This window comes from Aptenodytes patagonicus, chromosome 1 (assembly GCF_965638725.1).
Source record: "Aptenodytes patagonicus chromosome 1, bAptPat1.pri.cur, whole genome shotgun sequence".
Classification (NCBI taxonomy): Eukaryota; Metazoa; Chordata; class Aves; order Sphenisciformes; family Spheniscidae; genus Aptenodytes; species Aptenodytes patagonicus.
This window is the reverse complement of record NC_134949.1, coordinates 122,348,101-122,469,996: the sequence shown is the minus strand read 5'-3', so window position 1 is coordinate 122,469,996 and position 121,896 is coordinate 122,348,101. Positions and strand designations below refer to the sequence as shown.

The window sequence follows — 121,896 nt, the reverse complement described above, 5'->3', positions numbered from 1 at the left end:
CACTCAAGAGCAGGTTTGGCTGGCCTAACTTAGCCTGTGTTAGGGGCTTCAGACAGAAAAGCTGTTCCAGGCAGGGATCACAACTCCGATGCGGGCCAAGGGGAACCCACACCACAGACCTGCCCACCCTCAGGAAACGGACCCTTTTCAACTGCAGTTAATTCATTCAAAGTAGCTTAGCTACACTGATATCCCTACCACTGTAGGCCTCCATCTACACAAGGAAAACCATGAAGAAAGGTACAAAAAAAAAAAAAACAGGGAAGGATTTTAGTGCGTGCTGCCTATTTCGCTCTGGTTCCTAAAAATTAACGTGGACCAAGTAATAACTACAAAAATCACCATTCATAGAAATGAGGATCCACAGCCCCACAGGAAAATAACTATTCCTGCTCTCCCTTCCCATCTCTGTTTGCTGTAAAAAAAACACAACCCTTTAGTTAAACACCTCCATTCAGTTAGGTGTTAGGTAGTTTTCAGATTAAATTAAATATTTTGCTTTCATCTTGCCAAGACCAGTGATTGTTGCTGATACATTTAGTGTTCAATTTGTAAACATAGTATTACGGGACTTGACTAACAGCAGTTCTGCTGCACTTGTCAGTACTACCTAGCGCATTTATTCATGTGACTGTTCCCTTTTAAAGCAAGGGTCAAAGGTGTGCTTAAATATGCAAACTATTTATTAAACCTGTATTTCATAAGCTAATTTACAAAGAATAGTGAGGTTTTCTCATTATAGCTCTTGGGGGGGGGGGGGGGAAGAGAAGCAAAACTATGGATCAAATCTGTTTTCATTAACAGTATTGTTGCACAATTTTAATGCTAAATTGGACTAAATGTTGCCCAATACTCTTTGGTTTCATAAAGTAGAAAGTTCAGTGTGGTACAGACTAAGGAGTTGCTCCTACCCAGTACTTAGAGACACATAGGAACGTTCCCCCTGAGAGGACATAGAAACAAAATCGATCTTTGCACAATCCTATCCAGCCAACTTAATAAACAATCACCTTTACCCTCTGGAGCGGTACTCTACATCCTAGATAAAGTAAAACCAATAACCTCCATAGAGGCAAGGTTTTTCGGCCGGCCCTAGCACCTTCCCGGCCCGGCTCAGCACGCTCCGCAGGCAGTAGCCGCCCCGAGCGGAAGATATTTCTAGACTTAAAAGAATTTACGCGCAAAAGCCAATTAATGGATCTCCAAGCTGAGACATTGACTACCCACCCTTCCCTCCTTCCCGCCCGCCCCGCTTCCCGGCCCCCGCCCCCGGGCCGACCCGCCGCCATGTCGCGGTGCCCCCTGGGTACTGTAGTTTTCGGCGGCGCGGCAGAGGATGCCTTCCCGCTCCTTAAAATCCCCCTGACGGAAAGTAAGTTTTTCTTTCGCTCTGGAGAAGGGTACGCTCCGCGGGCAGCTCCGTCTCGGTGTCGCTGCCCGTAGCCAGCCTCCCGCGGCCGGGCTCTTCGGCGGCGGCGCGGGAGAGGCGAGGCGGCGGCGGGGGGGGCCATGTGCTCCCCGCTGCCCGCGCGGTAAAATGGCGGGGCGGCACGGCACGGCACGGCACGGCGCGGCGCCTTTCTGCCAGCCCCTGCTGCACCCAGGCCGCCGCGGAGAGCGGGCTTCGCCTAAAAACCCGGGGCGGCTTTGGTTTAGCCCGAGTTGTGCTCTGCCCCGCACCTATGGCCGTGGAGAGGCGTGTGGAGAGCTGGTTGCTAACGGCTTATTCGTCTATATATTTATTTTAACTGCATGTTTCCTGCCCAGATTCACTTCTGGGGAGCTTGGTGTCTAGCATTTTTAAATGTACTGCAATTTAAAGTATTTTAAAACGCACATGGCTTTTATTTCTACGGGTTTTTTCTCTGCTCTGTTTGGCTTTGAAAAAGTGGTGAAATATTTGCTTTAAAGTAAATATTAAACTTCTAACCTTTCTTGTTTTGGACTTTGACTCACTCTGATTCTTTCCCTGCTGTTTGCCAAGTTGCGGGCTTACCAACTTTAACATTGGCCATCTTTTTTTTTTTTTAATCTAGTCAGTGGATACTTGAAATTAATGAGCAGAGTTAATACTTACTTCACTATGTTGTGTGTATAACTGGAATAGTAACACAGAAAGAGCATTTCTCCCCCTGCTTGTTCGTTCCGATTCTCACCTCGTAGCTTCTGCTGAGGCTTTGATGGTGAAAGACACTGAGCACTTCCAGCTTCCGACATAAAGTTTGACGTGTCAAAATTTAGTACTTTGGGGAGGGTGATAAAACTTTTAAGGTCCATTTATTTTTAGCAGTGAAATTTGCAGTAACATTTTGCCTAGGAAACGCAAAATCCAGCTGTTTGGAGGATCACACTGGGAGGCAAGGTGCCTGCCTTGCAGATCCTCAGTTCAGACTGTAAAAGACATGTTTTATTCTCAGCTCTGATTCAGGCCTTCAGTGTGAGGCTCTGGTTTCTGCAGGGGTGCAACACAGATAATAATGACTTTTCTTGGGTTTTTTTGTTTTATAAAGCTGTCTGATACACCACACGATACGGCCAGGTGAGAGCCAGGAAGTAGTCCTAAGTAAAACACATGAGCAAAAGAAGCTTATTTAAACCCAAAGCTGTAACTAAAAACCATAACTGCCACCTGATTCTGGAGGCCTCTGAACTCCTTAAGCAACTCTTTACGGTATTGAAAGCTTAGGAAATTAAAAGTTCTCAAAGGACGTGCTGTTTTCCTTCAGGATGAGCCTAATGCTGCCCTAGCCTAAACTTGCAGTTCCGTCATCATATTTTGGCCGTGTTGCCAGTTTAGGCGCCATGGCTGTTTGTTTCTGCACCATGCATTGCACCAGCAGAGCTGCCTGTGCAATTGGTACTGTGAATTCCCTCAGGAGACTGATCCATAGAGGAAAAAAACATGGAGACATGGATCTCTTCCCCCTCCTCAGCCCTCGTTTGATTCTCTGACCTGACTCGTCCTGTGACCATAAACAGGCTGGGGCAAGAGGTGGGAACGAGCAGTTGGGCGAGAAGGTAAATTGTGAAGCAGCGTTTGCCACCGATTGCGTTATGGTCTCTCAGTCAATCCAGATGATCTGAGGGTGCAGCGTACAGGACGGCTGGGCCAATGAGCAGTTTGCTGCAGCAAAAACCGAGCTCTTTTCACCCTCTCTGGCTGCCGCCTTCTGCTGCTTCCCTTGTACGGGCTGTGGTGATCACTTCATCCCTCAGTGAGTTAGTTTAGCTCACTAAACTGGCAGAAAAGTATTTCCTGCATATATATATATATTTACCTTACGGCGTTGGTTACTGTTGTAGTGTTAGTTTTCCAGCATTATTGGCTGCCTGATCCAAGTGACTGCACACCCTTGGCACACATGGGTGGGAGAGGGGAGGAGAAACTGGAGGTGGAGAAGTTGGTGGGACCAATGGGAAGCCACACCAGCAAAGGGCAGCGCGAGCCAATTGTGAAACACCACTCGGTGAACCTGCAGCTTGTGCATTTCAGCCTCCGGTTGGTCTCCCAGGTTGGACAGGGTCCAGCAGTTGGCAGAGGTTCACCAAGAAGGCCAGCTCGGAGCTCACCTTGTGTGTACCGAGATCTGTGTGCGCTCATAACATGAAATGGACTCTTAAGAAATGACTCAGCCTGCTGATTAGAGCATTAATTCACAAAGCAGAAGAGCAGGGCTCAGCCTGAGGGCGTTTGGGACCATGCGATCTGGCTGCTGGCGAGTTCAGAAGCCCGAGTAAAGGGTGGCAGGTTCCCAGGAGGGAGTACAGCAGCAGCCTAGCTGTTGAAGTTGGGAGGTGGAAGTCCTAGTTTTTGCCTTCTTCTCCAAGCGGTTCTTGCAATATTTTATCCCATTACAGGTCTATGAAAAAAAACTGCATAAATGGTCCTGACTGCTAGGGCTAGAAACTAATACTACACTCGGTGGGGAGGCAGCTGAATTGCACAGCCTTCCCAGTTTTGTGTTCTTGCTGTGTCCTGTGAGACTTCATTTCTTTTCCTTCTCCTGCCTAGCTTCAAGAGGAAGAATTAACCTTCTCCTTTAGTCCAAAGCCAAGTGATAAGAGCTCTTCTCCAGGGACTGGGGGGTGTGAGTTTGAACCTTCTCGGTGACGCTGGGCTTGGGTTCTTTGTTTGGGGGTACTTACTTTGAGGTAAGTGCTGTCACTGCTGGGCCATTTTGTAGCCTAAACTCTAGGAAAGGTAGGAGTTAAGACACTCTGGGCAAGGACCATATCTTTTGTATAAAGAAACTTGAATGCCTGCATCAGGTTTCCTGAATCCCAGTGTTGGGAAGTTAAGGTATTGCAGCTTTTAAATAGGCTGCAGCTAAGGTTAAATGTTACGCATGCAGTGATAAGAGTAGATTGCTGCTGCCTAAAGGCAGGTCTTGCCCTCGAGTTCTTCTGCTCAGCTCTGTTGTCCCATCCATTCACTGTTAGTGTCTTTAGACCTTGGCTGATTGCACTGTAAGCCAGTTCAGCTTAACAGAAATCTGTTTTGGATTGAGTTGGTTTTTTTTTTTCTCATGTTAGTTTTGTGAAATCTCAGTGAATTGACTATGCTCAGGTGAGCGCTGGAGCCAGTACAAGGAAGGGGGAAGTGTGTCTGGGTTCATGACATCCCCTTTCAATGACAACGAGGTATAGGAATGGGTCCAGCATTAATGCACATGTAAATTTTCGCAGCAGAGTGTAAACCTGCTTGAGCAGCAAATACCTTTTAGTGAAGGGCTGAAGCACTTTGGATGCTGCACAGTGCAACACTTTAAATATACCTAAGTGTTATTGTTGTCACTCCACCCTCAGCTCAGATTTTGTTGAAACTAAGACACTGAAAAGTATCTTTTTAAACTACTTTGTTTTGTGGCCCCTTTTCCACACAAGTTTTCAAGATTTGGTGTTATTTGGCTCACCAGAGCAAAACACGCTCCACTTGGGTCTCTCAATCGAGGAGCACAGAGAAAGCCAACAGCATTGGAGCTTAACTTTGGGGAAAAAAAAAAAAAAAGACACTGTCGGAAGCAGTGAGCTGCCACCAGTCATGTCCTTTACTGTTTGTGCTATATTGCATAGATCTTATTTTAATTGTACCTTTTTACTGCTTTAGTTATGGGTGAGGTAATAAGGCAATGGCTTATTACGAGACTCCACCTAGTTGAGATAAAATATTTAGGTAACTTCACCGCACACTTATGATATGAAATTGAAACTTGGGAAGAAATTGCTTAAGGAGTTTACATTTTCTTACACAGTTATCTTCATAAATACAACAAAGGAGCTCAATTTAACCCCCAAGTCTGTGCACAGGCTCAGTTCAAGGAAGTGTCAACGGCTCCTGTCCCTTCCCTGTTAATAGGGAAGGGGCAGCAACTGAGTTAGCAGCCTCATCTCACTTCTACCTGTATTTGAAATCTCACCGTGTCTTGTGGAGGAGTCAGGATGGAGAAAGCTATCAGACACTGTTGGTTTTGCCTTCCTCACTTTATTTTCTCTGCTCCCCAGGCCATGACCTAGTAGAAGAGTTGCCCAGCTTCTTGGTGAGCCCTACCTTTTGTGGAGGATAAAGGTCTCTAGGCTGATGCTCGTTCCTGCTGACTTACTGCTGGCAACCTCAGGGATAGGCTCTGGAAATCGACTTGTCGTCACTCGATCCTCGTGTCCTCTCCTCTTGGATACATGGAGTGATTAGCTTGTTTCTGCTTTCCTGTTCTTACTTCCTATAAGGACCTAGTAATAGACCCTTGCCTGAAATGCCACCTGTCTTTATTTTAAAACATCTTTTAAACAAACATATCTTCCTTCTTTACAATAGCAGACAGTGGTTGCTTAAGGTAATTACGTACCGTGTTTTGGAATCTTTTTGGAATTTAAGGATTTTACATATTGCTTCCAAAAAACCTGAGTGTGTGATAATCCTCACAGAAGAAATATCTACCTTGTGAATGGCTTTTGGCCTTCTGAGAACAAATTTTTGACTCCTGGATTACTGACAAAATAAAAAGAAATGTCACCTCTTGGAATTTTCTTTTTTTAATGCAAGATATTGCTGGGCAGCAGAGGGCCTACACGGCACCTTTTTATGTTAGTGTGAAAAAGAAAGGCTGCAACTGCTAGATTTGAGCCTTCTAAACTGGGATTGCCAGCAGAAGTTCTTCTCAAGCTACATCCCTAAATAAAAGTTGCCAGGATACCACTTGTGGGATGCACAAATAATACTGAGTTTCAAAACAAATGGCTGAAACTTTTTTTTTACTCACATTTTGTTATAAAATTGTTAGATTTTATTTGAACATATGATATATGGTTTGTTCTATTTACCTGCTCCCATATAAAACTTTATGCTGTGTATTACTCATTTTTTTCAGCTGACAGTAGTATTAGAAGTGGTTATTTGACTGAGTTGCCAGCATGGTGAGTTACTTCAGCTGGCAACAGTGTCACTGGATCTTCAAACCTGTCCTTCTACTATTTTTAAGCAGTAGGCTTAATGGAGCATGAAAGTGCATCGTGCACCTTATTCTTTCATACTGTTGGTATGCATAGGACTATGCATAGCCTCATTTTTATGCATAGCAAAAACATGTAGCCTAATTTTTAGGTAAAAAAGAGAATGTTTACAATCTGATTAGTAAACAGTTTTTAACTGCAAAAAATACCTGGGATGGGACAGAATTTATTTTGCATGTTTAGAAACAACAGGATGGGCTTCTGCTCTGCAAAGTTTCTGCTCCTCACTCCTAGACCATTTGTATGCAAGTTTTTGTCCCCTTTTCCCAGCTGGAATGGCTGAACTTTCCCATTCATTGGCTAGCTGCACAGTGTCGTCAATGGGGCGGTAATACTGGGACAGGGGTACTACATTTTAACCAGAGGCTGCTTATCTCCTTTCTTTTTGCGCATCTGAACTCTTGAGTACTACTTTCCTCAGACTGGCAGCACGTAGGATAGAGTAAGTGTGTTCTCTGGGTTTGAATCTCTGCACTCAGTTCTGAGGTACTTGTAAGAAAATGCTGTAATATGTATAGTTCAACTTATTATTGGTAAAATTGGCCTTAAAAATTATTATTTGATGACGACTGTCTGTGGACAGCACTGGAAACACGCTTGTTTGGTTTAACTTTAGTGTAGGAGATAGCTGCCTGCTACATGATAAATGTTTATTCTTTTATATTGCATTCTTTTGTCCTAGGTAACTGTCTTTATCTAATTCATCCCTTCGTTGTAGCCAGCCCCTTTTATCTTTTCTTTTTGCTTGAATTGTAGTATAAAAGAGCCTTAGCGTAACTTGACATCCCAAATATGTATAGCATAACTGATAATTTTTACCCCAACGTGGTTTTTTTTATTGTAAGTAATCCTGGAGTTTTGTAATTAAAACATCTCTGCAACTTTGCAACATGTCTATTTTGTCAAACACTGGTGATTGGAAAGCTATTGGTCTCCCCCCACCTGAAAGTGTAATTAAGTTTTAACTCTAGTGTGTTTAGTTCATAGTGAACAACTCCATGTTAATTTTCTGTATTTTATCCTTCTATTCATGTTTGTTTTGACTTTATTGTGACTGGATGTTTTGCCTAAAAGTATCACTCTCTGAACAAATCATTCCTTCGTTAATGGATTAAAATACATTAGCAAATGGCATAGGAATACCTTCTAAGACACATGTGGGCTCTTCCTGTCTAAAGTTTATTACAGAGGGCTTGGATTTAAAAATCGGGCTCGCCATACGCATCGCATAGTGCCCTCAGAGCAGAAGCCGTTTCCTGCGTACTTCAGGTCCTCGGGAAGGATGGGGTTCTCCAGGGTCAGAGCTGTGGGAGCAGCTTTATTCAAGTCAAGCTGTAGCAGCTGACGGGGGGGAGAGGCACACGCCCCTGCCTTACCAGTTGGCTGAAAATCTGCTTTCTGTCACGTCTTTTTGCTTTTCCCTTAGAAATCTGTTGGGTTTTTTTCTTTTCTTTTTTCGTTTGTTTAAGATGTGCTTTGTGCTAGTCATCCTCTCTTGTCCTCCTGCAAAGGAGGGGACCGCAGAGGAGTTCTGATTTTTCCCTGCTCTTGGAAATGGAGCTGTCACCTGCGTGTATTCAAGCTGCATGGTGTGTGTGTCGGGGGTTTTTCTCTGAGCTCATCTTGGGAGGCACTGTACACATTGGCAAGCACAGGTCAACGACCAGCCGCTTAATGGAAGAGGCACAGGGAGCGACCAAGGGTTGCGTGTTACGTTTGCTGGGATTTCAGCAGGGAGACTGGTTGTTCCTTTTGACTAAAACTCTTATCTGGGCTGCGTTCCCCCCTCCCCCCGCCCGATGAATGGGAGGTCATTTGTACAGCAGAGGGACACATCAGGCCTCTTCACTGGCCGTGCAAAGTCCTTTAAATAAATCGTACCGTTTTCCACATGAAATTCTTTTTGTTTATTCTCATTACTTAAAAGGCTTTAAGCCATTTTTTATAGGTTTAGATTGCTATTTTGCATATGTTATGATTTAAAGCTTTTAGGTTATTTTCTGCAAGTAGTGCATGCTGCACGTGGGCTTAGGACCAGCTACCAATTTGTAGCTGCTCACTTTCTGCTTCACTGAATAGATTCTTCAGGGACCGTTTGACTTCTGTGAATAAAACTCACTTTAACCAGTGCAGTGACATCATTTGTGTATGTAATTTATATATAGTTGGACTAATGTGACTCTAACAGCTTATTATTTGAAGCTTAGGATTTCTTAGGAATTCTTAGCCTTTGCTTTTCAAGGAATTCCAAATAAAGACATATGTACTTATTTTATAAATTATGTACTTACTTTATTTCTTTATTTACTATTTTCTGAATTCCAGTGAGCTTTTGCAGGGTAAGCGAACTCTTCTATTCCCTTGCTAGTTGTGTGGTATCATTGTTGGGATAGCAATTCTGAGGTGACGTACATCAGTAAATACGTAGAGAATACGCATAGAAGTGAACATGTCTTAAAAAGCAAAGGCTAACTCTCAAAGCTGCTTAAAGGAAAAATTGTAATATTGACATTAATCCAATATGTGTAAGTTATGTGTACACACACACATAAGGACATAGGGAGGGTGAAACAGAGAGTTTGCTTCATTTTTGTGACCGTTTTGTTTCCAAACTGCTGAAAAGGTTTTGGACAGTTTATAATGAAATTGCAACCTTCATTCATACACCTACTTTCTGCAGGCCAGGAGAGTGCTAATGTGTTTTTCTAAAACTCAGCAGAATGGGAGAGAGGAGTGGATGCCCTGCAGTACCTTCTCAGAGTGAGCTCCTTTATTAATGACACCTGGTCTTCCCTGTTGTTTGCCTCGTGGTTGTTCTCTCCTAAGGAAAGCCAGAGCTGGAAGTTGATTTCCCTGTCTCATTGCTCTTAGCCTTTCCTTTTCCTGAAGTATTTAGAGCTCTTTCAGATATTACCTCTCAGAAGTCTTGAGTGGTCCCATTCAGCTCCCTAACACTGTAATACCGTGTTCATACAGTTAGTTCATCAGAAGGGCTTTGCCCTTTGCAGGCTTGGATTCTCCAGGAATTTCTATAGGTTACAAATCACAGCCCGGTCACTCGTAAGGGTTTTTCCTATATCAAAGACTTCTGAATAACTTGGAGCAGTTGCCAATCTGACTAAAGGAAAACCAGGATGGATTGCCCTGTGGGTTACTTCTGTGTTCTGGAGCGCTTCAGTCTTTGACATTTAGTTTATATCACATCTGATTAAGTCAGTTACCCATTTTCATGTACTTCTCTTTTTTTTTTTTTTTTTAAACCAACAAAACCCTTATAGCAATGTCGTTGCCTGAAACAAAGTGACATCATTCACCTCTGTTAGAAGTTGCGTTGCACCCAGCACTTGAAACCATGGTCTCTGAAGCTCTTGCTTTCCTAACCTCATGCGCCTAATTTCAGCTGTTTTGCTTGTGTTCTGGTTTTATGCAGACTAATGGCCGATCGAGTGCTTGTGATTGGCAGTGGAGGGAGAGAGCATGCGCTGGCCTGGAAGTTGGCCCAGTCCCCACATGTAAAACATGTGTTTGTTGCTCCAGGAAATGCAGGAACAGCTGACAATGGAAAAATTTCCAATTCAGGTAAAAAGAAAAAGTACCGGTTTTAAATTTGATAACTCGACAAATAAGTTGTTCCATTCATGGATCTGCTACTGTGAAAGGATTATTATTATTGCTGTTTTTTAAGGTTCCGGGCATGTGAAATAGATGGTAACAGTTAAGAAATAAAAATGCCTGAGCAAAACCTTGTGCAGCTACCACTCATTTTATATGATCTCTGTTGTGATAGCTAGTTCTTTGGGTTCGGGGGTGGAGGATGCTGCTAGAAGTCCATCTGTCCAATGCACGTTCCTCCGGGAATACAGCTTGGGATAGCTGCAGTGGTTCCTGCCTCCCAGCAGCCTAGCAGGGAAGGGGTGATGGTTTCTCTTGGTACGCACTGCAGTTCAACAACTGGTTGGTGAACAGCTGAAAAGTGCCTGAAGCAAATGCCAGCACCTAAAGTACTAAATTCATTACTATATTCTCAGAAGTGCGTTGAAGCCCTGTGGTCCCTACAAACTTTGATGAGAATACTTTCCCACCTGAAACGTTCAACTCCAGAAAAACATTCATTCCTTTGCCTTAGTGACCTTAAGAAGCTAAGGTTATTTTCAAATGTTTCTCTCTTCGTACTGACTGCCTGTTTTGAGCTTCTAGCTTAACATGTTAAACTCTGACTGGCTGTAATTGAAACTATTTGTAGTTATTAGTTTTGAGAAATCAAAGGTATTTCAAATTGAGCATCCAAAATTACGTGCTGCATTTTAAAAAAGTACTGGTCTAAGGTGCTTGCCTGGAGGCACACAGTGAATCAGTACAAAACCAGGGGTAATTACTCAGAGATTCCCGTCTTGTGTGCTTTATATAACAGATCCTGAATTAGGTACTTTAAACAACCGACTTAAGTTTCCACTTTAAAACATGTGATAACATACGGAATTAAAGTTAACATAGTATGCATGTGAACGTGAATTATATACCTCAATTTTCTGCATTCGTTTTTGTATGTGAGTAAAATCCCTTTTTGTTACCATCTCGTGTGGAAACATGAATCCTGTCAGATTCTTGTACAGCAGGTAATTATCATACTTAATTCCATTAGAATGTTTAATTACAGGCTGTTTAAATAACTTTGTCCTTAATTTCTTTGACTAGTCACAGTATCATAAGTAGTTTTTTGTTCTATTTGGTCTCTGAGGAGAGGGCCCAAGGAAGAGCCTGACAGGAAAGTCATACGTTTCCTTCTCATCCCAGAAAGTCAAACAAAAATCTTTATCCTTGTGCTAAATGGAATCAATGCCAGTCTGTATGGCCTGCAGAATGTTAATTTCAGTATTTTTTCGCAAGCGGTGTCTTTTAAAAACTGCTGCGCTTTTCTCTCACCTTGTTAATCCATAAAAAATACTGCACCCTCGACAGTGGAAAATATTTGAGCATGTGCGTAATAATGCTCGAGCCAGGTCCATTAAATCTACCATGTGTACTACAGTCTTTTTTTCTAGACTGTGGCCTCACATGTACTTTGGGAGACAAATCCTCAGCCAACCAGGAGATGGGAAGGATCTAGAATTTGTGAAGAGTTTGACTTCTTTGGTTTTTAAGGAAAAAAATCTTATCTGCTCCAGCATTTTAGTCCTACCACTGGGGTCTAGATTTTAACTCAGGGGAGAAAATGGAAAACAGCTTTACAGAAGCATGTGAGCCCTATTGTATTGTGTGAGCCTGGGCAACAATGTCTGTGAAACTGCTACCATTGTTTCTGTTTTTTTGGTATAATCAAGATTTGGCTCTGAAAGTTCATCCTCCCTTCATGGTTCATGAGATTGCCTTTAATTAGCATTGCAACTCTGGTTCTCAGATGATTTCTGAAACATACAAAGGTGAGCTTAAAATTATAAATAACCTTAAATCCTTCAAACCTTGCCTGTATCTAAGTCAAAAAAAAGTTTTCATGGTTAGAGTCAGTAATTGTTTCTGACAATAAAGACAGATTTAGGTTGAGTGGCTAAATATAGGTTTATATTCAATTTATATTTAATTAGCAGGGCAATTTTGGTGCCAGAAGCTTACAGAATGGCTTGCTGAATCCAGAGATAGCCATATGCGTGTCTGTGAATGGACTTTAGCATCCTGATACCTCCTTCCATCACATTTTAGCTCTCAGTGTAACATATGCTCTTAACTTTAAGCTCTAGCTTTGAAAACCTTGGTCCAAGGTCCTTCTGTCTGGTTAGAAAGGAATGTTTAGCTGTTGTTTTGAGAAATGAAACACAGCTACAAAAATGTCCCCTTTCAGTCTACATCCTGAGGAAAATTATGTTTGGGGGGAAAGTTAAAATTGTGTATTAACAATGTGATTTATTTCATTCCATTTGTTACTACGACATTTCCACATCATGTAATTCTTGTGCCATATTCAGTGTTCACTATATAAATATCTCACTAACAGATCAGGCCTGTGGCAAGAAAATTCGGGATGAAAAGTGCAATCACCTTACGGGCTCATTCCTTTCCTTGCTCCCCTTCGCATGGATTGATCTTGCGGGGAACAGGGATCGTCCCTCTTCAGTGGCCCACCAGAGCTCCCACTCTCTTCAGTCAGGATTTGCTGTTCTCCGGCTGCTTTCACAACGGCCCCATGGGACTGAAAGACAATATTGACCTTTATGTTAATCAGTACTTTAAAGCCAACCGTGTTATGCTTTTGGTTTTGCTCTCTTGTGAGCCAGAAGTCAATTGGAATAAATTGCACATGGAAGTCAAAGGCCTTTGCTTCTCCGTACTTACAAATGTTGGTGGAACAAAATAATTGAGCTGTTGAATAGGTATCGAGGTAATTTTTATTAGTGTTCCGTCAGGTTTTTTTCCCCCACTCCACCCAAATAGGGCAAATCTATAACCAAAATGTAGGTTTCAGGTAGTTGCTTTTATGCCATCTCTTAGGCAGAAATGACCGCTTCTCTTGTGGAAGCAGGCAGTTTATTCGCACAGGATGGCAGGAGCACAGCAGGCACCAACACAAAACGCGCAGTGTCTGTTTGTCCAGCAGAAGCTGCTGTATCACTGCCTCTCCTTTCTCTCTCGTCACTTCCCCAGAAACTAGCTGGAAGAGACCATCAGCTCCTGGCGTGCTTGCCAGTACGGTCACTAACAGGAGATCACAGACAAAACTTGGAGCAAAGTAGTCCAGCTGCGAGGCGGGGCTGTGCTGTGCTGTACCGTGCTCCCTTCACCAGCTTCGTGCCCTGATGTGTTAGTCTCCTCCCCGCAGGGGCAGCCAACCCACACCGGGCTGCGCTCACCGCTTTTTTGGCTCTCTCCGGGTTCACGTTCCCGTCCTCTGTAGACCTTGGCTTTATTTATTCTTGATAAAAGCAGTGGAATTGCATTGCCTTTGCGTAATTTTTTTATCATGAGACTTGACATTATTGTCTTTAGTGCAAGTTTTTTCTTTTGTTTACACAGTTTTTGGCATTCCAAGTATCGTCATATGAAGTGTTTGTTTATGGAAAGATAACGGTCCTAAAAACCTAAGACCAAATATTCTTACCCATAATTACAGCACCTGCTCTTACTAAGTTCAGCCTAACGTAAGAAAAAATGTTCAGATTCCCCTTTGTTTCAGTGGGGTCACAGTTCAGTGCGGCAATTTTTAGGTGGCACTACAGAAAGAAAGAAAAAGAGAAAACAGTTGCAATCCCACCACCAGCCACTTGTTCCTGTCCCCTACACCGTGCTGGCACAAACACGTGTAAAGCTTCATGGTGACCCTACTCAAGGAGGGGACTGGCTGAACATTTTTTTTTTTTTTCCCTTGTGAGTTATTTTTCACTTGGATCCTTTGCAATGTTGCTTGTGCCGGCAAACAGGATGTTCCTAGAGATGAGAACCATTTCTGTATGACAGTGTAGGGGAACCCAAACTTCTTTTCTCACCTTCAAGAGCAAGGTCGATTTACAATGCATGTCAAACTGCTGCCTTTGCGTGGGGGTTTGGTGGTGTATTTTGGTCCAAGCCTCGTGTGTAAGTCTTTATATTAGTGTATGCCTCACTCTTCCAGATTCACAGTGACCTGCCATTCAAGAATGTGAGTGGTGACAATGCTCCTTCAGTGTTATGTGGTAAATAAGTGCTAAGCAACAGTAATGAATGCAGTCTTACCACCCTTTTGTATCTTCCACAGCTGTTTCAGTCAGCAATCATGCCGCACTTGCCCAGTTCTGCAGAGATCAGGAGATCAGGCTGGTTGTGGTCGGTCCAGAGGTACCTCTTGCTGCTGGTAAGAGAAAGCAAGCTAAAAATCATAGCCTTCATAACTGAGGAAGAAAAGTAAATTTTAGTCCCCATCTTCTGTGCACCACTCAGCAGCATCAGAGTGTCTTCAATAGGAATGGAAACAGATCCTCTGTGGCAGTTTCCCTGAAATTCAGGGTTGTGCTGTGATGAAAATGAATTTCTGAAGGGTATTGTGTGAGCAATGTAACAGTTAAAATATCCTTAAATGTTCAGTTTCTTCTTAAGTGCTTGCAATTAGTAAAAGAGGTATCAAAGTGTTTCCATATAGGAACCCTAACTAGAGTTTTGATTTTCCTATGGAGTTTTCATTTTTTGAAATAATAATAATTTGGGACTTGGTAAAAAAACCCCACATTTATAAACATTGATCATTTTTCTGGTTTAACCTTTTACACGATCAACAGTTGTCATCTTCACAAAAGACTAATGTCGACTTTTTAGCTAAAAGCTATAATAAAGCAAGGGGGGATTGTCATCTCTTACCAAATGCAGCAGATCTTCTTAGCCCCAGATATTGCCGGGTTACCTGTTCCTGATTACAGTGAAGAATGCATCTTTTTTACCATCCATCTGGTAAAACAGGCACTGGATAGATATACATATGGCTTATCATTCCTGACATACTTGTTCCGACAAATCAGTGCATCTGTGGACTTGGACTACATGACTCCATAAATCATCTGATGATTTATAAAATTTTTTTGTGTTGTCATTTTTAGGAATTGTTGATGACTTGACAGCAGCTGGAGTAAGGTGTTTTGGTCCAACAGCAAAGGCAGCTCAGCTGGAGTCCAGTAAGAGCTTTACCAAAGCCTTTTTGGATCGTCATGAGATCCCAACAGCGAGATGGAAATCTTTTACTGATCCTAAAGCAGCATGTAGCTTTATCAACAGGTAAAATACTTGTCATTTTAGAAATATTTTTTTTACAGCAATGTACAGTGTGCTAGGTATCCAAAACAATCAATCAAATGATTACTAATGTATCAGTACTTTTGGCTGTGATAGAACGTCTGTAAAGGTTTTAAAGGACAATCTAATGTGACACTATCACACTGCAATAAGTCTGATAACTAAATGGTTCTTATTTACTGCTCTTCAATGAAAATAAAGTTCAGTGTTCAGTTTACAGGAGAATATAGGACAAGTTTTTTTTTTTTTCAAATTGCCTATTGTGGAAACCCAGCTTGCAGTCTGATAGTCGTATGTTCTGCCTTCTTTGTACTTTTTCTCCACAAATATAAATTTTGCATTGGAGGCTTACTCAGCAAATGATGATCTACTCATCAGAATACAATCCAGGTGACCCAGAAATGATACAACAGTAAATTATTAAAAGGAAAGCAACCTTTCAGAACAGTAATGAAATTTAGTGGTGGGGAAAAAACAGGAAGCAGAAATCTTTTACAGGCCCAGCATAACAAGAGAAGCCCGGTTTTTATTTGTGTGTTATTCAATTAGGTAAAGCGGTTGCTATGAAAACTGGTAAGTATTTTGATCTTTCAACTATTGAAATGTTCAAAATGCCTGCAAAATATATTTGCAATACAGAGTGTTTACTGTTGAATCTTCTCTATCTTTGAAGTGCAAACTTCCCTGCTTTAGTTGTTAAAGCTAGTGGCCTGGCAGCTGGCAAAGGAGTAATTGTGGCTTCAAACAAGGAAGAAGCCTGCAAAGCTGTTACTGAAATCATGCAGGTGAGTAGAAATGTCATGCACTATCTGGAGGAGTTCTCGCACAAAATAAGTTGTTAACCATCTCAGAGTCTCAAATATATTCTTTACGTAATGCGAATTTGGCTAAAAGACATCAAATCTTTTACCCATTATTTGGACAGCTATGAAGCTCTGTCGTATTTATTGCTTGAGGCAGGGTACTTTTTCTTGGCATAGTTCCTGTAGGCTAAAATAAAATCATTCTCTGCTGCAATCAAACCGGTACTACAGTGCTGTAATATTAACACCATGATTGAGCTGGATTTTGACAAGCAACATCAAGCTTTAGGACTCCAGTCACACAGCACTTAAATGTGTAGTAAATTCCAGTGGAATTATTTCAAGTTAAGTCTATATTTAGGTAGGATATTCAACAAATATATTAGGACCATTAAAATCTGAAGAGAAGCAAAATGAAGCAATTTCATCTGAACAGTTAGGAACATAGAGCTGGAAAATAAGACACATACAGGTCAGGTCCTCAGCTGGTGTCAGCAGCACAGCATCTTACAATTCAGTGGTGCTATGCTGATTCATAGGAGACGTTATCTGACACACTTGTATTTCAAGAGTCAGAATATAGGGTCTGCACTCACATTTGGTTGTGTGCGTATGTGTGTGTATGGTTATTGGACAAATATATGTCTTAACATGTGGCCCAATGTCTTGAACAAAAAAAATGTGTGTTAAAGAGTCTTATAGACCCAGAAAATTATCTTGTCAGCGTGGGCTGGTGGTTCTTAATTGCCTAAATATGCAGTCAGTGTTCAAACATTGCATTGGAATATGAAAATATTGCCCCCTTCCAATGTATTCTATAGAATTGCACTTTCTTATAAAGTAAAAGTTCAGATGATAGACTTGACAGTCATTGCTATTACTCTCAGTATCATGGGTCCAAACTTCAGAAGGTAAAGCATGAGGAATTGCTCAGTAAGTCATAAATATCATCTGCAATTTAGAAATATTCGAGCATAAAATCTGCATTTATTTAAGAATAAACAGAAAAGAGGAGCAAAGATTTTACCATTGCTGACATATCCAAGATGGAGAATGGATTAATAGTCTCAAAACCGTGCTGCATTTTTTTGCTGTTTTAAAAATAGTTTTTCTTGCTGCATTTTGAATATTTTGAAATAACTGAAACAGAACTTAAGAGGTTTTGTTTTTACTGTAGGATAAGACTTTTGGCACAGCTGGGGAAACTGTTGTTGTTGAAGAACTTCTTGAAGGAGAAGAAGTTTCTGTAAGTGTGCATCTCACTGTAACGCTTTGATTATACCTGTTCTAAACTATTTAGGAAACACTATGTAAGTACCTACAGCAGGAATGTGTAAGATTTTATTACTTAAATTAAAAATAGTTATCTGTTTATAAATAAAATTGTATTAATTAAAGACAGCTGTGTTAAGAACCAAACTTCCTGCAGTCTGTTAAAATAATTCAGATTAAATGAAAATAACTCAAACAGTAATCAGCTGTTGCCAAATGCAAAAAAAAATCAAACCTTAAAAATTTTGAGTTTCATTGAGCGTGCAGTTCTGTGTTATGATTTCTCTGACAGCAAAGGCAGTATAAGATGTCCCTTCCCTTCCATATTGCTACTTCTTCCCTGCTGTGCTGTTGATTCAGTTATACTAGTTAGCTGTTTGTGAAGCTACAACCTAAAGACCTTTTTTCAAAGAAATCAACACCACCACCTTGCATGTTTTCTGTGTTCTGGTTTAGAGCCTGGTGCCATTTGAATCAGTACAAGTAACAGGATGGTGAAGTGCAGAGCAAGGCAAGGAGTGGTTGGGAGTAAGGGAGGATGGAGACTTTCTTTAATCAGCTTTGCTGATGAAGGGAATGTTGAACTGCATCATGAGGGAGCAGTAAACTCCTTTGGAGCAAGGGAACAATCAGCTCAAGACGGGTGCAGGCAGGATCCTCTTTAACCAGTTTCATTGCCAGAGAGATTGCAATGTGGAAGTGCACCCGGGGACGAAGGATTGGGAACCAAAGGTTGTTGAATGATTTGACATGTTGCTTTACTCTGCAGATGTAGAGAGAACATTTCCTTCATTTTAAGCTGATTCAGCTCCTTTGTTTAAAAAAGTGTATCTGATTTAATTAGCAGAGTGTGAAGGAGAAAAGGAGAATTAGAGCCTAGGTTTTGAGGTGGCAGGGGAACTTGACACTTGCATCACACAAAATAGTACAGCCAAGTACCAGCTCAGGTTCCCGAGTCCTGGAGCTGAAATTGACTTATGCTGGATGTTGTGAACATTCATTTTGGAGGTGGTGGTATTTATAAAGTAAGCAAGAAAGTCTGGTTTCTTGCCCGATATGAAGAAATTAGACGTGCAGATATTGGCCATCCTTATTCTTTCCTGGTTGGCTTGACCTTTTTACGAGCTAAGGGGTCATCCAGATCTTCATTCTCTGGTGGAATATATGTAATGCTCTTAATTAGTCCTTAGAATACTATCAGACTTACTGTAATATAACACAATAATATAAACACGCAGTTGAAAGGGTTTTTTTCTATGATGACTGACAACAATGAAGAAAAAATACTGCTTGCCTTGCCTGTCAAAATAATTCATCTTGCAAATGACTGTAGTTTTTAATATATTATGGCATTTTGGGGTTTTGTTGGGGAATCCTTGCTTGTTTTTTAATTAGCATTATAAAATGTTTTTATGAGTACTGCTAGCAGTAGTCCAGATAGTGAACATCATCATCCAGTTACAGAAGATGCCAGCAGGCTTGTTATTATGAAGATAGTGAGGATAAAAGTTTCTGCTATATAAGTAATTTATAAATAATTCAAAAGTAAATAGTTTTATCAACAAGGAAAAGGAAATCTTGAAAGGAATGTAATGCCTTCCTTCCGGGGCAGGGGGGAGGAAAGGGGAGGGAAGAAGTAGCTTCCATCATAGAGTATTTTAATTTTTTTTTAACCTTTTGAGTATTTCTTTTCAGTACAACTACTGATGTTATGTTACAATTTGTTATATGTTACATGAAAGTTAATTTCTGTAGGAAGGTCATATCAACTGAGGCACTGCTTCCTGAAGGAAAAGGGAAATGTTTAGAATACAGTAGTTTGTTTTATCAGGGAGACAGAATTTATACTCTAAAATATCCGCTTGCAGCACTGAAAATCAAATATATTTGCACTTTTTGCGCTTTAATTTTAATCGTACACTGGGGTTTTAATTATTCTCCTTGTTTTCTAGTGCTTATGTTTCACTGATGGCATCACAATTGCTCCCATGCCTCCAGCCCAGGACCACAAGCGATTAATGGATGGAGATGAAGGCCCTAACACCGGAGGGATGGGAGCTTATTCCCCAGCACCTCAGGTAAAAATGTATTGACAAGGAGATGTTTCACTAAAGCTGTACTACAGCTCTAGTATTGAAAGCATGTGTGGATTTTTAGTTCCACCATGATGAACAGGAGAATGAAGAGAGTGGGCTCTTGTGGATGGAAAGAGTTGCCTAAAACAGACATAGTCAAGTAAAGCCCATAACTTAAATTTGTTTCTCTGAAGAGGAGGATATTTCTACTGAATTACTTTTAATGATAAAGGTGGAAGTGTTATTTCTGCAACCTTGTATTTTGATTGGGTTTTTAAGTGTTATGAAATACTGGTTGTTAGAACTAAGTGCTTAAAACCACATTTTTATCTTGTGCCAAACTAAGCTAATGATGAGCTTATTCACTTGCTGTACCTCAAGGTAGTTTGGTTTCTGTTTGGCAAGGAACTATTTGCAAAAGAACTTACTTTGCTTTCTATTCACCTGTGTCATCAGAGATTTTTCTTTTTTAAGTTCAAAAAAACTATAGGTTTTGTTCGTATAGAAAGCTATTAATCTTGTTTATTGAATAACATTTGATCACTGATCACTATACTTTCCAACCGTGATTTGTCTTTGGGAGGCCTTACCTAAATGCCAGTACGTCTGTGCAAATGGTTTGTTCCAGTGAAGCCAGTGGGATTGCTTGCACATGTAGATCTAAGCACGGAAAAGTGTCTGAAGAAATGCAGACAGTTGTTTTAATGCTGTGGTATGTTGTCTGAGGAGAGAGGAAAAAATACTAGATATCTGTTGTATGAAACATTTTGGAGTAAGCAAGAGACCATCCAAGTGTTCTGCTTGGCTCTTAAAAACGCTAGCCATCACAGTAGGAAAAATCATGCGCTCCCTTTTTACAAACACTGTTTTCTGATCCTGTTTTATTAGATTTCTAAAGATTTACTGCAGAAAATAAGAGATACTATTCTTCAGAAAACTGTTGACGGCATGAGGAAAGAAGGTGTCCCCTATTTTGGTATGTACAGAAGTTTGGGGGTTTTAAGCATAAGGAGAAAGACAGGTTTTTTACTTTGTCCTCTTTATAGGCCTAACTCACACTGTAAGTTAAGGAAGATAACTTTGATCTATTTGGAAACTGGGTTTAGTATCAGTGGCTTGATTTAGAGTCCATTGAAATCAATGGATATTGTTTCATTAACAGTGGATAAGTAAGGAAGTACTTGTCAAGTAAGGAAGAACAGAAAGGACAACATTTGAAAATAAGATGCAAAATTGTAACCACAACTATTTCTGCCCGATATATTTTTAACATTTCTAAAGTGTTAACATCCTACCTTTAAATTAACACAGGTGGCATCCTTTTTAACACTGTTACGAATAGATTCAAAACAAATGACCTATGCAGTTGCTTAGATAGCTTTTTGTATAATTTTTTATTCCAGGTGTGCTTTATGCTGGATTAATGCTTACCAAAGATGGACCTAAAGTTCTAGAGTTTAACTGCAGATTTGGTGACCCGGAATGTCAGGTGAGTTATTTTATAAGTGGATACAGTTTGCCATTATGGGAGGAGAAAGTCTGTTACCATCTACCATTATTCTTCGCTATCTTTTGGATGAATAATTAGCTAATTGCACTGAGATTTAAAATATTTGGTTTGTTTATTCAAGACAGAAGGTCTGTTATGAAATTGTTCCATTCCAGAGAAGATTTCAGCAGGTTATACTCAAATATGGGCTTTACAAGGTTAAGCTTGAGTGAAACTCAGCACTTTCCTATCTTTTCTGGAATGGAGTTGGATTTTTTTTTTACTTTATTAAAGAAGTAAACACTTCTTTTCCCTACTCGCTGTTGACAAGTGGAACAAAACCCTTCATTTGCGTTCTTCAGAATAAATAGGGTTCTTTGGCCTCTACCTTTGCCCCTCCATATGTAGCAGTTCTTTCACCCATAGAAATTGTCTTCAAGGAAGAGTGTTTTTAAAGGTACATAGATTATGCACAGTATGTATATATGTGTGAAAATATAGTATATGAGCATACTTATTTAATGTTATTTTTAGTTGCATTAGTATTTTTAAAAGCTCAGCAAAGAAAATGTAACAATGTACATTGTTTTCTTTAATTTGCTAATCTATATTTTTGTAGGTAATTCTTCCACTGTTGAAAAGTGATTTGTATGAAGTTATGCAAGCGGTTATCAATAAAAAGTTGTCCAGTTCCATGCCAGTTTGGTTTGAAGACAGTGCAGCTGTGACGGTGGTCATGGCTAGCGAAGGGTATCCAGGAACATATCCCAAGGGTCTGGAAATAACAGGTAAATATAGCAGGAGAAACTGCAAAAATCTGATTCCTCTTCTGTCCTCTCTCCATTCTCTCTTTTGCTGGATGAAGGTGAATCAGTGTAACTCAGATTTATAGAAACTTTAGATCTTGTGGTTATGGGTCAGCAAGAGGCGACTGAATTTTCACACATCAAAGTTTACTGGTAATGCACCCGTAGCATTTTCAAATCTCCGCACTGTATTGTTAAGTTCTGCAGCATTTCTTTAATATGTGTTACAGTAAAGTAGTTCTGGGCTGATCACTGATTGTGATGTTGATGCTGATGTGTTTTGTAGTCTCTATGTCAGTGAAGTATAAAATCCAGCTTGAATTAAATGTTGTATGCAGATGTTTCAGCAAAATACCTCTTTCTGTGTCTCTGAGCATAAAAGTAGCAGACTTGTCTCTCCTCAAAATGTAGTTTATACAAATTTATTCCTATTCCCCAGCATGATCACCCTGAATTCGATTGTGGTTTCTAGACAGAGTCAGTAAGCGCTGAATATCTATTCATGTGTAATTTAATAGAGAATGTTCTAATCACCTGATTTTTCTGCATTTATTTTATTGAACAACAATCACAGGACTTTCTAAGGCTAAGCAACTAGGACTGGAGGTGTTCCATGCAGGCACGTCCCTAACGGATGGCAAAGTGGTGACTAGTGGTGGAAGAGTCCTCACAGTAACTGCTATTAAAGAGGATCTAATGACAGCACTGCAAGAAGCCAACAAGGGAGTAGCAGCCATACACTTCAAGGGTGCCATTTATAGAAAGGACATTGGTTATCGGGCTATAGCTTTCCTGAGACAATCCAGGTAGATATTTGAAATACTTGAAATGGAAATAACTGGTGTAAAAGGGACTTAAAGACATCACTAGTTTACATTAATAAACTGATGTTGATACTATGCATAACTCTGGACAAGTTTTAAATAGCATCCTTGTGAGCAATCTAAGCAAGACCAGCCAAGGAAGGAACAGGCTTTTTGATGGCTCTCTCATCCATGTTCTTATTCTCCCAAGTCTGAGTTAAACTACAGTGACCAGCACACAGGAGTAACTTGTGGTGTTGCTCTCTTCGTCATGTCTGCTTTAGGGAAGGTGAACTTCTGGGTCTTAGGCTCTAAACCATAGCTTTTGCTCTAGATTTATGTTGTCCGTAAGTCTAATATTAATATCATTAAATGTATGTACAAACAAAGTTTGAGCTATTTTATTGGTTCATTGTAGTCTTCAGAAATGGTTAAAATGGTCTTGAAACACCTACCTTGCTGGGATATGCATTTTAATGAAATAGCTGGCTAACAACATGGGTAGAATTTATTCCTCCTTTTATTATTATTCCTTTTATTTTCACAGTATTCAGTTTAACAATCTTGAGATGGTGTGGGTGCGGGGGTTTTTTAAAGCAGTGTGTCCTACTGTCTCTCTAATGTTATTGAGAGATTCTTGCAGGTTTTTACTCATTTTTACCTAATATGAAGCATATCTGCCTGCCTAGTCTCCAATTAGCTCAAAACGTAACTTTAAATAATAGGTTATTTTGTAGTCTATGAAGCATATTAGTAAGAGTTTCATTTTTGCTGACAGTGTATACCAATTAGTATATTGTAAAATTATGGTCAATAAACTTACTAAATGAACAAGGGCGTTCGTATCTAGTCTTCTTTCTCTCTCAACTACTGTGCATCTTTTGAGAAATTTATGTGAAAACATGTAATTGGTATTTGTATTGCAGTAAAAAAAAATCAAGTCATTGTGTGAGGCAAGAGAAGAAGGTACTTTAATGAACAGTTCTCTAAATCACTGAGTTCATGGGCCACGGCCAGCAAGTTTCTTGGCTGGAGTGCCTGTATGCTGGGAGGATCCCTAGCTTGGGAAGGAGACTCCTGGGAACTGTTTACAATCAGCACCTGTTTCAGTGTCCTTGAGTCTGCACCACCTTCTGCTCAGACTTCCTAAAATTGGAAGAACAGACAGTCAGGCACGCTTCACTTTGGACTCTGTGTTGCACACAGTTAAGGAAGGGTGGTGGTTGGCTCGGTAAAGTTGGGGACGCACCTCCTCTTGGCAGCTTTGCAGGATTAAGTCCTATGCGTTTCACTTTGTGAAAATATCCAGAATATTTATTTAATAAAAAATATTTTAGAACGATACTGTCCTTTTAAAGAGTCGAAGTAGATACCGTGCTTTTAAAAATAAGGTGAAAATATGTTGAATATTCATCATGTTCAGACTGAAGGGGCCTGACTGATCTCATGTTATTGCAGGCTAACACTTCCTTGACTCGTATTCACAGACTGTACAACTGCTTCTTATAATTATTTTCCTCTTGCAAATTTTTGAGCAGTGATATAATGTGAGTGCAGATATCTCTGTATTTTCCTGGTACCACAGCTCTTTGGCCAGTTTTGTTGTACATGTCCTTGTTAATCAATAGTGTGCTTCACCCTTAGAATTTAAACCTAATACTGAATCACATCAATAAGAGAGCTAAAATAGGTATGAACCTAAAATAGGGATGCACCAGGTAGCCTGGTTCATGCTACTGACAGTGTAGAAATAACAATTGCTTGACTGGAGTGAGAGGTGTTTGGTACAACTAGTAATTAGAAGTCACTAAACTCACTATCTCCAAAATGAAAAGGTCCCTCTGTAAATATGATATGATACTTAATGTCTCCAGTCGGTCATATGGACGGACAAGTTACATACACCAGTTTGCAGTAAGGGTATTTTCTGTATTGTATGGCTGTATATAAAAGAAAAACCCGGAGCTTATGGACATTTCTTTCTAGATTGCTAAAATGGACCTTAGGAACTCAGTTCTTTTTAAATAAACTTAAAAATACATACTTTAAGAGAAAGTCCATTTAAGTAAAAAAGAAGTGTGGTTGGTTTGGTGGTGGTATCATTCCAGGTGATAAGGAGAGGCAACCTTTAAGCTACAGTTGTAAAGCTCTCAAAGCATCACAGAGGACTGTTGATTTGTGCGATACTTCTGTTTTGAAACGCTAACTTGAGCTTGATCCTACAAGGTGCTGAGGTGGTCTGATTTAGCAGTGCATTTTTGTCCACGTTTTGTTTTGAGCGTAGGAACTATACTACTGATGCCTCAATATCCAGACCAGGTATTCAAACCTTGCAAAATCAGATCCGTTATTCCACCTATTTTACCTTGTTGTTGGATTTTCTTTTTTGGTTGGTTTTTTATCTTGGTATTTGACTGGATAGCGTATGATGCTGATGCTCTGATGCTGTCTTCAAGATACCTGGAACTATTTGAATACTGCTTATGGCAAACTCTCTGTGGTGCAAATCCATGACGTTTTGTTTCTTTGGTGTAATACTCCCTATCTTCAGGTATATGCGTGAGGTCAGGTTCCAAACAGCAAAAAGATTAACCTTTGAGCCATTGAGCCTGCCTGAAATGAATACTGCAATACTTAGAAATCATTTTATATGAGCAAAGTTACTGTACAAGCGGGAAAATAGTTGTACTTGACAGCAGAATAGGATTCTGAATGGTTAATCCTCTTAGTGATGCAATGATGTAAAGAAGTAAATATTATTTTAAAATATATGTTTGTGCATTTAGTAATCAATTGCCGTAACATTTTTTTAACAATCTTTCAGAGGCCTGACTTACAAAAACAGTGGGGTCGACATCGTAGCAGGGAATGCTTTGGTTCAGAAAATTAAACCCCTAGCTGCAGCCACATCAAGGTCAGGTAAGACTTGTACTTTCTATTCCTGTTTCGGTCAGTTCATGGCAATGAGGCTTATCATTTGATCTTGATCTTGATACAAAAGCTCATATTTATGTGTTCTGCGTGTTTCTAGATTACACAAGAAATATCTGTGGTAAGCAAATGCCTGTGATTTCTTAAAAATGTACTTTGTTAAATTTACAGATTTTCTTCTCAAAATGACTCTACACTGTATCTCCTGAATGTCATGTGTATTAAGGACCCTAGAGAATGCAGTTCAGCACTCTAACAGGTTAAATGCAAGCAAAAATCCTACCATTTAGTGCTATTTTTGATTACATGGATTTCTTGCACAGTGAACTGTACAATTTTTGTAGATAAATGTTCAGAAAGGTGTACGAGATGTAGAATTCCTCAGAGATACAATCTATTACTTGAGATAGATATGGAAGACACATCTTTTGCTTGGTTAAAACAGAATCAATTTGCCCTTTTTTTGTTGTGATCTCAGGCACATCTTGCTCTAGCAAGTCCTTGTAATCCATTTGATAGATTTAAAATATCAGTCATGTATACAATAACCCTTTAATTTCAAATTAACTGAGAACCTTCAGATAACGTCAGATGTACATAGAGAGAAAACTATATATAGACACAGACACACACTAGTACAACTAGTCACTTCTTAGCATTCATAGCATTTTCTACTCATGTTTGTTTCACTCTTAGGATTTAACCAATTTTAGTTTTAAGGTTACCATACTTACCTATCATAACCAGTCTTAGGAACAAGGAGTCTTAATGTATGTCGTGGTTTAACCTCAGCCGGCAACTGAGCACCACACAGCCGCTCGCTCACTCTCCCCGCCCCTGGTGGGATGGGGGAGAGAGTCGGAAGAGTAAAAGTGAGAAAACTCGTGGGTTGAGATAAAAACAGTGTAATAATTGAAATATAATAATAACAATCATAATAAAAGAATATACAAAGCAAGTGATGCACAATGCAATTGGTCACCACCCGCCGACCGATGGCCAGCCAGTCCCCGAGCAGCGGCCCCCCCGGCCAGCTTCCCCCAGTTTATGTACTGAGCATGACGTCACATGGTATGGAATGTCCCTTGGCCAGTTTGGGTCAGCTGTCCTGGCTGTGCCCCCTCCCGGCTTCTTGTGCACCTCCAGCCTTCTCAGTCGGTAGAGCATGGGAAGCTGAAAAGGCCTTGACTAGTGTAAGCACTACCTAGCAACAACTAAAACATCGGTGTGTTATCATCAACATTATTCTCATCCTAAATCCAAAACACAGCACTGTACCAGCTACTAGGAAGAAAATTAACTCTATCCCAGCTGAAACCAGGACAATATACTCCAAGTAGCAGTATTAATAAAGCAATGAGGAATTTCAGTTGGAAAATGCCTAGTTATCATCTTTTCCCAGAAAGCAGTGGGCTTCAATCTGTTACCACAATTCCTTTTCTGTTTTTCAGAAAAATACTAAGTGCAAGGGGGAAATATATCAGTCACAGTAATTATTGAATGTTCAATCACAAAGTTTTGGATTTTTAGCCTTAGGTAATAAGGAAGAAATAAGACAAAGCAAACTTAAGAGGATTAGGAGCTCCCGTGCCTCTGTGAAGAGGCTCTAGAAGCCAGAGAAAAGTTTCCTGGTGACAAAGCAAACTCATGTTGACAGATACCGGAGAGAATTTTTGTTGGAGATCCTGGAGAAACCTATGAAAGTAAAAGTTTACTATTTTTTCCTGTTTTCTGGCTGGCAGGCTGCAATGCGGAACTTGGAGGCTTTGCTGGCCTCTTTGATTTGAAAGCAGCTGGTTATGAAGATCCTATCTTGGTCTCTGGAACTGATGGTGTTGGCACAAAACTCAAGGTAATGTGAAAATACATGTAAAGGAAGGAAAATAGCACAGAAGGGAAAATGCTTAATCACATCATTAATATTTTAACAGAAAATATCAGTTGTCTTTTAAAAATACCTATTTGTATTTCTAAAAAGGGAATGAAAAATGAAATTGCCCTCCTTCAGGCAAAAGAATTACATATTCGTTTAACTTCTGGCATGTAAATAGCCATACTTGAAATGATGCTTAAAATATCTCATTTTTAATATTAAGTACTCAGGGACTCCATTTCATTAAGGTAGAAAGGTAGAATCTCCACCCTCAAAAAGATTACTCATGGGGAAAAACATTTAATTACACGGTTGCTATTGTGTTTACGCAAGCTGTGATGAAACCCTTTCCAGTTCAGTCTTCTTCCGTAAAGTGCCTTTTGTACTTGCCAATTAAGAAAATAACAATTCCCAAAATAAAACGGTAGGAGAGGCTCACAGAGATGATAATAACTGAAGCTGCTCCTCAAAAAGCAGCTAAGAGGAACAGCGTGATTTTGATCCCCTTCTTCCATTGCAGACTCTCTGCTTGCGTTTCAGTTTCTCAAAGCTAACCAAGGGGTTCTCTCGCTGTGTTTTGCAGATCGCACAAGTGTGTAAGAGACATGACACCATAGGTCAGGACCTGGTTGCCATGTGTGTCAATGACATCTTGGCTCAAGGAGCGGAGCCCCTCTTCTTCCTTGACTATTTTGCCTGTGGCAAACTTGACGTTGAAGTGGCTCAGGGTGTCATTGCAGGAATAGCTGAAGCTTGCAAAAAGGCAGGATGTGCTCTTTTGGGTATGAACGCTCTTCTTTGAAGGATATGAAAAATCTTATGCAATCTCTTTATAATTGGTTTTAATGTGTTTGTTTTCCTGATCTATTGAAGAATCTGAAAGGAGTGAAAAAAAACCCAAAGCTTTACATGTCTTTGCCTTCAGAGAACGTAATCTTCTCTACCCACTGGAAGGAGACGGTACTCTACAAATGTTGCCATTAGCTCAGGAAGTTGCATATTAATTTTCATATTTGTATCTTTTCATTTAACTTTGTAACTATAACAGCTACCTAGAAAACTAACAGTTCATGTATTTTAATTCTTTGTATTTTTCAGGTAAATTTTAAAACATGCCAAATAGGTTTTTATCTTATTTTATTTTTTGTTTGTTTATTTTTATCCTTCATCCTAAAGGAAATCCTCAAGTTTTCCTCTAGAAATAAGATTTATATGTGTTACTGTGCGTGCACACGTCCCCGTGTGCGTGCATATTATCCTTTGAACCTGTTGGCTGATTTTAACTAAATTTGACAGGAAAGGTAGAGATCTCACAGCTATTGTGTTCCCACAAGCTTCATAAAACTAGAAAGCCAGAGAATGTCCTTACGAATGCAACAAAAACTTCAGCTGGAACTCACTACTTAAGACAGAAGTTAACCACAAGACAGAAACATAAAAGAAACCAGGTTTCGTTAGTTACAAAACTAATAGCAAAACCATTTGTCTACTGAAGACTTGCTGAAGATTCATTTCACCAAGATCTGCATGTTCTAAGATGTTAAAACTCAAATTTAAACATTTTCCTTTTCAGCCCTGTCATACAAGTACATAATACATTTTACTAACAAATTATGTCTGTATTCTGGTATACAGTAATCTAGTTAGCCACAAAAATGATACAATATTTCACTTCTTGAATCTTAAAAAATACAGCTTTAAAGCTGTTCAACTCAATAAAAATATTTCTAGGTCAGTGAAAAATGCTTTCTTTTGTATGTCTTTAGTTTATAACAGGACAACACAGGGTTAAATTTTAAAGTGATGAAAGCCAGAAAGTTCAGTTTTCTCACATAGTTTTCATTTTTCCTTCTTTTTTTATAAAAGCGGACATAGAGAATTACCATGATTTTTCAAAAAAGATCTTTAATTTGAGACTAAAAATGATAGTTCACACGTGTCACTTCAGGTACCACTTTATAATTGGTAATAATGTAGCTCTTTCCTTTTTTCCAATTGTTTAAGAAAGTTAGTGACAAAAGTCTTTTCTAAGTGGGAGCGTGTCATTTTGAGGTAGTTTACAAGCTTTGAACAAGAGGCTATTGATGTTACGGTTTATTTTTTTCTGAATGACTGTTAGTCAGCTTTATATTTGTCTTAAGGTGTTCTCTTAGTTTACCAAATATAATCAAACCATTCATACTTCAGCATAAGTACATGTTATGTGAAATCTTGCTATGAAATTACTTACTGAAATGTCAAGATTTTATTCCCAGTTGGAAGACTTAAAACTACAAAGGGCTTTGGATGTTGTAAATTAATTACCAGAGAATAATTTCTCAAAACTGTAAATGGGTTAGTAAATATCTTTTTGTGCTAATATAAAAATAAGTCCGAACTCATAAATAAAACAACCATGATTTCTTCCCCAAATTTCTGGCACTCTCAGAAAAGAAGGGACAGAGATGGTGTAGTTACTCTGAACCTAAGGAGGAAATGCTTTTCTGTAGCCTGGATCATCAAAGTAAATTTCAGTTTGGGCTCCAACTTCACACAATCATTTCACTGTGCATTCACACAGCATGTATACCTGTCTTTGTATAGTATCACCTCATAAAAGTCTCGTTCGAAGCGTGTTCCTAAATTCCTACCTTGCATTTCTGCAACTCCTGAATATTCAGCTCAACCACCTTAAGCTCATCACACCACTTGATAGCGAGGTACTGAAGGGCTTATCTACATGCTTGCTTCTGCACAAACATTATTAAATACAGATTTAAACTAATGTATCTAAGCAAATGAACTTTGATTTTAAAGTTGATTGTAGCAAAGTAATGTAGAAACCTGGAAAAGCTTCCAGAGAATCTGGTACTGAGCAGTGTCAAGCACTGAGCGCAAGAGCAGCTTCCACCATCACCCAGGTAAATTTGGAGCCCCTTCAGGGACACTTCCTGGAAATAGAAGAATTTTGTATTGGATGAAACCTGGTGAGTGCAAAAGAGAAACAAGACAGTACTGGTCAGCATGTTGGGCAGAGGTCATAATATAATGGCAACTTAATCGTTGTCCAGTTGTTTTCTTGTAGCCGTCGTGACCAGCAGAGGGGTTTGAAGGAGAATAAGGAGATGGCTGTGAGGATAGCTGGGGAGAGTTTCTCCCCGGTATGAGGGGATATTGTGAAGATGCCTGTTTGGAAAACTTTGGAGCGAGCAGTAAATGCTCATTTCATGTACCAAACACAGCAAGTTCCCCTCTCTAGACTGAATGAGAGCGTGGCAGGCAGAACACAGGTCTTTAACAGCGAAGACCATCAGCTTATACCTGAAGGGCAGTAGGGGAGCCAGTATGGTATGTAGAGAGAGAGAGAATGCTGTCTGAGCAGTGCTGTGCATTTCCGTCCAAGCTGGGAAAATCACCTTTTCAGACTGCACTCTGAATGAGGTCAGCCAGATAAAACATGGTTTTCAGGACAAAACAAGAGGATGTTCTAATAATCAGGATGTAAGATAATAGCCTAGACAACAGTTCATGTGCACGGATGGGTAGGAAAGGCTCTCTTTTAGAGGTGTTCTCTGAAAAGAGTCTGTAAACCTTAGATGTTCAGAGTTGGCGTGATGATGATGGCCAGGATGTGGGCAGGAGTGGCAGGCGGGATAGTGCTATATACAAAATCTTTATGAAGGCAAGTGAGACTAATAGCGATGTCGTTCCTTCGATGTGCCTGTATGAATTTCTTGTCTCTCTTGTATCTTGTATACGGTTTTTCATGGAGAATATTAAACTTGGCAGAAATTTGGAAATATGAAGCACTAAATATATGCTTTGATTTTAAAATGTGAATGCACAGCAATTTGATACTGGTTGTCGGAGGGAGGGAGGGAATGTTCTTTCCCAGTTTTTTATTGCTTGTTCAATTGAAGGGCCTGTGACAAACGTGTTTTTAATTCTTTTTAATGTTCGTTTATCTAACTAAAAACCCTAGTCTGTTAATGCCTTATGAGTTTAGAACTTTGAAAAACTGCATGCCTACTGGTCCCAACGGTTTTCCAGCACCCCCTTTCTCTTTTTTTGGTTCCCACAGGAGGAGAAACTGCTGAAATGCCAGGCATGTATCCACCCGGAGAGTACGACCTGGCTGGCTTTGCTGTCGGAGCAGTGGAGCGAGGGCAGATGCTGCCCCAGCTGGAGAGAATTGCTGATGGAGACATGGTTATCGGAGTAGCTTCTTCTGGGGTTCACAGCAATGGGTACAGCCTTGTAAGGAAGATTGTGGAAAAGTCATCGTTCGATTTCTCTTCTCCAGTTGGCGTCTCTGGTGATCAGACATTAGGTACCACTTGTAATGCAGTCTCTTGCATTGTGACTTGAACTTCTAACAGGCGAATGTCACACAATTGTTTTGTCTGTGGGACAAAAGCCTTTGCTTTTGTAACTTTTCTAAGGCACTAAAAAAATACTCCGTTCTTGAACTTGTTCTTGTCTTCTTTTTTCCTCTGAATCACATATGCAGGAAAGAAATTAAGGGAGGGGGATAAATAAGTAATTGTATGCTAAAAAGGGTAGAACATTGTGTTTTTCTCTGTAGTACAATGCTCATTAGTATCCGGCCAATTAATATTTTCAGATTTCCTCAATTTTATATTGATTAATACTTCTTTCTGTGCTGTAACTGGTTTTCTTTCATCCTCTTTCATCTACAGGAGATCTCTTATTAACCCCAACTAAGATCTACAGTAAGACTCTGTTGCCTGTCCTTCGCTCAGGCCATGTGAAAGCCTATGCCCACATCACTGGAGGGGGCTTGCTGGAAAACATCCCCAGAGTTCTCCCAGAGTCCTTTGGTGTCGTTTTAGGTGAGATAAAAAGAAAAGCTGTAGAAATATCCGCATGTTAATATGGATTGGGGGAAGCTGTGTACATGGGGCCATGTCAACTGACTTGCACGGTAAGATCTAGACTTGCCGGTCTAGAAATAAGTTCACCTTTTTCTTCATTGTTGCTGAATTTCTCCTTGTGCCTAAAACAGAGCCAGTCAAAACACTTTGTAGTCTTAAGACTGCTGCTCGCTGAGTTCACTTCCCCTGATGGTGTTTGGGCTTGGATTTTTTAGGAAAATCTATCCATACTTGCAAAAATAAAACAACTTTAAAAGCAACCCGAAGTGAGCTGTCACCATTTGCAATAACCTCCAAAATTATTGCTAATTAAATGACACTCATGAAGTCTTTGATTAGCATTCAGATATGGTTACTAGGTCAAGTACATCTCATGCTGTTCGACATACCTTAATTAATCCTCACCACAATCTCATCAGGTATGCTAGAAGTAGTATTTCACTTACGGAGAAAGTGTAGTATGGAAAGGTAAGTGACTTACTATAGGTTGTGCAGTGTTCACTGGGTTGTAGAATAAAATAAGGCAACTAATACTGAGTTTTGCACTCCAGAACTGCATGTAAATAATTCTTCCACTTGTCACTTAAGCAGTAGTCCACAGTGGACACTAGCATATATAAATGGGGGTAATGCCATTGGGTTAATACCATTTTAAATATAACATGACGAGAAAGAAACCTGCTGTCTTTGGCGTTCCTTTACAGTGGCTTGTCCAGAAGCATTTCTTGTGCTGCTGTAAATCATCCTTACCTTGTTGGAATTGGGGGCAGTGTGAGACTTCTGTGACAGTTTTTAAGGCTATCGTTCTGGTGCGATAGTTTCTCTAGAAGCAGAGTTGTCACCTTCAGGAAGAGGATTTTCCAAAGACTGCCTCAGAGCCCGTTTTGAATTACTGATTAACAGATTGCAGTGGAGCAATATGATTAATTTCCTCCCAGAGTGACACTTCTTCCTACTCCCAATCTTGTTCAGTAAGGAAGGAAAAAACATCTTGTTTCCGTGCATGGAAGCTGATTTCATTCATGCTAATGCTGCTGTGGGACTTCGTGCTTTCCGTCCAGATCTTGCCTCTTAATGCTGTAATAATTTTAGTATTTGTCCATTGGTAGTGATTGCCAGTCTTCATTTGTATTTTCAATTCTCTTCAGATGCTCTTACCTGGAAGATTCCTGAAATCTTTTGCTGGCTCCATAAAGAAGGGAACCTCTCTGAGGAGGAGATGACTCGGACATTTAATTGCGGTATCGGTGCTGTCTTGGTAGTTCAGAAGGAGCTGGCTCAGCAGGTCCTCAAGGACATACAGAGACACGAGGCAGCCTGGCTGATCGGGAAAGTTGTCTCCCTACAAAAAGGTTATTAGATTTTTCTTTTCCTTTCCAAAAAAATGCAGATCTAGATTCCTTAGCTGGTGAGTCTCCACGGAGGTTAGCTGAAAATCTCTTAATTGGCACCTCCATGGCTTTTTTGCACAGGGCATTAAAATGACGGTCCTCACGACTTCAGTCTTAGTTCGTAGAACATGTGCTTAGCAATGTCAGATGTCACCAGAACTATAAATAAATAATGAGAAGTAAAGCAGTGCCACTAATCTCTCTTCATGCGTACTATTCTCCTCTCTCTGTTTCTCCCTATATTTATGTGGTGGTGTTTTTGGTTTTTTTTCTTGTACGTGTTCAGGCTCTGCCCATGTTAAAGTCCATAATATGCTTCGAGCCTTGCAAGCAAATAGGTCACTGTCTGTGCACAGCCATATCCAAGGCAAAATCCAGTTAAACAAAGTGAAGGTTGCTGTCCTTATCTCTGGAACAGGTGAGAGTTTATATTCTTTACTACAGTGTAAAACAGGCTGTTGAAAAAGGAACTTCAGCTCAGATTCAAAATCTCTTCAAGTCCTTGCAATTCTCCATGGAAGCTCTGATAGGCTTCTAGCAGGCTTTCAGTAACAGGCAGAATAGATTTTGCCCTTGGATTAGTTTCAATCGCAAACAGAATGATCTTTAACCTCTGCTGCAAACTGACTATGAATTGCATCTGTGTTCATTTTATCTACAAATTTCTGCATGTCTCTAGGTTCAAGCAACCCCTGCATTGCACTATAGGGTCAGCAGCATTATTTCACAAATAGATCAGAATTTCTTCTTGCCATATAGGCGCTCCCAGGGTTTCCAGTATTCTCATTTGCTAAGAAGTAGACCGTCATTCCAATTCCAAAAATTACAGTTTACAAATTTAATTGCTAGTAAAAGCCCTGTAGCCTCCAGCTGTCAAATTCAGTTCCCAGTAAAATCAGTGAAAAAAGGATTACTGTTGACATCAATGTGTTTTGGATTGGGTCTCACCCGTATTGCTGCTTATTTAAAACCTCTTCTAGCTGTTAACTATATTTATTCTCCAGGAACGACTTGATATTCATTAATTATTTTTTCACTTATAGGCACAAACCTGGAAGCCCTCATAAACAGCACAAAGAAGCCCACCAGTTTCGCACAAATAGTTATTGTTGTTTCTAACAAAGCTGGTGTGGAGGGGTTAAGGAAAGCTGAAAGAGCTGGTATTCCTACAAGGGTAAGTGTTTCTCATCTTTTTAAAATTAGCCATCATTAGCTCTGACTACAGCAGGAACGTACTGTGAGACAATGAGTTTTACTAGGGTAGGAGATGGTTTGGCAGGAAGCCTTTAGCTTTTATTTCTTGGTCTGTCATGAACTTGTGCCCTTGGGCAAACTACCTAACTTGGGAAGGAAAATACTTTCTTTCCTCCTTTTCAGAGATGTTGCTAGCAATCCTGAGGGTTTTGGGAACAGTCATTGTATTAAACCAGCACAAAACTTTGACAGTTACAGTTGAAACTTTGCCATTTATTCAACTGCAGTGCATTTGCACTAAAGCTATTTTATCTGAATTTAATTTTAAAATTACGTGCTAAACAGACACGGTAGTTCGTTTGAATGAAATAGAGAGGTCAAACTCAGTGGGACCTTCCACTGACTCCCTGGACATCGTTTCAGGCTCTCCAGGATTCATTCAAAGTAAACTGTGTTTCCCTTAGCGTCACTGGATGCAGTGCTGCATTGCTTTGCCCTTTGTGCAGCCATTTGCATTACAGATGTGAAATGCTACTGTTCTGACTCAGGAGCATTTTACAGTCACTTTTCACTGATAACTACAGACGTATGGAAGATTTGGGCCCAGTGCAAGCTTTGCTATTAACTTGAGTAGTAGCAGGATCTGATTGTTAGCGCTGCTGTCTCTTACTTGGGAGTATACAAAGATCACAAGTAAAATATGTCCATGATATGTGGGTGAAAAACAAACACATAATGAGGAAAAAAAATACGGCCTTGGAGAGATGATGGTCTTAGTGGTTGAGATGGAGAGTGAGGGGTGAAACAGAGATGCTTAGGAGTACATGCCTTGCCAGTTATTACCTGGTAGTTCATAGCAGAGTTCAGCCCGGTGTTGAGCAGGGCTCCATTTCTAGTGCCCTCTGCCACCTTCTCAGCTAACCAGTTCTGGTTTTTCAAAACTACTTTGTGATATTTAAATGTACCACCGTGGTAAATCTGGTAGGGATTAGCAGGTATTTTTATTTAAAAGGCTGTGGATGTTTTAAGTTATGTGGCACTGCCTTCTTCCTGTTTAAATCAGGGGATGTATCCTGGATGGAAAATACTTAACTCAGTTATACTGACCTTTTGCAGTAGGGGCTGCTTTATCAGCTTGTGATTAGCCTTTCCTGCAAGGTTTTGCGATATAATTTTCGGCAAGGCTCAACTGCGTCAAACTATCCGAGGCCTTAAACTGAGTGAAATCATTCTAAGACTTTAGGTTATCCAAATGACCTACATTTGTAGGTTGTTAAATTGTGTCCAAATGCTGGTACCTGCAGCTGTGAGCCTAATAAAATAAAACGCTTATTTATTCTGATGATTGCTCTGTGTGAATAGGAATAAAGACTGCATGTTTGTCTGTTAGCTGCACACGTTTATGAACGGCTCTTCTTGCTGTGTATGTGTACCCAACTTGAACCACACATGGAGATTTACTTGGTTTTTGTTTATTACTCCAGGGTACCGTTTCATTGTGCTCTTAAGGCATTTAGATTACATTAACACCATGTCCATATTTCTTCGTCTTTTGGATTATCACAGGTTATTGACCATAAATTGTATGAAAGTCGCACTGAATTTGACAGTGCAGTTGACAAAGTCCTTGAAGAATTCTCAGTTGAACTGATCTGTCTGGCTGGATTTATGCGAATACTGTCGGGTCCTTTTGTCAAAAAATGGGAAGGTAAGCACAGCATAGTAGCGTATGCATTTAAAAAAAAAGTAATTTTATAGCTTAGCCTCAGGAAAAAGAAAATGGGAAAAATATTAATTCTGGGTTTGCAGGAAACTAGACTCTTCACATCTTGTAAGGAAAAGGATGAGAAAGAGAAAGGCAGTATTTTTCCCCTTCCCTCTCTCATTTCCACAGAGCTTTAAGGAAGCTAAGGGCAAATGCAGATCTTGTGGTCATTGCTTTATTAGAAAATATTTTAAAATAAGGCTGTGAAAACTTTAGACCCCTGCAAACATGAGGTGCAGGGCAAATTGTTACCTGAGCAGTAAGTGTTGGCTGGGGAGAGGTGAGCATCCAGCCACGGAGAATTCCTTCCCCTAACAGATGAGCTGCTTTGGCTGCGTGTAAAACTGCAAAACTAGGCAGCGATACGCAGCTCCTATTAACAAGATCTTGCCAGTCTTCTGGTCAGACATCCCAGGAGCTGTCTGAATCCAAGGCTGGCATGTTTCACAGAGAGATTCAGCTCTTGTTTGTCCAAAGTGTTCACAGTGTCTCAATTCTGGTCATCTTTTACAATTTTTCCAGGTCTTTGTTTGAGGCTGGTAACACTTCTGCCTACTTCGGTGGTTGTTCTCCCTCCCCCAGCTGTTACATTCCTCTTCTTATCTCTTTCTGTTTCTTTTAGGGGGTCCTGAATCACACAGAGGCAGCTGCTCTTCTCGCTGTTTGCTCTGCTTTGGGTTCAGTCACGGTTACTTAAACTAGTTCTTGCTCATACCAGTTACAGGCTGGTCAGCCTATACATTGCAGCTCTCCGGGCAGCCTTTATTGTTCACATGGTGACTTTTGTGTTACCCTGGGTGTGTCTATGACACAGACCTTTTACACCTGAACGACTTTTCAAACCTCTCTTCAAAATCAGTGGAGCAAAACAGGCATTCCTAGGAGGCAATTCATTTTATGCTAAAGCTGCCAACTGAAGTAAGTCAGATGAATTGTTTTTGTTTCTCTCCGTTCGTTACGGAGTCCAGAAGATGAAGATGTAAATGTCTGTGCTGTAGACAGCTGTTGTTAGGAGGGAGGAATCCCTCACTACGAGAGACGTGTTTTGAGTAGAGTGTCTGTGTAGAAGATGGAAAAGAACTTTCTTTAGTGCAGAGATCTTGTGCAAATAAAGGATGAGCTTAGTTTGCTCTGAACAGAGCACTTCCAGCGCTGATGATCGCCCTGCACACTGCAGGACTCGTGTTACACATATGACTAACCTGAAAGCAAAAGAAGAGACTCTCCTCAGTACAGGATGGCTGCACTGGTTAATTCATGTTTTTAAATGTCTGGAGCTGAATTGAGCTTGAAAACATACCTACCTGAGCTCTGCCCAAGAGTATCCATCACTTAGGTCTTAGATGTGAGCTCAAACATTCAGTTCAGCTCAGGGATCTGTGCCACCTAACAGGAGCCTACTGTAAAACTCTGACCCAGTCATGCACTGACTAGCCTAGGAGCAATCAATTCTTGTTGCTGCTCTCTTAAAAAGCTGTTACTTTTCCTTTCTCCTGTAGTCACAAGGACGTACAGTGTGAAGTTAGTTGTGAAACTATCTTGTTTAGTGACCCTGAAATGTTAATTTTGAATGTTAACATAAAGGACAGATTAAAAAAAAAACAAAACAAACCCAAGCAAACAGAAAACCACTTTCCTTTAGAGCAGTTTCTGATGGTACTGTAATGAGAAACTGGGGAAACTCAGACAGAAGCGCAGAGTGTTGTTTTCAGCTCACTGTCCCCAATACTTTTTTGCTCAAGCAGCAAGCAGGGAGATGCTGATGCTTAAAAAGGGGTATTTTTGAGATACAAAACACATTTGAGATCTTGTTAAAGATCAGTCGATACATTTGCCTCTAGGGCAATATCTGCATGAGTTACTGCGGTGAGAGTGCAGGTTTCGTATCGTGCTGCCAGAAATGGCCTTCACTTCACATTACAAAATCATAAGCCTCTATTTCGGTACACTGCTGCCTCTGCCAGCATATGTCAGCTCAGTCTCGCTGCTTGGCATTTAGGTGGTGTTCAATGAATCCTGATGACATACTGTCTTCCTAAACAGGAGGCATGCAGAGACGGCGTGGGCGTAGCATACTGCGATATAAATAGTATCGATGGCCACTTTTTTTTGTCCTGTAAGGGTTTGTACTGAATGCAGGAGAAAATCTAGGGCTGTCAAGCACCTTTTGACTTTACTCTGGTCCACAATGGGCAGGAGGAGTTGTCACAGACATATTAGGAGCAGACAGGGGAAGTCTGCCAGAAGAAAGAAGGTTTTCTCATGGTTTAACCATCGCATTGCTGTAGCGGTGAGACCCTGAGGTCGCAGGCAGCCACTCTCCCTTACTTTGCAGCTAGGTAGGAACTCAGGCGTATGCTTTCTCTTTTAAGGGGAACGTAAGGTACGGGCTTCCCAGGGTTATAACCACGGTCGCACCTGGTTGAGCATTAGAGGTTACACTATGAATTTCAGGATCCCCCGGCCAACTTTCCGCATGGAAAGTAGTAGTGGTAGACAGGTGCTTTTCGGAAGGGCAGAGAGAAGGGCTCCTATATGAGCAGCTGTTGCCTTTTATTAAGCCAAAACAGGTGTGGAGGAAAAGTCCAGGCTGAAGAATTTTTGCCTTGTCACGGGGGGTCTGTTACATCATTTGAAACTGCACCGAGTTTCTTCCGGGTGCTGAGTTTGTAAGAAAGAAGATTGTGCTTGTGATCAAAGAAGAGAAGAACAAGATGCTGAGGGGAAGGACAGCTACACCAAAAAATTAATCATTATTAGTCACTGGAGAAATATGCTTTAGCCATGCAATTAATCGTAACTGATTGCTGTCTTTCATTTTTCTGAAACAGCGAGACATTCTGAAATGCTTTGGGCTGGTCATCTGTCAGTATCATTGAAAAACAAGCGTATGCAAAAGTCGTGAAAAATCTTTTTCACTAATGTATTTTGTTCCTCTGTTGGTTATGGTATTGGTAAGGCTGAATGCTAAAAGACAATGACCTCACTTATAATTTTCCAGGAAAAATACTGAACATCCACCCATCTCTACTGCCTTCTTTTAAGGGAGCAAATGCCCACAAATTGGTGTTACAAGCTGGAGTCCGAGTCACAGGCTGTACTGTACACTTTGTGGCTGTAAGTACTTCCTTCTCCCTCCCTTTAGCTCTGTAATTACTAGTCTTAAGATTTTCACCTCAGAACTTGCTTGGAACACCCTTATACCGTCGTGTTTGATTACCTTTTCTCCTTTGTTCATTCATAACATTATTAGACAATACAGTGCTTTAGTTTGCTGTCCCTGGAGAAGGAACTGGAAACGAATAGTCTGTACAGGAGTTTGAGCTTTACCTAAGATAATTTCTTCCCTAAGCATCCCACTGCTGCCTTCCACTAGTTGCGGCGGGGGTACTAGTTCATATAAGGCCTTGGCTAGCCCAAAATCTTTATTACTACCCAGCACCAACTTCTTAGATTTTATCATACAACCTTCTTTATTTGTTGCTTTCAAGCAAAAAAAGCAACACTGGAAATGGCACAAGAAGCTTAAATTTGTTAAGAAGTAATCCAGTGTTTGTGGGAACAGAGGAGAAAGTTGGCATTTATGTAAGTCAAAAAATAAGAAAACAAAAGCCAGAGATCTCTCAACTTGGAAGAGGCACATTTTTATCAGTTCAGGGAGCATTTTTTCCATCTTGTTCAGTTCTCAGGGTTATCGGTAAGTAGTCTCCCCTCCTCTACTGCATTCTTCAGATGATCCTCCCCCTTTCCACTGCTCCTGAAATCTGTTCTCATGATTTTTGCTTTCTCTTGGAAAAAGAGACAAAAACGATTTTTCCAGATAGAAGGAAAAACTGCATTCCTTTCCCCATTATATGAGTTAGGGTTTCTTCTCTGTGTGGCAATGTACTGAGAAACAATAACTGAACAGCAGGGATCTGCCCATTAACATGCAAAAGAAAGATCTGCTGGGTCCTCTAGTCCCGCTCTGTGCCAAGGCTTGGCTAATTCACTCTTCTGAATTGAAATGTCATCATTTTGTCCAATTTAGCCTATCACATTCCTAGTTAACATGGCTTTTGTTGTTTTCTGTAGCAGAAATGTTACTCACTGGTGTTCTGCCTGCCTCCTCTTTTACTTTGAACCCTACACTTCTGTTAGTTCCTCACAGGCCAGCGTTTGTGCCAGCATCTTTTCTGCACTCCTCACATTAGCCCAAATTCATGTTTCCTGTAATAACGTAATGATAAACAGATCCCCGAGGCAACTGGATTGCGTTCAGTCGTACAGCTGGGCCTCCCTCCCTCTCCTCTTTCAGCCGTACAGACTTTCTGGCTATTGCTTTTACAGGAGGAAGTTGACGCTGGAGCAATCATTTTCCAAGAGGCAGTTCCAGTTAAGGTTGGTGACACAGTGGAGACCCTGTCCGAAAGGGTGAAGGAGGCCGAGCACCGAGCCTTCCCAGCTGCCCTGCAGCTTGTCGCCAGCGGGGCTGTACAGGTGGGGGAAGCCGGCAAGATCTACTGGAAGTAGGAGCAGCATGTCCGTGAAGGTCCTCAGATGGGACAGCTGGGGTGCCTTAACTGGTCAACACAGAGGTCACAGCCTAATAACACGCACACTGTATTCTCTTTACAAAGTGTTTTCAACATAGAGTTTACCATGTCATGTTCTCACTCAGATGGTTGAAGATTCGAAGTAGAATCCAGAGAAAGCCAGAAATGGGAGTATCAAGGCAGGGGGCTGTTCTCAGTAGTTTCAGCAATGGCTCTGTTACACACTTCCTAATTATAACCACTTCCTTGGCCAACATTTTGGTTCTCAATCACTTTCTTAACAAACAAAAAACATTCAGTTGGTTACAGAGAGATCTGAGCATCTCTGAGGTTTACTTAAGAACATCAGTATTACTCTCCAACAGACCATACAGCCTGTAACAGGGGATTCTCTTGTCATGTGCTGTGAAGTGTTTGCGAGGAAAGTACTGGAACTAGTTCAGTGGAAGAGACAGCTAAAGGCAAAAAACTTTACTCATAAAAATCTCTAGCCAAAACAAGAAAAACTGGCCTCCCGGAACACTAACTATTCCTGCAGATAATGAAATGGATTTTTTCCATATAATTTCTGTTTTAATGTTGGTAGATCTTGTCTGGCCCAGATTCTCTGGACATATCCCATAATTTCAAATATTGGACCTGCTAGCCGTCAGATGCTAAACAGAATTAAATATCTGCTGACCATTTGCCTTCAAGCATCCCATGTGAATCCACAAATGCGTTCCCCTCAGAGATTTGTTCAGAGCCAAAAGAGTTGGGTGGGGTTTGGTTTGTTGGGTTTTGGTTTTTTTTTTTTGAACAAGTAGAAAGGGAGTTAGGACTAGATACAAAATGTGGTCTTGGCTTGTGAGACATTCTTCAGAAATTCTGCTGAAGTTAAGTGCCTTTATTCTTGGAACAGTATTTTCACCTGGAATAATACTGATGGAAACCCCGTAAATGTTAGCATTCTGAAAACGGTAAGGTTTTTTGCACAGCTGAACTCGTGCGAAAAAGCACTTGGTTTTCTTTTAATGTTTTAGCATAGCTGTGAGAACATTTTGATGTATTTAGTAAAATAATCAATTTTCCCCCATACAAACCAGAAGCACCTGACTGACGCTGACTATGTATGTTTTAGAGCTCCCCTTTAATACAGAGAAAGCTGATTTGTATTCTGTGCACCGATGTCCTTATGGTACTTCCATGTTGACGTAATCGCAATTTGGATTTGAAGTAAAGTCTAATAAAGTTGAAAAATTAAATATCAAAATCTTTCCTTGGAATTCCTTTAGTAGGGGTATAAGCTGGAGGAGGAGTTTGTGAAACGGAATCTAACTTCGTCTACAGTACAGCAACTGTAAATCAGTTTGTGAGGTTACAGACGTGTGCGATCCTGCCTCAGTTAGTAATGATTCGTGGAGTGTGGTGACCTGACTGTTTCAGTGGCCAGATGGTCCGTGATGAAGAAACTTGTAGAGAAATTATTCCTGTCATCATCTGTCACCGAGGATGAAGCTCAAGCAAATACAGAGGAAAATGACATGGTCAAATTTAATTTGCTTGTAAAGGGCAAAGAATAAAAGTCAAGTCTTCAGCCCAGCACTTTTCTGTACAAACCTGTCCTCCCCCGCAGGCAAAGTGCTCGCCAAGGCTTGAAATCCAGCCTGTCTCAGTGGGAATGTAAAAGATGCGGGGAGCATCCAGCTCTGGCAGGGGTTCAGTCTGCACAAGTTCAGTGCCTTAGCCGTGACACAGCGAACCTTTTACAAGTCAAAAGGAACTGTACTTAAATTAACTCGCACATTAGAAGAAGTAAGATTACTAGGGGTGAAATGGCTACCTGTACAGTTAATAAATACAACATTACCGACAAAAGCAGTTTGATAGCTGCCAGGAAGGCCAATAGCAGAAGACCTGGGAGCCCCAAATCCAACACCCCGTTCCATCACAGACGTCTTGAGCAAGACTCGGGTATTTTGCCGTCTAAGGCTGACGACAAATGGCATTTAAGCACCTATCTGCATTTCTACAAATGCATAAAAAGAAATTTCATTGTGAACTGGATCTTAGACGGCTTTGCTTCAATTACCAGCCTGTAAAAAAGAATAAATAGGTTAATAGCCTATCACCGCACCCAGTCTCAGAGGGATGCCAGGAACACAATTAGAGAGTTGTTCGATACCATGGTGATAGTCTGGAGACCTATCGGAGCACAATAACTAGCACCTTAGTCTCTTATAACATTTTATTTGTTAGGGCTGGAACGTTCAGTCATGCATGCTACGCAATTCAAACAATACAAAATGTGAAGTTACTACACAGTTACGACAGACCGAAAGCAAACTAAGCAATGTGTTTATCATAAACATTATCTACATATACCAAACATTTGTTAATCTTGCCTTGTTACAGTTCTTCCTATTTCTCCCAGATCACAAAAAATGCACGTTCCTTGCTCCAGTCGTTGGAGTGCAAGAGACAAATACAGATTTCTGTACATAACTGGCAGCGCTTACAGGAGGGAGCTGATTTTTTCTCCCCTCCCTAACTACTGAAACACCACTAGCTACACATTAAAAAAAAACCAAAAAATTTAGACTACTTAACCGGAGCTGACACATGCTCTCAAACAGCCTGATACAGCCAAGAGTGAGATATACAGTATGTCCCTTACTAGTACAGTACAGGTAATACCAAAACAAGAATACATTTTTTTCACAGCATCTAACGGCCATTAGTGATCCCTCTTCTGGAAAATCCAGCTCTGGCTACTTCTTTTCTAGTTTGTTCAAGTAGCTTCTTAGCTAGCTTTCTTCCTCTGATCTGTTACTTGCATGCAAGTCATTATTCTGGGAGATATAAAATAAACTCCCACAGAAAAAGGTTTTATTTAACAGCAGCGACCCTCTGGACCAAGCCAATCATTCAGTCAACAAAGAAAACTGATATTTTCCTGCTACTGCAAGTTAAGCTGAGGATGTCTTGTTCTGCTGATTTCAAGGATGAAGGAAGAAAAACGCCTGAAATCTGGTGTTTCTAGTCCCTCTAATCAAATTTTCATCCCTCAAGATCCAAATATTTTAATATGAAATTCAGGCAATGCCTATGCGCCGCTCCCTTTCAAGGAGCAGGGGAAAGTGTCTAGATGTATGTTCGGTAGGCACTATTACATGATATTGACAAATAATCCGTGAAGGGGAGTTTGTTTCATTTTGTTTTGCCTTCTAAAGGTTCCTTGCCTTTTTGGCCTTTGGATCTCCTGCTTGGCAGCTCACTAGACTCTGGCTCCCACACTGGTGCACATTTACATGCCCTCCTCTCCTTCTGATCTGCCGCGACATGTCTGGCCCCTTCCACCCAACAGTAGCTGGTCACCCTCTTGCAGCAGCATGGTTCGTGTTTGTGGTTGCTTTGTGAAGCTCCTGGGGCTCTGCAACATGATGCAGCCAACAAAAATTGATCCCTCAGAAGAATTAATTTCCCTCTGAAGCATTAGACCATTTTCACAGCTTAAGCCCCTCTTTGATTTGTAACACAGTATATCTCCTTTACAGATGAAAAAACAGACCAAAGAAATTTAAAATCTGAAATGATAGCTTGGCTGCCACCGCCGATTTTGCAAAAGGAGTGTAACTAAAGCTGCGAGTTAAGGGAAAAGGATCACAGCTCCAAATGGAAACCTGTGACGCTGATATGCCTGCAGTCAGAGAGAAGCACATCAAGGGCAAGGAGGAGGAGGGAGGAGGGAAAGATGAGCAGAGAGCAAGCCGCTCATTAACCTGGCTACACCACATCGTTTTCTTGAGGCTCCAGAGCCACGAGAGAGGACGTGCATGTCTCCTCTTGAAGACAGAGACTTGAGCTCTCTTGTTTCCAGTAGGTTTTACCATCGGCTCCTAACTGCACTGCTCCACTGGCCACCAGCTGCAGGGCGATGGGAAAAGCCCGGCACTCGGCTTCTTTAACCCTTTCTGACAGTGTCTCCTCAGTGTCGTCTGCCTTCACAGATACCGGCTCCTGGTGGATCACTGCTTTCGGACTAGATTCCTCCTAAAATGGGGATATTGACAGTCTTTCAGAAGAGGCTGGTTAACAGTCTCAGGAAGGTTATGGACAATGTGGACGGGGCAGAGAAAGTCTCATGAGAGATCTCGGCAAGCACATCTGTAGTTGTGTGCCGGAGGCTGAAAGTACATCTGGGGAGGCTTACGACCTCCATTAGGGATACCTACATTACATTAGGGGGTACAGCGGGGAGAGAGACATGGGCTAGAAGATTCAGAGGGGAGGGTAGGAGAAACTGAAGAAAAATACATAATATGAAGGAAGAAGACAGGACCTCAAGAAACCACAAATGCAATGTAACCCCCACATCTTCCTGTTTTTACTGGTAACAATCCCAAGATTTCCACACATTCCTGTTACCTCTTCCTGTTTCTGCCTTCAGAAAGAAAAGAAAAAAGCAAATTCCTTTTCATAACTTACTCAATGTTAGGCAAGAGGGCACTTACCAGGACAAAATGCACAGTGCAGCCTGTGACTTTGAATCCACTTTGCAGGGCTCGCTGATGGGCATTTCCATCCTTGATTGGTGGGAAAAGTGACGGGGAAGCATTCAAAATTTTCCCTGGGCATCAGTGTGAGAGGAGGAAAAAAAATCATCAATTCGAACTGAACTTCCTTTAAAATAAAAGTGAGATGTGATCATCAGTTCAAAAGAACAGCATTGAGCACCACTCAGGAGTTTAAATGGTCTCAACTGCAGTCAGAACGTAACGGGGCATGTTCAGATTTAGGTTAAAAAGCAAAACATATACATGGTTTTACAATCTCTAAGGAAACGTGAGGAAGCACTGCTCTGATCTGAGGAAATACTGTTCCTGGTTACTTCCAGGAACACAGGAGACGGTGCGCAGGCTTTGGCAGTAGCCAGGCAAGCATGTTTCGGTTAAGGCCAAGGGCCTCATTTGCTTTTGCGTCTGTGGCTGGACTGTCGGAGTCGTAAGTCTCTCCCCTCCCAGGTGACCAGCCCTCATGCTGCAGATGAGGGGCTTGGAAGTGGACTTCACACTGCAGCTTGATGCAGAGCCACTGCACAGATGGAAGTGATTTTCATAGGAAACATCATTCCCAAAGGAGCCTGTCCCAGTGCAATCCACATAGTGAGTAACTTCTGAGCCAGGCCTCAGGAGCTGGCACTTGGCACCCAGAGCCAAGAGGAAAGAGTGGGCGTTCCCCCCTCTGCTGGCCTGGAGCGCGTCTAAAGAAAGCTCTGCCCCACAGCAGAGCCACAATCACTCGGGGGTCTGCAACGGCTATATTTCCAGCACACAGTACAGAGTACTGCTATGCTGTGCAGCCCTCAGGGCAGCACAGGAGGGAGAGGCATTGAGAAATCAGTCTCCCTCCCATTTTTTTTCCGAGTAACGGCTGCAAGGAGTAAGTTCAGCACGACTCCCCAGCACAGCTCCTTGAGAAATGACACAGTTATGCTACCTGTCCCCTACTGCAGACAGAACCAAACTCCTGCCTGCTCCGCAGGTGTTTCTCCTTCCCAGCAGGAAGGCAGACAGACCAACTCCGTGACCCTGATTTTGCCCCTTTGTTACTCATTATGCCAGCACAAGGCATTTCTCTGCCAATGCACAGTCAGAATCTCAGCGCAGCCCCACTGGCCGGAACGAACGGAAGCATAGGGCAGCCCCACCAATTTACATGCAATCCTCAGTGTCAGCAAGGCTGTGGGAGATTTAACCAAAAGACGAAGAACTATAACTGTGTAATTCTGGTGAGATCAAGCATCCATATTTTAATTTCTCTTTTACGGTTACAATTTCTTACCTTTCCATTTTCTGAGAAAAGGACTGGACAAAATTCTCATAAATCCTGAAAGGCATATTAGTTCAACAGCGAATTCTTCAAGAACTCGGTCAATCGTGCTGTCAAATTCAGAGCGACTCCCATATAACTTATGATCAATCACCTAAAACATTAAAACAGATCAAAAGCCATATCCAGGAAATAACTTTGTGTGAATGGGAGCAGCTACTTGGGAACAAAGAGAAAGCAAAATGGATTCATTCCAGGACATCTGAGGATTTAAAAGTTATAAGTTTGTATATTATTCAGGATATTTGCGAGTTTCACATTCATACAAACATTCCTGGGAACACCCCAATCACTTGCTAGTTAACACTGGTTGTTTCACACAGGATACTTTCTAGGATGTGTAGAAAATCTGCACAAAGAGAAGCCAACTGAGAAAAGAGAAACACGTGGGTAATGTGGTGTAGAGGGAAATAAGGGGGAACATATCAGAAAGTACTAACCTCTTACTCCAGAATGTCTAGCCAAAGACTAAAGTAAAAACAGTAACGACTCATCAACAACATCACCACCAGTTAGTCTATAGTTGCTTACTGAAAATCATGAACTTACCTAAAAAGAGAACAAACTGGCCAGACATTCTGTGTAAGGGGAGGAGGCAAGTCTTGTTCTATTTCTACTCCACCTCTCAGCTCCAGCTCCCAAGGTAAGTGTTGATTCCTGACTCTGTTCATGAAGACATTCAAATAAGGGGCTAACAAAGCTGTCATGCTCTTGCCTATCAAAATGTGAATTAATTTTGACATAACTTTTTTTCCCAGAGATGAGTCTTTATACTGCCAGGAAAAAAGTAACATGAATCCAACTCAGCTGTTGAGGAAGCTTGCTGAAGACTTTTTAATGCATGGAGACCCTCTAACAGTATTTATTCCCATCTGTGTGTAACTGTACAAATATAACTGCTCAAAATCATTAAATGTTAGAAGGAAGAGTTCCTGGCGGGCTGCATTTGAAATCCCAAGTTGTTGAATGTTTTCAAAAGCCATGTTCTATACTTGGACAAATACGATGACGTGGTGTTACTCTCTTTCTCTATTATTTTTGTTTTATGAAACAAACCAATGAAAGTTTCCATAACACAGTGCTACTCTGCTGACCACAGGTAGGAGAATAGACTTGTATGGTGCTGCTGAAAGTGACTGAGCATAACATGAGACAAAGGTCTTTCTAAGAAGAAATAAGCCAAGGAGAAAACATTCTTATGCTGGAGCGTGTCCAGAGAAGGGCAACGAGGCTGGTGAAGGGTCTGGAGAGCAAGTCTTATGAGGAGCGGCTGAGGGAACTGGGCTTGTTTAGCCTGGAGGAGGCTGAGGGGAGACCTCATCGCTCTCTACAACTACCTGAAAGGAGGTTGTAGCGAGGTGGGTCCTGGTCTCTTCTCCCAAGTAACAAGCGATAGGACGAGAGGAAATGGCCTCAAGTTGTGCCAGGGGAGGTTTAGATCGGATAGGAGAAAAAATTTCTTCACCGAAAGCGTTGTCAAGCATTGGAAGAGGCTGCCCAGGGGAGTGGTTGAGTCACCCTCCCTGGAGGTATTTAAAAGACGCGTAGATGAGGCACTTAGGGACATGGTTTAGTGGTGGACTTGGAATGTTAGATTTACATTTGGACTCGATGATCTTAAGGGTCTTTTCCAACCTAAATGATTCTGTGTTTCACAGAGCCTGAAATCTTACTGATTTCAGTTAAAGCTTGAAGCTGCATGGGCTACAGTCTCAGGCTCAAATCAAAGCACTTGCAATTTTAAGTCCCCTCCTAACTCTGGACTGTAGCATTCACTGAAGAGATGGGAAAGACACTCACAGCCTCCAATGAGCACTGTCCATACAGCTTGCAGCTCTGCCTCTACTGATAACTTTGACAGCTTTGTGCTACATCCCCTTATCCATGTAAAAATTTTAAGGAAAAGTGAAACATGAATGCTTACCAAGCATTTCATAAAGACCTACAGATTCAGTATCTGTGAGCTGGTGATAAAAAGGAAAGGAAACGGGTGTCTTTACCCTGGTGGGAATTCCAGCCCGGGCTGCATTTCGTAGTTCTTCCACACCAGACTTGTTGGAGATGACAAGGACAACTTGAGCATAACTGCCTGGCTCTTTTGCATAACTGATGAGCGCAGCAAGGTTTGTGCCTCAAATGAAGAGAGAGCAAACATTCATGAAATAGGTGAGCATCTATGTGACTGAGAATTGGCTCTCAGTCCCGTTTATCTAACAAAAATCTTGTTTTCAACAACTGCACAAATAGAAGAGGACTAAGGAATTTGTGCACTAATAAAGCTCATTTGTTAAGCAGTACAACACACCTCTTGACTTCCAGTCAAAATGCAACCTTGGTTTTAGAAGGCTCCACAGACTCCACTGAAAAAAAGGCAAGGTGGATGCATTTGTATCAGGGCTGAATTCAGCCTCTCCTTTGTAAGGACATTTCTCTGTGTGATGATAAATGAAAGCTCACCTGTTCCAGAGATGAGGACAGCCACTTTAACTTTGTTCTTTCTGGGTTGGTGTCGGCTTTCAGCAACAGCGTTATTCAGCAGATGCTGGGGACTGCTCAGCTGCAGAGCTTCAAGAAGATTCTTGACTTTGATGTGAGAACCTCCTCCAAGTATGTGAGGAAAAAGTTAAAAGTAAAATACCTTAGATTTTACTTTCCCATTTAAATTTACTTTGTACAGTTTATTAATCATAAGTTTTAATTAAGAAAAAAACCTATCAGCAATTAATTTATGCTAGCACTAACTGAATTACTTGAACAAACCAACTCATGCTAGTTGTGCCGATCTCTTTTATGTTACTCACTTGCAGAATTGTCTCCAAAGGCCTAGGTATGGCATAGTCTTTTCAAGGATTATCCCCATCTTTTATACCTGTCTTCCTCTTTCTCACACATTGCAAAATTAAACTAAAGATGATGTTGACAGAGCTGAGGTTGCATTTTGGCTGCCCAAACTGCTCCCCAAGCTGTTTGGCTTCCAGAGGGATTTTGGCTCGTGTCTTGCTGTATGTCAAGCAATGGACATACCAGAATGAAGACTTACCATCACCTATGACTGTACACAGCTGTGGCCTATCCTCAATCTTTACACAGGATCCATGTGAGTTGGGAAGGGGTTGGAAAGGAGGTGGGTTGATTACCACGATTGTGATAAAATATAATCAACTAAATAATGTTTGAGTCCTTGCAGACAGTCATCAGAGGGATTTACTTGAGTCTCAAGCAGGTACCTAGGTAAGACACTATTCAAGTACTGTCACTCTGAAAACAAGTCATTCACTTCTCACTGTATTTAATAATGAAATCTAGATGTGAAGGTGTCAAGTAGCCTCCAGCCTAGTGAAATGACAGAAAACAGATATGAACTACACAAACTTTGCAGTAAGGAGTCTCTTCAGTGCCTACAGAACTGAGGCTAACTGGTACCTCCCAGGAGATGCTCAGTGCTTCACAGAATCACACTCTAAAACAACTTACCCTGTATCAACTTAAAAATTAAATAGTGCATCCTAAAGCGAAAACCCCTCTGAAGTGAGACAGATGAATCTGTACACTTTGAATCAAACCACACTCTGTTTAATTTTTGTGAGTGTCTTCATTTCCCATTAGGACACCTGCTAACCTGTGTGACAAGGGGCAACAACCTTCCCAATCAGCCAAGCTTCCTCATGTCTCTGTATGTCCTTGAGAACATGCTGAGCCAGGTCCTTCTGCACAACCAAGACTGCACCGATCCCACAATTAAATGTCTGAGCCATCTCCTCCTCAGAGAGGTTCCCCTCTTTGTAAAGCCAGCAAAAGATTTCAGGAATCTTCCAACTGAGAGCATCTGAAAATGATTGAAATTTGTATATGGTCAGCACAACGAGAGCTGATAGAGACTAATTCTTGCTATTTTAAGAACACTGTCCAAGGACACTGACCCAACTTCCAGTCAAGTTTATAGGTGCTGCTTAGCTACAGGTTTCTAGTCATAATTTGTGCCAGCCAAGTCTTCTCGAGGGTTTCTAATGAGAACGCGTAGGAAATGATGGCGAATTAAAATGTATTCATCCCCCATCAGCCAGAAGGACAAAGCTACAGATGACTTACATCTCTTCCATAAGAGATAAAGGAGCCATGGGACAAATCACTTTCTGGCTTTTTTGGACTACTTAAGCAGGTCCTGGTTTTCTGTTTCAAAGAATCAATAATTAGTATAAGAGTGTGTTGATAGGCAGACTGGAACAGGGCTGAGCAGCCTACACATGGATGGGAAGTGTGGATGTGCTTCCACAGTGACCCTACTCACACAGGCATGGCCTTAGGCTGTCTCTGGAAAGCTTGATGGTGCAGACTTGCCATCTCAACTTCACTTCAGAAAACTAACAATCCCTTGGGCTTGTTATCTTGTCTGTGGTTCCAGGCACTGGCAAGCAAGCTGGGCACCACATTAGTAAGCTGGGTTTGTTTCTTTCCTTTCTAATTTCATTCTAGAGAAATACAGACAGACATAGAGACACCTTCCTCCCCGCCTCCCCATCCCCACAATATTTTTGGACTCACATGAATATGGTTTTCTTTAATATTTTGAACTTATGAATACTTTGCCCAATTTTGGCTTACACAGAAAAAGTTCTACCTTACTTACAGATGTCAAATGCTAATCTGTTATAAGGAAGCTACGACCTACCATAAAATTGTATTAAGTGTGTGTGTGTGTGTGTGTGTGTACACACATACTGTGGAGCACATCATGCAAATTAGTTCTCTCAACAAGGTTCACTGTTTGGTCAAAATGTTTAGCACGGAGAGGTGTTTTGCAGAACACAATCTTCTCAAATCCCTTTTCTCCTACAGATGAGCCGCCTTCAAACTCTCCTTAAATTTCCCTTCTCCAATGAGAGAGTGGTGCTCATCAGCTGATGCTTACTTGAAATAGGAATGGTTTTGGTAGGCTCTTTGGAAAAGCATTGACTTTGGGTCATAACTGAAGCTGAAAAGTCAAGTCCATGATGTATATAAATTTTGTCAAACAGAAACAGTCATCTTTGTTATTTACCTAGGACAGCGCTGACATGTTCTGGCAGGATTCTGGAGATGCCTTCTAGCAACCCCTCCTCAGCAGTGAAGGCAAAAGCCTTCACATGCCCTGAGCGAAGGACAGGCAGCAAAGATGGACTGTACATTTTTGCTGGGGTCAGCAATATATCTCCTGCAAACAAAAGTGTCAGTTCAATCAATTTGTTTAAAAGGTCATTAGGTGTTTAGTGGGAATGCTTCTCCGAACAGGTTCGCTTCTGCTCTTCATGGCAGACAACTTTGGGAAGTAGCAAAAAGTGCTGGCCCACTCTTCCAAAACTGTGGACGCAAGCCCACATACCTATCCCAAAGACTGATTAACCCTCACCCATCCTGAAGTAAATAACCCTTGGCAGCACCTAGTTATGACAATGTCTGAACACAATTCATTTGCAGGTTTGTTTTTGAGAAGAAAGATATTGTACCTAGAGTCTTGTCACCACAACTGCCAGGCGCTGGTGAGGAGTAGTGTAAGGAAGACATTAAAAGAATCTTCCTTATGATGCTAAAGCCACGGCCATGAATCCCGGAAGAGGCCAGTCCAATAAGCACATCCTCCTCATCAGCTCTCTGCAGCCCCAGAAGCATCTGCCCTCGCTCCACTGCACCAACCACAAAGCCAGCCAGGTCATACTCTCCAGAAGAATACATGCCAGTCACCTCGGCCATCTCCCTGCCTAAGAGGGGAGAGAAAGCAGTCAGCACTAGCTGTAAACATTTTTTTATTGTTAATTTTAAATCTATAGCATCTCCTAAAATAAGCAACGTATCCAGGATAGCTGCAGAGACATGAAGCCTAAGCAGCGCATTCAGATATATTTTTAAAATCCTTCTTTGTTTCTTACCTCACCTCAAGACTTCAACAAAACAAAGCTTCATGAAGTTAATGAAAGGAGAAATTTTTTTTTTTCCATTTCATGCTACTTATCTGGCACCTCCCTGCTATGACTGAATATCAGAGAGGGAATGAAAACATATTAAAACTTCAAGAATGTGTGGCATCCAGTTTTGCTCTCCTTTGTTACAAGGATAAATAAGCAAGAATCAGGATCCAAATGCATGAATAGTAAAAATCATCCCTCTGTGCTGACCCATTTTAGAGATAAGGAAGAGTTTAAGCCCAAATGCTCGACTGTTTTTTCCACTGAACAGAAACCAACTGTTCTAATGCCACATACTGCCTCTGCCTACAAAGTCTATTTCACTAGCAATCGTTTCAACATCAGAACCTTCAAATCTCAAAGGAGAGGAGTGTTCATACCCAGAAAAGCGCATCCTGCATTTCTGCAAGCTTCAGCTATTCCTTCTTTGATTGTTTCAGTCACTTCAACATCAAGTTTGCCACAGGCAAAATAATTGAGGAAGAAGAGAGGCTCTGCTCCTTGAGCCAGGATGGCATTGACACACATGGCAACCAGGTCCTGACCTATGGTGTCATGTCTCTTACACACTTGTGCGATCTGCAAAACATGGTGGGAACCAGCAGTGGTGACAAGAAATATGCAAAACTCAGATATTAATCAGTCAAGTAAGCAGAAATCTTCTTTTCCCTGAAAAGAATCACAATAGAACATACATGCAGAAGATAACCTGGTACATCATCTAGTTTAAAATCAAGAGAAAACAGCTCATTTTTTTTCAGAGAAAAGAAAAATCTATTTTGTTTTTTGAAACATTAATTCAAATTCTAGCTCCACTACCCAGAAATTGTCATTTTGGGTTGGTTGTTTGCTTGCTTTTTGGAATATTATGTCAAATCCAGAATAAGAGCTGTCTAAAAGCAATTACAAATTCCCAGGATATTCAACCTACAGAACATCCTAGCAATTTCCAAAAATAAGATCGGGTTGCTCAAACATCACTGTGTGTTCTGCTTTACTTTTGCCTACTAATTTCACTGGGCTACGCAGCAAAACTGAAACAATTTATTAAGTAGTTTTCTTCCTTCTTTGCCAAGTCCCCAGGGAATGATATTCTTCACTCCCACCCTCCCCAAGGAGTCTTGATCTCAGCTATCTCATGTCACAGACAACAACGTGGGCCTGGTCTGTAGGCTCCCTTGAAAGGCAGGTCTTTCACAAAGCAATAATATTTCCCTCAGGAAGGCTGCTATTGGGTTTTAAAAAAGTTATAAAGGCGTTTGCATCCTGCAAGTAATGATTCAGACATCATGGCTTCTATAAAGTGGCAACATTTACATTACTTTATTACAAGCAGAGGTTTCTACATTGTCAGGGATACACCAGAGCGGTTCCGCTTGTGCCAACTGCTGATGTAGATGCACAGCACCAGCTCACACAGTGCAATTCACCTCTGCAGTTACAACTTCAGGGTCTGAAATAGGACAAAGATTGCATATGTATGGATACATTTTCAAGGTGACTACCTTTTACTGACACAGCTCTATCAGTGTAGTTAAACCAGTGCAGAAAAGCTCAGTACAGAAAGATGGGCAAGGGAAAAATGCAGATAAATACTATCATCGGCTTAAAAATGGTAACAGATCAGCACCTAAACAAAATCTGAGTTTGATTACAAGCCTGATTTCTTTCACCAGCTGGTGGATTTAGAACTGCTATGGAAACCAGTCATTCCATGTCCTTTGTTGCATTACAACATCTCCCTCCCACTGATCTAGTAACAATTCGTATCGGCATTCGCCAACTTTTTTTGGCCAAGGAAGAGTCTTGGGAACAGTCTGTGTAAACACAGTTGGGAATGTCTCTCTGCCAAGCAGTTGGAACAAAGACTCACAAGAGCCAGCACCAATCACTTTCTCACGCTCAGGGGTGTCCAAGGATGTAAGACTGCAAAAGACCTTCTGGATTATTATGTTCGGTCTCCTGCTGTTGCAGGAAGCCACATCATATCATCCCATTACTAAAGGTATAAACACCAACTTGAAACAAGTTAAGTTGCTGTGCTTGATCAGTGAAAGGCAGCTTCAGACCTCCACTCCTCCGATGGCTGAAAACCTTCTTCTGATTCAATATATAAATATATTCCTGGCTCAACTTATCCTATGTGTTCTTGTGTAATTAGCATTCTTTATCTATTGGCTTCTCTTCCTCTTTAATGTTTATCTCCTCCATCCTTCTTTTCCCCAGTGCCCTAACAGCGGTAATCATGCTACCTCTCTGCAAACAATTTGTTAAGCTAAATCTGACAGCTATCATTTCAGCACTTCACTGCACCAATTCCTCTCTGAACCGATCTTTCTCAAAGCCAATGGATCCTCTATTTATATTAGAAATTCTGGTTCTTAGTTGCTCAAATGCCCAGCTAAATGTTTCAGTTTATTATAATTTCATCACAAAATATCCAGAACTTCCACATTCTCAATGACATATGCTCAGGCCCTGCTCAAAAGATCATTTACAAAGTTCAGATGACCACTGCAGTGGCCTTGCGATGTATTTATAATGCTCAGAAGGGTGCAGATGGTGCAATTGGCTGTGGCATTTAAAACAGTCTTGGGAGATAACGCAAGCTTTGCTACAGTCAAGTTGCAAGTTACCTGCAGTTTAGGTCCAAGGCCTTTAGTTTGAGATACCAAGATAGGATCATCATAACCAGATGCTTTCAAGCCAAAGAAACCAGCAACGCCTCCTACTTCTGAATGACTGCCTGCCAAGTACAAATATGTCAAGGATCATTTTTAAGGGAAATAAAAAGACCCAAAACACTCGTCAAGGCAAGTACTGCAAATTATGATTTCCTGGAGAAGACAGCACTGTGTCCACTGACATGCACAGCTTTATGAAGCACGGACCCCAAAGTCACATATTTCATGGTGTTGTAAATAGATCTTTATTGTTCTGTATTTATGACCTATGGATTGTGTATAGCAAAGGTTAAACATTTTACCAAACTGTTAACAGCTTGTCTTTTTTCTTTATGCAGCTATTTTTTTCTACGAGGAAAAAAGTCAACAAGAAATTTTCCTCAGTAGATCACTGCTAAGAGTAAAGAACATAGTCTGAAGAGCAAATAACAAGTTCAGTGACTGTTAGCCACACCCTAATAACTGTTTGGATGTTGTACTCACATATACAGCTGGTAGGATCACTTCTGTCCAGTGACGTACAAAACCATTCCATTAGTCCAGGAATTATTCTGTTCACTAGACTAACCTCGAAAAAGTGCAATCATCCCCATGTTAAGCCAACTATTTTTAATTAAGCAAAAGAGGAGTGATGAGAAAGAAATTAGAATTTTCTTTCTTCGTGGTGACCTCAGCCCAGTTTCTCAAGCTCAATTTCAATGCCAAGAATGCATTGCTCACCTCCTGTGGAAAAAACCGTTCTGTTGCATTCAATATACTGAGGAAATTCAAAGATTGTTCCCAATCTTACCTGATCTGGTACCACTTACAATTGATGTTTCCAGCTGATGAAACAAAACATCACTGGTTACAGCTTCCACGTGTCTCTCTTTGTATATTAGACCCCTGCGGAGAGTCAAGGACATGCTAGCAGCAGTAGTGACATTTTCTGCATAGACCATCATTCATCACACAAATGGGAACAATAGACATAAAACTTTGGACTAGCATCTATTTCTGCTAGTGCCTTTGCTTACATACAGAGACTGTTTGAGAAGCCGTATACCCCGATGGCCAATGTCCTTCCTGTAAGTGGCACCCTTGAAACGTATGGCTGCTACACCCCTGTTGGCTTCTCCCAGTGCTTTCATCAGGTCCTCCTTAACAGCAGTAATGGAGAGGACTCTGCCACCACTTGTCACCACTCTGCCATCCTTCAGCGTTGTGCCAGCATGGAACACCTCCAGCCCTAACTCTTTGGCTTGCAGTAGCCCTACAAAAGCAAAAGGAACTCTCTGAGTTGTGTTGGCAAAGCAGTGAAGATTGAAGTCCTTTCTTCAGGCAAGGGAGAACAACAACAAAGCTTCCCACCTTACCTTTCTTCCAAGAAACAGCATTACCACTGAAGGGTATTCCACTCTGGCCCTAAGACTCCCTTCTAAGGTGTCCAGTAGGGACACAGATCACACAGGAACAGAAATAAGGGATCCGGGAGCCACAACAGGACATATGACTAGTCTGTGCCAGGGCAAAACTGTGCTGAATATTGTAATTGTGAATAATTTGTGCAGGGCTTTCCTGTATGAAATCACAATTCACAGCAGTTTACTGCTTGGATTCTCCCCTCTCCCTGATACTAAACCATTAATGTTAATGTTACCTCAGCGCTCCCCTCACTATTCTGCTGTGCCCACTCCACACAATTCCCTACCACACCTGGAATCAATGCTCTACAAACACTTGCAGGTGGCTTTCCAATAGCTAAACCAAATGACATATTTTGTTCTTTTAATTTGTTTCCATGTATTTTCCTGTTGGAGGAAAGCAAAATTGCTCAGGGTTTTTTTTAGATTCATATTTTGAGGAGAAGATAAGGGAAGAGGAGGAACTGCTGCCATCGCTTGGAAAAAGCAAAACAAAACAGTTTTCCCCTTGCTGTCGGCTAGACAGATTTTATAAACAAGTAAAAGGGACCTTTATACTTGCTGAAAGTACAGTGTGTTACATTGCCACAGCACCGCCCTGACAAGGTCAAAGCTGAGCCCCAGCTGGCCTTGCTGCAATGGAAACCTAACTCCTTCCCGTCATGTTTTAGCGAATACTCCAGAATAAAATGTTTATTAAAACCATTAAAATGTGGGAATCAATGTGGAAGATAGGAAAAAAACTAATAAAACCCACACAGCTCCAGGGGCTGGAGTATAATAATAAAAGAATGAATTGAATTTCATTGTTTTGACTGTCTCTTTTTGTGATTAACAAGCAGGGTGGTCATACAACCTCACTCCCTAAAGATATGAATACCAACCTGAAAAAAGTTAAATTCCTGAGTCTGACAAATGAAAGGCAGCTTATTAGCAGAGGGATTCACTCAGTTTCATGGTTTGGATTTTTACAGTTACAGAAATGCAGTTTCCCAGAATATCACTGACAAAATAAATACAGTGAGGGAACTGGAAGAGGAGGGTGGGCAAGGAGAACATGACAGCAGAAATCTTGACAAGGGAAAAAGCAATATAACATGACCTCCTCCCTGGGTGATGCAAGGTAACTGGAGTTCTGACAAAAATAAGGTGGCCTTGATATAAGATCAGTTGTCTGGGTTGCTTTACACAAGGCATAGTGTTGGACTGGCAAAGCAGTAGCTGAGGGGGAAGGAAATAATTCTGCAACAGTTCCCTCTGATTTTAAACATTTTTAAAAACTTTAATCTTAATATTAAACCACAAGAATTTTAACACAGAAAATGAGTATTGATCTAAAGCCCACATGCCCAACTTCCCAAAAACCCTTCGAGCCCTGTGAAGAAGAGGTCCTTATTAGTATTACACAGTAATGACCTGGCTGGCTGGCACAAGGGAAAGAACCAAGCTGATGGTGGAGGCATGAATCGCTCCCATTTTAAAGGCCACAGGTCCTCAAGTGTCACCCTTATCACTTGGTCAGGCATTAGCTAAGATAAAGTGACCTCCCAGCAAGAGAGCAAAACAAGCAATAAGCAGTCATGTGCTGACAACACTGTGGTCCATGTTTCCAGTACAGTTTGTGGAAGTACTCCACATGGATGCACCACAGTTGTTCCAGGAGGACATAATGCCCATCACCTTCTTATCTCAGCAACCAGCCACAGACAGAGCTTTATAGAATGATGTAATTTTAATCATTTAGCCCCTGTGCTACTTTGGACAGGCATGCATTCCAGTTAAACGATCTTACTGAACAGCTATCCTTCCACAAGGACAAGGAGTGACGAATGAAGGCAGATTCTGATGAGTGTCAGGGGTAGGATGGAGGAAAGCAGTACAGTGCTCTGGGAGAAGAGGTAAATGCAAGCTTACTGAAGTACTGGGCTGAAATTAAAGACTAAACAACCTACTGAAGTTACCTGTTACCTCCATGCCTTTGTCATAGTCTCCTGGGTATCCTGGACTTGCCATGACCACGCACACAGCTGTGCTATTTTCTGACCAGGCTGGCATGAAGCTGCAGAGTTTGCCATCGATTGTTGCTTGAATCACTTCATAAAAATCGTTTTTAAGCAGTGGAAGAATTACCTGCAGAAAATTTTCGTAGTGATAGCAGTTAATTCTTATCTTGCTGACTTGTTGAAATTCAACTTAGGGAAAATTCAATTAATAGAGTAACATCTGTAGCTGCCAAATGGAAAATACTGTATTTCCCTATACCAGTAAATTTGGAAACTACAGGTGAGCATTAAGTTGCAGCATCTCTTTGTAACAGACAGAAATTTACAACATGAGATGTGAGATTATGTAGAAGGAACATGAATTTAGGCCCCTCCCAGTCTGCTTCTATCCAGAAAAATAAAATCTGAGCAACAGCTCTTTAACTTAAATTCTTTAACTAACAATTCACAGAAGCTGACTAGTTAAAATTTCGAGGAACCTCACATATTGTCTAAACACTCTCATTCAGATCTGCATGTTCAGGGGAAGGAAGACATAAATCCAAATACATCATGTACATTTCCCTAAGCATATTTAAGTTTCCAGTATCTTTCACTCACCTGGCACTGAGGGTCACCGAACTGACATTTAAAGTTTAAAATTTTCACACCATCTTTGGTAAGCATTAAACCTGTTTGCAGCACACCTGAACAGAAAGAACACAGCCAAGCAAATGAATTTAAATGTTTATTTTTCAAGAACTCCTTTAAATGCAACACAGTATTTTGGAATGTGGGAAGCATTTCTGCAAACCGTGAGGAATTAGGAGCAGGGATTCTGCAAGCAGTTACACACAAGTCATAATAATTCCACAATAACCAACAAAGTGGCTAGCAACAACCTGAGGAACATTGCATCACATTTTAGACCGAATACAACGGAAAGCAACCTCTCTGCATCAGAAAGTTGAGTTCCGCCTTCTGCTACAGCCCTCTAATTGCAGGCGTTCAGAGACCAGAAGGAACTGACAGGATGAAAAAAACAGGTCCCATAAAACCCCATTCATTACGCAGACACTGCAATTTTCTTACCATTAAGCGCGCTATTGTTATGCATAAATATAGATGTATAACTCTGTATTTCAGGCGAAAATAACAAACCAAAATTCACTACCGCTACTAACAAACAAGAACAAACAAAAACTTGTTGAAGTTGGCATGCTGTGATTTCTACTCAACACACAATGCACCACAATGCATGTGGTGATCTAAAGCAGGCCTTTCATTGTATAATAAGAAAACCAATCCCCAGAGAATAACAAGTGTGAAAATTTGAACCCCACAAAGCATCAGGTCCTCCAGCATCGTCCTGAAAATGCTCGACACCCACTACGTTCTTACTGCGGATTTGGGCATTGTAAAAAAGTTACCAAATAGCAAAGAATACATCGCAGACTGGAACCCAACTCTTTACATGTATGTGATCTTGACAGTCTTCAGTACCAAAAGCAGCCATTGGCACCAAGTGACAGCTGTGAGCATCACCTTCCTTTTTCAAAACAGCCTTAAGACAAAGATCTTAAGAAAACTTACATTGCTGTATATAGAAGTGAACAATACAACTGTACTTAAGTATATATTATACCTTGAACTACAGAAAGTCTGGTTGCAACTGTTTAAACACAAAATATTTAATAAAAAACCAGTATGTTTTATGGAGAAAAGATGAAAGTTCTTCTCTCCAAAGGAAGAGCTAAAAGCCAAACCAGTGAGGCTTAATACTGCATGAAAAATTAACTTTTTTTTTTAAACAAATATTATTTGGCATTCAAAAGCAATCCCTAACAATGACACTATTCTTGATATGACTTTACCTTGTCTTTCAGTTGAATGCTTACTTACCTACATATGCTGTTCCTTCTTGTCTCATACTATCAACAACATGTTGAAGGATAACATCATTGATTTTCTCTAGAAGAACTTCTGGAACCTGACAATCAACACCAAACTGATTGAGACAGTGATGACATTTGCTGGACTAGCTCATAGGACCTGGAAGGACTGGGGTAAGTAAATGCCTCAGCTATGTTTTCTACTCTCCCGTCCCCAACCAGTGTGCTCCTTCCATCAGGGTGCTGCGCCTGAAGGACAGATACACTGATCCTCTGTCTCCCAAGACTTTTTGTTTGGTTCTTTCTTTAGAAGGCCAATTTTAAGGGGGTTTGAGACACTGGCAACCCGGGCTGTACAGACCAAGATTGTTTCTGTACTTAGAGAAAAACAGAGTAATAATGTACTTGAGCAGCATATTTAGAACAATGCAGTCAGCTTTAAGAATCGACAACAAGAAACCCAAGGTTATGTTCAAGACACAAAGACTCCAGGCATGCAGGGAATCTTGCAGGGACATTTCAAGTGATGCTAATCGGAGCAGAGAAACACCAAGTTCAGGAATAATGGAAAAGGTAAAAGAGAGACCATTCCTCAGAACACTGGCTCATTAAATCCTAAAGAATGACTACTAAAGTTTGAGCCCTGTATTGCACTTACACAAGCAAAGCATCAATCAATTTGAGAAGAAATCTGGCCTATGTGATAGAAAAAAGATTGGGCCCTAAAGGAGATATATTAACCACAGAGGTGATCAGCCTTACTGCAGGCCGAGGAGGAGGACTGCTGTACCTGAGGAACTGGGCAATAGGCTCCCATCCCTCCAGTGTTTGGACCCTGGTCACCATCCAATAATCGTTTGTGGGCCTGGGCTGGGGGCATTGAGGCAACAGTGACACCATCCGTGAAGCACAAGCACTGTTAAGAGACACACACAACACAGAAACAGTGACAGTGTCCTGTCCTAAAGGAAGTTAACACTGCTGGTCACAGGCTGAGAGTCAGTTCTGCCAGGAAAATTTAGGAATCAAAGAGAAAGCAATAGGATCCACTTATGCTGCTGCAAGCCCACTGACCTGAAGGATTCATTGAGCTTGCTTTCTCATTTTTAAATAATCAAGAGAAATGGTGGCCCTCATAACAATTCCTTTCTGATGAATTAGATCTTGACCTATCAGTCACGTGGACATATGCTTACCTGAAAGCATGTGAACAGTCTTCATTGGCTTGGCAGAATTATTCATATGTTTCAAGTTAAACGTGTATGTTTGCAGATCTGGGGCCTGAACGAGTGTGAGGTATTCGCAGTACAGGACAAATCTTGCACAAAGAACTAATTTTCAGATTTCATGTGGCATTTAATATGCATGCTTAAGTTTTATCCTGCCACTGAGTAGTAATCCATGGTAAGGAAAGTGCTGAAATAGGCACTAAATATTAGCACAAAATTATTGATGTAACAAGAGTTACCAAGACAAAGTCCATACAAACATGGTTTAGGTCACCTTAGGAAAAAAAGATCATTTTCCACCTAAAAAGATCAGTATAATTGCAATTTTATGGCTAATGTAGAAGAAAATTCTACTGACAACATACATTGATTAGCGTCACATCAAATTGCGTGGACCGCATATTTATTTACGTAAGTGCAAATAAAACAAAAAAACTATTTGAAACAATAAACTTGTGTGTTTAGGCACAGAGCATAGCAATAATGCCAAACAATAAAAGCACAACCAACCACACCATCGATCACATACAGAAAGTTCTTCCCCTTGAAGAAGTTCTTCAATAACAACCATCTCTCCAAACATTCTGTCCTGTACAAAAAAAAAGTTCTCCAGTTAGCAAACATGACATCTACTAACTAAATCCTCTCTGTATTTTCTTTTAACAGAAAAAACAATGTATATGAAAAGTACCGGCTTGCTTGAATTCTGGTATGTTGAGCAAAGCAAATAGAATCTCATTTGGAGATAAGGAAGAGACATTGAAATGCACCTTATCAGACTTCGGGAGCCAACGAAACATTAAAAAGTTGGAGGGGCAGGGCAGCAGGACTCAGTGCTGGAGAGTTCAGTCACAAACTCTACAAAGCCCTGCTCACTGCCCACTGTCTGGGGCAAACACGAGGAATTTGAGGATGATACCCAGAGAAATTCCTTAGTCAAATAGGCAAGTTTCTCCTGAAAATACTTGCTTCCTGTGGCCAAAATTACAAACTCACAGGCTACAGAACATCAGGAATTGCATTCCCACTGATCTATTAAAGATTTATCCACCTGCATAATCTCTTGGACAGCTCTGCAGGCTTCCTCTTTGCTGGTTGCAATAGTCACTTCTTTTCTAGCAGCAGGGCCCCTCGCCCGTACAACTCGTGCAGGAAAGTCTGTGCTTTAAATGAAAGCAAAAGTGAGATTCAGGCATCCTTACTGCATCCAGTGAAATTATCATTTTTAAGCTGAATGCCTCCCATATTCTTCCTTTTTTTCAGAACGGTTGAAGAGTAACACTTCAGAAAAAATATATTCCCTGCTAGCCCATCCTGTCATGGAGGTGAAGGGGCTCTTATAGCCCTCAGCACAGGACTGTGAACCAGAAATCCATGAATTCTATTGTTGGTTCTGACACCAACTCAGTGTAGCCCCTTGGACAAGTCACTGAACTTTAACACCTCGCAGTTTCTTCCTCTTCTCCCTGAGTTGGGTTACTATTTTACTCCTGTCATAGGTTTGGAAAGATGAACTCATTGATGATTTATAGTTTCATAACACCAGATTACAGTACATAATCCTATAAACCACTATGGAAGTTCTCTTTAGGGTTGTAAGGTTAAGGCTGAGTTAGGTCTTGCACGTAAAGGATATGTTAGAACTAGTGTATTAACACTGTATCCCCAGAATTGCTCCACTTACTCTTAAACACAAACTAAATCTAGAAGGACAAAAAGAACAAGACAGCATAACGTTAACATGTTTTAACTATACTTTATCCATTCACCTCTCTCCGGCTTGTGGACAGTCAAGTAAAATGTCCCTTTTGAAGAGCTGATTCTACACACTACTAGCCTGTTTTCTGAAACAACATCTCATTCCTCCTTTCCACATTACGATTTATATTAGGATAAATCTCAACCCTATATTTATACAAGCAGCCAAAGCAGGCTCACACAAAGCTCCCTTTCTCCACATCTCAGTGTGCTGACCTGAGTCTTATGCATGCTTACAAACATGCAAGTTGTTGGCCTGTTTCTCTACATGGCAGTAATACAGACTAAATGCTGTTACAGAACAAAGGCAGTGAAAAGGTTGTTTTTATTTAAAAAAAAAGAAAGTTCCACTAGATTATAGCACATGTAGCATGTGACAGCAAAGACAAGAAGTCCGTGAAACCGACACACAGCCACAGACCAGTGTAGCTGAACACAGCAGCTACTGTGAGACTGGACCAAAATAGCCACAGTGGTAAGTTACTCTCCCAAAGGATCCCCAATGACTTCAGAGGCGTTACTGCTCAAAGCAATTGCAGAGATATGCAGTTACATTTCCCTCTCCATGTAAGAGAGATGCTGTCTAGCCTTGAAGAAATAAGAGTATTCTCCTTAAGTTAGGACTATTTGACCAGTCCCTCCCAAATCACTCCACAGATAGCATTTTGCTGGTATCTGTCTGTGCAGAAATTATTCTTACCCTTACAGAAAGATTTATTGAAATACTTTCTCTGCCACAATTTTTTTGTCTTTTAAATGGCTAACTAGAATCCTGAAGAAGCTGATCAAAGAGCTGTTCTCTGTGAACAGAAAAATCAGCCTGTTCAAGTTCCCTGCACCTTCACCATCTGTCTCTAATTACAAAACTAATTAATTCAGTAGCTATTTGAGAAGAACAACAGTTGAAAAGTTACCTAGTTCTAGGTAACTATCATGGGTGAAGGCCAAATGCATAGATAACTTGACAGAGGAGTTTCCAGTATCAAAATATTTACCTGATAATAAATCTACAAGCTTCCTGGGGATTGGTGAAAGCTTTCCACCTTGCTGTTGGGATCCCATGTCGATCCAGAAAGGCTTTGGCAAAACTGGTGTTGGATGCCAGCTGGGCTGCTTTTGCAGATGGTCCAAAACACCTAACTCCTGCTGCTCTCAAGTCATCAACAATCCCTAATAATCAAAAATAGCAAAAGAACCAAGTAATCTCTTTGGAAACATCAAGTCATTTTGACAAAAGGAAAACCACATATAACCATGCCGGCAGTCTGTTACACTCCTCCTTGTCTCAAACAGCTAATTCATCCTTAAAATAAGGTTCAGCACATCCAATGACCTGTTTCATCATTTAGTTTTAAGAGGTCTTTACATTACTAAGCACTGTCACAGTTACCGCCCCATGACTAGCGTTAGGACTGTCTGGTACTTCTGTTCACTATTTAAGACATGGAGATCTTACTGCACATTACAATAAATGCATGTGATGGTCTGGGTACTGTTGCATACAGCAACAATGTTAAGGCTATTGCAAGAAAATTCTTTATATAAAGGAAAGCAGAGCAGAAGACACAAGAGTACTTGTAACCATTACCGATTCTTGATCCTGAATGATTTCCCCTGCTGATTTCTAACGTACAAAAAGCAGCATACAGCTATGAAGCCAAATGTTTTAAGTGACTACAATTTACATTTACAAGATAATCCATATTTTCTTGCTCTTCAGTTTAATTAAGTCAGTGTGTGTCCTAAGATCCGAAAGAGGTCATTTTAAAGCAGAATTCAAGGTGCTGATTTTTACTGTCAGGTTCATTTATTTCAACCTTACCAGCTGCCAAAAGAGCTTCTTGTCCAACTAACACAAGTCCAATGTTATGATCTTTGCAGAACTGGGTAACAATAGTGTGGTTGCTCACTAATACAGCTGAAAAGGAAAAGGAAATTTAATTAAGTTACCACTGTAAAGCCTAAATAAGAGATGGGAGATGAGAATGTCATTGTTCCATCTCCCTAAGAAGTATGGTTAAAATGATGAAACAGCCTATGAAGGGCAAAGTAAAACAAACAATATAATAATAACAGTCCAGAAGGAACAGTGAACATTTCCAGTTTGCACTACTGTTTTTAATACACATCTGCTAAGTTATTAAATGTATTTTATTTGCTATATGTAATCAACATAAACTTTTAAAAGCTGCTTATCATAACAGAACAAAAACTTTAAAAAATAAAACCGTACATTCATAAGGAAACTCAATTTCAACATCTGAGCAAAGATTTACTCAATGGTAGCGCATGATGTAGCTAAATTTAGCTGAGCAGCCTGGGCAGACACCAGAGAAGTTTCTATCCAGAAGTTAATAACTCTGAGCCTTCTATTCCTTTGTTACATTTTGCTGAAATTGGTAAGCGAATTCAAGCATGACAGTGGGAGGAAAGAGATGAGGTGTAGAAATATAGTGTCTCATATAAGCCTCACTATCTCAAGAAGCTAGGCTAAAAATAGATATAGTATGATGTTTTACTAGGCAGTTCTAAAATTCAGAAACAAAACATACAGAAGAAAATACATATGTGCCTTAAATAATCTGTGGTACCAGGAAAAGAAAAGAGTAATTGTTATCTCCTACCGACTCAACACAAATGTGGTCAGTTTTGTTTCAGTTCCAACACCCATATTACTGATTACTTGGCACAATATTCTGGTTTTTTCCCCTTTTTACCTGAGTTGGAAATTTTTCCATTGTCAGCTGTTCCTGCATTTCCTGGAGCAACAAACACATGTTTTACATGTGGGGACTGGGCCAACTTCCAGGCCAGCGCATGCTCTCTCCCTCCACTGCCAATCACAAGCACCCGATCAGCCATTAACCTGTGCAAACCCAGAATCATCATATATAGTACTATCTCTTTATTTCACAAACCCATGTAAAAATAAGCAAAAATATATAAATTATATCTCTCACTTATAATTGGTAAGTAATATCAATCCAGTTCGTATTAGAAAGGTATCTATAAGACATCTGAACAATGTGACTGTAACAGTAGTGTCACTGGATGGATGCATCATTCACATTTGGTTTAACTACTGACAACAGTGAAATCACTGGGAATTTTTTCCACTTGTTTCAGTATAGTCAAGATTTCCTCTCTTAAGTATCCAGGCTGAAATAACCTTGTCATGACTAGGTGTCATCAAGTCCTTTGAACAACTACACAGGACAGGACAGAAAGTTTCATACAAATGCTCTAGGTAACTTTGCCAGTTAAATATATTTCAAACTGAACACTGTAGTCAATCTAGGAACTTTTATAAGTGTAAACATGCTCAGTAATAAATGGTAAAGACAGTTTTCAGAACAGATTTTATACTTTGACAATTGCTGAGGGTAACTTCAGCAGAACAGCATGCTCAATAAAAGAACAACTGTTAATTTCGCTAGCACACTGACATTTAAAACAGTTCCTCCATAATATTTCTAGGCAAATTAGTTTTGATTTATTTCAGAAATATTATCATACCCAATATAGGTCACATCTGCAAACTTAATTTTTCCGTATGTGTTGAATGTGGACAAATGTCAGAAAGAAAAAACACCCCAGAACATGACCTTTAAGGAAGATGCTAACGGCATAAACCAGTCCTTACCCAGGAAATAGATAATAAATTAAAGATACCATAAAACACCAGCTTTGCAAGCAACATGTCAGCAGTCTTTTCCTAAGAAATCAGAACCATTGGTTTGAGTTCATTACATAGCTTCCAAAGGCAAACAGAAGCTAAATGGTGACACTGAGGTATAATATTTCAGAAAAGATGTTCATAGAACTGTGATAAATCAATAATCGTGTTTCAAGTTCCTGAGACAGTATTAAAATGTCTTAACCTAATACCAACAAAATAAAATTTAACTATATATATTTTCATAATTATTAAATTGTCCAAGTACAATGTAAGTACTTCAGGTAGCCTGTTCCTGGGGATTACAGACCGTTGTGGATTATCTAAGAGATTAATTTTAAGTTTTAGGTATTGTGCTCTAGGCATATAAACACAGAGCATATGCCTAATGCTTTATCAATCGCCAGACTGATTTCCTTGCAAAAGACTTTTCTAAGTCTTTATACTGTGTAACTATCCAATATGTCAGACTTTGTCTTTCCTTTTGTCACTGCTTGACAAATAATTCTGGAGTCACTAGGAAGTTGCTGTGAACTTAAAAGCAAAGGGTTACAACTGCTCTATCTCTAACAAAGACATCAACATGCTCTCTACAAAGCTTCATTAGGCACTACAGTCCAACCATTATTAATAAAAAGCAAAGTGTTTTTAAAAGCAAAATTATTTTTTCCCTTAAATATAATTTCACAATTCACTGAAGTTTTCTAAGGCAGAATAAATTGAAGTTCCTGACTGGGAAGAAAGGGAAACCAAGCATCGCTTCCTGCCCTGTGAAAAAAATGCACATTTCCATTCCAGATCATAGTGAGGACACTAAAGACCTTTTTTGCAAAGCAATTCAAAAGTGCGCTGGAAGAAAAGAAAGCTGGTAAGACCGTTCGTCCTAGAGGAAATGCTGTAGAGAGGGACGTCTCACTTGAATCATCTTCCCTTACCGTGTCAGACCCTGCTGTTTGTCCACACAAAAGGCTGTGGAGTCCTCCAGACAGATTTGAGTTCTTCCTTCAGTTCGTGCTTCAGATCCAAATGATTTTGGATCCTTGGCAAGCTTGCCAAGGATAAGGGTGAGAGGGTGAAAGAACCAGACAGACCTGCATGCTGCCCTGTCCCCTTTTATCCTCCTGTCTGATGGGAGGATCCCCAGCAGGATCCCCTTAATGCCGCCCACCCTTCAAAACAGACCTCCCCACAGACTTCAGCAGCATGGACCGTTCTCCCCTCTTTCCATTTTTCCTCAGCTAGCAACAAAAAAGACCTCTTCCCCACCAATCAATCCTACAATGTTAATAGTATTCAACTCTAGAAAAAAAAGAAGCTACAATGTGGTATCAAGAAGCTGAGATCACTGCTCAGTTCCCATGTTAAGAGCAATTTTATATCCTCTGACAAGTAAAGAATCCCAAAGACAACTTGTAAAAATAAAACATAGCTTTCACGGTCTACAGCTAAACAGAAACGCTCCAGTTACAACCTGCACGCGTAACTCCCACAGACATATTCTTTGTAATGGAACATATCCTTAGATATATAAATAAAGGTTATTTTAGTATCTAGCACACACTTGAATTGTGCCCCACTTAATTACTACCCTTTTTACCTTTTGAAGAAATTTAATACAAGCGGTGGCAGAGATACAATGTATATAATAAGCATTATTTTATTTTCCACTGGTTCCTGCACCATACTCTTCAACAGCCTAATCCTTTCATGATAGTATCGGAAGTCGTTTGGTTGACGTTTGGCAAGCTTGCAATGCTACCACTCTTTACTGAAAACAAAATTAACGTATCCCAACATAGCACTGAGCAGTATCTGCATCTCTTAAAGTCAGGCAATGAGAAATAAAAAAAAATACATTGATAGAAACACAAGCCATTCCTTCCACACCACTAAAACACTTTTTAAAGGAAATCCGCAAAGTTTGTTTAAAACTTCTATGGAATTAACGGCTTGTGTACCATTGGACAGATGTTGTACTTGAACCTCCCAGTTTAAGGAGACATGCCTGCTACAACGGTCTTAAGCATCACTTACCAAGTATCTGTAGACTGCCTTCCTTAGATTTGCAAACTCATGGTTCCACATTTTCTACCTGTGACTGAAGAGCAAACCACTACAAGGAAAGAAGAGTCCTATTTCTTATAAGACAAAACAAGGATAAAATTTCTCTCTCTTTTGCAACAGTTTTTGGAATTTTTTCTTATAGTCAGGAGGCTATGACAATCTGAGTCAGAAACAGAACTCGTGTAGCCCTGAAACATCTCTCTGCTGCACGACTGGTCAGAAGAAGGTAATTTAAACTTGCATTCACTCTGGTGGGTCAATTTGTATTGCAATTATTTGACCAAACTGTTTTCTTAGGTGATGAAGTGTATATGCAGCAAAGACAATATGCACAGAAACTTCCAATATCAAAATCTGACTTTTACAGAAAGTGAACTTTAAATTAAAATAATGTAGAAAACCATTACCTAATGAATAGAAGAGAAAATCTCTCTGAAACAATGTATTTTAGTGTTGTTTATTCACCAAGACAGCACACTGGCAAAGTCGTAACAGGATGAGCAGTCAGAGTACAATAGTGGAAGCTGTAAAACGAAGCAGATTGCACTACATGGCTGTCGCTTCCTTTCAGACCTCAGTGCCACCATTTCTCTGGCTGGATATGCAGCATGCTCAACCATACCCCATCAAGTACCATTAATAAAAAACACAAGGGGTTTTTTTGTCCGTTTGTTTTTTAATAATAGATGCTGCTGTTTAGGAAGGAAACATTGTTATTTGTCTTCCATCTACTGGGCCTTTAGTTCGTGCACCTGGGTCCTCCTTTCCAGGATGAAAACTGTTTCTTGGTTTGGGGTTTCTTTAGCTGAAGTTGCCATTCCCCGACAGCCAGACGATGCCATGCATGGAGGCCGTAGGAAAACCCACCAGGCATTACCTGCCCTGCCGCCGCAAGGCAGCGGAGGCCGGGAGCTCTGGGTCACAGCGGGCCTGGCACTGCCTTTCTGGGTGAGCCCAACGAATGCCAGCACACCCTGCTGCTAGTGCAGCTGCTCAGAGGCACTCACAGCATTTTGAAAACCGTGTTATGGGCAGGGACGAGAACGCTGTGAAAGACCAAGTGTTTGTCAGGGTAAGCACTGCACACAAGCTGTTTCACAAGCCCGTTAAGAGGCAGGGGAACTTGTCATCTACTAAGGTGGAATTCACTCAGGAGAACGAAGGCTACAAAGCAGTTAAGGTCTCCGTGTATAAGTGCACATATAAAAAAAAGAATAATAGAAGTCGTGCCCCCCATACAGCCTCACCGAGAGCCGTTGCCACGCCAACCCCGGCGCCATGTTGGACGCCGCTGAGACTCCCCACCCCTGCCTCTTCCCCGCTGCAGTGCGCATGCGCCGGCCGGCCGGCCCGCCACCCGCTCACGCGCGCTGAGAACACGCCCCTCCCGCGCCTCCCGGCTCTCTCAGCCCGTCCACGTGTCGCCTAGTCACGTGGCTCCGCGCCGGCGGCGGCGGGCGGCGGCGCGCGGTTGCGGCAGGCCTCGGGCTCCCCCCGCTGGTGAGCGGCGCGGCAGGGCGCGGGGGCGGGCCGGCCTTCCCGCTCACACATGCGCCCCTTCTGCCGTTAGACGTCCTTGAGCGAAGGGTAAAAGCCGTCGCCCCTCCTCTTCCTCCTGCTCCATCGTTGGCGCTCTGCCCCTGGGCCCGCGCTTGCCGCGCCCCCTCGGGCCTGCGTCGCTGTGCGGGAGGGGGAAGGGCGGGCGGCGGCGGGGAGCAGGTGAGGCGGGGGTGCTGGGCAGCGGGGCGCTGGGCGAAAAAGTGCGCGTCGCGGGGCGGGGCGCCTCCCCCGCCCCACAAAACAGCCGTTAAGGGGAGGGTGGGATGCCGAGCGCCTGGCTCCTCGCGTGCCGGTAACTGCTCTCCTCAGCCCCCCTGCGGCACACCGCTTCAGGGCGCTCGCCCGTTCCCGGGGCGGGAGCCCGTCCTTGTCCCCACAGCCCGCGCGGGGCGGCGGTCGGGGGGCAGCCGTTGGGGCTCTTGACGGCAGCGGGGCGCGCGCGGAGCCGTGGGGGCGGAAGGCCGTCTCGTGCGCCAGGCCCGGCGGGGGAGGGGGGCGGGGCGCGCCGTTCGGTGACGCCGCCCTCCTCCGCCTTGTCCCCCCCCCTTACCTAGCCCCGCCGGGGAGAGCTGAATTCAGTCGGCTGGGGAATAAAAATCCCGCCTCAGGCGCCGGTGCCGTGGCGTGAGTGCTATACATACAGTTTGATACAGTTTTTTAAGCACAAATATGTTAAAATCAAGTCTACAGAATTATGAGAAAGGCTGCTTCTGAGCAGTATGTTGAATTTCGAGAGACTATCCGTTGATCTTTCCATTCAGGTAGTTGTTAGTGGATTTTTGTGGCCATATGGAACTAAAGTACTACCTTTGCCAACCACCTGGAAGGAGAGAAATCACTAATCTGTATCATAAACAAAAAAAAAATATTAATAAGGTCCATTATAATAACCACAAGCTGATTACTTAATACCTTACCTGGATCAAAATCAACTGAAAATATTCAGGATTGAGCCAATATTTCATCCAGTCTGAGGTACATCTTTCTCATCTCTTTTCAGGCGGGTTAGTGCAGAAGGGCAGTTTGTTATATGCAGAACATATAAACACTATTTATTCCTTAAACTTAGCCTTGATTTAACTTATTTTTTGTTTGGAAAGGAAGTCAGCAAAGGATATGTTGCAGTCGCTGATGACTCTGCGAAAGCAGACTCTTTAGCACCATGTATGCGGCATTTGTCTTAGGATTTTCATTAATAAAGAGAAGTTAGCTGATGTGTAAATTGTGTGTGCAGTTTGTATGACATTTTTCTACTTTTGATTTTACGTGAAGACGTAGTTGTCATTTGCTAAAGGTGTTCCTTTTGCTGTTTCCCAAAAATCATTCAGAAGCACTGGTATTCATGACAGAACGGGATACTGTCTGCTGTTGATCTGTTCCGAGTTCCAGCTTTATAACCTTACCTGGCACAGACGAAGGAGGTTGGCCGCTAGGATGCGAGAGCCCTGTATCCTGCTGGGATACGAGAGTTAATCTAAATGAATCTATAATCTGAATGCTACTTCAGTTGTTGCTGCAAAGTACCAAAAGGGTACTGTAATGAAATCTTTTGAGAAGGTACCAGGTAGTAGATCTTGAGGCATTGATGGATGTGAATAGAAAATTCAGTTGATGGCTGAATGTAGGTGTGTAGAGGAAAAGGGAGAGATTTGTTTCAGCAGAGTTACCGCTCAACATAAAGCGTATTTCCAGTTTACATCACACTGAGTTTGCAGAAAGGCAACAAAGCTTTGGCCTTTTTGGAATTCTGCAGTGCAAAACAAACCTATGCTACTGTTGCTATACCTGGAGAAAACTATACTGTGAATTAATTTTCATTTACATTGTAATACTACTGCTTCAATAGTAACTAATAAGAAACGCAGATTTCAATGTTAGTCTGTAAAAGAAAAGAACGTTGGATACTGTTCTGAAATTTTGTAGGGATTTCTTTAAATAATACAACAAGTTAAAGATAAGACTTAAATCCTGTAAGTTCTTTTAAAAAGCATATTTAACACAGTTTTTATAAAAATGTGTTTATAGGTCATTGCTTATAATGTAGCTGCATCTGAAGAAATACAAAGTGGCTTTGTGTCATGCTGACTAACAACGTAGGGCATCATTTAATGGTACATCAAGCAATGATTCCAAGAAACCTGAAGCTGCTTCCCTACATTTGTGGGAACAGAATGTTGTCGGGTTACAAACCTAAAAGCAACGTCAAGGACTCTTACAAAATTCTTGAGCTTGAGGAAGGATGTTCCCTTGATGATATCAGAAACTCGTATCGAAGTCTTGCCAAAAAATACCATCCAGACAGCGGTTCTGCCACAGCTGATTCCGAAGCATTTATGAAAGTAGAAGCAGCGTACAGAGTCGTGCTCAGTGATGCGGCGACCAAAAAGAAAGCAAACGAGAATAATGAAGAGGAGGAAGATCAGTTCAAACCAAAAGCCCCACAGCATAGACACTACTTGAGTTTTGAAGGTGTCGGTTTTGGAACACCAAGCCAAAGAGAAAAGCAATACATGCAGTTTCGAGTAGACCGTGCTACTGAGCAAGTGTTGGAGTACCGGAAGCAGAGACTTGAAAGCCAGTGTGCTGTGACTGACCTAATGAAAGCCAAAGATGTGAAGCAGAGCAAAAAGGTGAAAATAACTCAGGCAGTTGAACGGTTGGTTGAGGACCTCATCCAGGAATCGATGGCGAAAGGAGACTTTGACAACCTCCGTGGCAAAGGAAAACCTTTGCAGAAATTTTCAGACTGTCCACATGTCGACCCTATGACTCACAACTTGAACAGGATTCTGATCGACAATGGATACCAGCCAGAGTGGATCCTGATGCAGAAAGAAATACGGGAAACTATTGAGCGCTTAAGGAGGAGTATAGTGGCATCTAGAAGTAAGCTCGGAGGGCCAATGACACCATATAGGCAAAAGCAATGGAATCGTATTTGTGAGCAGTTTATAGAAGATATCAGGAAATTAAACAAAAGAATTGACAACTTCAACTTAGTTGTTCCTATTCTGAGCAGACAAATGGTGCACTTCAGTGCAGACAAAGAAATTGTTCGAGCACAAAAGACTTATGAAGCTTTGATGGAAAACAGAGAGGCTTCTAATTCAGACACAAAGGAAAACGAAGAGGAAAATGTTAAAAGGTTTGGGTGGAAGTCTTCTCTATTTAAGTGGTTAAACCTTACATTGAAATAAGATAATATTAATTCCTCTGTCTTGTCAAGATTTTGAATGCACTTTATTAATGAAACTTGTAGCACTAGAGAAATTTCAGGTACACTGAAAATGTAAAATCCAGCTGTCCGCTGTTACACCAGTTAAAAGGAATTGGGTTGTCTGATGTGCATTTGCAGGTGCTTAATTGATTTATTTGTGAATATTGTTAAGGAACAAATAAATTCAGTTATCCTCTTGCGGCTCATTTTACTTCTGCTTAACTCAAAATTAACGCTTCACTTTAGCATAGAGTATAATCACTTTTACAGTCTGTTATCTCTTCGAAAGGTGAAACTGAGGCATAACAAAAATACGTTAAGGGCAAAGTGGAAGTAAAAGTCTTGCTGTGCCCTGTTAGTTTGACCTTTATCCTTTCTTATTTAAATGCTTACAGCTCATAAATTGTTGACAGGTTTCAGGCGGTTTTTTTAGAAGTACATTCATATCTTCAAGGTTAAAATAAATGGGAATGAAGGGAGGGTTCTGGATGTCTAAACTTGGACTGTACCTTCTGCAGAAGTCCATTTTTGGATCTGGCTTTGAACGCAGAACGAGATCTCAGAAAGCATCTGAGCAAATAAGGAAGACTGGCCAAAACGGTACCCTAGTTGCAGGGCTTTTTGGAGGTGAGAGGAGAAGGGAATGTTAATTTTCAAAAGTGATTGCACCATTTAATTATTTTAGAATATTGGCGTTGAAGAACTTTCTGTGAAATATTGCTGTACTATTAAAGTTTCTGGGCGATGTCTTGGGGGATGGGAAGATCTCCATGATGCCAAAGAGTTGTTTACCTTTAGTAACCTCTCAGCTCCCCACATGATCTGATTTTCCTGGAGGGCTTTGCCTTTGAAAAGGTGTCACTGGATATATCGATATCTGTGTGGGCCCCCTTCTCACTCATGCCTCTGTGACTCAGACTGTCGCTGTCTCCACCTGTGCAGGAGTTGTGCAGTGCCCGGCCAGTCTGTAGGAAGGTGTCCCAGAGTTCTCTGGTATGCCACGGAGGGGGAATTTCCGCTCTCGGAGTTTCAGAAATGAAAGCTAGACGACGATCACAACCATCCTTTGGCAGATGCCCCAGCATCTGGGTTAATGCGTTTGCTTTTGGGCAGATAATACCATACGTGCTTCTTTTGGTCTTTGTGCGCTTGCTCATCTAGATAAGGTCTTAACATGCAGGCAGAACGTTATTTATATTTGTTGGTAGAATTAGTTAATTGAAGTCTCATTTGTCAGAGGGTATTATATGATCTAGTAATATGATGGAATATAATTTATTTATTGGTAAACACTAGGTCTTTCGAGCCTTTGTGTTACAGCAAATAAGTGATAATGACAAGATGTTTGTCATGTTTTAGAAAATAGGGCTAACCTCAGCTTTCTTTAACATACCTTTTTGTAGGAATTAAGGTGGCAAAAGTAAAAAGAACGGCGTTATGGGCAGACTGTTGCCTGTAGGTCATGCCACTGGGATGCTTGTGCTGTGCCGTGCCGTGCCCTGGTGTTAGCTGAAAGGTTTAGATCATGGCTGTTAGTTCCTCTCTGCTGAATTCAGTTAGGAGGCAGGGGTACGCTAGCGGTGCACAGATCAGTTGGGCCAGCCGGCCATTGATGTGCTCTTCAGCGGCTCTCCAGGTTTGCAAAGATGGTAAGAAATAACGGGTGTCTTGCAGATGTAGGAGTTAAGTCCTATATAGTGGTGAAGTGGGAACAAAATGTGTGTGTGGTCTTGATCTGCCATATAAGTAGCCCCAATCTAAATGCTTAGAAAGGAAAATCAGGTTACATGGCAGTCCTCTGTTTCTGGGGACTCAGTAAGAGTTCAGATTGCTGTCCTCTCCTTTGTGATGCGGATATGATTCATTGAGATCGTGGTGTTAGACCAGGTGATACCAGAAGGCTTTGACCTCATAAGCTCCTCAGTCATTTTAGCAGCTGTGTGTATGCATATCTGTTTATTTCAATAACTTAGCTTTAAATGAAAACTGTAAATTAAACATACTTCTATGGAAGTCCCTTGACATAGTACTCTTAAAAAAGATCAGATTTTGCTTCTCATCATGACCTACAGGAATTGGATCTGAATTGCTGTTTAAACTAATCCAGCGACAGCTTTAAAAAGAGCTAATTGCAAATTGAATTCATTGCACAAGAGTAAATAGAAACCAGATTGTGATAAATCCAGCTTTGATGGAATCCACTTTGGCTCACGATGAAGATAAGTATCTGCAGTTTAAATATTTAAGCTGCCATAATGGATAAGTCAGCACACTGAGTGATTTTTATGTTCCTTTTAAAACTACTTGGTTTTAAATGGAGTATGTATGACCTGACTCTCGGCACTTTAAATCAGCCTTACGCTGTTGTCATGAAAAATTGCTGGGCACAAAAATCCACTTCTTCAACATTTACGGCAATGATGATGAAAAAAGAATTTAAATTTTTATTTTCCCCAGGTGTGTGGAGGAGTATATTTTTGCAGGGCTGGTCTATTTTTTTGTTGCTCTGAGCTCACAAAACCTTAAGAGCAGTGTTTGGTCAGTACTTCTAGAACAAGTAATACCAAGTACTGCATACGAATTAGAAAAACCCAGGAGAGAATGGCCTTCAGAAGTGATTTTTCTATCTGACACTAGACTGTTAATTTGAATTTGATAACTGTTATCTTATTACTGTCCTCAAAAGGATGAAATCATTCCTGATTCCAGATGCCAGTACACGTTGCTTATTGCCAGAACTCCCTATGTGTTGGTCTAATTATCATAGGGATTGTGGCTTGAAAGGCTCATCTAGGTGACATCTTAATGCAAAGACAAAATATTATTTATATTTATCATTAGGCTATATTAATTGAGGTATCAGTTTTTCTCAGGGTGGGGAATCTGTTTCTTGCCCGACAGTCTGATGGCTCTTTCAAGCACTATTGACAAGCTACACGATTATACAGGTTAGTGTTTTCCAATAAAAGGAAAAGACATACAGCTGTAGGCTGTCTGAAATAACGTCTCGGGCCATCCTATAAATGGAAGAGTTTCTATTTATGCTGTAAATGTTGAGGCCTGCTGAATATCTTTCTGTTTCAGAGTAATGACGGCTCTCGGGATGCACGTGGAGTTACAGAGAAGGCTGGGAGAAGGACTAAAAGTCACGAGAAGCAAGAGCAGGGCATGATGTTGGAGACAAAGGCAAGCGGTAAATCTCTATTCTTAGTGGGAGAAACTGCCACTGTGAGGGAGAAGGGGATGTGTGGTGTCTCCCCTGAAGTTGTTTCCCTACCAGCTGTGTTTCCCTGGGTGCAGCAACCGCACAGTTTACCTTCCCACAGCTGAGATCAGCTGTTAAGAAAACAGAAATGTGTGTGTGCACGCGTGGGGTGTGGGAGGGGTGATAGGAAGGGTCTGGAAAGGAGAGATGAGATTAGGGGGAAGGCAAACAGCGTGTGATGCTTCCAGATGAGGGTGAGAAGATGGTGGCACACGTATTAACAGGGGCAGAGGCTGGGGAGTAGGCACATGTGAATTACAAAGAAAAGTTGGCTGTGATCCTTTTCAATGAACAGCAAGGCAAGAGTTTTGTTACAAACTTTTTCTTCATGGTACGGTTCTGAGCATCACAAGTAAGAAACAACTGTTCCTATTGATCCTCTCTGCAGTGGATAGCCTCTTCTCTGGGCCAGGTAAAGTGAGAAAGGAGGAGCTGCTTCAAAAGAAGACAATGGCTTAGCTCCAGACCTGGTGGAATACAGTGAGCACATACAACTGAAGGAAAAAAAGGAGGGGAGCTGAGAATCGAGGGCGTGGAGTACAGCTTTTAACTTTGAGTGGGATTTCACGGGGCCACAGCTAAACTGCCTTTTAACGAGAAACTGAATATTCTCTTGCCATTCAGTTGCCTCTTTATAGGCCTTTCTCACAGTGCTCCTTTTCTTACTTAGTGCCCCATATTGCTCTGCATTGTGCTTGAGCAATATCCTTGAAAATGCCTTCCTCTTTCTTTGTTTATCCCGTTCCACTCTTAAATTTCTACTTCTCGCTTTTCAGATTGATTCACCAGAGTGTGAATTTTCAAGACTAATCACCTTCCTAACTTCAGTACTTAAATTGATTAAATTGCAGCATTTTCCCTTAGTATCTCTAAAATCTTGACCTGAAATCTTTTAGGGAACAGTCTGTATTTAACGAGAAGATGGCTCTTTCTTAAGGTACCTCCGGTGCTGGTATGACTCCCTTTCCAATGCTTTGGCAAGAAATAGGCCAGAAAGCCAGAGAAAGAGAAGTGAATCCCGTGCGTGGGAAGTATGAAGGGAATTCACTGAGAGTCAAAAATTTGGGGTCACTTGGTATGTCTCAGGCACGTTCGAAACAATGCTGCAAGCAGACATCTATTCGCATCCATTGCGCAACCGAAACGTGTAGAAACACTCTTGGCTCTCCCCGGCCGTGGCAGGTCCGGAGAGATCCCCCGGGGTGAGTAGTGCCGGGCGGGGCTCCCCGCTGGCTCGTCCCCAGCCCCTGCTCGCTTGCTGCGTTCGGGAAACGGGACTGTGAGGAGCGAGAACATGAACGTCAGCAGGCTGCTAATGAGGGTGGCGTACCGGTGGTGCAACTACTGCTCGGGCCGTGTTGAAGCTGGCTGGGAAATGCGGTGACGTCGGGAAGAAGTAATTCACGTGCTTCTTCCTGGACCGCTGAGAGGAACGCAGAATTACTTACTAATTCTGTTTATTTTTATCAAACGAGACACGGGGCTGAGGGGTAACAGCCATTTGGGGTGAGGTGCGTACGTTCCGGTACGGGAGCTGCTTGGAGAATGTTGAGGTTAGCGCGCGGTACTTCACTCGTGGGACAGCGCGAGACGACGTGGGCCATAAGCGGTTTGGGAGGTGGCTGTAGGCGTCCGATGTGGCCACCGCACCCGCAGGCTGACGGGGCTCCCTCCGCTGGCGGGGCGCGGGAGGGGGCAAGGCAAGGCGGGCGGAGGGCGGGGCCAGCCGGGCACCTCCCCGCCCAGGAAGAAAAGGGGCGGGGCTTGCGCCGCCCCCCCCCCCCCTGCAGTCGGTCGCTCCCGTCGCTGGGGTGGGCTGCCGCGTCGGCCAATCGTGGCGCCCCGTCCTCACCCAGCCCCCGGTGACGCGCAGCGCTAGCTTCCGATTGGCGGGCGGCCGCGTCGCTCGCGGGTCTCTGCCCCCCGCTCCCGGCAGGCGGAAGAGTCTCGCCCAGGACGGGGGGTACGTGCGGCCGTTGTTTTCCTGCCGCTCCGCTGGCGCCGGTGGGAGCGAGGGGCGGCGGGGCGGGGGGGGGGCCGCGCGCGCGCCGAAGCCGGGGGCGGCCGCAGCGGGGGCGGGCGTTGGCGGGAGGGAGGGTAGCGCGGGACACCCGTGTCTGGCGGCAGCGCGCGCCCGCTTGCCTCCAACGGCCCCCGCGCGCCCCAGTGCCCGGAGCCGCCTCTCTCCGCCTCTCCTCGCCAAGCCGCGAGGGACCCTCCGCAGCCTCCCCCTCCCCGCCACGGGGAGCAGCGGCTCTTCCCTCCACCTGCGCTCGGAGCCTGGGGCGGCTCCGTCGGTCCCGGCCCGGTGCCCGGGGCTCCCACGCACCCTTCGGTGCTGGTCTGGGGCAGCGCGAAGGGGCTCGGGGCGGGGGGGTGTCCGGCCGCGCTTCCCTGCCCCTCACGCCGGAGCCGTGACCTTTTGCCGTAGCGCGGCCTCAGCCGCAGGAAGCCGCGGGCCTGTCTGCGGGAGCCGGCGTGGCCTGGAGGGGCGGCAGGGCCCGTCCCTCCCCGCTGCAGGGCCACAGTCAGGTCTTTCTCAGATTGCCGTTACCCGCACCTGGGAAAGGAAGCGGTGGTCTGAGCAGAAAGTTTGAGGTCCGTAGATGAAATTTTAAAAAAGTAACTTATTTTTTCTAAGTAATGCTGCCCTCAGCGTAACGATTGCTGTCAGGACTTTGCAGCTTTGGGATTCTGCCTCATATTGCCCTGTCATGGCTTAGCCCATTAAAGAAATATTGATGCACATAGTATACTCTTATGAGCAAAAATAGGCCTGCGGATTATTGCAGAATTGATCTTTTTTTCAGCCTCTCTCAAGTCTTCGAACTTTAATAGCGCTCTTAAAGAATACTTGCTGTAGACAGCAGTCACAGTGCTCTAGGGCTGAGCGTCACACAGATTCGTGTGAGGTGATTACCTGTTTAATAATTTTGCCACAGCCTTATTTTTGTATATGTTCATTTAAAAGTTCCTTTCTTTCCTCCTTCCGTCTTTCTGTAATGCTTAAAAACTGGACAATATAGCATAGTGCTATGGTATATGGGAAACTGAAAGTGAAACTGCATGTAATTACTGAAATGGGTGAGTGGTCTAAAGATCCCCCTTTAAAAAACTACAGTGGACTTAATAGAAACGTTCACATAAGCTCCTTACAGTGACCATGCCAAATACCTTTTCATAGTATATGCATATGGGGAATATATGCATATATATGCAATATATATGTATATATATATATATATTGCATATATATGCAATATATGCATATGCATATGGGGAAAGTATGTGGCTTAAAGCATGCTCTGATTGGTTGCTTGTGGAAGATGCTGTCTTCTTTGAGGAAAATAGGGTTTTCTTCTCGACTTTAGATTTCTTCTCTTCCTCCCGTCTATCTTTTACTTTCTTCTTTGGAAATAGGAGGTTCCGTTCTTTGCTAACCTGAGGGTATTCCAGGGCCCTTGCACAGCTTAAGACAGTTTTCTTTTTGCGGACTTTTTGTATTTTCTTGCAACTGCTTTTAATATTTTGTTCAAGTGAAACCAATTCATTTTGGGAGAGAGAAACTGATTTTCAGAGGAAAATTTTGAGCTCTGATTCTTCTGTTTTTATTTCACTTCATTGGTCTGAAAAAGGTACTAGTTGTTTTAACCTGAGTGCTAGCGTCTACCAAGTATTATTTTTACAGTGAGTGTAACTGTCCTTGTTAGTTCTTCAGTCACCAGTTTGCTGTTGAAAGTGTTCTTGTGTTTCTGTTTACTGGTCATGAGTGAGAAATGTTTCCTGAGAACAGTGGGAGAACCTGTCTGCCCTTGGACAAAGGGGAGGAGACAGATTGTAGGAAGGACATTGAAGGACAGCTAACGCAAGGGGTTTTACCTGTTTCCTTGCTGTGAAGTACGTGGATGTAAAAGTTTAAACCGGGAGAGTGAGTTTTGTACCTTTATTCAGGTAAGAAAGTCCAGCTGAAAGCATCTGTCTTCATCAGTTTTCTGTCTGCGTAGTAGGATATACTTGGGCTAAAACCTATCTATGGGTCCATATTAACCCATTTGAGGATAAACTTTAGCCTAGCTTTTGTGGTCTTGGTGGAGACTCAGCTTCACAATGTCACTGGTCTTTCACAGTTGAAATATAGATTATTATTTTCTTCCTTTTTTGCTAGGGGTGTTGAGAACTACATACATATGGAACATTATCATAGAATCACCGAATGGTTTGGGTTGGAAGGGACCTTCAAAGATCATCCAGTCCAACCACCGCAGCCATGGGCAGGGACATATTCCACTGGATCAGGTTGCTCAAAGCCCTGTCCAACCTGACCTTGAACACTTCCAATGATGGGGCACCCACATCTTCTCTGGGCAACCTGTGCCAGTGTCTCACCACCCTCATCGTAAAGAATTTCTTCCTTATGTCCAATCTAAACCTTCTCTCTTTCAGTTTAAAACCGTTACCCCTTGTTCTGTCGCTACGGGTCCTGGTAAAAAGTCTCTCTCCATCTTTCTTACAAGCCTCTTTTATGTACTGAAGGGCTGCAATAAGGTCTCCCCGGAGCCTTGTCTTCTCCAGGCTGAACAACCCCACCTCTCTCAGCCTTTCTTCATAGGAGAGGAGTTCCAGCCTTCCCAAATGGGAGGCCCCCATCTTTGTGGCCCTCCTCTGGACCCACTCTAACAGGTCCATGTCTGTCTTGTGCTGGGGACCCCAGAGCTGGACACAGTACTCCAGCTGGAGTCTCAACGAGAGCGGAGCAGAGCAGCAGAATCATCTCTCTCGACCTGCTTGTTATGCAGCCCAGGATGCAATTGGCTTTCTGGACTGCAAGTACACGTTGCCAGCTCGCGTCTTTTTTTTTCCACGGGGCTGCTCTCATTCCATTTGTCCCCAAGTCTGTATTGATACTGAGGATTGTCCCAACCCAGGGGCAGGACCTTGTACTTGGCCTTGTTGAACTTCATGAAGTTTGCATGGGCCCACTCCTCAAGCTTGTCAAGGTCCCTCTGGATGGCGTCCCCTCCCTCTAGAGTATCAGTGTATTCCTTCCCTCTAGCATATTAAACCCAGTATTGCATAATAAAGCTAGGTGTTTATTTAACAACTTGTGAGAGTGTGGCCAACCTGTTGCATTTGGGTTGGCTCTGTACTGTCTGTCCTTCCAGTAAGTCTGATCGGCACTATGCTTACCTTTTAAATGAGAGTGCGGGAAAGTACTTGGTTGGACTTCAGGCTGGATGAATTGTTCTGGCATCCTGCAGTCTGCTTCCTGCCGTCCTTTTTTATGGAAACCCCACAGGCCTTATTTGTCATGCCCTCTACACGTGGGTGCCCTCAATCGGGCGTGCATTTGATCAGAGATGGCATTGTCCTCTCACAAAAGAGAGGAATATCCACACGTTGGTCACAGAACGTAGGCGCATTCAGTAATGCTGGAAGAAATGGTGCATCACTGCTTTTTAGTCATGTATCTGTGAAGTCTGTACACATATGGAGCTATGTCAGTGAGGAGAGAAATGTTTAATTATTTTTACGTTAAGTGGGGCTTTCTTGAAATACCTCTATGAAAGACTCCTTTGCAGAATTCTGAATGGCATCAGTTAATGTTTAGATCATGTTAGAAAAAGGGCAGCCTCATTAGTACCTCTGTTTCCTTTTACTGCCGATCGTATCCTTGCATGCCTGCTCTAGCACTAAGCTTTCTTTGTGAAATCAAAGCTAGTTTCTGGCATTAGACACTTGTAGAAATAATTCTAGACTTCTTGTCTGTGTTCTGTTGCAAATTCTCTGCACCTTGTTTCTCCGTGTTTGTCATCTTATTCCAGTGAAACAGGAGAATTGTGTTGTCAGTTACTAGTCTTTGCTGTAGAAAGACTGCCAGCAGGTAGTGTTTATCTCCCCTATTCACATTATATAGGGTGCTTCTCTCCTGAGCACAGAGATGAGGTTAAAGCAAAATGCAGGTTTGTGAGCCAGTATTAAGCACCAAAAATACAATTTCTGATAAAATAATGTGCTTTGGCAGTAGGTTGCTCTGTATCTTAGAAGGTATTAAAAAAAAAAAAAAAAAATCAACTTTTTCTAGTCTCCCTAGCTTCGCTCGTTTGTCACCAATGCAGTTGTGAAAATTCCATTTGATATCCAATACAATTAAGTATTAAGAGAGATTTTGTCTCAGATTTTTGAAGTGAGCACGATGCTTCTGGTTTGTCACCTAATGTTTAAAAAACAATAATTAAGAGGGTTTTGTGCAATGTATGGTATCCATACCATTTATCATTACTGACTTTGCAAAGTTGAAAGGGTTTTACTAGGATAGATGCTAGTCAGTTTTGGGATTGGAAGTTGGCTTAATTATATTAGCTGGCAAAACAAACTATATAATCCTTTTAAATCATAGAAGAGAGTGGATTTTTTTCACTTCAGTTCAGCCTTTTGAACTAGAGCATTTTTGTAGGAGTAAGAAGATTTCTTTCATGAAGTCATCCAAGAATTTAACAGGCTATTTCTTAAGTAACACAGACTCGCAGAATGGCTGGGGTTGGAAGGCACTTCTGGAGGGCATCTGGTCCACCTCCCCTGCTCAAGCCGGGCCACCCAGAGCCGGTTGCCCGGGACCGTGTCCAGACGGCTTTTGAGTATCTCCAGGGATGGAGACTCCACAGCCTCTCTGGGCAACCCGTGCCAGTGCTCGGCCACCCTCACAGTGAAAAAGTGTTTCCTGACGTTCAGAGGGAACCTCCTGTGTTTCAGTTTGTGCCCATTGCCTCTGGTCCTGCCACTGGGCACCACTGGAAAGAGCCTGGCTCCGTCCTCTTTGCACCCTCCCTTCGGGTATTTATATACACTGATGAGATCCCCCCGAGCCTTCTCTTCTCCAGGCTGAACAGTCCCAGCTTTTCCTCACAGGAGAGGTGCTCCAGTCCCTTCATCATCTTCGTGGCCCTTCGCTGGGCTCTCTGCAGTGTGTCCATGCCTCTCTTGTACTGGGGAGCCCAGAACTGGACACAGTGTTCCAGGTGTGGCCTCACCAGCGCTGAGCAGAGGGGAAGGATCACCTCCCTTGACCTGTTGGCAATACTTTGCCTAATGCAGCCCAGGATACTGGTAGCTTTCTCTGTGGCAAGGGCACATTGCTGGCTCATGTTCAACCTGTTGTCCACCAGGACCCCCAGGCCCTTTTCTGCCAAGCTGCTTTCCAGCTGGGCGGCCCCCAGCACATGCTGGCGCATGGGGCTGTTCCTCCCCAGGTGCAAGACTGGGCACTGCCCCTTGTTGAACTTCATGAGGTTCCTGTTCAGCCCATTTCTCCAGCCTGCCGAGGTACCTCTGGATGGCATCCAAGTAGAGGGTAAAAAATAATTTCTGATGTTGTTGACATATCTGAAATAATTTTTTCCAGTGGCTTTTCTTGACCTGCTTTGTGAATTGCAGTAGATCTTTACATTATGTTTGAAGGAGGTGATTTTAGTTAGGTGCGTTAATACTATTTAAATAGTCCATTATGGGAAAAAAATTCCAAAGGAGAATACAGCTTTGAAGAAATACAGCTTCGGTCATTCTGAAAATGACTGAAAGTGTATTTACAGGCAAGATAATGACTTTGGCAGATTTGACATAACCGCCATTGTGTTCAGTGGGGAGAAGAAATAGCGCAGCATGTTTGTCTATTTACTGGCCAGCCGCATCGCAGGGCGAGAGCCGTGTAGTCTGTAGTGGCAACAGCAATGGGAACCGCGAGCTGCGTTCCGGTGTGGGTGGGCAAGGAGCTGGGAAGGCAAGGGAGGGATTACTGCAGGATGAGGAAGAGGCACATTCAGGGTTTGAAGAGGAACAAATAAAGTACAGATGGAGCCATTTTAAGAGTGGAAGAGAAGGAAGGGCTGTAGGAGCAGTCGCAAATCTGTAATGGCAATTTCGTATGAAAGTTGTAGAAAGAATAGGGATCTGAAAATTGCTAGGTAAAAGTGTAATCTAGGAAAATAACTATATGGTAGAGCCCAGATATACAAAAGTAAAATAATTTTGGAATTGAGTGATGATTTTAATGCTTTAAGGTAGCATCATAACTATGGACTTCTGGAACTAGATTCAGGAGGACAAATTTTTTTATCTTATTCATAGGAGGTGGCCTGTGTGTGTAGTGTAGGCAAACTCGTGTTTATTTGTTTATTTTTATTTTACTTCTTAGTGTAGGGTTTTAATTACCGTTATTAACCAGAAAAATGTTCTACATGAGTCTTTCCTGTAATATAATCGTAAGGGGTGTTTGTCCGTTGTTAGCCTTTAACAAGTATCTGGAAATTACTTATGGCAGATTGGGAAAATACAGAAGTTGACAATAGTAAAACAAAATAGAATGGCATTAAGAGTGGCTGTGAGTCACTGTTCAATAGAAGAACTAAATATCTTAACTTCTGACACTCCAACTATATATGCTAATAGTCTTACAGTGTGAGAGTAGAAGTAGTGTAGTGCAGAATCTTTTACAGCTGCCGTCTCACCAAATTGTTGGAGAACTGTGTTTTTTCAGTAGTCACTTTGTAACACCAAGTTCTGGTCTGTGTATAGAGCCCTGTTGTATGTATCTTACTTTTTTTAACTGCTAATGCCAGAGAGAGGATTATGTTTTGAAGATGAAACTTAGATTGAAGTATTTGCTTTTTCGCTCCTGCTTTTTTGCTTGCTTTTATTTTTGTGTTTCGTACATTTGAACAAACAGTACATTCTATTTAATTTCTTTCCTGTTTCAGATACGATAATTTTTATGTAATGCATAAGTTTTTGGGTCGTGTGATGATTTTATTTTGTAATTCTGTTTGTAAGGTAGATTCTTTTTTTGGATATAGCTCAATGTAGAATCCATGGAGTATTGGATTTAATAATTATGGTTATTGGTTAAAATATTGGTTAAAAAAAACCCCAACCAAACAAAAAAACAACACAAAAAAACCCCAAACCAACCAAAACAAAACACATTGTAAAGTTTGCTTGTGACAGTTGTCAAACATCTCAAGACTTTACTGTTTTGTATTAAATGCATCTTTGGCTGTGTTTCAGGTATTTAGGATACAGTTGTTAATGGAAGAATTCATGTATAAGTACAAAATAAGAAGGGCAATCTAATCTTTGAGGAAATGGCAGGATTTCTAGACAACTTTCGGTGGCCAGAATGTGAGTGTATTGACTGGAGTGAAAGAAGAAACGCCATCGCTTCAATAGTTGCAGGCGTATTGGTAAGTTTTGAGAGGATGTAAATCGTAACTGTGCTGACAAATTTGGAAGTATGACGAAGTTACATTTTTGTTTCATATATTGTGAAGGTTCACTCTGTAACTGTGCCTTAATCCAGTATATTTCTTTAACTTTTTTTTTTAAGTGTAATTGTTAGGCAGCTTTTTTACAGGTCGCATAACTTCGCATTTTATCTGATAATGGTGTACCGGTTCTGCTATCTCTTCTTTAAAAAAGATTGAAATTCTTAGTGGATTTTTGGCATAATTAGGTATGTTAGAACACCTATGTTATACATAGTTTGTATCTCGTATGTGTTTAGAATCTGGATTCTTGTTCTTAAAGCTGTACAGGGAATTTAGCCATACACTGATATTTAATTTGAATAGAAAATGTGACGGATTCCCAAATGCTTCTCCAACAACATCAGTGTTAAGGTTTATGCAGAACTTGCATATCAAACAGGTTTAGAGTCCAACTTAAAGCTAATAACTTTCCAGAATAGTTTATACTTGTTAAAAGACAATTAAACCAATGGTGTGCATGAACATTTGCCATGTTTTGTCTGCCTGTCTCTGTACCCTTCCAGCCTCATCATACTGGTCTGTTTTATTTCTAGTTTTTCACAGGTTGGTGGATAATGATAGATGCTGCAGTAGTTTACCCTAAGCCAGAACAAATGAACCACGCGTTCCATACCTGTGGGGTGTTTTCAACACTAGCTTTTTTCATGTAAGTGTATATAAAGGCAGTTATTGTAAAATAAACATGAGCTGTTAAACACAGTTTTTACTAGACAATATGGTATATGATGAAACTTTGAATCGCTTAGTTATAAATTACTTACGAGAAATCTTGTACCTTTTTGCATGGCAGTGTAAAGGCCTTTTTTGTTTTACCTGTTTCTGATCGTAGTCTGCTTATTCATTGTTCTGTCTACCCCCCCCATCTGTTTAGGGTAAATTGCTTTTCCTATGCGCTTTGGCTGAATGTAAGAAAGCAGACCTTCCTTTATGCAAGTGGCTTTCTGTAATAAGTGTTTAGATTCCTAGATCAAAATTCATGTAATGCTGCCCAGTTGCTTATCGCAATGTAAAACATTTGACTGCATTTTCCCCTGTTTTTAAATAATTTTTACAGCTGTCTCTGGCCCAAAACTTCCTCAAATGGGAGAGGTAGTAGTATTATAGCTATTGCTATAAAGATGTAAATGTGGCAAGCTTGAAGGAGAAGTAATAGCTTTTATTGAATTGTACAATATTGGCAAGAAAAAAGGATGCATTTGGATATGCAAGACCTTCTTAACACTTGGTATCTGAAAGTTTCTGGATTTTTTTTTTCCTCAGCCATGTAACTCATTTTAAGAAAACGTATTGTCCCTCCTTACAGGGTGTCTCTCACTGGAATACTTACGGTATTCATTGTGAAGGAAAGGCATCAAAAAGCAACTTGTATCATAATCATGAGAGTACTGTGTTACTGGCTGTTATTCCTGTGAAGTGGCTTTAGATGTTTTAAAAACTTAAACAGCCAGAAAGTGACCAGGAACGTTTCAATCACTAAAAAGGGCAATTCTGTCATCTCACAGGTCTGTTAATGTAAAAATTTAAGTAAAACTTATGAACAAATATGGGGTTTGCTTGAAATCCAGTTGGAATCCTTCCATTAAGGGACATGTAATAATATGTGACTATACAGAATGCCAAGTAATTTTCCCAGAATTTTTCGCATCTTAAAAAAAGCTAGCTTTTTACTTACAACTTTAAATTGATTTTCTAATAATCTGAAGCATATACACTTTTTTGTTCTTAGGATAAATGCTGTATCAAATGCACAGGTGAGAGGAGACAGCTACAGTGACGGATGTTTAGGAAGAACAGGTAAATTAACTCTAAAAATCATGCTGAGTTGAAAGACTGATTATTTAGGTGTTGGGTTCTTTTCTAAGTGGTGGTTAAACCTCTGCAAATCCTATATACCTGCTGGGAGAAATGAATTTCTACCTTGTGGTAGGCTATGGAGCAGACATTCCTTAAGAATGTCCTATTTTAGAATGTATCACAAATACTCCGTTTCCTCTATATGTCACTTACTGTGTGGTGTCTGTGGACCTGCTGTCCTTTCTCCGCTTTCATTCGTAATTCCCTTACTATTTCCCATGTGGATCCCAGCATCTGTTTTCACATGATTTGTAGAATGCCTTACCGGAAATCTGGTAGGATTTACTGATTTTTTTGAACCAGTGTACCATGCTTTTTTGTGTATCATTCATAAATCAGCTTGAGAGAATCTTTTCATAGAAATATTTTTCCTTTCCCATGAGCAAGCAGGTTGATTATTTTCAATGGTGTCATCTTGCTTTTTCAGCAGGTAATGTCTAGCTATGGTAGATGTTGTCTATCTGAAAATATCTTTCTGAAGTAAACGTGGGACAGGTTTGTTTTATGTACCCTCTTGGAATTCCATCTCTACCTCAGAAACACTATATCTTTGGCAGAGTACCTCATCGTTAGTCCACTCCAAGTTGTGTTAAGTGATGTTATAGGCATTCCCGACAGCTGAGGGGAAATTTCTGGTAGTTGTGTCTGCTCACTAAAATAAGGGGAATCCAGCTACTATGTGTATTACTAGAGAAGGCAAATTTTGGTTTATCTTGTCCTGGATATAGGGTTTAATCCTTTCCCTTTGTGCCGTCAGCAAGATAACATACTGTATCATAATAGAGTTGTATCATAATTGGATCATCGGTCGCTATGGTTAATACTCTACGTGGTTCTCAGAGGTTTTAATATTTCCTGCAGGTGCTCGTGTCTGGCTCTTCATCGGCTTTATGTTGATGTTTGGTTCGCTTATTGCTTCAATGTGGATTCTTTTTGGAGCATATGTTACACAGAGTAAGTTTATTTTCACATATAGAGAAGTACTTTTGCTATCAGCCGAAAGGCAGAAAATCCGGAAGAATGGAAGTGTGTGGTCTGTTCATGTCAGAGCCATACCATCTAGTTTTGTAGTCAGTGAATGATACTATGAATAGTGTTTTAAATACCCCTTCCAATACAAAAGAACTTAACATTTCCTTTGTTACTTACTTTGCAGACACTAATGTTTACCCTGGATTAGCAGTGTTTTTCCAAAACGCATTGATATTTTTCAGGTAAGTTATCTGGGTAAATTTCCCTCCTTCCAAAGGGGTGTCTCACTTACCTGCTTCCGTGCACATTGATACTGCTGGAAAATAAGTTCTGAAAGCTGGAGGCCGACTCCAGGCTTGACCTTCCAAAATGTGGAATTTGCTGCTCTCAATGCAGGACCCTCTGTATTTTGGTTTATTACCCACCCTGACCTTTACTTGAGGAGGGTGACAAAGGGACCTCTTGGGTCACTGAGTAAACTGACATTATACAGAGAACTGAAGTGGTATTATTCAATGCATAAATTGATCAAACTCTTTCTTAAAAAATTTTTTTTTTTTTTTTTTTTTTACTCTGCTGCTTTTTTCTACTCCCTTTGCTCCAGCGCTTAGAACCAATCTTTTACTTACCCCTTCTCAGCCCATGAGAGGCTCTTCATTCCCCTCGTGCTCCTGTTAGTCCAGCTCTTTCTGGTCTCACTGAATTTACAGCTCTAGAATGTGGATGACCAAGGATATAGACGGTATTCTGGGTGACTATTGTCAGTGTCTTTGGATAATGGCAATAATGCTTTCATCTCTGTGCTACAAATACCTTGGCATAGATCTGAACAGCACAGGGTAGGAGATCCTGTTGCCCTTTTCCTGACTATTTCATACCAATGGCTCAATTATCTCATCATTGATACACCTAGATTTGTTTCTACTGGCTGAGCTTTCAGTTATGGAGGGTGATAAATTTTTTTCTAGGAGCATAATGGTATGTTTTGAAATACTACACTTAAATCTATTTCTTTTATTTCACTTAATATCATTAAGTGTATTATATGACACTTTGAAACGATCTGTATCTGTACTAACTCTTCTTATATGTATAATGCGTTCTGCAATCCATGAATTTAATTAATTAATAAAAGACAATGAAAGCATTAAATAGTGTAAGTTCCAAGATCAGTCACTGAAAAAGTTCACATAACCTCCTCTTTTGCAAGTTCTTACCCACTCAAATTACTGTGCTAACAATTTTCCTTCTAGTACCGGATCAAATGCTTTGCAGTGAGCCAGATTGACTGGCTCCGCTGTGCTTCCCTGTTTGGAAAATCAGTTATGTTCTTGCAGAAAACAGCAGTTCCTAAATCTCTTCTGTAGTCTTGCACATGATTGAAATGCGATACTGATGAAGGCAGACTTTTGAGAATAGTTTCATCATGCCTGAAATCTTTAGTCTTATTTCAGTAGTTTGATGAACTTATTTCTGAAGCTGCTTTTCGTTTCTGAAAGTGTCTTTCCTTAGTTTCTATTGTACTCTGTATGTAGATATATTTTAAGTTTATTTGTTTTCTTTTGTCTTCTAAAATTTGTTTTCTAGGCATGAACTATGAGACAAATTATCAACCTTTTTATTTAAAAAAAAAAAAGTCTGTTTTTTATCCCACCATGCACTTTAGGCAGTAGCATCTGATAAGTCCATCCATTGCCCTAGACTCCTTTCCTTAGGCCAGACCTGGGTCAATCGGCGATGCCCTTCTCAGTGTCCTTATCCAAAACTTTTGTTTTGATTGAATCAGATTCTCTTCCATCAGTGTTGTTCCACGATGTCTGTATTCCCTGAACCATGTGTCTCCTTCAGGACTTGCACTTCAGCCCTGGTTGTTACTCTACTGGTTTTTTACTTAGTTTAACGTGCTGTATTAGTAGTTCTCTTCTCTTCTCTAGTTAATTGCCCAGGCGTCTAGTTTGTTTTGCTTATCATTGCTTATTATTGTTGTTCTCAGTGTCAGTATTTCTCATTTCCCTCCCTCTTCATTCTTTCATGATTTAGTATGACTGTGCCCTTCTTTACCACCTGTTTGTTGGCTATAAGAAAAAAAAAAATATTTAACGTATAAGGAACAATAAGGAAATCATGCTGGGTTTTGTTCCCTCAACATTTTTTTTTTATTTGTGACAATATGTAATTGCATCCAACCTTATAAAGGGAATTTTGGAAATAAAATTGTAATTTGGATTTCACTTATCTACCACAGGATCAATATTCTTTCCGATTTGCTCATAAAAATGTTAGATTCTATCCTAGCACGATGTGTTATGTTCAGCTGATCGCCAGATGCCAGGATGAGGCTTGCTGCTCTGTAACTCTGTGGATCCAGTCCTCGAATCTCTTAAATACCAGATTTTTTTCCTTCAGAAGGGCAGCTGCTTTTACCACGAGACTAGCTATGTTTTTTTATTGGAGCAGTTGCTTCAGCTGGATCTCATAGTTTTAGCGATGCATAGTAAATGAAATGTAAGTACAAAAACCAGATACTGACTTGAATAAAAGTTAAGGTTGCGGGAGGGATGTTGATTTGTGGTGTAGGTGGTATAAGATTATAAGGATACTATTAAGATTACCTTTGTCCACCTTATGTGCAGTCTGATTATTTTTTTTTTCTTCCCCCCCCCCTTTAGTACTCTGATCTACAAGTTTGGAAGAACAGAAGAGTTGTGGGGATGAGAGATCACGTATAGCATTGTCTATTCCATAGTTGCTATGTCGTACTATGTATGTAGATATATTTACATTCATTTGTTCTTGTTTTGCTTTCTAAATTGTATGAACCGAGACGAATTACAGTTTCTGTAATAAGCTCCCTCTTTTCACAGGACAGATTTGTGAATATGTACATATGACTGTATATATCTTACAAAGGGAATGTCAGGCTTGCTTTCTGAAATCTGCAGGCTTATTTCTTCAAATACGTGGGTTTCCATCAGCTCCTAAGACTTGATCTTCCAAACCTTCACCTGTGTCAGAGACTTCAGTGGAACTACTAGTGAACGAGCAGGATAAAGCCCGTACCCTGTAAAAGGGGTTGTTACTTTTATGCATAGGTGAGCTAGAGCCGATTTTGCAAGGGCTGCCTGTGTAACCTGCAGGAGTAGTCAGCGCATGGGGGTGACCCAGCTACGCCTGTATTTAACGAGGGTAAATTCTATCGTTTGCTGAGATAAGAGCTGATTTTAAGACTTTTATATAACTGTTCAGAAAAATATAAAGTACCTATTTTTTTGTAAAAGGTTATGAATTTTTAAACAAGGCCCTATATTAAGCAGGTTCTGCATGGCAAATCAAACTGGTCTTGACTTCTGATTGCTATAGCACAAAAGACATCTGGTAGCACCACAGTCCTTAGAATTAATTTCATGCTGTTCGGTGTAGTAGATACCAATTAATATTTAATGTATTTACTGATATTGGAATAAAACCCCCCTACAAACTGATGCCAGTCGTACTTAAGGAATATAAAGAATAAATGAGAGTCAGACTAGCATCTTTAAAATTATGCTAGCATAATTTTCTTCGGGGGAAGCTTTTTGCTGATAAATGAACAGTTATCCTGCTGCCTATCACCTTTTCTATTTAAAAGGCAAGCATTTCAAGCGGGGATATAGTAGATGTATTTATTGCTCACAATCTTACTTTGAAGTAATTGCCAGTTTTAGGACTGCCATTTGCCCCAGTTAAAATGTATTTACCTCCTAAATTTCATGGGCACTTTATGGGAAAGCTTCCATTATTGAAATCCAGTTTCTTCTAGCTGGAGTACACAGAAAGGGAGAACAATGATGTTTTATAGCTTTGGACTGATCTTGTACACTCATCTTGCTGTTGGTGACTTCCGTATCTTACGAGTCCTATGTGGTTTTTAAAGCACTTGAATCTACCTTGTGTCTAAAAGCTTTTGTAACTTTCCATGTATCAAGATTGCTGACCAAATGGTAGTAAACTGCAGAACGTAACTTCTGTGCATGGTTACTGTGTACTGTTAGTCATCTAATTGCTCCCTTGTGGGAATCTCTCCAGTGGACAGAATATGAAGCAAATACTGCAGCTGAAATTGTGCTACTGGCTAGACTAACTTCATCCTGATTTCACCGTCCTGCAGTGAGTTACGATATATTCACTGGTGTTAATCATAGCTTTGTACGTAAGTTGTCTGTCTGGTTGTAATTTCAGAAAACTGCAATAAACTTGATCTTATGTTCTCAAAATAGTGAACTTCACAAGGTAATTGTACAGTAGTACTCCACTTACTTACGTAATCGCTCAAGCAGTACTGACCTTTAAGCAAGTCTTACTCCAGCTAGTAAGTAAAACCAAGGTTTTTGTTTTCAGGTCTGTCAGTTTCTTGCTTAGGAGCTTGAGAATGTTTGTTGGCTCTTTTACTAAGAGAGAAACAAGTGTAGCCTGTAACTAATCCCACTTACAGTATCTTGCACCTGACACTTGAACAGCAGAAGCTACCTGCTTGACTCTGGAAGAGCCCTTGCAGCCTGCTTTTATGCATGTTCCCGCTTAAGAGCAGGGCAAGAGCTTCTTTCTGAGGTTACCTGTGTTTCCTACCAGAAGTTTGCTTTCTTGCAAGTATTTCTTGACCATCCCTTCTGGTTTTACAGAACGGGAAGGGTCATGCTGTCTATACGGCTGCTAAGAGGAGAAAAGAGACAGCTTTGACCATGTAACTTTTCCAGTACCCTAAGCTGAAAACAGGCATAGTGTAAGAACCATGCAGGCCTCATTCAGAATGTCCCGAGGCCCACTTTTACACCACAGCTAGTTCCCGCACGGGCCAAGGTGGATAGGGATGGCTCATTTTAGGTAATGCCTTGGCCTGCTACAGTTGCCAGTTGTGAAGATGATAACCCTTTGAGTTCTTCCCAAGGAAAGGTTTTTAACTTTGGCCTGTTTGTGTAACTGTAAAAATACTTAGTAACAACTCTCTCTAACAGAAGCGTAGGGCTTATTCAGGAAGTTGTATGCTGTATTGCAAAATATTCACAGGAGCTGTTTTAACTGCCTCCTTATTCATGTATGTATGCCCTCTATTACGCATTTAGGTTGTTCCTTTCGCGAGCCTGTGGTCCTTCATTTGTTTACAGCACAGTATATAAAAAGAACATGGATGAACTTAAAAGCAGGTACTACACAGCTTGTGGCTGACTTGAAAATTCTTACCAGACTTGAAGTATGACTAAGTCTTCAGATAACTATGTTGTCTTGGCATGTTGCCTAATCACAAGCAATTAGATTAGTTCTATGAGGAAACAACTTCGTGAAGCTCTTGGAAAAAACGTTACTGATTTTTTCACGCTAGTCTTGTGTATTCCTGGCAGGGGTGGAACAGCATTACCTCAGATAACCCACAGCCTGACAGTGACCAAGTTCATTAACAGACCTAAGTAAGTTGAACAAGTCATTTGCAAATAAACAAGTTTGTTTTTTTTTTAACAACTTGTATCAAACCCAGGACAAAAGTCAAACAAATAAAAACAATCTTTTTAGTACAGAAGTGGTTCATTTGTTGTTTGTGCTTTATTAGACACCAGGATTGCGATGTGAGGCTTAACTTGTAGTCTTCTGCTTCAAGGGACTCAAAACACAACCCTCAGTCAACTTTTCATTTGCAGGACTAACGTGACAATCAACAAGAGATTTTAGTGTCTGATAATTACTGATACATGTTATATAAATTCTGAGCAAAATTATTTTAAGTTTGTTTTGCTGTGAAGAACAATTATCTCACCGCAGGAGCAGAAGATTAATGCTTCTCATGAATGTGTTAGGAGGCATATATTAGGAAGCCTTTCTTGGAGCAGTTCTTTGCACAGGTTCATCCTGAGGAGAGTAAAGTACTATAAAATTTCTTTTTAGATTGCCATTTTTATCTGGAGGGAAGAAGCTGCCACAGGAGACTGCAATGACTCAGAAAAGCATACCAGGGTGGATATAATACACGTTGCGTGCTTCACAAATAAGGCAACAAAACAGAAATGCCAGGTTGTACTACATCCTACCATAAAGTGCCATTATTTCTCAAAGCTTTATTTCAATTTGAGGTGGGAGATATGATGATGTTAATATAACCATTTTATAACCATCTGTCTGTCTTTAGTGTTCGTTTCCCTTTCACGTTCCACCTTTTAAGTCTCTTTGGCAGAACACAGTTGCTGTTGTCGCACAGCAGAAACCATTTAAACACAGGCTCAGGGTCCGCGCTGTTCTCGGGAAGCAACATCTCGCTGGGGATTTGTCAGTGGCCTCATTTTGTCCAGAGCTCATCGTCTGTCCTGCCAGTAGCCACACAGCGCTGCTCATGGGCAGGAGCCTCTGCAAAGGCTTGGCACAGGCATTCTCACTAGGGCGCTGCTCCGGTTACTTCGCTGTCGCTGGAGATGCTGCGTGAATGAGCTCGACCATCCAAACCGCTGCCGCAGGCTTGGCTTCCTTCTCCACAAAACACAACAGATGATAAGGAATCGGGGGGATCGTCCTCGGCATAGTTGTCCAACAGCTCTAAAACAGGCATGCTAGGGTCTTTCAAATACTGGAAAAAGCCAGAAAAAACAGTTCAGATTATCTATCCACAGAACAGATGTATTAGAAATTACAGAGACAGAGCAGGTACCACTGCCTATACGCAAGTTGCTTCAGACCAGAATTCACAGCGAGAGCTGCTAGAAGTATATTCTATTCTGGATTTCCTTGAAACTACACTGGAGAGAGTTAAAAATACCTTATTTCGGGGGGAGGGGGGGGAAGGGGGGAATCAAATCAAACATCCATTTAAGTGAGTTAAAGCAGCCTGCACTTCCTATTTTTTTTGTTTTTAATAAATTTTGGCTAATACTATTTTCATGTCAGTTTAAGGAAATTCCTGCTAGTTAAGAACAAGCCACAGAAGAAAACACTTCCTTATTACACCGCTGGGGACATATCCTCCACCTGCAGGAATCTAGCAACTGACAGCTTGTCTAAAGCACTGATGGAGCAAATGAGATCCAAGATTCTGGTTTGTTCAGTGTCAGGCAAGTCAGATCTGCATCTTTTATTGTTACCAGAAAACTCTAGTGGCATTCTTCTTTTGTAGTTACTTTTTGCTTTGACTTCCCCTCTGCTCCCCTTTCCTCCCAGCTTTACAATGAATGCATAATCAAAGAAAAGAACATTAGAAAAAAACGTGTGGGGCAGAGAAAATGCTTTCTGTTCCTCCTGCCACCCCCACATACTCTCCTTATCACTAAGCTGATCTTGTGTTTCAAGGGGAATTGGAGCCATCTACCACTTCATGTACTGAACCAAAAAAAAAAAAAAAAAAAATGCCATTGAACACTTTTTCCCTGATTTAAAAAAAAAAAAAAAGTAAATGTCTGGAACAGGGCCACCTTCACATTGTTAAAAGACTGACGTAGCTTGTAGTTTTACTCAAAAGCTTGTTCTGTACCGTAGGAGGTGTCACAATCTGGCTGAGACGGGACCGCGGCTCAAGTCACATCTCTTTTGTGGGACAAAATTAACCTCAGTTTCAATTAAGGCACCACTTCCTCTGTAATCATAGCAAGGCTAATGAGCAACAGGATTATTTTTTCAGGTGTATTAAAAACAAATGTTTCATATGGGAACCTCAAATACGTCCACTTTAGCAAATTCAAGACATAAATGAATGTCAGTTTGGCTTTGCTATGTGAAGGCGTCTCTGCGGTAGAACTGCTCCCTGTAACTCCGACGCTGAAAGCCGAGATCCTTCTGTAAAAGAAGGAAGCACGTGATTTTTCTGAAAATCTAAAGGAGTATATGCGAAACTGCCTTAAAATAATTAGTATTCTGTACTTATGGAAAATGTTTTAAGAGGAGAAGCCTCAGGCTGGTTGATCCCTTTTAGAAATACACGTTTTAAAAATTCTGCGTATTTACTGGTTTTCCTTCATTTCTTATCAGTGTTTTGCCCAAAACCAGGCTCAACATTGTTCAAGAGTATCTACGTTTGCTGCATGTTTTCCAGTTCAATACAATTACTCCAGAACACATGATGATAGACTCTATTCTTGCAAGTCCTTTGCATGAAATGCAGCACTATTTTAGCACACAGTTCCAGGACTTTTTTCCCCTACGTGAGATATACTTCACTTGATATGTGATACAGCTGTCACCACTGAGCCCCCATGAAATGGTAGCTGAGGTAGCATGAAAGGAGAAAATGATGTACTCAGGACTCAGCAGGAAGTCTGCGTTCATTCACCCATATGTCTATAAAAATCTGGAAAAACAGCTCCACAATCACAGAACTACCATAGTACCGTGGACTACTCTGACATGCAGATCTATACAAAGAAATACACTTCAAAGAACTGCAAACAAATACAAGCTTTTAAAATTATGGAATGTATGCTGAACAAGAACTTTTAAATCAAGAACTTTGCTTAAGAGACTACTTCCTGTTTGGATACTAAAAGGAGGAAGATGAACAGGACTGAAACGATATTGTTTAGTACAGAAATGCGTGAGCTACAAGGAGGAAAAAAGTCCCAGGATGACCTTTTCATCCGAGTATTGCTAAAACTACAGGAAAAAAAGAAAAAGCCCAAGAACATTCCCCTAGGTAGTCCTTAGTCTCCAAGTCAGTCTTTGCTCTTAAAACGATCAGTGTTCGCTTCTCCATATTTGATTTCTAATCCGAGACCTAGGTCCCAAGTACACATTCTGCAGCGCACAAAAGCTTTTTGCTTCAAGTAAGCAACTGTTTTGGACCTGATGACTTTGCTAAGCAAAGAAAGGGGTGGACAAGGGGTAGTCATAACAGGATCACAGCAGCATTTGTATCTTAGTGCAGAGAAAAAAATAATTCAGTTGAGTAAAAGAGGAATAAAGTAGGAAAGCAGATATGAGAAAAGTAACAGCTTACACTAAGTCAACAATCATTTGTATCTGTTTCTGTTACGCAACAACTAGCTTTGTTCACATTCGCTCCAAGATCATCACTGTCTTTTACAGGGGGAGAGGGGGGGGAGAAAAATAAAGTGTCTACACATACCTCTTCAAAGTGCGATGGGATTTCTAAAGGTGGCCGAGACCAATATTTAATTGTTTTGTGGTGTCTCCACAGAAGAAACAAACCAACTGCTCCCAGATTTACAAAAAGTAACACCAACACAAATATTAGTATAATATATCCAGCTCTGGTTGCCTCTGGAAAAGAAAAAAAAACAAACCACCATATACATATGGTAGGTTCGTGTTTAGACATCATCAAGTGTAAAACAATATACAGCAAGCTGAAATTTACTATACTTGGTAATCAAAGTATAATTTCCAAGGCTAAGATCACAACTCTACTACAGATGCACTCTGAACACAGGTGTTCAGAAGTAGCTTGTTTTGTGACTCCACAAGGAAGTCACCAGCTTCCACGAGCTTCTTCCCCTTAATCACGCAGCCTAAGACAAGCTTCTACTTGACATGCTAGCAGGGCAAACGCAGAGCTGAAGGAATCACTGCTGGCGGGCAGAGGGCAGGCGGGGAATGCAGTCTGTCCTTCCACCCTCAAGTTGTCGGCAAGGGCCATTAATGCCAGGGGCTTCTCTTTCAGAACATGCACCTCCCTTCAGCAAAGGGCGCCAAGGGAGCATCACAGACTCCAACATCACAGCTCAGGGGCTTGCGATCAAGTACTTGGTCAATACTGCCTGGGAGGTCAGCCCCTGTGGGCCTTCAGGAACTGCGTAAGCAGGTTTCATCTACACGTCTTCCAGCGTGTTCAAAGCATGCTAAAGATCAGTTGTGCCTGTGTGTTGGTGGTCACACGGAGAGATTCAAGAGAGGGACAAACTCCGTTATCTTGCACGTGCCCTCTCCTCCCCTTACCCTCTCTCTTATCGCGTACAAAAAACACGGAGCTCACAATGTCAGAGAAGGGAGCAGGTCAAAGAGGAGAGGGACATTCCTGTTCTGCAGGAGGAAGTGGCTGAGGGAGAGGATTTGCAAGAGTAACACCATCTCCTTCATCAACGACTCCCTCTAAAGACCAAGTATTTGTATTTTCTTTCTTTGCATATTTCTAGAAAGTAATACCCGTAGCAGTATTTATGAAGGAAAAGGACGAGGGGAAGAGTACAACACAGACCCTCAACTACTGACTGAAATTCTCCTTATTGCTTTGCCATTAACGACAATTGTGAACTACTACCAGTGGTGCTCTCTTAGCACTACTGACAGATACGGGTACGTAAGTGACCGGTTACACGATCTAAGACTCATGTTCTACACTCATCCCATTATATACAAAAAATAACAAAATCAGATTTATACCACTGATTGTAGTTCTGTAACACTCTGGGACACTTTGCAGTCCGTGTAAGTGGAGATCTGAATGTGTCATCAATTCTATGTGAATTCTAAAACAATAAAGTGTCAATTCCTTTAGATTTCTGATTTTGAATAGTGTATTGCTCATCTTTGTCTCCTGTTTAAAAAGACAAAAAAAATACATATAGGCGTTACTGTAAAAACCAGACCCAGCTTCAACACAAATCCCCTCCCCATATTTAAGTTTCTCATTCAAAAAGCAGAGATTTTATTTTTCATAATTCAGCTTTCCCAAACAAGAGAAGCAGTGAAACATATTTCAACTTTCCTACTTGAATGCATTTGAAATGTCATTATTTTTAAATGAAATTAAGCCTGACCATTTAAAACCATCTATAAGGGCACGAACAGCAGAGGCATGAAAACTGATGCAAGGTCTCATTTTATCCACAATATGCTGCTGGACGCTTCGACGCAGCTTCTGTCACAGCTCAGGTACCGAGCGCAATATATGAAGGGGGAGGGCAAAACAAGCCATGAGAAGTGCCTCCACCATCAGAGGAGGCTGACGGAACTGTAGTTCAGTGAAGAGCTTCCCCCGTCTCAGCTCCTTCTGCTGAAGGGGAAAACAGCTGACGGGCAGTGCAAAACCTCCACAGTCTCCACACGGCCACCACAGTCTTTTGGGAATTTTTAACTTGTAAGGGGCTAGGATAACAGCCTCGGTGAAGCCTACAGAAGCATACAAGAGCGACTTCTTGTCTGAATCTCAAACATGAAGGTATTTTATGTGTGTGAGAAAAATACACATTGGTGCAAGAGAGGAAGGAAGCGGAGGCGTTTCAGATTTAGCAAGGTCCTTGAAACAAAAGGGTTTTAAAATAAATCATTTTTTTCTGCTTCTGTTTTTTAAACATTTGACTTCAGAATTATATTCTTTTGAATCTTCTCCCTCTTTTTAATTTTTTTTTTCCAAGTGTAACTTAATCCCTCCCCTGCAATGCTGGCCTGTCAAGAACACAATTACCAGGGCCCAGACAGCAACATAAGAGCACAATGAGACCAACACCTCTAAGTCTCAATATGAACAGGGACAGCTCACCCCAGCTGTCTCCAGCATGTTTCTAATAACTCTGCCTTTCTCTGCCCTAGGAACAGGCAACATCAGGCCAAAGCAGCCTGTTACTGAAGCTGCAAGCACAAACGAGCCCAGCACAGGAAAGGAAGAAGGATATTTCAGCGTTTTCCAAATTGCCTAAGCAAACTTTGGAATCTAAATGCCATTTTAAAGCCACCTTTGACACTTTGTGGATTCTCTCCCTTGGTCTGCAATGTGATTTAACCTTCATTTCATATGGAGGAAAAAAAGATGTTTTTGAAAGTTTCGTAATACATGCAATACTTGTGCCAAGACCAAATTAACTTTTTTTCAAGACACCAAATGATGACCTTCGCTTCTAGAGAAAAATGACATTCGTTTTGTTCCTCCATTTCTGCTGTTTTGCCAAGAGACACTGACTCATATCTCTTAGTCACAAAGGCATTATGAACAAAATAAATTAGAGAGAATTCTTACTTTTTTAGTAGTACATGTTGCGTTCTCCCAGTAGGACACATGATACTGAAGAAAGTCACCTGCTTCAGATCCAAAAGGGGGTGTGACACTAATGAGAAGCGAGTCAGAGCTTACAGTCACACTGTTCACTTTAGGGGGCCCTATAGTAGCTGAAAATAAACACAGAAAGAGCAGTGAACCCCTGGGATGCAGAACAGCTCATCACACTGTCTCCAGCTTTACTCAGATACCCTCAGCAAACATGCTAAATATTGTCAGCTTTTTCTCAAGAAAGGGAATACAACATTCTCTCATCTACTTAATGCATTTAAGATATCTACTTTATTACAAATCTAAGGAAAAAGACTTGAAAGCATAAGTGAAACTAGATAATAAAAAAAAAAGTTTCCTGTTAACTTTCCCTGGAAATTCAGTAAATAGTCACTAGAATATATCTGAATTTATCGGTAGTTAATGGTGATACAATTTTGTTCTCCCCCCCCCCCCCAATAGCCTGCCACATATTCCACGTTCTCAAAAAAACACACTGTTCAGGTCAATAGACTGGAAGAGGAATAACTAGTTTCCTCCTCCTTGCTTTGATGTCTCCATCTGTCCTATACGGTAAAGAGGATGCCTTCCTTTTGTGAAGTACTCTGAGGTCTAAATCATGAAAAATATTACATAAAGTACTGTCAGTCCTAACACAAGAGACTTGCGTGATCACAGGCCATATATGTTCATTAGTCATTTATCTGTTGTATCTTGACTTCTTTCACCAATTAAGCTTATCAGCATTTGTAAAGCACACCAGGATCTCAAAAAACCTACTCATGCAAATATTAGTTAACAGCTGCTTGCATACTAAAGAGGGGTAACTATTAATCCTTGCACGCAACCATTGCTTATTGTACCTCGAAAAACCCAGCAGAACCTGCTCTGTCCACTGTTACTTAGAGAAAATTTGCCCCCATGATCTTTATATTGGTAGAGAAATTTCAGTTTCTTTCTACTTCCTGTTGCTGTACAACTGCAAACACCTTGTTGTGTGCCCTCACAAATTCCTGAAGCTCTCCTCTCCAGTGGAACTGATCCAAACATTAAAGGAAGAGAATAGCCCGACTGAGTAGCCCATGGTCTTGGTGTCTAGGAACTGATCTCCAGGGCAGTCACACAAGAATGATCACATAATGTTCCTCTTGCTCCCCCAAGGAACAGACACACAAACATCTCTCCCACACCGAGCCTCTGCTTTGTCATGTATACCCATTAGCTCAGTGCTTTCCTAACCCCCACAGGATCCCACTCCTAAACAATCCTGCATCACAAGCTATGGATACGTCAGTTGTAAACTTCAATGCAGGATTCAGGCAATTCTTCACCCCCACACTCTTTACTACTAGAGAAAATCCAAGATTTAGAACGGAAGTCACCAGGGAAAGTATCATACTCTTTGCAGCAGGGACCACCACTGCTCCTCACAAGGAATGGGAGAACTTGAACTAAAGAGTTAATAAATCCTTTCCTCTGCTTCGTTATCATTTCAGAGGTATTTTTAAACTCAGCGTTTACTTTCTTCTAATCCTGAAACCAATCACAGCAAGGCAAAGAGCACATCTTATAAAGAACAACAATACGCTTGTTCACACATTTAACAGGATTTAAAGTCTGCCCTTGACCCTTCTACACTGTAGTCAGGACAGTTTATATTCATTAGAAAAGGGATCAGTTCAATAGAAACAGGTAGTTTGTACAGAGACTACCACAAATCAAGGGAGTATATGTGTATGCGGCCATGCTAAGTGGGGAAATAATTAAATGGAAAACTCTCTAACAAAATATGCGTTGTAGCTCTTATAAGGCTCAACCACCCAAGGAAACTCATCTGCTTCTCTTTTGATACCTGTTGAAAGGGTGCACGGCAAATCCCACTACAGAGGAACTAAGTAGTATCAAATTCCTAGCGACACACCGAGGCCTTGTAGTCTTTGTTAACCGAACACCTGCAATTCTCTCACTTGGCTTTTGTACATAATAGAGTCAAAAAAGTCTAGAACAGACAACACACATTTTTTTCAAAGAAATCTCCTTTGGGAGAGAGAGACTGAAATCATAAATAGCACTTACTGTTTCTCTCTGCCACAAATGGATCTGTTTCTACCCAGTCAGAAGTCACTTGCCCTAGCTCAGCCCTCACGCGCAAAACAACAGTCCAGCGCCGCTCCTTAAGTGACCAGGGGAAACCGCATTCAGTCTGGGTGATACGGGTGCAGTTCATCTCATCCCACTGGTTAAAGGCCCCTCTGCAATGCAAAACAAAGGACAAATAAAGCATCAGCAGAACAGTGCAACTACCTAAAATACAATCCCTCCTGCCTAGACAATTTTTGTAACAAAAGAATGTGTTACAAAACTACCACTTTCATGCAGGTTTAATTCCGCAGCCCTTTCAGCGCCTGCATCTTCTCAGTATCTGGGAAAAATTAAAATTAGCGAGAGAGAACTTGGTAAGGCTAAAATTATACAGGAAACTATGCAACATTTCTGGGTGCTCTTCAGGTCTTCAATCTTTTCTCAGTTTAGTGGACATATCACAGGCGAAGAGATTGTCAGTCTTCAAAAGCTGCTTTTGGATATACATAAAAGCATCTGTAATAGACAACTTTCATTTCTGTGCTTATTAATTTTTAGTTTGGTTTTGGGGGTTTTTTTTAAATAATTGTGTTACTGGATTAGAACAAAATTGTTTTTTGTTTTTAGAACTATTTACTTACGTTTTAAAATGGACCGTATATAACACCGAGCCTCTATCCACTTTCACAGGAGACCACCTCAGCAAACTACGAAAGTTATAGGAATAAATCATCACATCCTTTGGTGCCGGTAAGTGGGGAGAAGATTCTAAAGTAAGAAAAGGAATAAAAATAACTATTGAAACATTCAAGTACACAGTAACTAACTTTTGGTCTCCAGATTCCATCACCATATATTACATTTTCACTGCTTTACAGGCAAAACCACCCCTCCTCCTCATTCCATTTCTAGGTGCACTAGTACCAATACGTTTAAGTCCCTGCTATCCACAAAGCACTGAATTGCAACTTACTGCTTTTATTTATTCCGTACAGAACATAGCACTGAAAGTATCGAGTCCAGCACAAAACAATAAACCTCACCCAGCTCCCCCATGAAGCTGTAAATTAAGGTCCACAGCCACTTGTCATGACAAAAGCTCATCCATTCCAATTGTCTGCATCTCACATCTTACTGTGTTAACAACTCAGAACACATTTTTCCTGACCATCTGCCTCCTGCTAACTTGTTTGAAAACACTGAGGTCACTTCACTGAAGCTTTCCAGGAAACAGGTGAAGAAGAAAAAAAAAAAAGCCTTCTCATACTTAAACATTCACAAACACATAGTGCACCGTTCCACTTCAAGCCTGAGGTTTTGCCAATTTTGAAAACAATTTCCCAATGTAGAAAAGGACAGAAACCTCTGTAAGAGGCATGCCTTCTGCCAGTAGGAATGTCCACCCAAATTCGGTCACGCTGAAAACTCCTGGGGTGAATGAAGACTGCAAGCACTCTCGAGCAGCTTGTCGGGTGGCAAGCAACACAGAAGTGGAGAGCAAAGAGTTGTGTCTCTAGTACAGGAGAAGAGCCACTTCCCTGCTGGCCCAAGCAGAGCGGAGGAGGAAGACATCTATTGGGACTGGAGCACAGCCAAAGGCCAGGCACCGAGCTGGGGGCAGAGGGGTAGAAAAGCCAACTGGAAGGAGGGGGCAGCTGAGCAAAACGCAGAGAACTAAGGGCTGGGGAAATGGGGGCTGGTGAAGTAAAGAAAGCCAGATGTGAAGTTAAGCGGGGAAGCAGCTGGAGGGAGAAGTTAGCTGGCAAACAGGGCAAAACAGCAGGCTGGAGAACCAAAACCCACTGAAAGACAAGGAGACCAATAGCAAGGAATTGGGACAGCCAAAAGAAAGAGACTAAGATTACTGCAAGTAGGCTCAGGCGAGGAAGACAGGAAAACGCAGTTATCAAATGCCTTTAAAACCAGAAAAGCCTCACACTTTTAGCCACAGCACTGCAGTCACTCAGGCGGGAAGGGCCCTCGGGAGGTCTCCAGTCCAAGCCCCTGCCCCAAGCAGGGCCAGCTCTGGCATCAGACCAGGCAGCTCAGGGCTTTCTCCAGGCAGGTCCCAGAACCTCCAAGGACAGAGCCTGCACAGCCTTGCTGAGCAACGGCTTCGCTGCCTGCCTGTCCTAAGAGAGAGAAAGGTTTTCCTTCTACGCTTGACTTGTATTTTTCCGTGAGTGATCCCCTTACACCATTAAAGGTACTGGATCAACAGATCCTAAGCTCAAAGACAACCGTGGCATGACATGAGATGATATTCCATGTGATAAGATTTCATTTTTTGTTCTTAAGACAATAGTCTGCTAAGATACAGTTTGTTTATTTTTATATAAATAAGATCAGAAGATCAAGCACTTAAGCTAAATTCTGGCCCCAGCCTTCTTTGGGTAAACAGTTTTTTCTTTTTTGATTTCTACACCTGATTTTGGTACACAGCACCAGACAGCACACTGATGCTGACAGCGCTATCTTTCAGACAAGACATCATGCCAGGCTCTTAACATCCTCCGCGTACAGGAAAGAGATGACGTTAAAGTTGCATTAAACCCTAAGTCCAAAATATAAAATAACTAGCTAAGCTCTCAAAGTTTTAATTAGGTATGTTACTAGTTTCTTAGCCTCAATTTTTGAGTAGTGCTCTTAAATAAACACACATAGCCTTTAGGCTACAGATGGATCATTCAGCATTGCAAACCCGTTTGAGATTCCTTACGGTTACAAACAATACCTAAACTATTAATCTCTCGTATATTTTAAAGGCCACTAAGTAACCTTTTCTTCATTCAAGAAAAGTTTTCACTTTCCAGTCACGCACATTCTTTCTTGAACTCTCACTGCTGGTCTGGCATGTGGCAAGGTATCTCACACCATCAGTAATCTGTGCAGTCAGACATCCGATACAAACTAATTTTACAAAATTCAAGAAAGCTGTCAGAACAAAACACAAGCACTAGCATTTTTTTTTTCCTTCTCTCCTCTCCCTCTTATAAAAAAAAAAGAAAAAAGAAAAGAAAAAAGCAATGAAGGACGAGGGCAGCTGGTTCATCTTCTCCTCAATCAAGACTGCACACTGATTATTTTGCCTTGTATTAGCATTCAGAAACAAATAATTTCCCCTGCCAGCTTCAAAAACACCAAAAAAATTATCAAATCTATGGCTCTGTAGTTGAACATCAAGGTGCTGTGTGCCACAAGGCACTTACTACTGCACTGAGGAGCTGTTTCTGTAGCACACCGAAGGAACGCATTCGTATTTCGGTTAGATATGTCAACTTGACAAGGGAAGTTACTTAAATTTCTGAAATCACACACTGAACTCCGTAACGATCATTAGTTTGTATGACCCAAAGTAACAAAATGCACACTTCAGAAAAAAGCACCTATGTATGCAAGTATCTTCGAAAAAAACAAACTACCTTAGCCAGGGAAAGGCAGAAATGCCCTGTCCTTTCTCTCTGTCTGGAAGGTGGTCTCGCTGAACCGGTTCTTTTAAAGCATCTGCCAAACAACGCTCAGATTGCTTTTTCCTGATGCAGAGACTTCCTGACTCTTCAAGCCACAAGTCAAAGCTTTCACAGGTCAGAGTGTGAAGCCACAAGTTACAGCGAGCGAGAAAGCAGCTCAGCTTGGCCTAGCCATTGGTTTCACAGCTTCCATTCCTGCTCCTGAATGATTTCTGATCCCTACCCCTGCATCAGCCTTAGAACACATCATTTTGCTAAATGGCAAAAAAGAAGTCTGGGGGGAAGGTTGGATGGACTTTTGCTGTTCTAGTGTACCGAACTGGCTTCTCATATTGTCAGACAAGCACCAAAGCCTGCAAAAAGTGAATAGCAATAGTGTGTGGCCAGGTGGGGGTGGGTGATGACACCCATTTGGTCATCACCAAATGGATGTCTTCCTTTTCTTTGGCTATTCTTTGGCTCAGATTTTAATGTGTAGCATCTCTATTTGCAAGAGAAGAAACACAGCCCACCCTGCCTATGAGAGAGAACGCAGAGGTGGAGGAGGCCCTACACACAAGCCAAGCACCAGAATCAGCTCCCCGGGAAATCCCGCTGCTGCCGATGGGATGGGACTGGACTGCAGCAGGTCCCCCAGCTCATCTCAACCCACCCATGGGCATTTGGACTCCCAAGTCTGGCCACAGACTGCAGGCCCGGAACAGCAGCTGCCCCCAAACAGCCGGCGAGCCCCACGGGGCTCACCAGCCGCAGGCTGGCCAGCCAGGCCTTGACAAACACAAGGAAACGTGACAGCGGACATGCTGAACTCATGGAGGTACCCGCGTGCCTGGATAAGGACCACGCTGTACGCATACCTCATTCAAGACGTGTCACAGCAGCTCTTCCACACTTGCTGGGATACATACTGAAGCTAGGATTATACTCACGAGCTACAGCTCAGACCCAACCTGAAGAGCAAACCTGCCCCATTACGGCAAAGCATTTACATCGAAGTCTAAATCCAATCCTACCTAAACCGTCAATTCACAAAATTAAATGGAGGAGGCTCAAGTACAGTTGACGAACGGCTGCCCCATCACAAACTACAGGCACATCAACGGCTTATACTGTATCAGTCCCCCTCAAGGCCGAACCTGTGCAGGTTTTAGCAGCTCTCTCACAGACGCAGCCCGTTTGGGGCTGCGCTGCCCAGCGCCCGGCAGCTGGCCGCAGAGCCAGCCTCGGGCCGGGACGCGAGCCGGTGGCAGCCCAGACGACGGCAGATTTCCTAGGAGCAGCAACCCCGCGGTCGGCAGGAGAGACCAGGACTTGTCCTCCTTCAGAGGGCCAGGCACAGGCGGGGTGAGGGAAGGGTGAAATCCGCCACAGCCCCCCTGCCGCCCCCCGGCTGCGGCTCCGGCACCCGCCGGAGCTCCTTCAGGGGACGGGCTAAGAGGTACGGCCCCGCTGTCCCCCGGCCGAGGCCGCCCCAGCCCGGGCCCTCGGCCCCACAGGCTTCCACCGCCTCCCGGGCCGGAAGGCCGCCGGGGAGGAGGCGCGCAGAGAGGCTCAGGCCGGGCGGCAGCCTCCGGCCCCGCGCCGCCGGCCACGACCGCAGCGAGCCCCGCGCCCCGCCGCACCCACCTGCACCCGAGCCTCGGACCGAGGCGAGGAGGAGGAAGAGGAGAAGCAGGAGGGAGAAGAGCGGCGCCCGACACGGCATGGCCCGGCTGGCAGCGCCCCGCCGCCCGGCCCCGCTTGCCGCAGAGGCTGCTCGCCGGTCCCTGAGGAGCGGGGCCGGCGGCGGGCAGGCCTGGCGGGGCCGCCTCACACCGGCGGCCCGGACCCCGCTGCGGCTGTTGGCGGGGAGCGGGGCAGCCGCTGCGTACCCGCCCCGCCCCGCTCCGCCTCCGCCTCCACCCCCGCCTACGGGGATGCAGAGCCCGCCCTCGGCCCCGCCTGCAGCGCCGCGGGTGGCCGGCGTGGTGCCTGCGGGCGCCGGGCCCAGAGGGCCCGACGGCCGGCGGGGAGCGCCCGGAGGCGTCATCTGCTCGGGGCTGACCCCGGCCCGGCGTTAGGGCGGGCTATGGCACAGCCCCGCGGCCTGCCCCTGCCCGGCGCCCGCGGAAGGCCCTGCAGTCACCACCGCGTGCGGTGTGGACGCGCTCGCAGGCGCAGGGGGTTGCGTGTGCATTTATGGTGTGCGGTCGATGTGAGAAAATCTTGCCATTAGGTGGTTAAAGTTCACCAGCTTTCTCTGGCTGCACCTAGCGTAACACCAACCCGTGGTTAAGCCTAACCGCACACCTTTAACTGATGCTATTGATGACACAGTATTGCGATTAAAAAATCTGGAGGTGATGCCGGGGGGGGCAGCATCCCTCTCCAATGATTACTATTTTAATAGAAGAATTGCTTTTAAATAAGTCACTAGGCAGGGATCCGTTGTTTTTAAGAGCTTCGACGCTACTGTAGTTCAAAAGCACCATAAAGCGGAGGAGTATTCCGTGCGTCTCCTGAACAAAGTCAAAATACTCTCTTAAACACTTCAGAGAGAAAATATGTTTTATTAGTACAAGATTGGTAAGTCAGCAGAACTATGACCGGCAGGACTGCCAACAGAGGAAACCATGCAGCATTAGGGTACTTAAAACATCTTTAATTAATATTAATAAAGCTGATGTTTGGCCGCCTGAAGGCTCCCTGAGCAATGTTTACACCACTGCCATCAGATTTCCAACAAAAGGAAAGCAGGCAAGTACAGCAAGAGTATCTTGCGTTCAGAGCACTAGGTAAGGGCTGGGCAGCTTTGATTTCCAAATAAGCTTGGATGAATCACTTGATTTCGCTATAGTTCAGCTCTTCCGCAATCAAAAGAGAGATTCCTCCCTTTCTCTCAGCCCCATATGGCCTGCACTTATCAGTTGCAAGCTTTCAGGGCAAAGAGCCTCCTTTTGCAGGGAGGCACAGTAATAAAACAGGCCAGAATCTCAGTCAAGGCCTTTTAACACTGACGCAAATGATAATAGCTAGAAAGGAGTATAAACAAAGGAGGAAAAAAAAGCAAATGCTGAAAAGCCAACTGGTTGGTTGGTTGATTGTGAAAATAAGATGGGTTAGAAGGGGATGTTAGAGATTAAAGTAATTCAGTTCTAGACTGAACTTGTTTTCTCTGCACTTAACATGACTGACCTCTTTTTGAACCCTTCTGGGAAGAGTGACTCAACTCTCAGTTGAGCAGCACTGTTCTACTGAAACCTTCTGCTCCACAAGCTTCACTTTGGGATTTCCCCAGTGCCTGGCCTGTGCTGAGGCACAGATCCTTTAATAATGATATCTGAAGCCAGTGGAGGAATTTTGGTCACGCACTGTTAGCGTGACTTGCGGAGCATTTCTGGTGGCAGGTAGCCAAGCAGGTAGCTGCGAAGGCCACTGGCAATTTCTTACTATGAAACTTAAATAGCAAAACGGCATGTCCAGAAGGCATGTTAATTTTGGTGGCATCTCTAATTCATGCATTAATGAGATTTTGATTCACAGAGGAAAGAGGTACATTAAAGAGCAACTCAAAACATGAATTCTGAAGCGGGGTTTCCCTCTACCCTTGCACTGGAAGACACATATTTACTGTAATTGTTAGAGAAATCCCATAACCGATCATGTGTGTTTTCCCTTTGCCAAACCAGACAGGAAGCTTTTGCAGGCTTTTGGTTTTGCTCCAGCTGATCTCTCTCTTACCTTGAGCTTCCTATTAAGTCGAAGCCCAAGAAATTACTCTCTTACAGTCTAGCAGGCTGTTACGAGGGAAGTCAAAATGACTGGTCGTGCCTTCATGAAAAAAGATTAATGAAATATGTGGTTTTCACCATCAGTGGATGAGGGATGACTTCTTAAGGACAGCTGAAGAGAGAGAGGAGAGAACTGAGAATAAATAGTGATTTAATGGAGACGGAGAGAAGAGAGAACTGGAGTCAATGTAATATCTGATCCTATCAATCAGCTCCAAAAGAAAAAAATATTAATTAACCCAGTAAATCTGTAGAACCTACAGGAGTTCAGAGATAATTATGTATATTGCTTTCTTTCCTTTCAGCTTAGGGAGCAAAAAGCAAAGTTAATGTCAAATCAGAAAGTAAGGGATAAATTATTTTTTCTTGCTGGTCCCTTTCCTTCGCTAAAATCCATCAACGTGAGAAAGTGAAAAGTAGCAAGTGAAGGTAAAAAGAAATACATTTCAGAGGAGAAATAGCTCCATCTATCACTGCAAGGTACAGGTTGTTAAAATCACTGAGAAGTCTTACATGTAGAAAAAAAGAAAATTCATTATGGCACATAACTGCAATAGATTGACATAGTAAGTAGTTTTGGGTGTATTTCACCAATGCAAACTATTTACTACTCTAAAATCCCAGCCTTGCCAGTTATTATATGCGGATGCTTGAGCTCACCCTTGTAAAACTGAAACCAACTCACCCATAAGAAGATAGCTAATCAATATCAAGGCAATCATTTTCCTGCAGCCAAATTTCTGGCACAGAAGCTTGAAAAAAATTTGAATCCACAAAAGATAAGGAATTTCTCCAAAAATAACACATAGATAGAGGTGAAATGCACCCATTGTAAGACTCAGGGACACCTCATACATCAGGTTGTGATCAGTAGGTGAACAATTTTGGGACCACAGTGGTCTAAGAGGGAAATCAACCACCTTCCTTTGTGTTCCTCCATCATCCCTCTTCTGGGCACCTCATGTAAAGAACCATGGCTAAGTCAGTTAAGAAACCAAAAACAGGAAGAAGATAAAAAAGAAGAATCCCCCCTCCTCCCCATTTGTAAATAACCAAAAATTTTTAACAGGCACTGGAATTCATCCATGGTATTTACTCTGCCGATGTTTCGCGTAGTATGCAAGATAAGTCATTAATGTGCAAGAAACAACACAAATGTGCCGAGAACAAGAAACAAAAGTAAACACACACAAGGAAGTCCACCCCTATTCAAACTACACTTCAGCAAGCCTTAAACAAATTAAAGACTTACTTTGACAAAAGCTAGCTCTTCAAAATCTTACCTCTTTACTTCTAACTCATAGTGTTTGCTGCTATGACTTTTAATCTTCTTCCTGGAAGAGCAATGTAATTGAGTTGTTTGATTGACTGAGACTTGCCTCGGTCTTCACCGGCAAGTGCTCGAGCCTCACCGCCCAAGCTGCAGAAGACAAAGGCAGGGACTGGGAGAATGAAGAGCTGCCCACTGTGGGAGAACAGCAGGTTCAAGACCATCTAAGGCACCTGAAGGTGCACAAGTCCATGGGACCTGATGAGATCCATCCACGGGTCCTGAAGGAAGTGGTGGATGAAGTTGCTGGGCCACTATCCATTGTATTTGAGAAGTCGTGGCAGTCCGGTGAAGTTCCCACTGACTGGAAAAGGGGAAACATAACCCCCATTTTTAAAAAGGGAAAAAAGGAAGACGCGGGGAACTACAGGCCAGTCAGTCTCACCTCTGTGCCTGGGAAGACCATGGAACAGATCCTCCTGGAAGCTATGCTAAGGCACATGCAGGACAGGGAGGTGATTCGAGACAGCCAGCATGGCTTCACCAAGGGCAAGTCCTGCCTGACTAACCTAGTGGCCTTCTATGATGGGGTGACTACATCAGTGGACACGGGAAGGGCTACAGGTGTCGTCTATGTGGACCTCTGTAAGGCCTTTGACACGGTCCCCCACAACATAGAATTATAGAATCATAGAATCATTAAGGTTGGAAAAGACCTCTAAGATCATCGAGTCCAACCGTCAAGCCAACACCACCATGTCCACTAAACCATGTCCCTAAGTGCCGCATCTACACGTCTTTTAAATACTTCCAGGGATGGTGACTCAACCACTTCCCTGGGCAGCCTCTTCCAATGTTTAACCACTCTTTCAGTAAAGAAATTTTTCCTCACGTCCAATCTAAACCTCCCCTGGTACAACTTGAGGCCATTTCCTCTTGTCCTATCGCTTGTTACTTCGGAGAAGAGACCAACACCCACCTCCTTGCTACAACCTCCTTTCAGGTAGTTGTAGAGAGCGATGAGGTCTCCCCATCCTTCTCTCTAAACTGGAGAGGTATGGATTTGATAGGTGGACTGTCCAGTGGGTGAGGAATTGGTTAGATGGTCGCACCCAGAGGGTAGTGGTCAACGGCTCAATGTCCAGATGGAGACTGGTGACGAGTGGCATCCCGCAGGGGTCCGTATTGGGACCAGTACTGTTTAATATCTTCATCAATGACATAGACAGTGGGATCGAGTGCACCCTCAGCAAGTTTGCAGATGACACCAAGCTGAGTGGTGCAGTCAACACGCCAGAGGGACGGGATGCCATCCAGAGGGACCTGGACAAGCTCGAGAAGTGGGCCTGTGTGAACCTCATGAGGTTTATCAAGGCCAAGTGCAAGGGCCTGCACCTGGGTCAGCGCAACCCCCGGTATCAATACAAGCTGGGGGATGAAGGGATTGAGAGCAGCCCTGCCAAGAAGGACTTGGGGGTACTGGTGGATGAAAAGCTGGACACGAGCCAGCAATGTGCGCTCGCAGCCCAGAAGGCCAATCGTATCCTGGGCTGCATCAAAAGCAGCGTGGCCAGCAGGTCGAGGGAGGTGATTCTGCCCCTCTGCTCTGCTCTGGTGAGACCCCACCTGGAGTGCTGCGTCCAGCTCTGGAGCCCTCAGCATAAGAAAGACATGGACCTGTTGGAGCGGGTCCAGAAGGGGGCCACGAAAATGATCAGGGGGATGGAACACCTCTCCTATGAAGAAAGGCTGAGAGAGTTGGGGTTGTTCAGCCTAGAGAAGAGAAGGCTTCGGGGAGACCTTATTGCAGCCTATCAGTACTTAAAGGGGGCTTATAAAAAAGATGGTGACAGACTTTTTAGCAGGGCCTGTTGCGACAGGACAAGGGGGAATGGCTTTAAACTAAAGGGGGGTAGATTTAGACTAGATCTAAGGAAGAAATTTTTTACGCTGCGGGTGGTGAAGCACTGGCCCAGGTTGCCCAGAGAGGTGGTGGATGCCCCATCCCTGGAAACATTCCAGGTCAGGTTGGCCGGGGCTCTGAGCAACCTGATCTAGTTGAAGATGTCCCTGCCCACAGCAGGAGGGGTTGGACTAGATGACCTTTAGAGGTCCCTTCCAACCCAAACTATTCTATTATTCTATGATTCAATGATTCATTTCCCATTCTGTTTATCTCTATTCAACTACAATGTGGTTTTTGGAAGGCCTATCTAGACTCTTTCTGTGAAAGAGTTTCTTGACAAGATTGAAACACAGGCTGTCATTTCACGGCACCCTAAGCCAACCTACCTGCTGCCTTCACTGTTCCCTGGACCGCAGTTTCACCCTTTGTCTTGTGCCTGAGCTAGTTTCACCAGAGCTCAGTAAACTGCCAGGAAAAAAAACCCAAACGAACCTGACAAAAGCAAATAGTTTCCTGTTACTAGGCTAAAAATGATCAAAATACATAAGGAAGGAGAAGCAATGCAATACGAGCCAGCAGCTGCATGGCCTTAGGCATGTTGCAAGAGGAAACACTTTGAGCAGCTTGTTTCCACCTTTGTTTGTTTATGATGTCTGACTTTGTGGTAGCAGTTATTTCCATCAGATGGGTGGCAGAGATTCAGGCCCTAAAGGCAAACCTTGCTAGTCTTTATTTTTCTTCTTCCTTTTTTGTTTTTAGAACTAATTATCTGAGATCAAATTTCAAACGGAACCTAAGGTGGTGCCAGAATTTAATCATGTGGTTTGAGTGAATCCACATGTTTTCTTCTGAAGTCTTACGAAATTCAAAGCTGTACTTTTGAGCCTTCTTTTACTTTAGGCACGCTTTGTCATAGCCTGAAGACAAGGTGATTTAACCATCCTAGTCTGTGCCCAGAGGAGGATGTCCCAGTGGAAAGCTACTTTTGAAAACTTTTGAGGGAGCCAAGACAGGGCCTCAAAGTCTGACTAGGATTTTGTTCATCAAGAGCCTGAGTGCTGTTGGCAACATCCATTTGAAATTCCAGTAATAGGTGAGATTCAGAAGGTCGTGTCATAGGTCTCCACTTGTGCTTTTCAGTAAGCATTATGGTCTAGTTCAGGTGTCAAAGAGCGATGTTGCTAAGGGTAAGGCAGTCCTGCAGGTTGAGATTTGACCTTAGAGAAGAGCTGATTTTACAGCTGTCGGACTGGATGAGTGTTGCTTCTCTTCTACCCCAGCCTCAAGCCTTCATCTCCCAACTCCTTCCTCACTCCCTTGTGCTGGATCTAGTAACTACATGGTGCCGGGATGCATCGGTTCAACTAACCCCGAGAAGAGTTGTGTCAAATCAGCCAGGCTAGCGGGCTAGACCAGTGCCGCGAGCCAGGGAGGGGACGCAGCCTCCTCTTTACAGTGCAACTGACTGTGCGGTCGGCTTGGCTTTTGTTCAGGTAGGAAGCCAGGGATTCTCTCCCAGGCATTTCAATGTGGTCATTGCTTGTATTTGTCCACAATATAAATGTATATGTTAGACAAGAACTCAAAGAAGAAAAACAAGTTATTTACATGCAACTGTTTTGGGACACTCATGTTTTCTAGAGGTGCTTTTGTAAGTCATTTCCCAGTGCTACAAGCCTTCCATTACCAGAAATACTTCATCAGGTAATGTGCCTTAGGGTGTGCTCTTCAAAGAAGAATGACTTATAGAATTCATCTGTTTTAACCTCCTACCCCATCCCCTTGAAAATTCCCACACCAAAAATTGTATCTTCCAAAAAATTCTGCATCTAAATGTCAATGTTTGAGGAACTTGGTTTTTTCTGTCACTGTGATCTTTTTGTTAATACAACTATTTGCAACTATCAGCAACATGCCCAGGCATCTTAAATTAATGATCAGTTTCAGACATCAAGACATGCCTTGTCTTAGAAATGATGATCTGGAAGACAAGTTTATCTATAGCCGATATGGGGTGTTTATCTATCCACATAAGCACATCTCTGTTTCTGCTGCTTACACAGACTGCTCTAAGTAGGCATGTCATGACTGACTGATTATACTTCCTCTCTGTTTCTAGGAGACTTTATTTCATCAGACAGTTACTGTAAATGAATCACTAAAACATTTTTTTTTAAATTTAAGTACCACAGCATGCTGAAATGCACGCACCACAATGGGCTCAAATCCATTGGCCTCTAGGAAAGCCTACTCTAGTTGCTCAGTTCACCAGTAAACATCCTAAATAATGCTGTAATTCAGTATATGCAAACAAGATCAAGGGAGGGAGGTGTTTCTTTTTTTCCTCCTGATCTTTTTGTCTTCCGTCCTTTTGACAGGCACGAACAGCATAACCTGAGCCTCATATGAGTACAGCTTGCTGCTGTGCCTGAGTGGGAGAAGACAACCTGCAGAGAGTTTAGTGGGGCCAAGCTCCCGCTGTAATACATTTGTATTAAATACTAAACAAATAAAAATATTTCCTACCTTTTGCTTGGATATTAACTGCTAACTGATATGTCCTGAGATTAAAAACAACACTTCCCTGTGCTACAAGATCGAAATGCAAAGCATGACAGCACCAACTTTCCAATTAAAACTCAAGAACTAGCTAAAGCACAAAGCAAATCTCTTTCCTGGTATGACATAACTTCCTTAGCTCTCTTTTTCACTTTATAAACTTAACTCAGAACAGGTCAGAGAAATAAAGTAATGTTTTTCCTCTGAGGAGAGGGCTGATCTTTAAAACCTCACTTCACATGACTCAGGCGTCTTCTGGTTGTGTAACGCTGTGGGAATCCCCTTCAGTCAGCAGCACAGCCTTTCTCCATGGTGGCACTGAACTGATGAATTCCCAAACTACTGCACATCTATCTTACTGCTGGAGCTGCTGACTTCTGAGAGATGATGAAGAATATCAGGCTCAGCAAAGAGCTGGTGAGAAGTTGACTCCTCAAGGTGCTGGCCTGCAAAACCTGTGCCCACGTGCCTACCTTTTCATGGGCCTCATCAGGACCCCGCTGCCAGAGTCACCAGAACATCAAGTTTGCAGGGTCACATGCAAACTCTGACACTCCCTGAGGCCGGAGCAGGGTCCAGGCACTGCTGGTAGCTGTGGGTACTCATGTCTCCTTGCAGGGTGAAGTCTGTTCTACCCAGCATTTCCTTCTGAGCGCAGGCATCGCTGCAGCCCAACCGCCATGATGCTGGCTGGCTGTGCAGCAGTTTGCGCACGCTATTTCTCCCAGTTGCTTTCCTGGCTCCTCTTTCCCAGTTTTGGATTCTTTTCTCCTTTGCTCTCCCTCACCTTTTTCAAGAGGAAGCATCAGAAATGGATCCTGCAGCAGCTGGAGGAACGTAAACGCAGTTGGGAGAGCAGAACAGATACAGGTGCTAAAGAATGACTGACAGTGAAGAGAGCTGTCACAAAGGGGACCAAGACTTAGGTGGCTGTGTCAAGGGACAATAGAAAGAGAATAAACAGATGTTTATCAGCTCTTTAGCAGCACCCCAAATCACTTCTTTCCATGCATTTGCGAGTAGATAAAATATTTGTTCACACTCTCATACATTCAAAGACAGAGGGTGGTATATACGGGATGTCTGAATGCAAAAATGCAATATAATCTTTATCTCCAATATCAAGATATTGGGAGCATTTTTTTAATCTTGTGATTTGTTTTTAACTTTTGAACTATCTGATGGTAGCACCTCTGCCTTTGCAGGTTGGGAATAAGAGCACAAGAAGATAAAGAGCTTGATGTCTTCATCTATTTGCTATGCAATGAAGTTTCCCATTACAAACCCCTTGTGAATAGAACTTAATCTGCCAGGTGCTGGGCACCAGAACATTTTAGTTACAGAAAGTCCCAGAGGTTGTGGAACTTTTAAGAGAACCAGGATGTCTCGCTGAATTGGAGATGCCACTTTACATGCCTAAATACCCTTCTATCAACCTCCAAAAGGACTCAGTTTGCAGATGAGGGTCCAGATCATTCCAGCTTTCTCCCACAAGTTAGTAGAGCTACCACAGCAAATTTTGCAGGGGGAGGCTTTGTGTCTGAACAGACCAGTATGGTTTTCCTCTAAGATCTTTTTATTATTATTATTTTTCATGTTAGGCCAGTATCATAAAATCATAGAATCATAGAATGGTTTGGGTTGGAAGGGACCTCTAAAGGTCATCTACTCCAACCCCCCTGCTGTGGGCAGGGACATCTTCAACTAGATCAGGTTGCTCAGAGCCCCAGCCAACCTGACCTGGAATGTTTCCAGGGATGGGGCATCCACCACCTCTCTGGGCAACCTGGGCCAGTGCTTCACCACTCGCAGCGTAAAAAATTTCTTCCTTAGATCTAGTCTAAATCTACCCCCCTTTAGTTTAAAGCCATTCCCCCTTGTCCTGTCGCAACAGGCCCTGCTAAAAAGTCTGTCACCATCTTTTTTATAAGCCCCCTTTAAGTACTGATAGGCTGCAATAAGGTCTCCCCGAAGCCTTCTCTTCTCTAGGCTGAACAACCCCAACTCTCTCAGCCTTTCTTCATAGGAGAGGTGTTCCATCCCCCTGATCATTTTCGTGGCCCCCTTCTGGACCCGCTCCAACAGGTCCATGTCTTTCTTATGCTGAGGGCTCCAGAGCTGGACGCAGCACTCCAGGTGGGGTCTCACCAGAGCAGAGCAGAGGGGCAGAATCACCTCCCTCGACCTGCTGGCCACGCTGCTTTTGATGCAGCCCAGGATACGATTGGCCTTCTGGGCTGCGAGCGCACATTGCTGGCTCGTGTCCAGCTTTTCATCCACCAGTACCCCCAAGTCCTTCTCGGCAGGGCTGCTCTCAATCCCTTCATCCCCCAGCTTGTATTGATACCGGGGGTTGCGCCGACCCAGGTGCAGGCCCTTGCACTTGGCCTTGATAAACCTCATGAGGTTCACACAGGCCCACTTCTTGAGCTTGTCCAGGTCCCTCTGGATGGCATCCCATCCCTCTGGCGTGTTGACTGCACCACTCAGCTTGGTGTCATCTGTAAACTTGCTGAGGGTGCACTCGATCCCACTGTCTATGTCATTGATGAAGATATTAAACAGTACTGGTCCCAATACGGACCCCTGCGGGACACCACTCATCACCAGTCTCCATCTGGACATTGAGCCATTGACCACTACCCTCTGGATGTGACCATCTAACCAATTCCTCACCCACCGGACAGTCCACCCACCAAATCCATACCTCTCCAGTTTAGAGAGAAGGGTGTTGTGGGGGACCGTGTCAAAGGCCTTACAGAGGTCCACATAGACGACACCTGTAGCCCTTCCCGTGTCCACTGATGTAGTCACCCCATCATAGAAGGCCACTAGGTTAGTCAGGCAGGACTTGCCCTTGGTAAAGCCCTGCTGGCTGTCTCGAATCACCTCCCTGTCCTGCATGTGCCTTAGCATAGCTTCCAGGAGGATCTGTTCCATGGTCTTCCCAGGCACAGAGGTGAGACTGACTGGCCTGTAGTTCCCCGCGTCTTCCTTTTTTCCCTTTTTAAAAATGGGGGTTATGTTTCCCCTTTTCCAGTCAGTGGGAACTTCACCGGACTGCCACGACTTCTCAAATACGATGGATAGTGGCCCAGCAACTTCATCCACCACTTCCTTCAGGACCCGTGGATGGATCTCATCGGGTCCCATGGACTTGTGCACCTTCAGGTGCCTTAGATGGTCTCGAACCTGCTGTTCTCCCACAGTGGGCAGCTCTTCATTCTCCCAGTCCCTGCCTTTGCCTTCTGCGGCTTGGGCGGTGAGGCTCGAGCACTTGCCGGTGAAGACCGAGGCAAAAAAGTCATTGAGTACCTCTGCCTTCTCCATGTCCCAGGTAACCAGGTCTCCCATTTCATTCTGGAGCGGGCCCACATCTTCCCTTGTCTTCCTTTTATCCCTGACGTACCTATAGAATCTTTTCTTGTTGCCCTTGACGTCCCTGGCCAGATTTAATTCTATCAGGGCTTTAGCTTTCCTAACCTGATCCCTGGCTGCTCAGACAATTTCTCTGTATTCCTCCCAGTCTACCTGTCCTTGCTTCCATCCTCTGTAGGCTTCCTTTTTGTGTTTGGGTTTGTCCAGGAGCTCCTTGTTCATCCATGCAGGCCTCCTGGCGTTTTTGCCTGACTTCCTCTTTGTTGGGATGCATCGCTCCTGAGCTTGGAGGAGGTGATCCTTGAATATTACCCAGCTTTCTTGGGGTCCTCTTCCCTCCAGGGCTTTGTCCCCTGGCACTCTACCAAGCAGATCCCTGAAGAGGCCGAAGCCTGCTCTCCTGAAGTCCAGGGTAGTGAGCTTGCTGTGCGCCCTCCTCGGTGCCCTAAGGATCTTGAACTCTAGAAAGGTCACAGAAGCTGTCAAAGGACTTCTGTTTACTTCATACAGAAAAAAATGAGAGTTTTTCCAGATTCCAAATTGCAACCCGAAGGGAAGGGAAACAAGCATTGCAGATAGGGACATAATTGAACCTCAGTCTGTGAATGTCAGCTGTTTTGCTCTATAGGCTTTTCTGGGGGACAGTTGCTTGCTGTTAAGCAAAATTTTTGTTGAGAAAGAGGAGGAGAATTGCATGATTATATTTGCCTAAGCTTTCCAGCATCCAAGTGATGAGGTACAAGCTAAGATTCAGGCGAAGAATTTGGCCTGACAAATTGACAGCAGATCTGGAAGGAAAAACAGAGACACAGTTTTTCACATGGAGAGCCTTATGAGATCCCGATACCAAAACTATGTGGGCCCTATGGGTGCCCACAGAGCCCACTCCTGTCCTGACTTAACCTTATTTGATGACAAAAGACCTGGGGAAAATTCACATCTTGGCTTTTCCACATCAGAACGGCTGAAGGCAGGCAGAGACCAGTTTGCAATTATTATTGACCTCTGAGGCAAAGATCTTGGTCTTTAGTTGTCCCTAGCTGTGAAATGTGCTTTAAAACAAACAAATGTTTTCTGAATGTCCAGTTTGGCAGGGAAAAACTCTCACAAAGTCCATCAATGAAACTCAGTCTCTGGGTGCTAAATAGATCTAAAAGTTGACTACTGCTATACTACTTTGCATGGTCAAGGGGATCACACTCCACCTTGCCGTCTGTATAACACGGTGATATTATGTACCATTCCCTGAATATGATGTCCTGTGATATGGGGAAGAAATATTTGGCAGGCTTTAACTGTGGGCATGCTGGTTGCAGCATGTGTCTTCTAAAGTGTAGAGGGCTCAAGCACACAGTCTCGCAAGGCATATACCCAAGGAAACAAAGCAGCTATGCAACTGGCAAACAGAGGAGTAGGAGGGGAGCGAAACAGGCACCAGGACTTTCAAGATAACATTGAGTTTATAATTTTCTGAGGTGAGGAATCTCTGTGAGCCAGTGTCCTGGTTTCGGCTGGGATAGAGTTAATTTCCTTCCTCGTAGCTGATACAGTGCTGTGTTTTGGATTTAGGATGAGAATAATGTTGATAACACGCCGATGTTTTAGTTGTTGCTAAGCAGTGCTTACACTAGTCAAGGACTTTTCAGCTTCCCATGCTCTACCGACTGAGAAGGCTGGAGGTGCACAAGAAGCTGGGAGGGGGCCCAGCCAAACCGGCCCAAGGGACATTCCATACCATGTGACGTCATGCTCAGTACATAAACTG

At 42.2% G+C, this 121,896-nt stretch overlaps 5 protein-coding genes across 12 annotated transcripts; 3 read left to right on the top strand and 2 right to left on the bottom strand.

The window, feature by feature from the left end:
* Positions 1–1,290: 1,290 nt before the first annotated feature.
* On the top strand, positions 1,291–42,318 carry GART (phosphoribosylglycinamide formyltransferase, phosphoribosylglycinamide synthetase, phosphoribosylaminoimidazole synthetase). Of its 3 annotated transcripts, XM_076353345.1 has the most exons (23): positions 1,299–1,372; positions 5,503–5,537; positions 9,938–10,086; positions 14,231–14,326; positions 15,063–15,237; positions 15,929–16,040; positions 17,236–17,304; positions 19,283–19,408; positions 20,294–20,381; positions 20,809–20,894; positions 21,514–21,682; positions 22,275–22,506; positions 25,328–25,422; positions 27,177–27,286; positions 27,891–28,089; positions 31,368–31,616; positions 31,987–32,139; positions 33,330–33,533; positions 33,859–33,990; positions 34,616–34,746; positions 36,333–36,474; positions 39,533–39,648; positions 40,861–42,318. In XM_076353345.1, the coding sequence occupies exons 3-23, from the start codon at positions 9,942–9,944 to the stop codon at positions 41,041–41,043; spliced, it is 3,012 nt and encodes a 1,003-aa protein (XP_076209460.1). In that variant the 5' UTR covers positions 1,299–1,372; positions 5,503–5,537; positions 9,938–9,941; the 3' UTR covers positions 41,044–42,318. The 3 variants fall into 3 exon arrangements, with proteins under 3 accessions (XP_076209450.1, XP_076209460.1, XP_076209440.1); XM_076353335.1 differs by lacking the exon at positions 5,503–5,537 and having other exon boundaries at positions 1,291–1,372; XM_076353325.1 differs by lacking the exons at positions 1,299–1,372; positions 5,503–5,537 and adding an exon at positions 5,571–6,949.
* Positions 42,319–44,831: 2,513 nt separating this feature from the next.
* On the bottom strand, positions 44,832–68,535 carry LOC143167669 (trifunctional purine biosynthetic protein adenosine-3-like). The gene is made up of 22 exons (XM_076353360.1): positions 68,436–68,535; positions 66,542–66,690; positions 65,647–65,742; positions 64,820–64,994; positions 63,118–63,229; positions 62,596–62,655; positions 61,628–61,753; positions 60,848–60,935; positions 59,567–59,652; positions 58,925–59,093; positions 56,581–56,812; positions 56,351–56,445; positions 55,513–55,622; positions 53,257–53,455; positions 52,421–52,672; positions 51,976–52,128; positions 50,557–50,763; positions 49,395–49,538; positions 48,938–49,068; positions 46,890–47,031; positions 45,560–45,675; positions 44,832–45,098 (listed from the first exon to the last, which is right to left on the bottom strand). The coding sequence occupies exons 2-22, from the start codon at positions 66,684–66,686 to the stop codon at positions 44,832–44,834; spliced, it is 3,105 nt and encodes a 1,034-aa protein (XP_076209475.1). The 5' UTR covers positions 66,687–66,690; positions 68,436–68,535.
* A 2,683-nt stretch (positions 68,536–71,218) lies between these two features.
* On the top strand, positions 71,219–74,540 carry DNAJC28 (DnaJ heat shock protein family (Hsp40) member C28). 4 transcript variants are annotated; one of them, XM_076353272.1, is made up of 3 exons: positions 71,220–71,283; positions 72,453–72,545; positions 73,150–74,540. In XM_076353272.1, the coding sequence occupies exon 3, from the start codon at positions 73,203–73,205 to the stop codon at positions 74,319–74,321; it is 1,119 nt and encodes a 372-aa protein (XP_076209387.1). In that variant the 5' UTR covers positions 71,220–71,283; positions 72,453–72,545; positions 73,150–73,202; the 3' UTR covers positions 74,322–74,540. The 4 variants fall into 4 exon arrangements, with proteins under 4 accessions (XP_076209360.1, XP_076209387.1, XP_076209379.1 ...); XM_076353264.1 differs by lacking the exon at positions 71,220–71,283 and adding an exon at positions 71,684–72,099; XM_076353245.1 differs by lacking the exon at positions 72,453–72,545 and having other exon boundaries at positions 71,219–71,283.
* On the top strand, positions 71,222–94,002 carry TMEM50B (transmembrane protein 50B). Of its 3 annotated transcripts, none has more exons than XM_076353309.1 (8): positions 71,222–71,283; positions 77,426–77,534; positions 86,664–86,839; positions 87,457–87,569; positions 88,650–88,717; positions 89,639–89,731; positions 89,934–89,991; positions 92,419–94,002. In XM_076353309.1, the coding sequence occupies exons 3-8, from the start codon at positions 86,741–86,743 to the stop codon at positions 92,462–92,464; spliced, it is 477 nt and encodes a 158-aa protein (XP_076209424.1). In that variant the 5' UTR covers positions 71,222–71,283; positions 77,426–77,534; positions 86,664–86,740; the 3' UTR covers positions 92,465–94,002. The 3 variants fall into 3 exon arrangements, with proteins under 3 accessions (XP_076209424.1, XP_076209431.1, XP_076209415.1); XM_076353316.1 differs by lacking the exons at positions 71,222–71,283; positions 77,426–77,534 and adding an exon at positions 79,513–79,569 and having other exon boundaries at positions 92,419–92,512; positions 92,614–94,002; XM_076353300.1 differs by lacking the exons at positions 71,222–71,283; positions 77,426–77,534 and adding an exon at positions 79,513–79,569.
* A 1,302-nt stretch (positions 94,003–95,304) lies between these two features.
* Positions 95,305–109,068, bottom strand: IFNGR2 (interferon gamma receptor 2). Its single transcript, XM_076353287.1, has 7 exons — positions 108,875–109,068; positions 104,420–104,546; positions 103,773–103,948; positions 101,667–101,815; positions 100,094–100,247; positions 98,820–98,974; positions 95,305–96,335 (listed from the first exon to the last, which is right to left on the bottom strand). The coding sequence occupies exons 1-7, from the start codon at positions 108,951–108,953 to the stop codon at positions 96,147–96,149; spliced, it is 1,029 nt and encodes a 342-aa protein (XP_076209402.1). The 5' UTR covers positions 108,954–109,068; the 3' UTR covers positions 95,305–96,146.
* Positions 109,069–121,896: the final 12,828 nt, after the last annotated feature.

What these genes read in the sequence shown, in the direction of transcription:
- GART (XM_076353335.1), top strand. Translation starts at nt 9,942, where the DNA reads ATGGCCGATCGAGTGCTTGTGATTGGCAGTGGAGGGAGAGAGCATGCG. An exon ending in CTCTGGTGATCAGACATTAG is followed by an intron (nt 31,617 to 31,986) that starts GTACCACTTGTA and finishes TTTCATCTACAG; the next exon opens with GAGATCTCTTATTAACCCCA. An exon ending in GTACTGTACACTTTGTGGCT is followed by an intron (nt 39,649 to 40,860) that starts GTAAGTACTTCC and finishes TTGCTTTTACAG; the next exon opens with GAGGAAGTTGACGCTGGAGC.
- IFNGR2 (XM_076353287.1), bottom strand. Translation starts at nt 108,953, where the DNA reads ATGCCGTGTCGGGCGCCGCTCTTCTCCCTCCTGCTTCTCCTCTTCCTC. An exon ending in GGTCCGAGGCTCGGGTGCAG is followed by an intron (nt 104,547 to 108,874) that starts GTGGGTGCGGCG and finishes TTCTTACTTTAG; the next exon opens with AATCTTCTCCCCACTTACCG. An exon ending in TCCCATCGCACTTTGAAGAG is followed by an intron (nt 96,336 to 98,819) that starts GTATGTGTAGAC and finishes GGCTTTTTCCAG; the next exon opens with TATTTGAAAGACCCTAGCAT.
- TMEM50B (XM_076353309.1), top strand. Translation starts at nt 86,741, where the DNA reads ATGGCAGGATTTCTAGACAACTTTCGGTGGCCAGAATGTGAGTGTATT. An exon ending in TCAACACTAGCTTTTTTCAT is followed by an intron (nt 87,570 to 88,649) that starts GTAAGTGTATAT and finishes TTTTGTTCTTAG; the next exon opens with GATAAATGCTGTATCAAATG. An exon ending in TGGAGCATATGTTACACAGA is followed by an intron (nt 89,732 to 89,933) that starts GTAAGTTTATTT and finishes CTTACTTTGCAG; the next exon opens with ACACTAATGTTTACCCTGGA.
- DNAJC28 (XM_076353245.1), top strand. Translation starts at nt 73,203, where the DNA reads ATGCTGACTAACAACGTAGGGCATCATTTAATGGTACATCAAGCAATG.
- LOC143167669 (XM_076353360.1), bottom strand. Translation starts at nt 66,686, where the DNA reads ATGGCTGATCGGGTGCTTGTGATTGGCAGTGGAGGGAGAGAGCATGCG. An exon ending in TGTCCTCATCTCTGGAACAG is followed by an intron (nt 49,069 to 49,394) that starts GTGAGCTTTCAT and finishes TCTTCATTTGAG; the next exon opens with GCACAAACCTTGCTGCGCTC. An exon ending in GCACTGTGCATTTTGTCCTG is followed by an intron (nt 45,099 to 45,559) that starts GTAAGTGCCCTC and finishes TCCCCATTTTAG; the next exon opens with GAGGAATCTAGTCCGAAAGC.